Source organism: Haliotis cracherodii, unplaced genomic scaffold (genome assembly GCF_022045235.1).
Source record: "Haliotis cracherodii isolate W230 unplaced genomic scaffold, xgHalCrac1.p SCAF_23, whole genome shotgun sequence".
Lineage (NCBI taxonomy): Eukaryota > Metazoa > Mollusca > Gastropoda > Lepetellida > Haliotidae > Haliotis > Haliotis cracherodii.
The window spans coordinates 5,312,402-5,456,580 of record NW_027266279.1 but is presented as its reverse complement, the minus strand read 5'-3'; the positions used below and the strand labels follow the sequence as shown (position 1 = coordinate 5,456,580).

Sequence of the window (144,179 nt, the reverse complement as noted above, 5' to 3'; positions counted from 1 at the left end):
CGCATGCCTTCTCACATTCGTTTATGCATCAGCACGTCAATCAAACCAATACCACTTTATCACTAGTACGTTCTGTTTACCGGAACATGATAATCATGACATGCGCACAGTATATGGAGTCTCAGCTATTGATCGAGTATTGCTTACCTGTACGTCATGCTTACCTGTGCGGCATGCCTACGGGAACGTCATGCTTATCGGTATGGGTGATTGAGTATTGCTAACCTGTACGGCATGCTTACCTGTGCGGCATGTCTACGGGTACGTCATGCTTATAAGTATCGATGATTGACTATTGCTTACCTGTACGGCATGCTTACCTGTGCGGCATGTCTACGGGCACGTCATGCTTATCGGTATCGATGATTGAGTATTGCTTACCAGTACGTCATGCTTTCCTTGTCGGCATGTCAACGGGAACGTCATGCTTATCGGTATCGATGATTGACTATTGCTTACCTGTACGGCATGCCTACGGGAACGTCATGCTTATGGCTATCGATGATTGACTATTGGTTACTAATACGGCATGCCTACATGTGCGGCATGTCTACGTGCACGTCATGCTTATCGGTATCGATGATTGACTATTGCTTACCTGTACGGCATGCCTACCTGTGCGGCATGTCTACGGGAACGTCATGCTTATCGGTATCGATGACTGACTATTGCTTACTTGTGCGGCATGTCTACGGGAACGTCATGCTTATCGGTTTGGTGAGTGAGTATTGTTTACCTGTGCTGCTTGCTTACCTGTGCAGCATGTCTATGGGCACGTTATGCTTATGGCTATCGATGATTGACTATTGCTTACCTGTACGGCATGTCTATAGTCACGTCATGCTTATCGCTATCGATGATTGACTAATGATTACCTGTGCGGCATGCTTACCTGTGCGGCATGTCTACGGGCACGTAATGCTTATCGGTATCGATGATTGACTATTGCTTACTTGTACGGCATGCTTACCTGTGCGGCATGTCTACGGGTACGTCATGCTTATCGATATCGATGATTGACTATTGCTTACCTGTACGGCATGCTTACCTGTGCGGCATGTCTACGGGCACGTCATGCTTACCGGTATCGGTGATTGAGTAGTGCGAACCTGTACGGCATGCTTACCTGTGCAGCACGTCAACGGGCACGTCATGCTTATCTGTACGTACGCAAGGTTTTAAATGTATCATGCCTAGTAGCAGTTAAGCAAGCCACTGGACCATGTATGCTTAACATAATACCATGTTTACTACCAATATCAATCAATAGTTCCTGATTGCAAGAGGTGAAGCGACCCTGTACCACATGGAGAAGTCAAGCTACACAGTACGTCATGTAGGCAGTACGTCTTTTCACCTGTATACCTCACCAACTACTAACTTACCTGTACGTCATGTAGACAGTACGTCTTTTCACCTTTATACCACACCAACTACTAACTTACCTGTACGTCAGGTAGGCAGTACGTCTTTTCACCAATATACCACACAAACTAGCAACTCACCTGTACGTCATGTAGGAAGTACGTCTTTTCACCTATATACCACTCTAACATGTAACCTACCTGTACGTCATGTAGAAAGTACGTCTTATCACCTATATACCACACTAACTTGTAACCTAACTGTACGTCATGTAGGCAGTACGTCTGCCTACCTGTATACCACACTAACTTGTAACCTACCTGTACGTCATGTAGGCAGTACGTCTTTTCACCTTTATACTACACCAACTTGTAACCTACCTGTACGTCATGTAGGCAGTACGTCTTTTCACCTTTATACCACACCAACTTGTAACCTACCTGTACGTCATGTAGGCAGTACGTCTTTTCACCTTTATACTACACCAACTTGTAACCTACCTGTACGTCATGTAGGCAGTACGTCTTTTCACCTTTATACCACACCAACTTGTAACCTACCTGTACGTCATGTAGGCAGTACGTCTTTTCACCTTTATACCACACCAACTTGTAACCTACCTGTACGTAATGTAGACAGTACGTCTTTTCACCTTTATACTACACCAACTTGTAACCTACCTGTACGTCATGTAGACAGTACGTCTTATCACCTATATACCACTCTAACATGTAACCTACCTGTACGTCATGTAGGCAGTACGTCTGCCTACCTGTAAACCACACTAACTGGTACGTCGCACTTACCTGTACGTCATGTAGCACGCACTGCAAGAACCCACTTCCATCTCGCAACACCACAAACATCAAGTTCTTTCCTGAAATGGAACAAATTGTTTTCTGTTCGTAAATACATTCTGTCAGGTTGGTCTAGTGGTAGAGCGCCTGCCCAGTGAGCGACGGGTTAGTGGTTCGATCCCCGGCACGTTGCTGTTTAAAGGCAATGATCTTGAACACATCATTTAACCCCATTTCACCTTACCTCACCTTACCTCACCTCACCTCACCTCACCTAACACCACATTCTATGAGATGCAACAAGTGTTTATTATTTACATACATTTTACTCAATGTTCTCCATATCCAGACCCGTGAAGATCCGTGGTAGAATAGGTCTTCAGCAACCCATGCTTGCCGTAAAAGGCGACAATGCTTGTCGTAAGAGGCGACTAACAGGATCTAGTGGTCAGGCTCGCGTGGATCAATGTTCATGGTGTCAATCACGATTATTTACAGACAGCCGTCATGTAGCTGGAATATTGCTGAGTGCGGCGTTAAACAACAAAACATACTATCCATCGACTATCAAGTTCTGCCAATGAGTTGAACCTTACGATAATCTTATACAATTTTCTTGTTTTCCACTGTTTACATAATACCTTGCCTCCTCAAGCGATGTACCCATCCTTGAACTTTGACCCTTTTATTGCGGTTTTGAGTAGCCTCCCTTATCCGTATCTGCAACAACAGACTGGAATACACATGCGAAGACAACAGCACGGGGCATGGTGTTTTGATATCGCAGATAATACATGGGAGAGCATGAGCGTCTTCGACAGCTGGGGCAACGAATAGTTTAAGCCTATGACATAGACTGAGTTTTGTTTGAGACAGGTCATTGCTTCAAAACATAATTTGCCTGTGCTCAAACCATTTCAGGGCAGATTTTTTCCAAGACATCCAACATGTTAAGCAAACATAATTTTCAGTAAAATGTGACAACAAACAATTTTTTCCAGTTTCTCGGGAATATATATTTTTTATTTTAAAAGCAAATCCCTTGCCGACATGTCAAAAGATATTTCGTCGATCCCTATAATCTCAGCAGTTCAAACTCCTCAAAGCGAAACGGTATTGCGTAATCTTTAACAACATTGACATTACAAGTAGATGATGCAAAGAGATTAAACGTTAAACAAATTGTCGTCTGGCAATGTGGGGACAAACAAAAGTACGAGGGGTACATCAAACCGTATTCTCCGAGGGTTTAGCCAAGAACTGACATTATGCTCAAAGTGGTAGAGTATCGGTGTGGGCACCTAGTCGGTGATCTAACTCACTTGTTTCGGCTTTGGAAGACTGGCATCCATCTTTATTGTCACCTTTCTGGCTTCTGCCAGGTTCTTCTCCGTCCGCATCGCGTCCTCCGCCTGCAACACGGTCAGACCATCAGTTCAACACACTAGAGTCACTGTGCATTCCGGCATGCCAGAACATGATCGTGGGTTCGAACTAAATATTCATTTTCAAGTACTTACAAGACTAGAAGCAACACCTTCACAAGAGTTTCAAGTTACTCTAAAACAGTAAAGTCCCCTGCCTCTGACTGCATAATTCTAAGAAATTATTTGCACTTCAAGTTTAATGACATCACTACCGGTTTGGGGAAACGGTTTCTTAGGAACAACTTGAGGAATAAATCTTTCTTTCGTTGTCTAAGGAATAAATCTTTCCCGAAAATTCTTGAAACAAATAATTAAAAATATGATGTCCACATGTGGAATTCAAAAAAGCAATCTCATTAAAATCAGACCTAAGTTCTCGCTACCGCTAAACAAAGATCTGAGGACATTCCATTACGGGTCATTACGGAGCATCGCTTACCAGATTATGAAAGTGACAGCCGGAATGTGATTTCTGATCATGCAGCCTCGAAAACTATAACTCGGGTTTAACGACTGTATCCATACAATCTAGACCATCTATTAGTCATTCAAGAATATTCTTTTGTTCAGGTTTCAAATTTGTAATCGAGAATTTGTCAAAATACATTTCGAAGCGAAGACGCAAATTTGAAATTAGTGCCGTAAAGCACGAGAAAGCTGCCTTCTGATTGGTCATTCCATTGGTCGGTTAAAGTTCGCGCAAGGTCGGTCTGACGTGGCCCGTAATGGGATGTCATCAGATCTTTGTTTAGCGGTAGCGAGAACTAACATCTGATTTTAATGAGATTGTCAAAAAAGAGAATGTAAATATAGCTATACTATTCATTGAACGTAAGTAACCGTGACATGTTACTGATATCAGGTTCTCATCACGTGATGCAGAGGAATGTGACATATGACTTTTGAAAATGACAAACATGCTTTGCCACTGACCTTCACCGTGATCTTAACCTTATAGGTAGCCTAAGGGCATTCTACCAGACTATATATAATCCCCCAGCCCTAATCCCTTTATCAGGGACCTGAATTTCAATTTTGAGCTGGATCAGAACACGCCACGCATTCGTCATCACTCGCATGTTTCTGTGACATACAACACGGTCATCCGCTTGTAGCGGGAGGGGACGAATTGTTCACGAATGCACGGTGACCCAGTGCGGACGTGAGCGATCCATTATCTTCTCGTGTCTGCAGACGGGATAGGATGCCGTCGTTTTGTGTGTGGCAATATGCTGGTGGTGGCGAATGCAGTGTGATTTGGGTTTTTCCAGATTCACGGAAAATCCACATTCGCCACCAACCCGTGCCATTCCTGGACTGGCCGAATACCAATGTCTTCTTGTAGGTCACGGAAGTATACATTGTGAGTGGTGACGAATTGAAGACGCAGCAGGTGACACTGCTGTTCCCAAGCACAACGAGTGTTTTGTCACATGGTACTGTATAGATAACGCTTGGCAAGGATATGTCTGAATAATGAACAACAACCCAACACACAAGTGCCGCCCGCGGAAGTAATGGATTACGTCTGAACACAGAAGTTGTTTCTGAGGTTCGAGGGATTTTCTCAAAACCTGGTTAGTTAATATTTATTGCAGATTTGCTCAGCAGTCACTGTACACGTAATTACATTCGCTTTTGTTGATTTATTATTTTGAAACATTGGTGTAAAATCGCAAGTTTAACCATTGTTTATAATTATTTGATGATCATGACATTCTGCACTATGTAGTCAGATGGGGTATGTTTGCCTGAAAAATTTAGATCATACTTGCTTGTGAATAATCTTAAATACCGATTCAATTTAAAGTGGGAAGAGGTTTTTTTATCAATTTTAGTTTTTTTACTTTGTCTCTATTAAGTGCTAGTAACGTACAGTATTAATAATCGAGTTAATATTTGCCCCAAAGCAATACTGTACCTCTCTGGTCGATCTGCTTTCTGCGCTGCTTTGCTCCTTCTGCCAAAGTTTCAAACACTTTTTGTACTGAGACTTTGAAATGACGTCATAAGCCTGAAATGACAAATATTTATTTAAGATCTGCATTCTGTTTATACGTACCTTTTTATCATGTGGTGTGTTTGTTAATATCCTAAGGAACTGTAGGGTCTGTCAGTTGTACCCTTTTTTTGTTAATTAGCATCAGTATCCATGTTGAACAGTATCTGTGTCTTTAAAATCGTTGTAGATTACGCTGTATTATCTCATATTTACGAGAAATAATGTTTTGTTAAACATTATATCTATAAATATGTATGAGTATATTTACCTCAGTCGATCTCGTCTCGTCTCGCGCGTCCACGTGTATCGTGGGGAACGGCTCTCCTCCGACATGGCGCATAGCCTGAAATATTAACATGACTATTATATGGTACAAACATGCTTACATATAGATGCATAGAGATCATAAGCAGAGTGTGTTAGTAAATATGAGTAATATTAAATATTATTTATAAAATAAGATTAATATTAGTATATTATATCATATGTTCGTAATAAAATGATATTATGCGAACATATGACACACGATGGTAATAATCATCTCTTTATTGTATACAACAGACTCAATTAAATTAACTTTCTTGAGACATGCGTGTGTGTGTGAGTGTGTGTAACGCCGCACTCAGCGACATTCCAGCTAAATGATGGCTGTCCGATAATAAACGACAATAATGTCTAACACTTGCATCACGTCGGGCTCTCCTCCCACAAAATACGTTATCAACCTTATTCACTCACTAACTTTCAAATTATCGGAAAATAATTCAAATTTACATAAAGTCTACCTGGAGAACTGTCTTGAAGGGCGTCGCCTTTGTACCGTCCCCTCCTTTGTCGTCCCCCCTTTTCTCTGACGTGTAGATGTCTCCTGAAATAACAATCCAAAAACGTACGGTTTTGTCAGTGATTGCGTCAGCACTATTCACCCCATGCCCTGCGTCACCAGGGCCTTTCACCCCGTCAGCTGACAAGTACGCTGTGATATAACTGAAATACAGTTAAAAGCGGCGTTAAACCAAACTCAGTTTAAATCAGTAGTTTCGTTTTGTTGGATTTAACTTCGCAATTCAAGTTGTATGACGCCGGTCTGTAATAATCGAGTCTGAACCAGACAATCCAGTGATTGACATCATGCGCATCGATCTCCACTAGTCGGATATGATGGTATGCATCAACCACGTTAGCGCGCCTGACCGCCCGATCCCGGAATGTCAACGAGTAAATACTGAGAAGGTTGATACGAAGTTGTGTGGTTTTACTCACCGGTGCTCATGTTCGTGTCGACTCGCCTGAAGTTGACTGGAAAACTGCCGCCCCACTCACACGTCGTCTAGTTTTAATATTACCGATTGCATCAGACAAACCTGTGCACTTCACATTTCCCGGGAAAGGCAGTTTCTCTTAGTTGAGAGCGGCACTGTGTTCCTCGGAAACCTGAGCTATAAATAGCAAGGCGCCAAGGTTTCTACGACGTGACATTATGTGTTTATCGTTGTGCAGTCCGATAAGATATACGGTTTTGTCCCCAGTCTCACGAGGGGCTATGGCAAGCCTTAACATGTATTACCCATTTATTTACATCATTTTTTTACGTTTTTACGTTATTATGTCAGTGATGTTTTATTAATGTTATTAATTCTTTACTAATTTTATTCTAAAACATTATATGAAATTTAGAATGGTTTTCGTCATGGTAAATACAGAAGATTTTGTTTATTGTTTTATAATAACATAATGTATTCTATATCGCATACATAGTCAAATAAAAGCAATCGGTTGTGTGTAATAATGACAAACATATTATATTTCTTGGGTATTACCTGCGTTATCAGACAAGGATGCCTGATACATTTTTACACTTTTAGTAACGAATTAGTACTGCATTTATATACTAATAAATATTTTCAAGATGTATTTTGTATCTGAAAAAATGCAAAATATGATTGAATGGATATGGAATTTAATACAGATTAAACTAACATAACAGTTTTTAGAAATGAATATCTTTCAGTTTGAGGTTGTAAATACTGTACAAGCATGGGATTGATCGTGACAATCAAGATAACTTGGACAAGTGTCTGTTATATAAAATATCTGAACAAACTGTTAAGGAAAAATGAGTAATAAAGAAATTTGACTATCCCCAAGTTGCATTGATAGAGGAGGGCGTTGTATGTCGATTCCCCAATACTGTCGCCTTTGATATCCACCTTATTAGTAGTATATTTTATAAGACTTATTAAATATTGGATAGGATGAAATAGATTAAGGTTAAGAAAATACCCAAACCAGTGTTTTTAAAGCTGAAACCTACATCAATCAATCAATCTTTATTGTATGAAAGGCCACTGTATACACATACAGATAAACAATATCATTTACAGCTGTACAGCGCATTATATTATTATTGGATAACTAATATGATGCTTGACATGTAATAGAGGTATTGTAATAACAGTGGTAATAACCACAGTGGCAGCAGTTGTAGTATAAAAATACAAAAGCAATACAAAAGGAATGGAATGGAAATATGAAGTTTTACGTCGCAAAGGCTTTCAGCCATAGCACGACGTTCAGTACAGAAGGATCTATCAGTAATATACTCATCATGTCAAGACAATTTGACAATTTAAATGTATATGCATTTTTAGTAGAAACAATCAGATACTCCTGATCTAGATGCGAAAGTTTCAAAACAACTAATTATTTCTGGACATATCGGGTTTACTAAGTAATTTACTACGCACTCGTAGGCTTTGATAGATGTATTGTAATATCTTAGTTAATTTTTTACTAGGGATACCTTTAAAGGATGATATTGTGTTCATGGAATAGTGGTTCGTAGTGATATCAGGCATATATTTTAATTTTAGGTTGTCGTAAATTGGACATATAAACAAAAAGTGTAATTCGTTTTCAATATGGTTTTCGCAGAATGGACAAAAACGCATATCCTTAGGAACAGAGGAGAAGCGACACCTGTTGCACATTTAACCCCAGCCTAAGTTTAATAAATGTGTCTCTAATTTTTCTGTCTGTTATAGTGTGCTTGTAAACCTCTGGTGTTAGACAATATTTAAAGGTTTTATAGAAGTCGTAGCGTGCACTGTTATCTAGTGACGACCTCCTGTTTTGAGTAAACATATCAATTGCTACCTGCTTAAAAGAGCAAAGAAAATACGTTTTGTCTCCAACGCTTTGATTAAGCCAAACATATCCAAACCCGTGAGAGAAGAGTAAATGCTTAATGTTTGATGCCCAGGTTACGTAACCAACACTATCACGATAAACAAGCATTTCGTAGCATTTTCTTGGGATTCGTTCCCGCGACATCTCTGTTATTTTGAGCCAGTATCTGAGTAAACGTAAATATTAACAAATATATAACGGGTTTCTACCTAATTCGCCATAGACCATGTGGTTTGGAGCCGATTTAGATATATTTAGAAATATTTTACATGCTGTTAAGTGTACCTTTTCAATATTGTGATAGGTTTCAAAACCCCAGACCTCTGATCCATATAATAAGATTGGTTGAACTTGAGCATCAAACATTTTGAAGAAAATATATGGTAGGTGAGATAACACGCAATTTATGTAGAACGACAAATAGATTTATTAAGATCTTTTTTGCTCGTAGGGCGAGATCGTTAACTAGATGTTTAAGATTAAGGTATTTATACGTGTTTGTAACATTTATAGGTTGGTTATTAAGGAACCATTTCTCTCTCGATGCAAGAGGACCTCCTCTTCTAAATACGATAATATTAGTTTTTTCCAAGTTAACAGATAGCTTAACAGTGTAACTGTATCGTATATCAATTTGTTTCTGAAGTCCGATAATAGAGTAAGAGATTAGAATCACGTCATCGGCAAAGAGTAATATAAGTTATTCATAAAGGTCGGGGTATAATTGCACTCCGTGTTTACCGTTTTGTTGAACATCAAAGGAAAGCTCATTAATGAAGAATGAAAATAGGAGAGGACTCACGATACAACCTTGTTTAACTCACATGGGACAGTCAAAATAATCGTCGACCCCACTATTATGTCGTACACAAGATTTTACATTTTCATACATTGATTTTAAAATGGTAAATATTTTCCCAGCTGCCCCAATCCCAAAGTTTACATCGGTCAACAGTGTCGAAAGCTTTTTTTAAAATCTACAAAGGCAATATAAAGTTTTCGTTTTCGGCATCCGAGATATCTCTGAACAATAGCATAAAGTGAGAGAATATTATCAGCAGGTGAATATGATTTTCTAAAGCCAGCTTGAGTTGGTGTGAGATTTTGTCAAAAACATTAGCCCAGGTAATTAGAGGATTGTTTAGAATTATAGCAAACAGTTTACCGAAGATGCTTGTTAGAGAAATTGCTCTATAGTTATCGAGTTTGGTCACGTCTCCCTTTTTAAATACAGGTACAACGACAGATCTAGCCCATGCACTTGGGAACATACCCTTTCTGAATATTTTGTTAAAACATTTGTGCATAAAGGGAGTAATGATATGTTTTGAACTTTTTAACATTTCAGCTAGGACATCATCGGGGCCTGGAGATTTACCTGATTTAAGTGTATTAATGGCATCGTGTATTTCAGCGACTTCAATTTCCGATTCTAAAATATCTCGCTCAACATCAGATAACATGTGTTTTCAGTATGATATGGGGATTACAGAGCATTTGGGTGATGAGAACATGTTTTTATGATGTTAAAAGGATTATATAATTCGCCATGCAAAACCGCAAATAATCTTCAAGTGATAGTCACCGTAAAGAATGTATATCTCTTTTAAATTTAAGTTTATGTCGAATTGTGAACATTTTCGAATGGATAGATATGTGAAGCACCAAAGAAGCCTTAGGATATTTAGGTTTACGAGTGGATTCAATTAATTTGGTATCATCTTCACGAGGCAAGGGAGTTAACTGGCTATATAAGTCCAGTTTCCACCCTTGCCGAACTAGTCTGGGATTATAGTGTTATATTTTGGCTGGACTAAAGAGTCCAATCAAAAACGTGTCACGAAATCGACATCTGGTTCGTAAACTGTATGCAGATTTCGGTCGATGGCAGGATTTGCAAAGCATGTGTACCGTCGACATGCCGTATCCAGACATTTCCCAAATCTGTTCATGTTTATAATCAAGGTGCTCACGTGATTTGATGCAATTCGCAAAGTTTTATAACAAAATAGATCTTGATTATCGATCAGATCGTCTTCACTGGGTGCCGCCATTTTGTTTGAAGCGAAGATAGATATTTATATACTAATAGGTCGTGTAAACCAAGTCGATATTTAATTAAATATTTCTTAAGTTTTCCGTAGTAATTTCAAATAAATAATCAACAGGTGGTAGTATCAACATTGGCGCACAGCACTGTCATTGATGCAGGTTCCATACAGAACAGTAGATTTTTAAGCGAAGGCCATCTCTCCTTAATATCTTGCAAGGCCACCATTAGAGTCATAAACTGACTGGCATTGTCGTCCCATGAAAGCAATCAGATCCCGAATTGTGGTCTGTGGAATGCTCGCCCACACTGCCTGCAGTGCTCGTGCCAACTGTTGGAGGTTCTGTGGTTGTTGATCCAGTGCAACCCATTAATGTTGGAGGGCAAAGGCAGGACCTGGATGTTGTCTTGGTGGGCGTTGTCTTGGAAAATGACTTTCGCTTGTTGCATAATGGGAAGGACGTGTGGCCGAAGAATTTCATCCGTGTTAACGATAAAGTTGTACCGTTAAATTTGCAAGAACGTTCAACAAATCTGTTTTACCGGTGTTGGAGATGGCTGCCCACATCACCACGCTACCAGCAGCAAATCTGTCCTCTTCCTGTATGCTTTTTCTTGTTCCCCGCGACAACCAGACTTGTCGCCATCGCTGACAAAATATCGGGGGTATATTGTTATACCAAGATTCCGCCCGTCAGTCCGTCCGAAAACTTTGTCCGCGCGATTTCTCTTAAACTATTCAGTGGATTCAACTCAAACTTAGTACATATAATCTGTGTCATATGGAGGGAGTGCAGTCTAAAGGTAAAAAAATGATTTTATTAATTTTCCATTTTTTATGAGTTTTTCAAACCCTAACGTCCGTCTGAAAACTTTGTCCGCGCGATTTCTCTTAAACTATTCAGTGGATTCAACTCAAACTTAGTACATATAATCTGTGTCATATTGAGGGGTGCAGTCTAAAGGTAAAAAAATGATTTTATTAATTTTCCATTTTTTATGAATTTTTCAAACCCTAACGTCCGTCTGAAAACTTTGTCCGCGCGATTTCTCTTAAACTATTCAGTGGATTCAACTCAAACTTAGTACATATAATCTGTGTCATATGGAGGGGAGCAGTCAAAAGAAAAAAACTGTTTTTATTAATTATTAATTTATGAATTTTTCAAACCCTAACCAGGGTTTTCCTGCTGCAGAATTCTTGCGTATGTGACTCTCAATTAAGGAAAAATAGTTTAAAATACGTCCAGAAATAAATGACTGCGTCATGACTGACGCAATTTCAAAATATCTATGTTGTTGTTTACCAGCTTTGGAATGAAAATATTACAACTACTCACCTGAACTTAATTTATAAACATTTTGCGAAGAGAATATATGCAAAAGTCTTAGAATTTACGTCTAGTTTTTAATTAATCGTCGTTTTTAGAAGTGACATAACTTAGCATAACACCACTGCCTCGGGCTAATTTGCATAGCCTGTCACATGACCAGACTTTTCTCTCGTTTTAAAACAAACGCTAAAATCAGAACAGCCGGGGGCTTTACATATTGTTTTGCATGATTATATAGATATGCTGCTAAAACTGTGCGACTGTGAGGTACACGACAAAATATATTTATTCATCAAACTAACGAACGTAACTATCACCGTCTCTGCTATCACACTCCGTGTGGCTTCGATGACAGCATGTGATGTAAACAAAGGAAAACTCCGCAAATGGACAAGGTTTTTCACGTTTCGGCATATTTTCTCACTAAAAGTTAACCATGACATATGTTTATCTAAATGTGTAGACTCGTAAAAAATTAAACAGAAGAAACTATTATCATTGTTGCGGTGAATAACGTGATTTGGCTCGGTCACAGTATGTGGTTAAGCGGAACCTATGGAACGGGGTAAACGGAAGTTGTAAGTATCGGAGGAACACATGTTTTTGCCGAAATTAAGGTAAACATTATTGAATGAAATTTTAAATAAAATTTATAAAATAGATGACAAACATATGGTCAGATAACCAGAGAACACATATTTATTACCAGATAGTGTAACAACAGGATTAACTTGCGTAATTCATTTCGGATTTGTTATGCAATTTCCGATGACGGATCATGACAGCCTGAAATGAGACTGAAGAAAAGTCTGTGTGTATTATACACCAGAGATATTTTTTTCAGGATTTAATTGCCCATAATTAGGGGTGTGTATTAAACACGAATGTGTATTATACACGAATAAATATGGTATATACGAAATGTAAAGCTTTGGGCGTGTTTGTTGTTGCTAATAAACTGTATTCAACCAGAAAATATTACGAGTGTTCACAATTCTTCAGTTCAACTTCACTGTTGATAGATAATACAAGATAACTAGATAAAAGATGTAAATGAGTTAGTGGTATTACATTATAATCTGACATGAAATGTATTTTAATATCCATCCATGATTGAAAATTATGTCTCACAGTTGAGACTGATGTTATTTATTCATCCTGTATTAGTGTCAATGTAAATTGTTTCATGAGCTGTGAAGTAATTAAAGATTGTGAAAAAAATATAACCAACAAACTTTGTTTTTCATTCATATATCCTATATTTCGCTGTAGTACAATCAGCCGAGAACATTACTTAGCACCTGTTAACTTAAACTAAAGACATATAATATTTAAAAGATACTTAATTTTAAGTGTAACATTAACAGTGAACACTTTAAATTTCATTAATCATACAATAAAACATTTGACGCTCAAAAAATATTTTTGACTCCCAAAAATTCATAGGCTGAGTCAAGGTGACTCTCAGATATTGGAGTCTAAGGGGAACCCTGCCTAACCCTATCATAGCTATTTAATTTGTAACTACTGACACACCACGCGGGTCGGGGGAATCAGTAAGCCACGCTCAGTTTTGCATTTGTTTTAATTTATTTCCAGAGTATACATATCTGGCTAAACTAAAGTCTTGACATTCTTGGAGAAACATATTTACATTTCCAACTGACTGACATAGCCATATAAAACCAAAACGATTAGAAAATAAGATATGTCTTATATGCGATGTCCATGTTTTCTTGCCATTGTTATCTATTTGTGAAAGCTTGTAATAAGCTAATTTTATACACATGAAGAATGTTAAACCAGTATTTTAAACATCTAATCTGAGAATAAATATATAATGGGTATCTACCACATTCACCATAAAGCATACACTTTGATGTGGAAGAAACTCGAAACAGATAAGAAATCGAATGTTGTAGTCTTTTTATTATTTTATAAAATATAGACATACATTTAACTTACTTCCTATAACACATGTTTATGGATTGACTGGGTCCAGGAGGAGCCTTTCTGGGGAACTGTGAAAGAATAGACATGCAATTGTTTTTTAACGTGTTGCATTTACCTTGTTATAAACAATTTCTATTCAATGATCAACAAAACAGATTACAAAAAATTTCAGATGCCTGTCAGGTTAGTCTGAGTGCAAGCATTTATCTGTCATATTATGTTGCATGTGACTCGACGATGACTTTGATCACGTGGAAAACTTTCCGAGGATTGGTACACACGTAGCTGATAAATAAGCACTTCAAATGGCGTCTGCATGTCACAATACCAATCTACAGATGTCATATGTCACTCTCAAATCAATAATATCAACAGAGGGAGACAGTTTTACAGCTTCAAGTTGATTCAAGGCGCTAAGTTACTACTGCATTTGGCTGTGAATGTAACAAGGGTTTGATTTCAATTGAAGATTAACTTCATTTGTAAACAAGCTGTGATCATTATTCAGATATGAGGTAGTCATGTGAAGATCTGCATCGGAGGTATATTTGTCGCGCATCTGTTTTGCAAAAATACTACGTTGAGACCTACACATAATGAGAGAGAAAAATAGTTTATTTAAGTGTCATACGTTATATAAGTTGTGTATATACAAACATTGATATATCATTAAAAAGTAACGTCCAGTCATAACACTTATGAGACACAATAAGACAATGAATGCGTACATACAAAACAAACAAGAAGTTTGATTTTACTTTTATATTTTTGTCTGTTAAAAATGAATGTATGAAATTAAGAATTTTTCCCTCTATGGCCTTGTTTTGGAGTTGGTTTTGTTGTTGTAAACAGCCATTATGCCAAGCAATGTCAAATGCTTAACTGAAGTTATATGGCCAGTGTGTATTGTTTTGGGTTTGGACTGTTTTTACTCCTTGTTACATAAGTAAAATGTGGTCTAAAGGTTGCCGGTTTGGCGGAAAGCCGCTTTGGTCCTTATAATACATTCACAATTTGAACCTTTTATAAATAGTTGTTTCCATACCTTTGCAGATTGTATGGGTTTAGGGAGATAGGGTGGTATGAAACAGGCTTATTTGAGGGTTTCACACATTGTACCCATGTCGGGAATCGAACCCGGGTCTTCGGCGTGACGAGCGAACGCTTTAACCATTAGGCTACCCGACCGCCCCAATTATTGAGAAGTGACGCTTTAGTCAGTAGTGCGTTTACAACCACACTGACTGCTATTCTACTTATCAAGCCATATTTGCCATATTTACTACATCTATGTATAATAAATGAGTTGTTATCAATAATATCCAGTGTCAGATACAGGATTGCACTTATCATGAGACCGCAACACATTGCCATATTAATTTTGAAACAAACTAATAATCTTAGTACTGGCTGTGCACACATTGAACTTCGCATGTAAACATGACCATTGTTTAAGTATATTTCCCAGCGTCTGCAATGGTCGTAAACTCTGTTTGTGACGGATTTAAAGCCGGGTTTATCAGTAAGAGTGGGTATGTATGTTACTTAAATACAGTCAAATGGTGAGTATTTAAGCCAAATTTGGGGTTGGGGTTAAAGTCTCACCTGTTTCATATTATAACTTTAGATCTATGCATAAAATAGATCAGAGTAAAAAAAACCCTTTTCAGATCAAAATAGGGAATTGCATTGGACATCCCTAATAACAATATAGACATAATCGGGCATTTCTGACAATGCCCTAATATCTATCTTATTATGATATATGTCATATCAAGGCTATCCTAAACGTATCAAGTGAAATCACGTTGACGTACCTTTCAAACCTAAACATTTATTTGAAACATTTATGTGTGTAGTGTTTTAGAACCACCCAAAATTGCACGATGCCAGTCTTGCTGATATTGAGCCTTAAGATGTTTCCGAGGGGAAAAGGTGAACAATTTGAGTTTTTCACAAGTCGACAAATCAACATATGTTATTTTGAAACCCAGGTAATTTTACCCCTCTCTGGTGCATGTAATAACATGTTAAATGATTTCAGCGTGTGGAGGACAAGTCGAACAGTTTAAACCAATATCTAACACAGCGTATAAATGCGAAATATAAGTGTATATCTCTCAAGGTCTCTTCTGATAACATCAGTTGATAGTTGTACAAAAAACTTTTGTCTTCACTCATGTTTAAGTCCCAATTTTCACAATTATATAAAAAATCAAATACCAGCTGGAGATGTTCGCATTCAAAGTACAGCTAATAATGCCCGTTTCGCCTTTAAGTAATATGTCTGAAATGTATGGTCTATGACAAAGAACTGAAAAAGTATACCTATTTTTTTTATAAAATGAAACTGACCACACCCCAAAAACAATTTCGTGTCCAGCTTGTTACACACACATTTCTTAATGTCATAACTTTCAAATTTCACCGCTAAGCACAAATTATTAGAATATGTTTCAGTCTGTAAAACTTCTGATCGAGTCTATCTGCAGTGAGATAAACACCATCTTCACAATTTGCAAAAATACTACTTTGAGTTCCACGAATAATAACAGAGAAAAATGGTTTATGACATTAGCTGTGTAAATAGAAAAAAATGACATAGAGTTTAAAAGTAACGTCCAGCCATAAGGCTTATGAGGCACAATAAGACAATGAAAACTTAATGTGTACACAGGGTACAGAAAGAGTATTCTTAAATTACATGTGTGTTCTAAGCTTACTACTGTTCGTTAGATCTCTATCAAATTATAAACACTCCAGCAACCTCAATTTTGATATATTTTCAGCATTATTAATCAAAGCAGTTCACAGTTAAATGAGTTAAAACCGTTCAGGATAGCAATGTGACAAATATAATTTCTTAGCTAAACTGTAGCATACCTGGTCAAGATTCTTCTGTATCTGATTTAGAGTAGATTAGTGGAGACAATGAATACATGATATAAATAAAATCTATACGCCAGTCTCTCCACTAATATCATACCTCGAAATAAGTATGCTCCATTGCATCGAAAGTTAACTTTGTAAAAAAGGATTTCAGATCTGAAACAAATGGGCCGCCAACTTGTTTTCCAAAGACCCTAAAGGATTTGGTTCTCGATTTGTATTCGAAAATTTTCTTTGTGATGATCCGTAGCCCCAAGGTTGTAGAAAAGACGATATAAACGAGAAAGGGATACGGAACCACAGCTGTACATGGTGGATGGTCTTGCAAGATATAAAATCGGAATTATTTGTGCTAAATAAAAAGGAAATACTGGATTGGAAAATGAGAAATTTAAAAAAAACACCAATGCAAAAAAAAAATCGCTCACACAAACATACAAACACATACTGATAACGTCTAGACACTTATGAGTGTGTAAGGTACGGTGTCACATGGGCGATAAAAGCGCGAGAGATTGACTTTTCCCTGACGTTACAATTCCTCGAGAATTCTGAATTCAGGGCAGGGGAAAGGAACAAATATCAATCTGATTCTGTTGCACGTAAACAGTCGTATGACCCAATTGCACTGGTGGATTAAACGGGGGCGAGTGAGTGAATTGAGTTTAACGCCGCTTTTAACAGTATTCCAGTTATATCGCGGCGTGTCAGCTTAATGTGGGAGGAAAGCCCGAAGTGATGCAGGTCTCAGACGTTTACCACATCGGTGAAACCCACGAGCACGGGTATGGTGCTGACAAACCTAGAAACATAATCGGGGCGAACCGGGATTCGAACCCACAATCATAGGTTTCTGGCGTGTCCAAGGGACGCAACTCTGCACAGCGAATCGCGGCGCCTTAGACGACTGGGCCACCCGTGCCCCCTAAACGGGGGCGAAGGGATGCTGGCTGGGATGGATGAGGTGGGGTCGGATGGGTGTAATGGTGAGTGTGGATGTGGAATGGGGAGGGTGGATATGTAGGAATGGATTTGGCTGGCTGTGGTGGGGTGGGGTGAAGATGATGGGGTGGGTGTGATGAGTGTGGTGGGATGGGTGGAAGTTGAATGGTGAGGGTGGATATGTAGGAATGGATTTGGGTGGCTGTGGTGGGATGGGGTGAACATGGTGGAGTGGGATAGGTGGATGTGGAATGGTGAGGGTGGATATGTAGGAATGGATTTTGGGGGTTGTGGTGGGATGAGGTGAAGGTGATGGGGTTGGTGTGATGACTGTGGTGGGGTGGGAAGGGTGGATGTGGAATGGTGGGGGTGGATATGTAGGAATGGATGTGGGTGGTTGGGGTGGGTGAAGATGATGGGATGGATATGATGGGTGTCGTGGGGTGGGATGAGTGGATGTGGAATGGTGAGAGTCAACGTGTAGATGTGGGTTGAGGTGAATGCTATGGAAAGCTGAGGGTGAATGTGTAGGGTGGGTTGAGGTGATTGTGGTCTGGGGGATATGGAAAGCTGAGGGTGAAATGTGGAGGGTTGTTTGAGGTGATTGTGGTCTGGGGGATATGGAAAGCTGAGGGTAAAATGTGTAAGGTGGGTTGAGGTGATTGTGGTCTGGGCTATATGGAAAGTTGAGGGTGAATGTGTAGGGTTGGTTGAGGTGATTGTGGTCTTGGGGATATGGAAAGCTGATGTTGAAATGTGTAGGGTGGGTTGAGGTGATTGTGGCCTGGGGGATATGGAAAGTTGAGGGTGAATGTGTAGGGTGGGTTGAGGTGAATGCTATGGAAAGTTGAGGGTGAATGTGTAGGGTTGGTTGAGGTGATTGTGGTATTGGGGATATGGAAAGCTGAGGGTGAAATGTGTAGGGTGGGTTGAGGTGATTGTGGTATTGGGGATATGGAAAGTTGAGGGTGAATGTGTAGGGTGGGTTGAGGTGAATGCTATGGAAAGTTGAGGGTGAATGTGTAGGGTTGGTTGAGGTGATTGTGGTATTGGGGATATGGAAAGCTGAGGGTGAAATGTGTAGGGTGGGTTGAGGTGATTGTGGCCTGGGGGATATGGAAAGCTGGGTGGGGGTAGATGTGGAGGTACGAGATTGTTTCGGATGTGGAGAGTTGGGTGTCATGGAATGATGGGGTTGATGTGTGAGGGTTGAGTGGTTTTATTTCATGGCGGTGGATGTGGAGATGGAGGGGGAATATGGAGGTGCGGAGCGGACTGTGATAGGTCAGGGTGCATGTGAAGGAGTTTGGTAATACACCGAAAAGAAGCATTCTGAACAAATACCTGCTGGAATGGTCGTTTCAAATAGCGCTTACGTGTTCCCTTCCCTGAAACGAGAAATTCTCGAGGAAGAGATATACTTTCGGTATATAAAGTGTGTTTACCAGCACACAGTCAGACAGTAACTCGTCAGGGAGCAGCACGGCCAGGCATGGAGTCCTCACACAGAACCTTAGTTATATATACAGGAGGGACATTCGGAATGATTGAAGGGGGAAAACGGTATGATGTTTTATTATTATATCAGTTTTCAGACATAACGTAAATAATGTTCACAGGAACCAGTCAAAATACTTAAGAATTTCTCACAATTTATATGTTGTGTATGCGATGCTTACATTTTGAGTAAAGGGCATTTTATTTGACTATCAGTATAAGTTTAAAATCATAACAGATGTTGATATCTTTTTGTTCACGCTATATTTTCTCCCCCAGTTTCTTTCAAAACGGGGTATACATGGTTTGTGCACTCCATGGCCTTGCGTCATTTTGGGCTTTGCTCCCAAATTAGAATGACATAATATGATTCTGAGACTTGACGGGGGTGGGGGGGGGGGGGGGGGGGGGGGGGGGGGGGGGGGTGAGTCAAGCCAAAATATTTGCAATATATGTAGCAGAATTATTTTTTCTAGAATGTTCAGGTACAATTAATTCGTCTCGATAAAATACCTGTTGCCATTTAGTTTCGTGATACACACTCTCTCGATATACACATTGGTACTCTTCGCTCTGGTTCAAGTTGCAGTGGTTTCCGTTTGTGTGCATACTGTACACCACAATTATCCCACACCTCTGAAGCATGTTTGAAAAAAGGTGTAATGATAAACTATTTTTACTTTGAGTATATTTGAATTTCATCTTTGAAGAAATCACTGAAGTGTATGGTTCAATCTAAATGTCTGTTAGAAACACGACTTGGATAGATTTGATATTTTTACACTTTCCACTGGATTTGCATCAAATGTACCAAGTGTCCAGTTTAACACATTATAATTTTCATAAACAGAATTAGGTACAAGCTATCGCATCCAAGATTGCCTTCTTCCGTACACTTACAACAATGCACATTTGCAATTCCTACAGCAAGACAAATCTAGAAAAGAAGAGAAATATAGAAATGTAATTATCACAACATTCTCAGCGTTAACTCAATTTTTTTCTTTCTTTTTTTAAATAGTGGGGTGTATGAATATTCCTAATTATTTGTGTTTTCGTTGATTGGGGAAAGCCGCTTTACCAAGTTGCATCAAATGCAAGTCAATAAAAGCATGACGGATATATTTCACTATAGTATGCGAACTGTGTCTTGTTAATTTCTCGGGGCAGGGAGTTTTGTTCGTCTTGGGGGTGACGTAGCTTGCGTTCGGGCCGTTTTGCCTTGTGTGGGCGTGGTCCCGTTTGCTACGTCACAATAGCCAAGATAGTGGGGGAATTAACTTGGTAGAGCTGATTACTCGGCTATCACCTTAAAACAGAGAGAAGGCTGCTGAGTCCCTTTACGTCTTTATTCGTGGCAGAGTGTAATTTCATATATAGAGAGATATTTAAACAATATTACATTACAAGATAGATGCAGTCAATGACTTGTTACATTAAATATATAATTGACAACCATACATGAATTGATAGCGACTCGTTTAAACTTTCTTAACAGGACTGTTCTAATAAATAAGGTACAAAAACGAATTGTGAATAATAAGTGACTGGGAGGTATTTCATGTTATTCTAGCTACAACATTTCATACAGGAACTGTTAACATTTACATTTACGGCGTTCTTGCGTTACTCATGTATTTACATACAAATGTATTTAACATAATGTATAATTTCAATGCCGTAAATGCTTAACCAAATGATAGACGTAGCATGGCCAATATTCGCATGAGACGGTATTTACGTGAGATTACCCGCGGGTATTTACCACAATGTACTCTTTCTCATTCTATGTAATGTACGGCTTTATCTATCACTTGGCATATCAACAGTTAATGTACAAGTGAATTAATCTACTAACATCTATATAAATACACACATACAATTAACATTCAAGTTACTTTGCGGTATATAATGAATGACATATAACTTATTCTTAAATATTACAAACCATGGTAATTATATAGTCGCTTGCACAGGATATCATATAAGTTAAAGGCAAGGAGAATTTAACAAGAAAATAATGTTATCTTACCTTAAAACAGAGAGAAGGCTGCTGAGTCCCTTTACGTCTTTATTCGTGGCAGAGTGAAGTATCTGCCACTGGACTCCGTATATATAGGGACTCAGGCCTTCTGTAGAATGCGTTAGTTACCTAATATTGAAACTATGATCTAAATCTGCTACATGCGTGGCGTATTAATTACAATTATTCGACAGTTACAGAGCACACTGACCGCGTAATATCCTTTATATTCCACCTATCTGATACTTAAATGACCATGCGTCCGGCCATACACAGCATGTTATAGCCTGGGGCATAACCCTAGCCTGGCCACCTGGCTGAGTTAGATAATCCGGAGTCACTGGTTTGTGACGGTCAGTTACGTGCATGGTAACTGACTAACATTATCGACAGAAATATATTTAGGTTTAGCTAGTTGTAAGATAAAATATTGAGTAAAATACAAAACATATTATTGAAATATGACCACTATAATTATGGGTTAATTATAGTGATTTTAGGACTATGACAATATCCCTCCGCTGTGGGAAGCTTTTGACCGCAAAAGCACAAAATATATGTTACATGGAATTAGTGCTACTGAAAGATACAATATCCATTTGTCATGGTAACAAACATAAAATAGGTATTGAAAAAAGAATACAATATGTGCACAATAGTCTACCAAACAGAACATGTTATGACAGAGTATTGTTCTGTTATGAGAACCCAAAAAGGTACAACATAATGAAGCATAATACAACAGTTTTAGCAACATCTGGCTTAATAGAACATGTAGAGTATTGTTCTCAGCAGGAATTCAGCAATTTGAAAACTTTACTTGATGAAAGAGGTCATATACATGTATATGTATCGGTTTAGTTCATGGATGAGTAACAGTTCATACACAGTTAATTGTTTTTTGTTTTTTCTATTAAGCTTAAAGTTTTGAAATAGTTATGGGATGAAGGTGGACAAATAGTGTCATATTTGGACATAAAGTTTGTTTCGATTTTGAAATATACACCATTATAACAGCATAATCTATAATAATAGATAAGTGAATCTGACAACTCTGAGAGAAGATCAAGTAGGTAGATCAGTGTTGACAACGGGTTTGAAGAGATGACATTTGCAACTATCATCCTTCTAGCACTTAATAACACAGGGGGCCCTGCAGGTTTGTCGACAACATCTAACCACTCACAATGAAACTAACTGCCAGGTACTATCAAAGTCAAGGATAACTATATTATTAGAGATTAGACAAAATATTTGTGTGATCGTTTGTGCTTACGACTGCGTCCAGCCTGTGTTTTATGCACGTGGAAGTCTCTGATAAGTCCTTGTCCTATATTATGGTGTGGCTCCCATGTTGGTGTAGGATGCGCAACCCATTTGACAAGAAAATGGCGTATGCCATTGATGTCTTTGTACTTCAAGAGTTTTTCAACATCATAGAATTGATCTTGATTGCGATCTTTTGTTTGCTTGTGATTGTGCTCTGATGGCACAGTTTCATCTGCTTTTGCAGTTGGCTTTTCACTAGAGACTGGTGATTCTAGTGGAGGACTGCCTTGCAAAGTTTGTGCAGGAGGATCTGGTAACAGTTCCTGTGCTCTGCTTGAAACCAATGTAGGTGCAGAAGAACCTGATGCGTCAACATGCCGTGCAACATTACCTCTGAGGACATAGGGTTTCAGGCGATTGGCATGGACCAAAGATTTATGTTCTTTGTCATCTGAACATCTGTGAATTTTGAAGGTGTGGTTTGGACCAATGTCTGTGATATAATAAGGACCTGTCCATGATTGGGACAACTTCGGGGAAAGTCCTTGTTTGACTACAGGGCTGTGTAGAAGCACCTGTTGACCTAACATGAATGAAGGTTCTGATGCTTTTAGCTCTTGATGCTCCTTGTCTATCTGTTGACTTACAGACATGTTGTCGCGAGCAATAGATTTGACAACCTTCAGATTGTCGATGAGCTGCTGGAGATGTGTCTCTGCATTTTTACCAAGTGTCGGCTTTGGTGTGAGTGTAGTATCAAATGGAAGACACATCTCTCTGCCAAAGAGCATATGGTGTGGTGAGTAACCAGTTGATTGGCACGGTGTGTTTCGCATTGACATGAGAACACATGGAAGAATATCAGCCCAGTTGGATTGGTCAGTCTTACAGTAAGATTTTAAGGCTTGTGCAATTGTACTGTTACGTCGTTCAACCATTCCATTTGTCTGAGGATGGTATGACGATGTGAAGTGGTGCTTAACCTCAAAGATTTCGCAAATAGCATTGACCAGCTTTGATGTGAACTGGCGACCTCTATCAGTGACTAGAGTTCGAGGTGCACCGTACCTTGTGAAGACCTCATTAAAGAGTTTTGTTGCTACTTCCACAGCATCTTGAGTGTGCAATGGAAATGCTTCAATCCACCTTGAGAATGAATCCACAGCTACAAGAACATACTTATGCCCATCCTTTGTTTGAGGAAGAGGCCCAAGGATGTCAACATGTAACCTGGAAAAGTTGTCTTCAATAGGCATTGGTACCATTGGAGCTGGCTTTGAATGGGCCCAACGTTTGCTTTTTTGACATTCTTCACAAGATTTGATGTATGTTTCAACATCTTGGTACAAGCCTGGCCAATGGTATTTGGTCAAAATGGACTGACGGGTAGCATCACGACCAAAGTGGCACCCACCTGCTTTTGAATCATGGTAAGCATAAAGCAGGGCTTTCCTGTCAGAAATAGGAACTGCCAGTTGTGTAACCATTGGGTGACGTCCGTTTTTGTGTCCTCTATGCTTTGGCAGATAGAAATGATACAAGATGCCATCACATAGATCATACTCCTGTGAGAGACCTTGGAGACCTTTGACTTGAGAATCAGTGTAATGAGAGGGAATCTCACCATTCTCTAGAAAGTCAATGATAGGCTTGAAATCTGGTGAACTTTGCTGTCTTTCTGCAAGATTGTTTTCCGGGATATCAGTTCCAATTGTTTGAACTGATGGTCCTGATGGAATTTCATCTTGATAACAGAATTCAACATACAGATCTATCGACGATGCTAAAGAAGTTGCTATAGCCTTCTGACCAGATAAATGAGGATTTTCTGAAGTTGAACATTCAGGGGATATCCCATAGTCATTATCTGCTGCAGTGAGCTGACTAGCAATCTGGTGATGGGTTGTTGATGATGGATTTGCGGGTGGTGCTGAAACCACTTCAGCATATGAATGCTGGATTGGATGATGATTTGACTGGATGGTGGCTGAGGTGTAGTTGATAGAGGGGACTGGTGGTACAGGGAAATCATCAGTGACAGGTTCTATGATCTGTGCAGGATATGGAATGCGAGAGAGAGCATCAGCATTTGTATTGGCTTTACCTGCTCTATGTTCGATCTCATAATCATATTCCTGCAGCATGAGAGACCATCTAGCAAGACGACCTGTTTCCTGTTTGATGTCCTTAAGCCATTTCAGAGCATGATGATCTGTGAAGACTTTAAACTTCTGAGATGTGAGATACACCCTGAAAGTTCTAATGCCTTCTAATACAGCCAAACATTCTAGTTGAGTGATGCCCCATTTCTTCTCAGCAGCATGAAGGGCACGGCCACCATAGCAGATGACATGTTCTTGGCCAGAAGCATCTCGTTGACCTAAGATATACCCTATGGCTGAGGTAGAAGCATCTGTTGTAAGAATGAATGGTTTATTGGGATCTGGATATGTTAAGACAGGGGCTGAAGTTAGGCATGCTTTCAATTTGTTAAGTGCCTGCTCACACTCGTCTGACCAATTAAAGGTGGCATCCTTTTGAAGCAAGTTATATAATGGTGATGCTATGCGGGAAAAATTTGGGACAAATTTGCGGTAGTAACTTGCAAGACCCAAGAAATGTCTGATGTCATGGACATTTTTGGGAGAAGGGATGCTTTTAACAACTTCTACCTTTGATTTGTCAACTTCTACTCCATCTTTGCTGAAGACGTGGCCTAAATACGTTACTCTCTTAGCTGCAAATCTACATTTGCTTGGTTTTAAGGTAAGACCAGCTTCTTTAAGTTTGCCAAAAACACATTTCAGATGATGTAAGTGTTCTTCAAATGTTCTGCTGTAGATTATGATATCATCAACATATATTAAAATGTGTTTCCAATTCATAGCTTGAAGAGCAGAACAAATGGTTTGCTGAAATGCTGCTGGTGCATTTTTGAGACCGAAAGGAAGACGATTGAATTCAAAAATGCCATCTTGCGTGATGAAGGCAGATTTATGTTTTGTTTCTGGGTGAAGTGGTATCTGCCAAAATCCACTTGCACAATCAAGAACAGAGAACATCTGAGCATGTTTTTCACCAATAGCATCTATGACATCTTCCAAGCGTGGAAGAGGGAAAAATATTGGTTTCGTAACCGCATTAAGCTTTCGATAATCTACCGCAAATCGATAACTGTTGTCAGATTTCTTGACCATGACTACTGGCGCATGCCATTCAGAATGACTTGGTTCTATTATGCCTGCGTCTAACATTTCTTTAATTTGCTTAGCACATTCTTTTCTAACTAAAGCTGACTGGCGGTAGAAGGGGAGTCTTACAGGACGGGTATGCTCTGTTTCAATCTTATGTTGATGCAGATGTGTTTTGCCTAGCTCTGACCATTCTCGTGCAAAAACAGATCTTTGAGACAACAGGAAGCACTCAAGCTGTTGCTTCTGGGTCTCTGTGAGATCTGAGTCACTCAGGTCAAAATTCAGGTTAGCACTTAGTTTTGATGGGCTAGAAGGGACTGCAGTGTTGACTGAAGGATGGTCTAAGATTGGCTCAGATTCCAATGTATGGACAGAAGATGGGTCAATGATGGATGCTGTGGCTACTATTCGTTGACAACGAAGTGTGACAGGTTTATCAGTTGGGTTGAGAAACCTCATACATGGTCTACCCTTGGCACTTTGAATGAGACATTTGGCTCCTTGGAGTGGGAGTGCCTCTAAGCCAGGAAATGGTTCCAGTAGCAATACTCTGTTGCTCTCACAACGGGAGATTTTAACAGGAATATCAGCCTGGGAGTGGGGAGGAATCTGAACTGTTTTGCGAGGTCTAGCAAACCCTGCATTGGCATCCACCAAGCTTACGGATATTAAACCATCATGCAGGTGAACAGTGCGGTTTGATAGATCAATTTTGACATGGTTTGACTGGAGAAAGTCTAAACCAAGAATGATGGTATGATGTAATGATTCGAAGACATGAAAATTTTGTGAATAAGAAGCATGGCCTATGTTAAGTTGTAGAGTGACTAAACCTAACACAGGATGGCGTTCTCCTCCTACACCAATAATCTCTGTTAGATGAGATCTCTGAAGGTGAGACTCAGTGAGTCCTATTTTCTTCAGAAATTTCATATGAACACAGCTGATTGTTGCTCCAGTGTCTATCAATGCTGTTGTTTTGACTTGTCTGACCTTAACTTGAATGGTGTTTTTAGATAATGGGGCTACAAGAGATACATGATGTTGTTTAGCGTTAGTAAAGGATGGGGAAGTAGGGGTAGTATGCCTAGTGGGTGGGTCAGATTGTTTGGGTTGTTTGAATGGGTGCCTGATTCTAGGTGGATCCTTGGAATCAGGCACGCGTCCCTATTTATTATCTATCTTAGACAGAAGAACCTGGTAACATACAGATGTATGGTGACCTTTCTTTCTACAAACATTGCAAATGTTATGCCGATGGGGACAGTAATTACGCTGAGAACAATACCCACCGCATCCTGAGCATCTTTCTCTGTTGTTTCTGCTGGATGGTCGGAGTTGCTCTCGTCTGAAGTCACGTGGCCTGTGCTGCGACTGTGGACTGGCATAAGATGACTGATGACCTTGTCTTGAGCTGTAGTCATCAAGTCGAGGTGGTGACTGGAACCTGACTCTTCGCTGACAGTCATCATGAAGCGTCCCCTGCTGTGTTGACATTGCTGCTGCCAAAGGCTTCTGTTGGCTCTCCATTAGTGACATCACTAGTGTTGATAGCTTAGTCACCTGGTCTGTGAGACTAGCTTGATCTGGCTGTTGGATGCTGAGGTATGACTTGGCCGCTAGTTCACCATGTTGACGCACTTCTTCCAGTGTTTTGGGTTCTTTGTTATAGACCCATTGTCTGACGGAAGGGCACAGACCATTCACAGCTATGGCAACTAAGATGTCGACTGGTATGGATTTACTAGAGGTGGACTGCTGTAACCTACTGATGTAATCTGATACTGATTCAGCAGGTTGCTGATTGATTGCCAATAACGACAGATCAAATTGTCCTGATGGTTGAAATCTAGTAATGAAAGCTTGTTTCAAGTTATTCCAGTCTGACTTGATATCGTCACTCAAGGCATGATGCCACTGTTTGGCTGGTCCTTCTAAGAGGAAGTTCAACATTAAACACGCTCTGTCTTGATCAGTACCTTGGAGTTTAACCCAAGTTTCTAGATCTGACCACCAGTTATTTGCATCCTGCTTACCGGAATATTTAGGAAGCTGAATATGTGACATGGCCATGCTTGTGTTTGAAGCTGTGGAGGAAATACTTCGAGTAGCTGCTGTTGAGGATGTTGTTGATAACGTTGATACGGTTGTTGATACTGACGTAGATGTTGATGTTGATGTTGACGTTGACGTTGGTACCGTTGATGTTGACGTTGTGTATGTTGCTGGTGATGTTGGTATTGTAGAGGTTGGCGTCTGTGATGTGGAGCTGTTGTTGATGATGACTCTGCCTGGTAACTCAGGGTTACAACGAGTCAAGACTGAAAGACTGCAGCCTCATCCTGTTCTCTGTGTTCTGCCTTTCATCAGCACCGGAAACTTTGATCTCCATCAACTGACGTAGCTTGCGTTCGGGCCGTTTTGCCTTGTGTGGGCGTGGTCCCGTTTGCTACGTCACAATAGCCAAGATAGTGGGGGAATTAACTTGGTAGAGCTGATTACTCGGCTATCACCTTAAAACAGAGAGAAGGCTGCTGAGTCCCTTTACGTCTTTATTCGTGGCAGAGTGAAGTATCTGCCACTGGACTCCGTATATATAGGGACTCAGGCCTTCTGTAGAATGCGTTAGTTACCTAATATTGAAACTATGATCTAAATCTGCTACATGCGTGGCGTATTAATTACAATTATTCGACAGTTACAGAGCACACTGACCGCGTAATATCCTTTATATTCCACCTATCTGATACTTAAATGACCATGCGTCCGGCCATACACAGCATGTTATAGCCTGGGGCATAACCCTAGCCTGGCCACCTGGCTGAGTTAGATAATCCGGAGTCACTGGTTTGTGACGGTCAGTTACGTGCATGGTAACTGACTAACATTATCGACAGAAATATATTTAGGTTTAGCTAGTTGTAAGATAAAATATTGAGTAAAATACAAAACATATTATTGAAATATGACCACTATAATTATGGGTTAATTATAGTGATTTTAGGACTATGACAGGGGTAAGGATTTTTGTTCAGCAAGGTTTTGCACTCGGCCCTACAGAACATAAAAAACCCCGTTAAGATCCGGGTGAGAACTGGTCTTCAGGAACCCATATTTGTCTTCAGAGGCGACTAACGGAATCGGTTGGTTAGGCTCGCTGATGTTCTTGATGCACGTTACGTATCCCAATTGCGTGGATCGATGATCATGATATATATCACTAGATTGTCTTGTCAAGACTCGATTTTTTACAGACCACCATATTGCTGAGTGCGGCGTTAAACAACAAACAAACAAAACATAACATTTGGTCTTTGAAAGTAGGGCCAAAGAAATATATTTTGATTATCCACCTATTTTGTAAGAACTGACAGCATGTCCAGTGAACGATTGAATGTGTGGGTAAAACCTGAGGACAAAAGAGGTTTTAGCGTTTGGGGGAACAGACTGTTTTGTGCTACATAACTTTGGCCATGTACATGTAGTTTCATCAAAAGCATCTATATTGATTATAATCCCACCTGCAAATGCAGCTATATATTTTATTTATTTATTTATTTTCCATATTCCTTTGATGGAAATATCATACACTTCTTTAATAATTTGCCCCAAAATATACTGGAAAAATAATTTCCGTAGGCTTTTATAAAACAAAATATTGTTTGTTAGACGCAATGCGTGTAATGAAAAGAATGGGTTGTGAAACAAGGTTCGGTTACTGGATTCAGAGCAAAAGAATGTATGTTGTGAAGCGATGACCGAACTGTATGTGTGTTTGTCTCCCAAAAGCCATGGCTGACGTGTTTGGTTTTGTGTGTAATTTACAGGTATTGAACACACTCGAAACTTCTAAATCGTAAACAAAGAAGGTTTGTTGCCTGATTATATAGATGGCTAGAAGTAAAATCAGTAACGCCTGTCTGAAATGGTATCGTGTTACATATATATGTTCCCAGAAATATCCATTGTCAGTGTCCTGTTACCAGAATGACATGTATTTGTTGTAGAATGTATGCAGTTCCACAAACAAACATGCCTTTGCATTTGTTTATGTTTACTTACGATTTGTCAGATCTAGGACGTACTCTCCGTTACATTTATGTACTAGGTTTAACGTCAGCGGAACGATTTAAGGTCAGCGAAGAACTCAGCAGGGTCGTGCCCCTCGAAGTCATTGAGAACCCAAGCAGTGACAAGCCAATGACAAGGTTAAGAACGAGGTACTGAAAACTACTTGTACTACTCAACATTCGGTAGGGTTTTTGATCTGTTCGATACAACGGTTACTTGGGCTTCTAATGCCACTCTAAGGTCCGGGTAAGAATAGGTCCTCAGTAACCAATCCTTGTCGTAAAAGGCGACTATGCTTGTCTTAAGAGGCGGCTAACGGGATCGGGTGGTCAGGCTCGCTAAAACTTGGTTGATGCATGTCATCGTATCCCAATTGCGTAGGTCGATGCTCATGATATTAATCACTGGATTGTCTTGGCCAGACTCGATTATTTACAGATCGCCGTCATACAGCCAGAGTATTGCTGAGTGCCACGTTCAACAACAAACAAATCAACAAAATCTGAGGCCACTATCACCAAAATTCCGGCATGCTTTTTTGATGTGGAAGGAATTTAAAAATTGACTACCTTAACAAAGTGTGCATTATCTACGCCGGTCTATCAATATTCCAGCAATATCAGGGCGGAAGACACTAGTTAGGGTATGCAAACATGCAGATTTTGTACCAATGAATCAACCGATCTGGTCAAGCCAGGGAACACCACGGGCACGGGTATGTCCTACATGTAGTTCGGGCGAATCTGGCCATGAAATAACAGTAACACGTCCCATTTTAGTTCTTGAAACACTCCGGGCTGTGACCAGTCTCGGGCAAAGATATTTACAAAATTCAAACATTACCTGAGTCATCTTTTTCTTTTGAAAATACATAAACGTTTCTACAAATATCATGACACATAATTCAACTCATTTTAACTTCATTCCACTAATTTATGACATTGTTAAAAAATAGCCAGTTGTCGAAATCATGGGCGAGAACAGTTTTATTTGCTCAGAACGCGTGTTTTTTTTTTGGCAAATAGAGAATGGTATATCTACAAGTATCATGACACCGATTGAACTCATTGTTAACTTATTAACAAAATTCGCCCATGATTAATACTTTTGAAAGCGTCAGTGTGTCGGATTTTCATAATGGTATGTGTTTTTTAACGATATATTAATATCGAATTCCTTGATCAATGTAACGTATAATTAAAGGTGTAGGATGGTATGAAACCGATAAACATATAAGACCGAAGCATGTTTAATCACAATTTCAGAAAGACAAAGATTAACAACAAGAATTGGCAGGTCGATCTCGATGTTTTGGAGTTTGAGCGTCTTATTGACTCATCAAAGATGAATGAACGTGACTGGGAGGAGATCGCTGAATGTATAAAGGTAATTCATGTACCGTACTGCCGTAATATGTGGTGGGCGTTTAGAACATTGACAAAGGGGGCGCCTATTAAAGTGAGTGACTTTGGTTTTACGCCGCTTTTAGCAATATTCCAGCAATATCACGGCGGGAAACATCAGAAATGGGCTTCACACATTGTTCCCATGTCGGGAATCGAACCCGGGTCTTCGACGTGACAAACGAACGCTTTAACCACTAGGCTACCCGACGGCCCCGGTGCCTATTAAAGGTATACACAACAAGTTACATTTGTCTTTTTCAGAAATCGAGCAATACTTATAAAACTTAGTTCAAACGTCGATGATAGTTCCTGGGCGATACTATACACCTTCTGCGGGGCTGTTTTCTCTCGAAGATACAAGAAAGTATGGACTGTTATTCAAAGTTTCAGTTTTAGAATGTAGTCCTTATACATGGTACTTTCATATTGATCTGGAAGTTGGTCAAGGGGCGCTTTTTGGAGCAGAACACTTAATACACTGAATATGATATGTTTACCTTTAGATCGCCATACGTGAAATGTTGAAAATCGGCTTCCCCCTGACCCACCGCCGCCCCATAACGGATTTAAAACACGACGGTATTCATCAATAACAAGTCTCTTGAAGATCATGGGTAGGATAGGTCTTCGGCAACCCATGCTTGCCGTAAAAGGTGACTATTCTTGCCGAAAGATGCGACTAACGGGATCGGGTGGTCAGGCTCGCTGACTTGGTCCATGCATGTCATCGTATCCCAATTGCGTGGATCTATGCTCATGATGTTAATCACTGGAATGCTCGATTATTTACAGACCGACGTTATATAGCTGGAATTTTGCTGAGTGCGACGTTAAACAACAAATACACAACAAACAAACAACAAGTCATCAATAACAAAACATTCTTGGTGTTCCCAACATGCATGAATATTTCTGAAAGCGGCGTAAAACGACATCAACTTATTTATGTTGACATTGTCAATGTTATAGGACTATTACACAGAATACACTGGCTTCGTGGTTGTCATGGGAACAGACACAATGGCCTACGCAAGCTCTGCCCTGTCCTTCATGCTGGAGAACCTCAGTAAGCCAGTCGTCTTCACTGGGGCACAGGTTGGTTACAGAGCATCCACACGGAGTGCAATGTTTGGAACACAAAAGATATTTTGTCACTGAAGTTTCACTAGCTATAATCATCAGATAAAGACCACACCCTGACATAACCTTATTAGTTTTCTCAAAATGTATTGAATTGGACAGACAACTTTAACCATTACCTGCCATAGTTACAATGTAAATACAATCGTATATTAATTCTTTGTTTCGTGGGACAGGTTCTCATATTTGTCATCGGACGGGTCCTCGTATATGACATCAGAAGTTTTCATATTTATCTTCAAAGTGTTATCATATATCATGTCATCAGGTTCCATCATATATGTCATCAGGTTTCATCATATATGTCATCAGGTTTCATCATATATGTCATCAGGGTCATCACAGATGTCATCATAGTTTACCATACTAGCGCTGTCGTCAGAGGATCATCCTACATGTTTCTGATATCAAAGCATCATCACATATGCCTCGTATGTCATCAGAGCTTATCATACACGTATGTGAGGTGGTGAAGTGAGGTGATATTGGGTTTAATGTCGCGGCCAAGATAATTGCACTTATATAGCGACGTGCATGCACGTGTGTGTGTGTGTGTGCGTGCGTGCGTGCGTGCGTGCATGCGTGCTTGCGTGCGTGCGTGCGTGCATGCGTGCGTGCGCGTGTGTGGCTGCTTGTACTAGTCCGGACTGATGCCGATATATAGTGCTAGCTCACTGAGATACCATGCCGCAGTTTAACATGGATATGCCACTCAGACACGGTATACTGACTCCGAGCCGACCAGTCCTTGTTTAAGCCCCTTAATGCCGAGCGACAGGGTAACAACAAGTACCATCTTTTAACGTCTTTTGGTATAACGCGGCCGAGGATCGAACCCCGGACCTCCCTTTCTCCGGTCATACATGTATGCGTTATCAGACGATCATCATATATGTTATCGGAAGATCACCATTTATGTCATCATAGGATCACCCTACATGTATGTTATGAGGAGATCATCATATATGTTATCAGGAGATCTTCATGTATGTTATCAGAAGATCACCTTTCATGTCATCATAGGATCATCCTACATGTATGTTATGAGGAGATCCTCAAATATGTTATTAGGAGATCTTCAAATATATTATCAGAAAATCTTCATATATATTATCAGGAGATCTTCATACCAGTATCAGAAGATCATAATATGTCATCAGTGAATCATCATATACGTATATATCATCAGAAGATCATCATAATGTCATCAGAGTTCATCATATGTGCCATATGATTGAACCAATGCCGATTCGATGTTTGAATTTTGACTCACCATATTCTTGTTTTATATGTCATCAGATGGGACATCGTATTTACCATCATAAGGGTCGTCATGTCTGTTATCAGAGGGGTCCTCATATTTGCCATCGCAGAGCCTTGGGTCAATATAGTGTACAAATATTATACAAAGGGTGTTTTTTTTAAGTTCAGCGATAATTGGTTTTGTTATTTTAGCGAGTAGAGGATTTGTTTCAAATTAAGAAATATTACCTCTTGTTGACAGATATCTATCTTCGACGCCCGGAGCGACGGACCGGAGAACCTCCTCTGTTCCCTCATCGTTTCAACGCTCGACATTCCCGAGGTGTGTGTGTGTGTGTGTGTGTGTGTGTGTGTGTGTGTGTGTGTGTCTGCGTGCGTGCGTGCGTGCGTGCGTGCGTGTGTGCTTGCGTGTGTGTGTGTGTGCTTGCGTGTGTGTGTGTGTGCGTGCGTGCGTGCGTGCGTGTGTGATTTAGCCCAATTTAGTTGCATGTGACCATCAGGCCGAAAGCGCGTGGCGGGTCATGGCAACACGCTCTAAATAAATCAGGTTAAAAAAAAATATAATTTTCAAAAGAAGCTAAGAAGAGTACGATTAACCATTCATGGTGTTCAGCGTGACGAGCGAACGCTCTTATCACCAGGTTACCTCACTGTCCCCATCGCTGAGAAAATGGTGTGAACACATGTGATATGTTTACTGGAGTAAACTAAACATATAGAGAGACATCCTACTTAGTGTGGCTACACAGTTAACGTTGATAACAATATGAAGTGCATTACTATGATCATCTATAACATATGTTAAATCAGCTATCATTCTAATATTTTATGTATATTTTAAGTACAGTTTTGTCTTGGTATGAGAGGCAAAATAGCGGTGAATATTATAGGAATGGATCACTGAATATCAACCTAAAGAAAAAATGTACGGCATTATGGGAAATATCGCTCTTTATCGCTCTCTCGCTCTATCGCTTTCTCTCATGACTAACCATTGTCACATGAAGAATCGGGTGTTCTTTAACTGCTTTTGAATATCATGTACTGTTAATCTTGAAATTGACGCTAGAGTTTTTCAAATGCAAAATTGGGAGTGGACTTAATTACTTGAACTTTGCATTAATGTCTCAGAAATGACTGTGGATAAGACGGCCTCACTGCACACTTTGAAAGCAACGGAACTAGCAACTTGAATATAAAAACAAACAACTATCTATTTCCACATTACGGTTTATTGAGAACAATATGTCATTCAAACATAAGAAATAACATTAACAATAACATAGATACAGAAATCCGATGAGTTACCTTTGCTGGGATGAGGACTTTCAGTTTCATGACATCTACTCAGCATTCTGAATAAACATTGATATCATCTAAGTGTTGTTTTTAGGAAAACACCATTGTTTTGAGGAGATACACAACGCAGCACTAATAAGCGGTGTATTACATTACATTACATTACATTACATTACATTACATTACATATTATATTATATTATATTATATTATATTATATTATATTATATTATATTATATTATATTATATTATATTATATTATATTATATTATATTATATCATATTATATTATATCATATTATATTATATCATATTATATTATATCGGTAGAAACCTTTATTTATACACTAGAGTAGATTAAGATGTAGTTATTTACACAAAAGGGTAAACATAATGAAACCAAATGAGGAAAAATTAGGATCCAGGATTCAACCCATTAACTACTTTGGTGTATCAGCTCAAAACCCGCTCGTGTTGATTTCGACATGGCAGCAAAGCCCTTCAAAGTAGCAAAGACACTTACTCATGATCGAAATACAAAAACAAGATATGCCCAACGGCAAGAGAGTTGTTACAAGTGGATCCAGGACACATGATCAATCTTAAACTTGTATTCATATGAATTGGTTTTCCAAGACTGATGTTCTCTCCTATTATACATACACACAATAACATACACACACACACACACCCCTTCACACACAAACATACACCTGCCCAACCCCTCCCCGCCCCACCATTAATCCTTACTTTGGAGGGTATAAAGAACATAGCAGCGTCAAACACAACTTACTCACTCACTCATACCATATATCGTCCGTCCTTCTGTCAGGTGCTGCTGTGTTTCAACAAGAAAGCCTTCCGTGCTAGCCGCGTTGTCAAGATGGACTGTGTGGACCTTGACGCCTACGCCTCGCCCAACATGCCCGCCCTTGTGACACTGGATTGCAAGGTGGCAGGTTCGATATTTATATTTACTTCCAAATAATAGTTTCCGATTCACTACGCATAAAACTGTTCCCAGTCAGTCATGTCTTAGAATGAAGAAACTAATTCAGTTATAAAAGCTACCATATAAGTACTTCATGTGTTTGTACATACTATGTTCTCCCCTTGGTAGTGAATGCATACGGCCGAATGCGAAGTCCAGCAATGTCATGAAGCCATTTTTAACTCACGAAAGGCAAATAATCCCAACTCCTGGATTCACCACATACAATGTGTGAAACCCTTTCTTGGTACCCACCCACCCGCAATATCTCGCAATCCTTATTGTAAATTGATTTGATGGCTATTTGGTTGCGTCTTTTGTTTTGTATCTGATTTAAAACAATGCTATGGTAGCCAATTTGTCCAAGGTATTATAAGAAAAGAGTGACTGGATAAATGAGGATAAGTTGTGATGCAGATGTAGCTGGTGCTGGAATCGGTATACATTACTCTTATACATGTATGTGTCAGCCTTTCACTCGCTCCCAGTCTTTCCATCAACTCACTCATTCACTCCAGTTGAGGAAAAGTTGGTCTTGGAGAAGCCAGAAGGTCCTCTGCGTGTTCAGAAGATGCGCCCCCGGAGTGATGTGGGTCTTTTAGTTATCTTCCCAGGGATGACACCGCAACAGGCACGTATTGAAATGACATTCTTAAATTTAAATAATGTAGTGCACTTGTCTCGTTTCACCAAACTATCGCAGCGAAACGACCATGGAAACCCCAGTAGTTACCTTGACCTCTGCAGCCTCTAAGGTTTAACTCAGACTGCCGCCGCTTTTTGTGTTTGAAACGTCACCTTTTTAGTCACCTTTACAGAAAGATCTTCCTCGAGATCATTGCCTGAAAACATTGTGTTTTCGTTGTGTTTTTGGTTTTGGTAAGTGACGTTGAAGATAGCTGAAGAGGTATTTAGTATGGCGGGATAAGGTTTGGTAGGACGGGAGTTTCTGTTATAATTAGACATGCGTTTCTCCAAAACAGAAGTGAAGTCCTTGAACCAGAAGTACGTATTACTTTCCTAATAGTATAGTACATGGGACTTCTTATAGTTATATTTTTAAAGTTGCCTTGCATTAAACATGTGTTTTTCCAATATGTCATTGGCATATGATTCCAAAATGGAAGTAATGTGATTAAAAGGAGGTGTAATCTCCCATGAGGATGTAGTAGACATGTCATAGGCCAGGGGCGGTCGGGTAGACTAGTGGTTAAAGCGTTCGCTCGTCACGCCGAAGACCCGGGTTTGATTCCCGACATGGGTACAATGTGTGAAGCCCATTTCTGGTGTTCCCCGCCGTGATATTGCTTGAATATTGCTAAAAAGCGGCGTAAAACCATACTCACTTGTCATTGGTCAAGAAAAGCTATGTTGTCACATTTGAAAAGCGGGATCGTGTGTCATGATTTCTGGAGAGGCTGCTTCTGTTTTTGCGAGTAACTAAATAATTAAACATGGTCTAACATTATCTTACCAAGTAGCTCCCTATTAATAACCCTTCTTAGCCAGTGCACTCGTGAGCCTATATAAAACTATGGGAGATACTATCGACAAAGTTCTGATGGCTTTGATTTAATTAATATAGATGCACGACAACATACTGATTGGTACACCGACATATATTTCACAAAGCACAAATTGGGTCCGCGTGGACGCAAGCACTCGGCAACGTGAACAAATGTAATCTAAGTGTATGCTTTTCTCGATCATCAGAGTTTTTGCTTCTCGAAGAAATATTTATTCTGTAATATAACATTTATAGCACAACCCCCCACTTATCGCATAGAAAGTCATGTGAAAGTTCACGGGTTCGTCTTTAGATCTACTGTCGATTGGGATGCTGACAAGGCCTTAAAATTTTAAATATACAGCATCTTCACCCTTATATGATGTTGAGGATGTTGGAGTAACATGCATGAGTGTTGAAGCGGAGCATTATGAGCCAGTAAGGTTTTACGCCGCTTTTAGTATTATTCCAGCAATATCACGGCGGTAGACACCAGCAATTGGCTTCAGACAGGTGGAATAGAAACCGTGTCTTCGGCGTGACGAGCGGATGCTTTAACCACTTGGCTACCCGACCGGTCGTAGCCGCTAATACAGAAGTTGAAATCCATATATCTAAATCACTGTAAGTAATATATCTTCTGTGTTTTGTTCATTTGTATATTGATGTTACAGGTGAAGAACACCGTGAAGGACTTATGTGGCGTGGTACTGCTGACATTTGGGACCGGCAATATCGATAACACGGTCGTCGATGCATTGAAAGAGTTGAAAACCGAAGAAGCAACAGAAGATAAAAAACGTCTTTTTGTCAACGTGACTCAGTGTCTGAAGGGGTCAGTGACGTCAGACTACGAAGCGTCCAAGGTCAGAATTGTTCACTGAAGTTGGCCAACGTTGTATCTTGCTCGATTAACAGGGAGGTCAAGAACATGCGAGGCGGTAGGGTAGCCTATTGATTAAAGAGTTCGCTCGTGAGGCCGAATACCCGGATTCGACTCAAAAAAGTGTGAAGCCGATTTTTGTAGTTCCCGCCGTAATATTGGTTAGATATTGTTAAAGCGGCGGACAATCATACCCACTCAGGAATAACTTAACCTTAGACATCTTCAAAACTCCGTAGATTTGTTTCTGAATCTAACATCGATATGGAATCAACCATAAATTGTGTGTTTTCACAATATGCACACCCAATCTGAATTGAAAATAACGCAAACATATTTCTTAATCGCTTTTAAGATATATACTACATTTTTATATATCCTTATTTGGAGTTACCTCCCTTCACATATGAACAGAACTATCCCGAGGGATGAGTGTGGACACTTTAAAAAACACTACGAAAATGGCCAATCTTTGAACACCTCACTTTCATACAGACGGAGTACTGAATATTTAATGATGAATAAGCGAGCTCTGAATATACTTTGACTTACCAATCTCAATGAACTATCCCCTTGAATAACAGCTTCTCACTGCAACAGAGAGAGAGAGAGAGAGAGAGAGAGAGAGAGAGAGAGAGAGAGAGAGAGAATATCTGACAAATTACATTGCACAGCCAAATTGCTTGTTTTCGCTAACCAGGGCCTCAAAGACTTGGGGGTGGTCCAAGGTTGGAACACGACTACAGAAGCCGCCTTCACAAAGCTCTGCTACGTGAGGGCGAAACAAGACGTCATCTCAAAACAGAAAGAGGTACGAGCGTTGTTGCCGTCATATCTACTATCGGACAGACCATTTGATATTCTGAAGCAGGTGGTGTGGGGAATTTGAGAAAATACTGTCAAAAGATAACGTTGCCTCGCTTTTTCCAACATTTTGTTCGCTTTGGTCGTGGATGCCGTGAAAACAATGCGTCCTTAAAAACATCTCTCTTCCTGTCAGAGAAAAAAATGTTACGTTTTGAGGCAGTGACCGAAAATATATTCTGTGTCGAACGAAAACTATCCACCCCTCTCCAGTTTATTAAATGATTCGTACGAAATTTGATACCAGCAACTATCCAAATGCTGCCGAGCCTGATTTGAAGGAACACTCTGTTGTTATTAAAAGTATTGATACTTTGAAAGTGAATGGGTAACAGATTAATCAGTGTGGCAAGTCCTTGTCATTTACACCTTTGTTGAAATCTGTGAGCGCGGGTATTGTGCTGACAAACCAAGATGATATTACTTAGGGTGAATCTTGGAAACTCTAAAAGACGCAACCCTACACAATGAATTGTTCCAACATACCTTTAAGCATTGCGAGTGAGTGAGTGAGTTGGGGTTTGATGCCGTTTTGAAAGTATTTCAATCAAATCACGGCATGTAAGCTGGGTGTGGGTGGAAAGCTCGAGGCGACAAACCTAGAGACACAATTAGGGCGAACCAGGATTCAAAGCCATGATCATGTTGTTGGCACACCTAAGGGACTTAACTCTGCACAGCCAATGTGTCCTTAGCACCGTGAAGATATATTCACTAAATTCAAAACATCAGTTTTCTCGATAATCTGCTGAAACAAGCTCCAGTATAGCAACAAGATTACACTGTGAAAACAACTACATGAACGGATACAGGATATATGTCTATAAAATGCGGTGTTCATAAAATAATGCCCCTGGAAACAAATTGAACACGTCCTTTCATAATGATGACAATGACGTGATTAAATATTATCTTCATGTCATCATAATACTAACAGATTTCAACAGATTTGTATGAAAGCATATATATATATTATCGGAGCGCCCCTGAAGATAAATTGATGCGTACCTGATATACACCTGTACCTTTAACCAATATTTGGGAAATTCCTTGAATTGGTGTTGCCTTTTTACAGATGATGGAAGAAAACCTCCGAGGAGAGATGGATGTGATTCCGAATTATAACAATAATTAGGGCTTAGGCGAAGAACATTTTTTCTTTTAAGTTAGTTACACATTCATATATATATTCATGCTATTTTTGACACATAGATGACTTATATTGGGCCTGAAAAAATCATTTAATCAAATTTCGCCATTTCTTTTTTAACATTTCGAAAGATTTTTGACACCTATTGTTTCTGTTTGAGGGCTTCCTTTTTATCATTTTTTAGAAAGGAAGGGATGCGACATTTAATCATTAGTGCCATGTACTGAAAAATATATACTTGTATTCATACCCCTAATAAAATGGTAGACTAATTCAACTCGTTCAATCGCCGTTAGTACTTTCACAGTTTATAAACAAAGACAACATGTTTCTTTATCAATCCATATGTGCCTGTACACTTCTGTCTTTGTAGAAATGATCATGTTTAAACTTGAATTGTATATTGATTTAATTATATTTCATATGAAATAAATAAAATGTTGCATATAATGTGTTGTAATATTACATTTTTTGACATACCACAGGCGGGGCTGCATTAGTTGAGAACCCTGTGTCCAAATAGAAAACAAACCACACAAGCATTTAGCCGTTAGACGTGTCACCAATGATATTATGAATGTTTTGCGGCAATTATATAGAGAATCTCACCCTCGTGTTATTTGATATCAAATATATCAACACGAGTTGATAAAAGCGGAAAAATTCCGAGGCTTGCCGAGGATTTTTGCCACTTTTATCAACGAGTGTTGGTATATTTGATATCAAAAGACACGAGGGTGAGATTTTATTTATCATCCAACATCATTCTTTCAACTTTTTCAATTTGTAGACAGCAATTAGCAGTGTCTTCAGTGTAAAAAGTACTGCAAACAGCTTCAGTAGCAGAGCCATTAGTGATGTCATTTGATTGTGACGTCATGGTAACCAATGACGTCACATTGGTCTGCAAAGCATTGTGATGTAATGTCATTGCAGCGATATCTACAGCGTATATATCGCTTGATCTCATCCAAGCGATATCTCCTGTGGGAGCCAGTTTTGGATGATAAAAGATGATAACAACCGCTGTTCTTTCCTGGTTGTAGGCAATTCCTTCACACGGACTGCCTTACACACCAGCCCCTTCACAAACGGAGAACTATAAACTGCCCACAAAGAAAGTATAAGCAAAACATTTCAAACGTAATCAACACCTTACTAGGCTAAAAATAATCACCGAAGCATTGCCAACTTTACACAAAACACAACAGTAATACCCAACAAATACATCACCGTCAAATTTTAAGCCATCATCAAACATTAGAGTATACTTTCCTTATGTATATGTTTGTCATCCACTATAAAACACATGCACATAAGTAGGTAATAAATACCTTATATTTGTTAAGCCTTTTCAGCTCACCTGACCTCAAAGTCATGTGACCTTATGTCCGCGTAAACAACTGCTCCCTAGATCAATGGACTGGAACAATAGAGCTGTCATGTCACATGCTTGTGTCTCCCCATGATGACCCCTGATCGTCTTCAAGAGGGTGTTTAGTCAGTCGTTGTTTACCTTGATACATTTGCACATCGACGTTGCTGAAAACTAAACCTTCTTACTCAGCCGTTTTCTTTCAAATTGTGCTGACATTGCCTTGATAGTAGTTGGGCTTAAAATGTATGTTTTTATTTCGCGATATTTCACATTTTGACTTTTGCTTGACATTTGCATTTTGACCGTGATCAAAACATGTCTTCATATGCAGCTCCTCAGAAACGACCGGATCAGCGACGTTGATTTCACATGCTTATCTCCAGCAATGATAACACCTGAGTTTGCTCGAATCAGATATTCAATGTGGCCACCACAGCACCCATATTGAAATATAAATTTATGGTCACTGCTTGTTTTTTAACTAATTACTGTGCGGGTCACTTTTTAAATTATTTATAATATGTACCTCCTTTTAGGAGCAACGATTCTTATTCAAATTCAGTAATATTATTCAGTAATATTTCTTCTTGTTTTAACAAAACTTCCTAATTTATACTACCTTTACGATGAACAAAACAGTTGTGCACAGGAAATATTGAATACAATGATTAACCGACAATGGTCAAAATAGTGTTTAAAAAACACTCCATTCTTCACATCAATACCACGAACAGTTTTCAGTCAGTTCAAAGTTCCTTCATAGACAAAATTCATGTATATTTCGAGCTAATGCACTATATATAAGCTACTCCATAAAACCAAGGGCATAATTAGTTGCCAGTATTGTCGTACGCACACGCACACGCACACACACACACACACACACACACACACACACACACACACACACACACACACACACACACACAAGCCCTCGGTTTCATGGAGTAGCTTATATATAATTATCAAAATAATAGTCTACGATACTGTGAGTCAGGGGCGTTGCTGAGTCCTTTTGCAAGTGTACAGGCAACATTGGAAATACAAATTGCGGAAACATTATGAGAGGATGGTCTGGGTCTCGTTTTGTTTATAACACTGTGTGTGTGTTTGTGTGTGTGTGTGTGTGTGTGTGTGTGTGTGTGTGTGTGTGTGTACGACAATACTGACAACTAAGCTCTTTTAGGCGTTCTATCAGTACATTAAAAATACAGAAAGGGCAACACTAATGTAGCCTGTATTGGCCATATATAATGACTTAATGACACATCCATTTATGTCTTTAATAAAGACCAGAAAGATCACGATAGCGCAATTTTAATGTGTGGGAAACAAGAAAATATTCTAAATGAGTTCAATACTCGTGTCCACAATATATTTGGCGTGTACTTGCTTTTGTTTCAACATTTTGTCATTTCTGTCGAGTAGGTCCTGTCGCCTGACTGTGGTTCAGTTAGAAGCCTGGCTTGTCAGTTCAATAAGATCATTGTTCATATTCCGGTCGATGAGATTTATCTGTTTATCATGTGACACAGGACACGTTATCTCCACAAATTGGCCTCCATTTTGTGGCAGATTCTGACAGACCGAACTGGATATCGCTGGAGACTTTGTACCCTAACCGTCCGTAAAAGCAAACAGCAGCAGTAATTACTCTCCAGCACGAAAATATTTTCAAATGTCCCATATTACATACAAGAAAACATTGATGCAGAGTATCAAAGTTCCCCGCCATATATGATGCCTCACAACTGCATAATTATGATGTTACTGAAAGGCACGAAGGAGCATACTTATTAACCACAAATTAGACAACGCTGTTGTGGATTTTTAAAATTTATTTCAAGTATTGGGCAATACAGTTGATACATTTGCAAGGGGTGGGTCTATTTAACAGTTTTCTTGTTTAACGCGCACTCAGCATTATTCCAGCTATTTGACTGTGGACTATACATAATCGAGTCTGGACTAGACAATCGAGTGATTGACATCAAGAGCATTGAACTACGCAATTGGAATATGATGTCATGCATCAACCAAATCAGCGAGCCTGACGACCCAACCCTGTTCGTCGCCTCTTTTCGCAAGCATGGTTTGCTGAAGACCTATTCTAACCTATGTCTTAAGCAGTTTCTGGAACAAATGTAAACATGTGGAAATAGTATCAAAACTGCCAACTGCCTCATAGCCTTCGGTGTTAACGATGTGACCGCAGAGAACTGTGCCTTCGTGCAACAGATGTTTGAGTTCAGTGGAACACAGTACAGACGTAAATATATTTGAGCCCTGGGACACAAAATATATAACACTACAGCCGTGATGCTCGATTTTCAGGCAAGCACCGCAGGATAGGCTAGTCATAATTTATAAAATTATTGTATAAACCCTCAAAATGGGGGATCACTCGCTGAGCAGAGGTACCAGAGTTCACGACCAACCTACACACACAAACAAGACCTGAGTCAATGAACATAAGTTTAATATTATTTAACCACAGAGGATGTGTGACTACTTGTCGTTCGTATATAAAGTACCTATTCTACCTGTTACTGATAATCTCATATTCCTGTGTAACTGACGAAAACGTTGCTTTTGTGAACCTCGATTAGTAACACCTATCTCAAGAGATTTGTTTTGTGTAACTGAACTGAGGCATTGGTAATAAAGGTGTTTACGAGTGACATTAAACATGAAGAAGACTTGCCAGATGACCAGTAACTTGTACAACACGAATGTAGACGTGTGTGTGTACGTTGTACTGTGAATTCATTAGTTTAGATGATGGATAGAGCGGTAAATACAGACCAAGAGCGAGTGGTATAAACCTAACACGGGACGCATAAAACCACATTTACCTCGAGTGATGATGCTACAACTTAGGACGTTTAATTAGATATTGGAACGTGTTCGGTAAATATTCCCTTATTTAACAATTTATGTAATTCCTCACAACTCTCAATCCTTTTAATATCGCATGTATCGTTTACCTATAAAGTATTTGTAAGACGTTTCCAATTGTCCCTTGTTAATGAATAGCATAGATGTACCACTTCGCATTACTCACGTTAAAAAAACACATAGATAGAGAGAAACAAGCAAATCGAATTCTAATTTTAATGAACAACTGTGCAAGTCATACAAAATACCACGTTTTGTGATAGCCTATTCACATCATGATACTTTTTAATGGGAATTTTACACGGCATACGGCTATTCCATTGGACGAGAGCCCGGTCACAAGGCCGCGAAACTGACGTTCATAAGCGTTTGAACAACACATTTTGACGTTCATTCGTTTTTCACGAGACTCTTGAAACTTTGACGGACTACTTTCCTCTACCAGACAATCCATTGATAGATATCACGATCGACCCACACGACTGGGATACGATGACATGCAATCACCGCGTCTGACTAACGGGTCAATCCATTTAGTCGCCTCTAACGACAATCATAGGCTACTAGGAACTTTCTGCCTCACCCGTAATCCCCAATTGTTCAAAGCAAATCACACAATTTGTACATGATATTTATTCCCTCATCCTCAGACTAGAAATCGAGATTGATCTTTAGCAATAGGGACAAACGATGTCCGAGGCAATTCCCGGTTTGACTCAAACAATTGACTTACCTTTGCACGTGTTTGTGACGGGTGCCCACCTTTTCGCGAACACGTGGTATCATATCTATTCGATAGTGTTCCATATTCATGAACATGGAAATGTCTTTTTTTGTAGTATTTGAAAAGGTAATACCTCTGATAGCAACTGACAAAACTGCATGATTTCCATGGACATAGAACCAGTTCCCACCGCTTATCGTTCGCGCAATGTGACTGCCGATTGCGTGAAAGAAGGCATTCAATTCTATACCAAGCAATAGCTGCCACCAGTTTGTGTTGTGTAATGCAATAGTCACGTGAATGAGTGGAACCAGTAGATCTACTTCCTACATGCATTGAAAACCACAATGGCATTATTTCTTCGATCTGAAAGGGAATACTATTTCATAATTGTATCATTATTCTCGGGTTGATATTTCTCGAGGGTATTTCTTTGATTAATCAATCAGCGAAAAACCATGCATATTGTCTGTGAAATGAGGCGTCGAAAGGCATGTCCAGTCAATTTTCAGACTTTTAAATAACCTGAGGACAAAGTATACTTTTCCAAACACAGTTTTGGAACAAAGAATTTTTGTCAACAAAATATTCCCACCTCAATGAAATGATCGAGCTCAAAACCAACTCTTGCTTCGAAGAACGAAAGTCGTGGTCTGCAATCGTGAGGAAGGATTAGGGTGGAGAGGTGTGGGTGTTGAGGGTTTGGATCACTCATCGCAACGCACTTGACAGCTTCACTTAATGACAGGTCAACTACGAGGTTATCGTACTGACAAGTTTAAATACGTTGTTAATCCGCGGCTTCAGGTTACATAGTGTGTGGTGTTAATTGATTGTACAGTCTCATGACCTAAATACAGGTCCCCTGGTGATTGTAACATTTGGTTCTCGTTTCCTTTTTGATGAACGCTGCAGAAAATATTCACAAGTTCAAATAAGTGTACGTGAATAGGCTTTGGACTTTGTTGAGATGTAGTACTAGACTTTAAGACAAAGGGCCTCCACACAGAGAAAAGTCGTGATCTACCGTACACCCTCAAGTTAATTTTTCTGCATCATTATTTATCAATATATATTTTGTAGAACGAACTGTAAATGGACCATGATCGTGTCCGGACAACGCTAACTTACTTAGTAGTTCCTGTGGTTTACCTTTTAGGATCATCAAAACTAGCGCGACACTACTGTGACACTACTACGACAATACTGCGACACAACTACGGCGATACTGCGACAATACGACACTACTACTACAATACTGTGAGACTACAACGATACTACTTCGACAATTCGGCGGCAGTACAGCAGCATTACTGCAATTACTGCAAAACTACTGCAACATTAATGCGACACTACTACGGCAATACTGCGACACGACTACGACAATACAGCAATACAACTGCGACACTACTAAAAATCTACTTCGGCAATAAGGCAACAGTACAACAATAACAATGGGACACCACAGCGACATTACTGCGACAATACTGTCACATAACAACGCACAAATATTTTACTTTAATTCGCAAAATCCCCGCGAAGCCTCCTCAGAACTCGCGCGATTTTTGATTTTGTTATTTGCGTATATGGAAAGGGTACTCAATAGAAACACTCGCCATTCGTCCGTCTACAAGAACTTAAATAAGTCAAACATGTTTGGTTTGTCTATGCGATATCTATGGAATACTACAAGGGACATTGTCGCGTTATCGCATTGTCGCCCAAAATTAGCCAAAGAGCGACATTGCGACAATGTGACAACGCGACATTTTTGCCTTTGTCGCATTGTCGCGCTTTGAGTCATCTTTTTTTCACCAAAGCCTTGATCTTGGAGTAGGTGGTGCGGTCTTAGAGGATGTTGTTCACATGCTCATTGAAGTGGACAGTGTCCATGATGACTGTGGCCTTGCCCTTGTCAGCAGGGGCAATCTTGATGGTGTTGTCATCTCGGAGTTCTTCAATGGCTTTTGTCTCAGCTCTGGTGAGGTTAGGGTTTTGCGATTTGGTTTTAGCCACAATGTCACAGATCTGGTGACGCAGATAGTCGACCTTACCCCCTGGTGCGACCCTTAAACCCGAATCAGCGCCCTTCCGCATCGCCCTCCCGTTCATAGGAAAAGCCTTCCATCATCAGCCGCCTCCTCAAACAGCAAGCCAATATTGACACCAACTTCACCAGCTCGAACTCCATCAACACCCTGCTAAGAGCCAACGGCAGGAACACAACCAAACCCCCAAGAGCCTAAAGGTGTAGTTTACAAAATTGACTGCAACTGTGGACAATCTTACGTATGTGAAACACTCTGCATAATCAACACCAGAACCAAAGAGCACAAAACCTCAACCATTAAATCAGACAGTAAATCAGCCATCTCGGGCCATAATTTCACTGAAAGAAAACTAACAGAAGCAATCCACATTCGCCGCCACAAGCCATCAATCAACAGAGATCAATGCTATTTCATCCCATCCTACTATGAACTCATCAATAATCAAGCAATGTTCACTTATCCTGTTTAATTAGCTCCATGCCTCATTGTCTTCAATCTCTGTTCTCTGTCCATCGTGTTGTGACAGTATTATCCTTCTGTAGTCAACACTTACTCATGTTTTCCCACTCATGTATTTTGATGGTAAACACACATGGATATTGTAAGTATGCATAAATATTTAGGCTTAATTATAACGCCAAAACTCATTTGGTAAGAGCATGTAAAACACTATCTGACCAGGCTTCTAAAGCACTGTGGCCAGTAAAATCCCTGATCAGGAGACTTGAATTTACTCCTAAAGATTCGTTTTACTAATTTGATAAGAAAATTGTACCCATTTTGTTATATGGTTGCGAAATCTGGGGCTACCAAAGAAGGGAAAGCATAGAAATTGCCTACCGAAAGTTTTGTAAATTTCTGTTACACATTGGATACAGATCATCTTACGCTGCTGTCTATGGTGAATGCGGCAGAGTTCCTTTGTACACGACCTATTTTGTAAGATGTGTTAAATATATCCATATCTCTTTTTATTAGCTACTGTTGATAGGAAACGCCCGAATTGGGCCACACATGTAAGAAATTTATTATTTTCCTACGGCTTTGGTATCGCTTGGATTTCACAGGATGCTGGTGATCCAAAGCTATTTATTACCCAGTTTAAAGAAAAGAGTGTACATTTGTTCTTTGCAAGAATGGCATGCCCCCTTAGACTCAAATGTATTAACTTTTAATAAGACCCTGAAATCATAGTTAGATTGAAAACTATTTATTTTTTCAAATGCCCTGGGAGTACAAACGTCTATAAACAAAGTTTAGAATTGGCTGTAATTCTTTGAGTGTGCAGCATCTACGCAGGGATGTATCAACAATGACCGATGATGATGTCTTGTGTGAACATTGCAACGCAATTGAAGATGAAATTCATGTTGTATATGTCTGTAAACATTATGAAGAGCGTAAACTGTTATCACCTAAATTGTCAAATAAGCAGCATTATTCACTTAAAAACCTAATAATATGTACTTCGTCAGATATTAATGGATTATTGCCATTTACCAAGTTCTTAACACATCTTTTCAGAACGGTTCCTCTTAATAAGTTATTTTGTTAATTTGAGTCTGTATATCTTAATGGGGTAACTCAAATTATGATGTAAAAAGTTTTGTACTTTAGGTCACGTGGCGTTTAATGCAAATAAACCTGTCTGTCTGTCTGTATGCACTTGTTGTTACTGTTAATCCTCTACTGTTAATCCTCCACCTCCTATATATATTCTGTACTATGTCCCTCATTCAGTCTTACTTGACAACGGTATAAGGATCTATACCGTAACCTCGCTTTTTACAGTATTAAAGTTGTTATCCATAAAATTGTGTCTACCTTGTCATCCGTCAACTTCTAAGTAATGCCTATCAAACAATTTAAGTTTGCGACAAACTGCTGCAAAACTATGTTTAGTCTATAACGACTCTATTTTGATAAACTGCCGGAACACTATATTTAGTCTATAATGAATATACTGCGACAAACTATTGCAACAGTATGTTTAGTCTATAACGACTCTACTGCGACAAACTATTGCAACGCCAAGTTGAGTCTATAACGACTCTAATGCGACAAACTGCTGCAACACTATGTTTAGTGTATAACGACTATACTGCGACACACTGCTGCAACACTATGTTTAGTCTAAAACGACTCTAATGCGACGAACTGCTGGAACGCCAAGTTTAGTCTATAACGACTATACTTCGACAAACTGAAGGAACACTAAATTTAGTCTATAACGACTCCACTGTGACAAATTACTGCAATACCTTATGACCATAATGCGACACTACATCCATTGAACTGTGACACTGTCACAAAGCTACGGTGACGCTGAAGTGAAGGTACGACAATACTACGGCACCACAACGACACTTGTGCAAAGCTACATCGATTGCAAAAAAAAAAAAATAATACTGTAATGTTGCCGTGAACAAATGGAGACACTAGTTCTTCATTCAAACTTTGATTCGCATTTAACAATACTTTAACGTTCAACTAAATTTTATGGGGATGAAAGTTATATATATGCAGGATGTGCCAACCATGCATCTTTAAAGGTCACTCCATTTTATAACCCACTGCAACCTGAGTCAGATGATTAAACCAAACTATCGCTAATAGCCGTGGTCATCTGCCGGATACCGCCCACATGAACAAGGGAGAAGGTCAAGGATCTCTCACCATTATCGGGGGGGATAAACACAGGATTACATTCATTTTGTTTTCACCAAATTGGTATATTTATGAATAGTTAATTTGCAAGTGATTCCATGGCACTTGATTGGCAAAACATAAATCTGAAAAAAGCCCATAACACTACTGTTTCTTGATTGGGTGATAACAGAACGGGTGGAGTTTGAGTTGCATTATTCCGCTTAAAGATGTGGCTGATTTCATCGTGGCCTACACAATTTTGTGTTTATGATCAAACAAGCAATCTGTGGGGTGTCCGTGTTGTTGATGATATCTTTGAATTTACTTCAATGTTTGTTTTTGGTTATGGAAGTGTAAACGTGGAAACTGGTGCACAATGAGTGAGTGTTAGGTTGAACAGTATTCCAGTTATATCGCGGCGTGTCAGCTTAATGTGGGAGGAAAGCCCGAAGTGATGCAGGTCTAAGACGTTTACCACTTCGGTGAAACCCACGAGCACGGGTATGGTGCTGACAAAACTAGAAACATAATCGGGGCGAACCGGGATTCGAACCCACAATCATAGGTTTCTGGAATGCCAAATGGACGCAACTCTGCACAGCGAATCGCGGCGCCTAAGACGACTTGGACACCCATGCCCCTGGAACCTGGTGTACAAACTGCCTTTTCTGATGTACACAGTGTGCCAACCGGATTTTACGTTTATACTCCATGAATGAAACTGTTTTGTTGAAGTATGTTCTTCAATAATCTGTAATGTTAATAATATACATGTATTGTGTACAATTTCTGCTGCTATATTACAAGATGTGTGGTAAGGCCTTGCATGTGTTAAGTACATATCTTAACGATAATTAACTTTCACTCTTAATTTCAGTGCTAACTGGCAAACGTAAAAGAGAGAGTCACCTGTGTGAAATGAATGTGTCAGGGATAAAGAATAGTCACGTACAAAGTCTGCGTAAGACTGTGAACCGCCTCCGTTGAGCGTCTGCCCTGAGAACGGAAGTCAGTGGTTCGAGCCCCTGGTCGCGTGATACCAGAGGATGGTACTTGTTGTTAGCCTGCCTGGCTGTCGATATTCAGGTTACAAAACAAGGACTGGCCGGCTCGGAATCGCAATAATGTATAATTTTTGGACGTATCTTCAAATCGGGATAATTTCGAATCGTCTACATAAGCCAGTATTCATTACAGAAATACGTCATGTACATGTACGGGCGATCCATAATTCATTATGAAATGTTCATGTCAAACGTAAATATGATTGAGTCAAGGTTTCCGGGAAAGACAAGATATGACATGTACATACTGATACTTTCATGTGTGGTACTCGGATAACCGGATGAACATTAAATGGAAGTGTTTTCAGAACACGTGATCGGTTACATTCATACAAGGGTGTGCTGATTTACACTGCATATGATAAATCAAGACCTCAAATTGTTAGCTATTTTGTATCTTCAACAGACATTGTTGTACTCTTTACAAAGGTACCTGTTTTCAGTTTTTCTCAAATTGTTTTTTTCAACCAGTCCGCAGTGCTTGTTGGTTTCACCGGAGAGGAAAAAACGGCGTTTATTTTTCTCAAACATTTAGCGGACACGCAGTGTTTTGAGTATCACGACCACTCATTTGCAATTGTTCCTATTGTTTTAATGCCTTCAGAAGTGCCAAATATATTAAAAATATATAAATATAAATGAGCCTCCGCTATTGTATGCTCACAATGTTACAGGGTAATCTATACAAACATAACATTTGCATTAGAAACAGGGGGTTGGCAAAGGCCACGTTGGAGGTGACTAATTTCATGCAATTTGCAAAGGCTATTAACTGTCAGAAATGTCAGTCAGACTTGTAGGTCGAAGTAGGCGAATATGGAAATGAGGAAATTCGTGGGCACTGTAGCTATAAAGTGCAGAGTTGTTTCTCGAGAGCACATTGCAAAACCAGCACCTACTGTGACAAAACTCCAGTCAGCATCATGGGCGTCAATATCATCATCGTGATTTCTGCAGTGGGTAAGTATGCCTCATGGTGCTGATCTCATTGTATGTCAACATAGCCACATGGAATATATTATTATCATATATTTCGTTCGTATATGTTTATTGGAGATCAATGCAGAATGTTCCCCAGGAACCTATGTTGCGTCTTCGGGTCGGGCGTCTTCCCGTCGAGCAGGGAGGTCGGTGGTGCTATCGCAGGCAGGAAAAAACAAACGTCCTTAAAAAGTGTCACATTGTACTTGTTATCCTGCCTAGCATTCGGCATTAACGGGGTAACAAGGACTGGTCGGCTCGGAGACAGTATGATGTTTCGGTGACTAGGTTGATTGCGTGTCATCGTCCCCCTACGGCAAGGGTCTGGTCTTGTCAAAGATCACTATTTTGAGGTTGATGTCATATAGCTGGAATATTGTTGAGTTCGGCGTAAAACATGAAACACACAATAGTTGTGCAATGCGAATATTATCAATATTTATAACTAAAAATATGCGGGTTGGGATTTTGTGAATAGACAAGTGATCTGCAAATAAGGAATGAAGGAGTATTCCAGCAATATCGTAGCTGTGGGCACTGGAAATTGACTACAAACTATATTTATGTTCGGAAACGAACCCGGGTGCTCGGTGCTCACTTGGCTGCAAACAATTGGTAGCAAACAGAAAGCATCGCGTTAGTCTGAATCCCTTTCAGGACGTGTCCTACATACATACACATGGCATAACTCTCCCGTTAGGATCAACGAGGATTTACTGTATACATTGTAATAGAAATGTAGTCATTAATGGCATGACTGACCAGGTGTTTAGACTCAAATAACATGTCCTGTTTAAAACCGGTATTTCCTAAGGAATATATTAATTATATGTATTTATCTGTTTAACTTGTGCCATATGTTCCCGTTAATGTTCAGGTGAACATTTGACTTGCCTTTGCATGTGTTTGTGGCGGGTGCCAGCGATGGGGCAGGATACGCCCCCCTTTCGCGAACACCTGGTGTCATCACGGTCTGGTGGTGATTCATAAACACACGCTGATGATAGAGTCTTAATCGCACAATCGACTCGGTTTTTGTAAAGGTTTATAAGAAGAATGGCAGTATGTGACCATCTGTGTTTCTGTACATAAAGTCATTCACTTTTCTTCCAGTCAGTTTGGCGTATGGTCAGGACTGTAGTTCCGAAATGGACTTGGCAATATGTGCGTCAAGCCTGACAGGATATTCTGGCGATCCTGAAGCTTTGGGAGAATTCTGCAGGTAAGCTATCATAAATAATATCCCAATCTCATTGAAACAAAATCTTAGTTCTCGGCTACCGCTAGCAAAGATCCGAGGACATCCCATTACGGGTCACGTCAAAACGACCTTTCATCCGACATATCAGAGCGTCGTTTACCACATCGGAAAAGTGGCAGTCGGTGTGTTTCTTTTCTAATCAACCTCGAAAGTTCAACACAGGGTACTTCGAACAACAGTAGGTACGACTGACTCCATCAAAATCATCGTCTATCTCTCGCTTCAATGTCATAAACATTTGAAAAAGAGAAGAGACTTTTTCAATAGCCCGTGGGAGGTACTGCCATACAATCTCTGCCATCAATAAGAGCATTCCAGAATTTTGTTTTGTTCAGTTTTCAAATTTGGAATCGACATCTCTCAAAGCGTATTCTGGAACATAAGTCTGAAAGGTTGAAACAAGTGCCGTAAATCTCGGCAAGCTGCTTTCTGACTGGTTAATGTTGACCTCTTGTTAATCATTTCATTGGTCGGCCAAAGTTCGCGAGAGGTCTTTCTGACGTTACCTGTAATGGGATGTCCTGTAAAGGTCTTTGAGAAGCGGTAGAGAGCACAAAGGTATGATTACAAAGAGAATGAATAAAGCCAAATACATAAAGTTGGTTCAGCTGAGGAGAGCTTGATTTAAAGCCGCCCGGTATTCAGTTATGTCGTGGTGGGTCAGTTTCCTGCGGTAGTAAAGTGGCGCTGGTCCTGGAAGTGTACAACGTTGGTGAAACTGAACACAGTTAATCAAGCGCCATGATCACAGCGAACTTGGCGTTACCATGTTAACAGAATTTATACTGTAAATCGGACATGGTGTTGAAGTTGAATCTTTCGTTGACGTGTATCTTCCCCTGTATTTCCTGTAGTGCTGCTGCAGCGACCGAAACCTGTGTTGCTCGTGTGCTTGATGAATGCCCAAACCTAAGCTCCTCCAACACGGCACAATACATCACGATGATGCAGAACCAGATTTCCCCCTTATGTGAGTATTCCCACAACAGAGAGCGAATCATCATCAACAGGTGCCCAGAAAATACCGTAGACGTCAGTTGATCAGTTCGCGAATATCAGCTTTATCTGGAAGCGCTTGTACAATCTCCAATGCTTCAGTTCAGATTCCTGACTGAGGTCACGAAAACAATGCCCAAAATTATTGTTATCGCCAAGCTATTGAATGCCAACACACTTCTCTGTATAATACTCTTAAAATATAACGTTACACTGGTAATATATGAAACCCACGAGCACGGGTATGGTGCTGACAAACCTACAAACATAATCGGGGCGAACCCACAATCATAGGTTTCTATATAGCGTGCCCAAGGGACGCAACTCTGCACAGCGACTTGAGGCGGCTTAGATGCTCCCCATTTTTCCATGAATATCCCTATAAATGGGTTACACACATTGTACCCATGTGGGGAATCGAAACCATAGTCTACCCCACTGCCCCTTGACGTTAAGAGATATTAGACATAACACACGCATCCACTGCCAGGGCTTGTCTAAAACAATGACTGAATATGTTAACATGCAAGAGGCTTACATAACTGGTGCTGCTTGTGGTGTCCAGGTCTATTGGTTGTGGAAGAGTCAATAAATGAGTGAGTTTAACATCGTTTTGAATGCTGCTTCAGTCAGTGCGGGAAGTCCCTCTATTGTTTCAACGATCCAATATTTTTCATGCATGGGTAGTGGGATGTCAATTATTCAAGCCTACATTATATAATCCTTATCAAATTTAAACCCACATTTCAATTAATATACACTTGTAATTTGATAAAAACAACGACTGTGTGTTTGGATTTTATATTGCACTCAAGCTAATTATTTGTCGGAAAAAAGGGTCGTCAGACGTACAGTAATTAACTTCGGGGACACATCACTGCATGGCGGGAAATCAATGAATGGCGTGAAAGAGTATATTCACCATGCATAGTCAAACCCACCCAGAACTTTTCGGAGAATGTTAAGACTCCCCAACACTGCAGCCTTCTGCATTACCCAGATTGTCAGAAGGGCTGTGTATTCCTGGTAGCAAACCTGGGCACTCTCCCAATGTCAATCAACAGATTGGGAGGTACCAAGGTCCGCATATTTGTCATGTGTTGCCTCAATCTTGTCAATCACATTGCTGTCAAATGGGACAGAAAATTCAATGATATAAATGATTTCATTGGATTTATCAAAAGGACAAGATCAGATTTGTTGGCCTGGATACGTCTAAGGCTGTTAATGTGCCTATTCCAAAGAATTTTGTATTTATCATTTTTCATGACGCCCTCTACATAATCCGGGTCGTACCTCTGCATCAAAACCACATGCATGGCGAAGACGGTAATAAAAAGATCGAGCCATTCCATCATGTCGCTTAAGATACTGTGTTTATGCCAAAGCTGGGCATCCACTGACAATGTGTCGGACAGTCTCATTAAATTCATTACATAATCTACATTATTTTTATTATTATTATTATTATTATTATTATTATTATTATTATTATTATTAACACTATTATTTTATTTGACAGGTCCTTCTACTAATGGAGATGGTGAGTATATATAACAGTAGTAAAGCACCGTTAAACCGAACGGTATCGTTTCCACTTACCGTTTCCACTTACAGTAAAGAAATGTCCGGATAAAATTCGCATAGTCGCTTAGTATTTTTTACTGTCTAAATGAATACGTTAAGACTGACAACAGCGGAACACGGGAATTTGACCAGTTTAACTAGAGCTTCAGGTATATGGATGATCTAATATTGTTCAGTTTTGTTCAAATAGCCAATATCCTTTCATTGATTGACCCACAGAGAGTGTCAACAACTCGAGTTTGTTCTTTCTGCGAAAATCTCAAAGAGCCCTATATGACTCTCGCTCAAAAGTTCTTCGTCCATTGCGACAGTCAAGGCCTCAGAAGAGCATTTAACAATATTTGGAGACATGTGAGAATATTTCCAAAGTAGTGACTAAAATGTCCGTTGCAATTCTGTCAACATGAACCATATGTTCTCGTGTTTGTTCAGGTAAACTCTTGATTTGATTTGAATGTGTTTGTGACGGGCGCCACGAAGGGACAGGACACGGCCACATTTTGGCGAACACCTGGCATCGTCACTGATTGACAGTGCTTTCTCGGTGAAGAGTCGGGTTAGAATGGGTCTTTAGCAACCAATGCATGTTCCAGGAAGCGACATACCGGATTAGGTGGTCAGGCTCGCTGACATGGTTGATGCATGTCATCGTTTGCAAATTTCACAGTGCGATGCTCATCATGTCAATCACTGGATTGTCTGGTCCAGATCCAATTATGTACACACCACCCTAATTTAGGTGGAATATTGCTGAATGCGGCGCTGAACTACATAAAACAAATGATAGTGATTCATAAACACATGCTTATAAAAAATCAGAATCATACAGGGGATTGTTCCAATGATTATAGAATGGGTCTGGTACTTCCAGTCACAGATTCGTTGAATAACATGGATTTGAAACAGCCGGGGTTCGGATTAACGGGTTTTAAACTTAATAATGTACAGATTTTTAATGAATAATGTTACCATTTTGTGACAGGTTTGGTCCTACAATGAAAGTATACATATCTCAGTGTGCTTCTTAGGTACACGACCCATGAAGGTCCGGGGTAGAATAGGTCTTAAGCAACCCATACTTGCCGTAAAAGGTGACTATGCTTGTCGTAAGAGGCAACTAACGGGATCGGGTGGTCAGGCTCGCTGACTTAGCTGATGCATGTCATCGTATCCCAATATGCGCGGATTGATGTTCATGATGTCAGTCATTGGATTGTCTGGCCAAGACTCAATGATTAATTACAGACCGCCGTCATATAGCTGCAATATTGCTGAATGAGGCGTTAAACAACAAACAAACAAACAAACAGCTAAGGTGCACAAACAAAATGACATGAAAAATTGAAACATTTGAAAATTCAAAATGTCAGGAAGATAACAAGCCACTCAAACACTATTTCAGCTACAGCTGAAGATGACTGTCAACCTGGGTACATGGGGAGACTCATGACGTGTGCGGCGCCATTACAGAGTCTGGACATGGACCCAAGTAGTGCGAACTACCAACAGTCTTGTCGGTAAATACACACTTCTTCTTATGTCAGTCGTGTTATGTATTGTGTATGTATATTGTTCAACTAATCATATATGTACACTCCATTACATCATTATGTCATTCTGCATAATTAATATTATTGCACAAACGTGATAAGGGGGGTGTAACCTTAGAGATATAAGGACATTGTTTTCGCATATAGTCGAGATTGTTCTCTGGCTTTGGCGTTTTATTTTTGCTTTAACTGGGTCGATATTCTGTTGGTGCCTGAAGTCCCTTAGTCTCATCATACACTGAGTTGCATTAATCAATTGTGCTGAGTGAACTACAAAGAAATGGTTTGGCTGAGACACTAAAACGGACCTCCCACTGTATTGCAAAACCGAACAACGAGTGTTTCTCTTTACCTGTGAAGAGTGGAATCTCTCCACTAATACACAGCAGAAGTAATTCCAAATTAACATATTGTTCTTGTCGTTGTGTATGGGAGGGTTACCGGAGAATGCGGCGACAGATACACACTTGCTATTTTGTGCAAAATGTGTCAGTGGCGGGTGCTAAAGGTAGAGCAGGGTATGCATACCCTTTTCGCGCACACCTGGTGTCACCATAATTTTCACCACTCGAAGGAATCTGTTTCGGCAGATAATGGAGAATGTTCTCTGGCTTTGATGTTTCATATGAATGGATGCGGAATCAAGTTGACTGCAACATATGCATGCTTATGTTTCATCATAAAGTAGAGGCATATATGGTTGGGACAGGGTTAGAGTTAGTTTTAGGTTATGGGTCGAGATTAAGTTGGGCGATAGCTGTGACCCACCTGTGCTGTCTGTATATGCAGTCATCACAAACAAGAACATCACCACCAACAGTAATGGCTATAATAATAACAGTGTTTTATCTGATTAAGTGTCATCGTACTGCAAGATAGATAAGAAAATTATCAGTTTCTGGTAACCTTTTGCTGTAGCATTTATTTACATAAACGTTGTGTAATTAGATTGCCTAAGACCAAAACTCGTTCTTAGATAAAATGAACAACTTGTACCAGACACGACATGATTGAGGAACCACAGCCATTCCCTTTTCAGATTAGGCTATATTAACATGTTTCCTACAAGTGTCTGCTCGCCGAAATAAGAGTGCATGAAGTGGGTTTTACATCGCTTTGGATAGTATTTCAGTTATGTCTCAGCTTAATGTGGGAGGCAATCCCAAAGTATTGCGCGTCTCAGACGTTTACCGCTTTGATGAAGCCCACGAGCGCAGGTGAAGTGCTGACAAACCTAAAAGCAAACCCAAGGGACGCAACTCTGCACAGTGAATTGCGACGCCTCAGACGACTGGGCAACCTGTGCCCTAAACGACTAAGACATAAATGTAACCAAACAATGCATTTCAGTAATTGTCTTCTGTCAATTCAAATTATTTACGAAGGTGATTGCCGTTCAGACTGACATGGTCCGCTATGTTCCCCCATGTATGAATATTTGACTTCATTGTGGCAGTAGCAAATACTGTTTTTGAAGATTAAATGATAATTTGTTTTAAACAGAGAAGGCCTTGCAGCCGTGGATTGTTTGGAGGGCGTGTTCAATAGTTGTTCCAGCAAACCGGAGATCCAGCAAATGATGGCCGTTATGGACACTGCCGCCTTGAGGAGGATGCTCGGCAGCTGTAGGTGAAAACTGGTCTCTGTTGACAAGATAAATATACTTATGGAGCGAAACAATGGAACGCATGACGTGTAACCAGGACTAGTTGATAAGGTGGCAAGTAAGGTGTTATTCACAGCAATGTACCAAAATGCAAGGTCTTCGCGGCCAAAAAACCGCGGAAGACATGTTAGCATGATTTTGTCACACATTCATCGCCTGTTAGGTGGGAGTGATTGGAAACAGTGGCAACAAAAGTCATCATGTCGAGACAACACATGAATGTAGCACAAATGGCAAACAATAGGCATGATTAGCTCAACAACTCCAGACTCCGATAAATAGGTCAAGGTCACAACAAATCCAGATCGGAAGGTTATAGATTTTGCAACATGATCGTGGTAGGTAAAAAAAGTGAAAACTTCAAAATAAGCCTAATAGCGTTTAGGTCTACCTACTGTCAGGAGCGGGTCCTAGGCATGGTGAGAGGTCGCGGGGTCACATTCGTTTTTTCACATTCACCCAACTGCAAGGATCACAACACATGTGACCAGTTATCGTTATTGAGTATCTCTTCAATACTTGCGATCCCTTATTTTATTCCGTCTTAATCCATGGAAAAGACATACAGAATATCTGAACAGAGAGGCCCATTTAAGGGAAAGTAAACTGAAAACAATTATCGCGATTTGGTTGTGAATATCAGTTTTCCAGGACACATTTAAATAATTTCCGAAAGAGACATTTTCGTAATATAGAATAGAAAGTATTCAAATGCACAAGTAAAAGTGTTGAAAACACGCTCCGTAAACCACATCCATAACAAATCTATTTGGGGGCGTGGCGGTGACATATGTTTTCATTGGCTGATATGTTTGCAGCGTCTATCTTGTGATTCTTAGTCGTTTTACACATATACCGTTTCTGCTATTTCGGTTAATCCTACAAGAATTACAACATTACATATATCGTTGAATGTGTGAAGCGACCTTTCATGTTGACATTGTGAACAGTTTACAATCGGTAACTAACGTTTCATTGCTAACGCCCAGTTTGGGTGTTGTAAATAAACAACCAGCTGCCCTCGGCCCTATTCAACAAAATGAATGCCTGTTTGGGATTAATCCCCTGAGTAAACAACACAAGCTATCTTCGATGCTTTTACTAAAAAGGCATAATGTGACATAAGTTGTGGACGCGGTAATCAAATGGATGAGCTGACACAAAAAGGCCGCAATGCATTAACAAATCCGAGGCAGGAGCAGGCAGACTTGGTGTCGGCCCGATCGTTATGATCGGTGTAATTGCGCAACGCGTCAAACACCGGAAACCGGTTTTAACCCCATTAAGGGGAATCTCCTCAGTGGCGGATTTTTTTCGTTTGGGGGACGATTTCCACTGTCGTTTTAAACGTCCGCTTAACGCTATTTCCCTTTTACAAAATTAATTTTGGTCAAGCATCAGTGATTATGTATTAAAGTCTGCAAAGTTGCAATCTTGAGTTTACTTGCACTTTAATCCAAGAGCTGACAAGGGATAATCCGTTTTGTATTTAAACTTTATCTTCTCCGTTGAGAACCTATGCCTGTTGTCAGAGTCGACCATTTAAGGTAGAGAGGGCTAGAATGCTGTTGTTTTAAAAAACCGATAGTTTCTTCCTGGAAAAAATACGTTGTGCTCAGGTTTTGCGCCGAAATATACATTGTTCGCAGGACATTCAGGATCACCTGAATTTATTAATTTAAGATATTACTTCATTCATTTAGAAAAAAATAAGTTATGTGTCTTGAAGCAGTGACAGAACAAATATACAATCACTACCTTATGTCCGAGTTTTCAAATTATACACGTGTTAATAATTCCTCTTTTTGAATATCTTCAGGTTGAATCAGTGAACAGACCTATGAGCACCTGGACAACAGCTTTGCAGGAAACTACATCTGAAAGCATTGCATTATGGTTCATTTGAAATAAAAGAGTAATTCGTTTGTAGTTTCTTGAATAATTAACTTTACACATCGTCCGGGGAAATATAATATTAAAGGTTGCAAACGTGAAAGACGTGGTATCCCACTGTGTTTTCAAAGTATTCCCGTTACTTGACACGACAAAACATACGTAACAGCAAGCAGCTACACATGCTGTGTATGGCTAAGTCGTCACAGGCGCCGTAAGTCGCTGCCAGAAACCTCTGATAAGGATGTTTCTAGGATTGTCAATTCGTTCCCATGCTCTCATGTGTCACACAAAGTGAAAAACGTCAAAGACCTGCATCACTTCGGGCTCTCATCCGACATCAAGCTGACAGGCCGTGATATAATGGGCGTTATGCCACACTCAGCCACTACATTCAATGTTTGACCATGCTGTGTCAGACGGAGAAGGTACCAGACTTACGAAGACTTCCAAGACCGTCATATGACTCTTGCTCAAAAGTTCTTTGATCATGGGTACAGCATTCAAGTCCACAGTAACAGATTTCAAACAGTTTGATGGTAGGTTGTGGAGGACATTTCCGAATTCTCGGTTGTGACTTGTACCATACACGTTCCTGTATTTGTTCACATAAACGCTTGACTTGACTCACCTTTTCGCGAACACGTTGTATCATCATTATTTGACGGTGATTCATTTAAGGACTGACTGTGTATTTTTTCGGTTCATTGGGGTATGAATCGACGAACTGATGTGCAAACTGTATACCTCAATGAACCGAAAAAATACACAGTTAATCCTTATAATTAAATTCGACAACGAATGCATGTGTTTTGTACAACCAAAAACATATGTATATATAAAAGCAGACAAAACTGACGAGATTGATAAACATTCCAAATGTAGGAATACATGGCGTGTCATGTCATGAATCAGGTGATTGTTTAATTTATGAACATAACTTGACACGCCAACAAAGTCAGCAGCCAATCAACGGAGAGGAAAGTTCATAGGACCTGTCAATCAAGTCAAGAGGTGAGAAGAACTGCAACAGTCGGAACGAACAGGAACAAACATGTCCGAGGGAAGGCGGTTGTTTCAAATGACATGGTCAGTTACCACCAGATTCAAACATTACTTCCCTGAGTACGGGAAGACACAGTTGGAAGAAATGAAACTGTGAGACCTAAAATTGTATAACCCAGGCAAGTGAGCCTGCACTTTTGCTGGTTCATTCCTTCTCGGCCTTCGGTCTCAAAGGGTAGTTTGGACAATGAATATGCATGAATATCGTTACATGTCATGTGCATGACGAGACACGTGAGCAGAAAGAGAATTCCATAGACTCTAATATTGGAAAGGGTTTTGTCTCATCTATTTTTAAACAAATACTTAATGATTATAACAGCGATTTTGAGGTTTTAAAAGTTAATCTGTTTGATGGATGTGACATTTTGTCATCAGTACAATATTCTGAAATAGCAAATCTTGTGATCCAATCCCCAATATATACCATAGCGGACACTTCTATGTTTATACAACTGTAACAGTGGGGTTTTCATGTTCTCAAGAGGAACAGAAAACTATGACCAATTATTATCCTTCTGAACAAATCTGTCTTTGTCGAAATGATCATATGCATAAACTTGCATTGAACGTTAATTTTCTTTACTTGTTTTGTACCGTTTCTGTATGAAATTGACCTCCGTGGTCTGATGGATAGAGCGCCTGCCCGGAGAGCGGAAGGTCGATAGTTCGATCCCACGATTAACTTTTTCATTATTCACCTTGTAATGGGAATTAAGCTTGAAATGTTTTTTCGTCTTTCGGCTTTTGATGGAAATATACCCTGCTTGTGTTGCAAAGGCTTGGGATGTTAAAGGTGATAGAGTAAGTTGCTTAAGGAGTCCGTTAGGCGGAATGGATGAAATGTGGCGGTAAATCTGAGCTGCTTCTGTGAGTTTTCTTATAGTGATGGAGGTTGTTGGGAAGGATCTAAGTGTTGTCCCAATTGATGTTGTGATTGGGATGGTCCTATTTGACTGATTTAACTGGTGAGGTTATGTGATCTTTAATTCTGGTGTTGATGGGGCAGGATGTTTCACCTAAGTAGGATTGTCCACAGTCACAGTATATTTTATAAACTACACCTTTAGGTTCTTTGGGTTTGGTGGTGTGTCTGCCATTGTCTCTTAGTAGGGTATTGAAGGGCAAGACAAGGAGATGACATTGTCGACGAGTTTTGATGGCTAGTTTGGATGGATAGTAGGCGACACCATTGCCACCCTAAAACACATTGCCAGTGATTCCAAATGGCAGCAAAGAGAAAACCAAAGCGTGGTTCATCGAGGACAGGTAAAGAAAATGGGTGTCTTTTCTCCATCTGACAGGAAAGGAATGTCAAAGATCATCTCGATTACCCAAAGAAAAAAACGAAGGTTCGGTCTATCAAAGGCTGGCGAGTGAAACGAGGTGAGGTGAAATGGGGTTTTCAGCTACAGCTACAAATCTCATTTGAATACGTGCTATTTGAAAGTTCCTGCTTTCGATTTCATGGAAGTAATATCAACAGTTGAAGTTAGTATTGAGTTTGTGAAGATAGCAAATGATATTATTCAACGGAACTTCTATCACACAATACTAAATCATGGAATTCCAAGTGACGGTTCGTCACATCTTACACACTGTCAGTCAATTCAACAAATTGCCAAATGTCTTTGTTTTGTGTTTCTAAAGGACTCCACATTCAGATGGACAAATATCATGAAATGGTTAACTTTCATTGAGAAAAAATCCTAATATGCGAACAATATATTCCATTTGCGTTTTTATCCTTTATATATAATGCCTGTACGAGCACCTTTGTACAGTTAGTGATGCGGTCACTCTATTATGATGCGTAAACAAACATCGCCCTCACTCACCCTGTGTAAAAGTATACATATATAAAATAAATCGGCACAGAAGCCTTAAGCAGGACGGACTGCTCTGAATTTAAAATAAGAGCATTTACAAACAAGAGAAGAGAAGTCTTGTCACACGATATGCAAATTAGCTTATCGCAGTGGTGTTAAGCGGGGTTGTTACTTTCAGGATTCATATGATAGGTCTATTTGAAGGTTAATGTCATCGGAATGTGTTCCTACAAGTACTTAACAGTGTCTTACGAACTTATATTCAGCAAATAATACAAGCTTGTTCAAAGTACACAAGAATGTCCCGTTTAACACCGGTATTGTTTTCCTACTTCCGCTTTCTGCGAACACCCGGTGGCAACACCAGTAATCCATTCATATAATATTCACCACTATTTTGCCTTTAACGCCCAATAGAATCTGTTTCTGTGGATAATCGAGATACAATGTCTTTCAAATTTGATTTAAAAGAAATAATACTGGCTTGTTTAAAAATAATATTGATAAGCATGTCCTGTTTTACACCGATATTTCATCAGGGATATAATGTCATGGTTCATGGGATGGTATAGTTTCCTACTTAACAATGTCTTACAAATTTACATTCAGCAAATAATAATATATAGTTGCAATCAACTTGGCTTAGCAGTACATTTGTGTTAATTCCCGCAAGGGGGCACGGGTGGCTCAGTTGTCAAAGTTCGCTGTGCAGAGTTGCGTCTCTTGGGCACGCCAGAAACCTATGATCGTGGGTTTGAATCCCGATTCGCCCCGATTATGTTTCTAGGTTTGTCAGCCCCATACCCGTGCTCGTAGGTTTCACCGAAATGGTAAACGTCTGAGACCTGCATCGCTTCTCATTTTCCTCCCACATTAAACTAACACGCCGTGGTATAACTGGAATATACTGTTAAAAGCGGCGTTAAACTCGCTCACTAATTCCCGCAATGTCTTTCCAGTCGGTTTGGCGCAGGGTCTGAATTGTAGTTCCGAGGCGGAATTAACAATGTGTGGGTCGACTCTGTTTACAGGAGTTAATCCCGGCCAGTTGGGAAATTTCTGCAGGAAAGCAATACTACAGATTTTGACAAGAAATACAAGTACATTTGTATAACTATTATCACAAGAAAACGCGTACGTGCACTGAAAACACCTAGTCAAATAATTTACATGTCCATCCGCACTTGTCACAGCGTTCGCGATTGTCTGTTTTTTTCAATGCTGCATGACAACGTTTTTGTTGCGAACAGCTGAACGTTCATGTTTCAGATACTGAGTTGCTTTGTATCTGTGCAAAGTTCAATAGAGGGACAATAGGGGCGACTACCATTTTGTTTAGCTAGCCTGCTAAGTAGGGATTGCATTTCATTACCTACAACACTATCTTCCCCTGCCTTTAACGTAGTGATGATGCTGCTGTCGAAGTTTGTGTTGACGCAGTGTTGCTACAATGCCACAATCTTGCCTCCATTCAGGCAGCAGAGAACGCCACCGCATTGCGGGATCTGATTTCCTCCATATGTAAGTATGTCTAAAACAGAGAGCGAAACATCCTTGTAAAATATGAAAGAAGTCAGTTTATCAGTTCGCGAATATTAGCATTATCTGTAAGCGTTCTTAAAATCTCCAATGTTTTATGCAGTTATTGAGGTCGGGTCTTCATATTATTGATATATAAGCAAATGAACGCTTAGTTTCTGTCACACGTCTCTGAAATGACTACTGTTCTACTGTTTGAATAATACACAGGGGCAGAATCGACGCTGAGCCATTGAGCTTAAGATGAACAAAAAACGAGCAGGAATCGCAAAAACAAAACAACCGAGAACGTTTGTCGTTAGGAGGTATCACATATTCTGTATGTGTTTCCGTACAGGCGCCGAGATTCCGGGTGCAGAGTTGCGTCCCTTGGGCTCGCCAGAAACATATGATTGGGGGTTCGCCCCGATTATGTCACTTCGGGCTTTCCCCCCACATTAAGCTGACACGCCGTGCTATAACCGTAATACTGTTAAAAGCGGCGTTACACTCAACTCACTAACTTACGTGTAACAGAGTAGTCTTTCCCTGTGTGTCTTCATTGTCAGGGATGGGCTATAGTAATAACCACATCTCGATATGTGCTCAGATTTCCCACACCCGACTGTTGTTTGGGTCGTAATTGTGTCTTGAGTGATCATACACAGGTTATGGATGAATGAGTGAGCGTGTGTAACGCCACTTTGAAAAGTATTTCAGTTATATCACGGTGTGTAGGTTTAATTTGGAAGGAAGCCTCTTTGACGTTTAACATTTTGGTGAAACCCACGGGTATGGTGCTGACAAACCAAGATGATTTTAATAAGGGTGAATCTTGGAAACCCTAAAAGACGCAACCCTACACAATGAATTGTTCCCTCTTAGACGAACCGTTCCAACATACCTTTAAGCATTGCGAGTGAGTGAGTGAGTTGGGGTTTGATGCCGTTTTGAAAACATTTCAATCAAATCACGGCATGTAAGCTGGGTGTGGGTGGAAAGCTCGAGACGTTTACCACTTAAGTGAAAACTACGAGCACAGGTATGGTGTCGACAAACCTAGAAACACAATTAGGGCGAACCAGGATTCAAAGCCATGATCATGTTGTTGGCACACCTAAGGGACTTAACTCTGCACAGCCAATGTGTCCTTAGCACCGTGAAGATATATTCACTAAATTCAAAACATCAGTTTTCTCGATAATCTGCCGAAACAAACTCCGATATAGCAACAAGATTACACTGTGAAAACAACTACATGAACGGATACAGGAAATATGTCTATAAAATGCGGTGTTCATAATAATGTCCCTGGAAACAAATTGGACACGTCCTTTTATAATGATGACGATGACGTGATTAAATATTATCTTCATGTCATCATAATACTAACAGATTTCAACAGATTTGTATGAAAGCATAATTATATTATCGTAGCGCCCCTGAAGATAAATTGATGCGTACCTGATATACACCTGTACCTTTAACCAATAATTAGGAAATTCCTCGAATTGGTGTTGCCTTTTTACAGATGATGGAAGAAAACCTCCGAGGAGAGATGGATGTGATCCCGATTTATAACAATAATTAGGGCTTAGGCGAAGAACATATTTTTTTTTAAGTTAGTTACACATTCATATATATATATTCGTGCTATTTTTGACACATAGATGACTTACATTGGGCCTGAAAAAAACATTTAATCAAATTTCGCCATTTCTTTTTCGAAAGATTTTTGACACCCATTGTTTCTGTTTGAGGGCTTCTATTTATCATTTTTTAGAAAGGATGGTATGCGACATTTAATCATGAGTGCCATGTACTGAAAAATATATACATGTATTCATACCCCTAAAAAAATGGTAGACTAATTCAACTCGTTCAATCGCCGTTAATACATTCACAGTTTATAAACAAAGAAAACATGTTTCTTTATCAATCCATATCTGCCTGTACACTTCTGTCTTTGTAGAAATGATCATGTTTAAACTTGAATTGTATATTGATTTAATTATATTTCAAGTGAAATAAATAAAATGTTGCATATAATGTGTTGTAATGTATTGTTCATTGTTCATGCGGGACCGCATTAGTTGAGAACTCTGTGTCCAAATAGAAAACAAACCACACAAGCATTTAGCCAATGATATTATTTTCTATGAATGCAATTATAATATGATAACAACCGCTGTTCTTTCCTGGTTGTAGGCAATTCCTTCACACGGACTGCCTTACACACCAGCCCCTTCACAAACGGAGAACTATAAACTGTCCACAAAGAAAGTATAAGCAAAACATTTCAAACGTAATCAACACCTTACTAGGCTAAAAATAATCACCGAAGCATTGCCAACTTTACACAAAACACAACAGTAATACCCCAACAAATACACCACCGTCGAATTTTAAGCCATCATCAAACATTAGAGTATACTTTCCTTATGTATATGTTTGTCATCCACCATAAAACACATGCACATAAGTAGGTAACAAATACCTTATTATTAATGATATGTACCTCCTTTTTGGGGCAAATATTCTTATTCAAATTCAGTAATATTATTCAGTAATATTTCCTCTTGTTTTAACAAAACTTCCTATTTATACTGCCTTGACGATGAACAAAACTGTTGTGCACAAGAAATATTGAATACAATGATTAACCAATTCATAACAATGGTAAAAAAATGTTTAAAAAACACTCCATTCTTCACATCAATACCACGAACAGTTTTCAGTCAGTTCAAAGTTCCTTCATTGACAAAATTTATGTATATTTCGAGCTAATGCACTATATATAAGCTAATCCATGAAACCAAGGACATAATGTGTTGCCAGAATTGTCGCGCGCACACACACACACACGCACACACACACACACACACACACACACACACACACACACACACACACACACACACACACACACACACACACACACACACACACACAAACAAGCTCTTTTAGGCGTGCTGTCAGTACATTAAAAATACTGAAAGGGCAACACTAATGTAGCCTGTATTGGTCATATATAATGACTTAATGACACATCCATTTACGTCTTTAATACCTATTTTCAGAATGATCACGATAGTGCATTTTAATGTGTGGGAAACAGAAGAAACCATTCTAAATGAGTTCAATATTCGTGTCCACAATATATTTGTTGTGTACTTGCTTGTGTTTCAACAACTCGTTATTTCTGTCGAGTAGGTTCAGTTAGAAGCCTGGCTTATCAGTTTAATAAGATCTTTGTTCATATTCCGGTCGATGAGATTTAACTGTTTATCTTGTGACACAGGACACGTTAACTTTACAAATTGGCCTCCATTTTGTGGCAGATTCTGACAGGCCGAACTGGATATCGCTGTAGACTTTGTACCCTAACCGTCCGTAAAAGCAAACAGCAACAGTAATAACTCTCCAGCACGAAAATATTTTCAAATGTCCCATATTACATACAAGAAAACATTGATGCAGAGTATCAAAGTTCCCCGCCATATATGATGCCTCACAACTGCATAATTATGATGTTACTGAAAGGCATGAAGGAGCAGACTTATATTAACCACAAATAAGACAACGCTGTTGTGGACTTTTTAAATTTATTTCAAGTATTGGGCAATACAGTTGATACATTTGCATGGGGTGGGTCTATTTAACAGTTTTCTTGATTAACGCGTTATTCCAGCTATTTGACTGTGGACTGTACATAATCGAGTCTGGACTAGACATTCGAGTGATTGACATCAAGAGCATTGAACTACGCAATTGGAATATGATGTCATGCATCAACCAAATCAGCGAGCCTGACGACCCAACCCTGTTCGTCGCCTCTTTTCGCAAGCATGGTTTGCTGAAGACCTATTCTAACCTATGTCTTAAGCAATTCCTGGAACAAATGTAAACATGTGGAAATAGTATCAAAACTGCCAACTGCCTCATAGCCTTCGGTGTTAACGATGTGACCGCAGAGAGCTGTGCCTTCGTGCAACAGATGTTTGAGGTCAGTGGAACACAGTAGAGACGCAAATATATTTGAGCCCTGGGACACAAAATATATGATAGAGACCAGAGCAACGGCAGTACATTGAAATCCATTAAACGGTTGAAAAATACTACAGTCTTGCTGCAAATTCGCCGACACACTGCTCAGCATTTTGCTTTGACTTTGCTACCAAACGTTTCACTGATTAAAAAAACAGGGGGAATTGGGTTAATTCAAAATGCAGAATATAATTATTCCAAATAATTCCAGTGAACATGGGCATCCAAACAATCAAAAGTGTGGAATTCAGCCGTATTACACACAATTTGAGATGTCGCTAAACAGCGGTAGCGAGAACTAAGGTCTGATTTTAATGAGATTGCCTTTTGATGAACGCTGCAGAAAATATTCACAAGTTCAAATGAGTGTACGTGGATAGGCTTTGGACTTGTTGAGATGTAGTACTAGACTTTAAGACAAAGGGCCAACACTCAGAGAAAAGTCGTGATCTACCTACATCCTCAAGGTAGATTTACTGCTTCATTAGTCATCAATAAATATCTTTACAAATATTTTGTAGACCGAACTGTAAATGGACCATTCTCATGTCCGGACAACGCTAACTTACTTAGTCGTTCCGGGGGTTTACCTTATGGGTCATCAAAACTAGCGCGACACTGCCGTGACACTACTACGCCAAAAAAGCGACACTACGACGGCGATACCGCGACAATACGACACTACGACGGCAATACAGCGAAAATACGACACTACTAAGGCAATTGTTCGACAATACTGCTACACAACTACTGCTATACTGCTACAATACGACACTACTACTACAATACAGCAAGACTACAACGACACTACTTCGACAATTCTGCGGCAGTACTGCATCATTACTGCAAAACTACTGCAACATTAATGCGACCCTACTACGGCAATACTACGACACTACTACAGCAATACTACGACCCTACTACGGCAATACTACGACCCTACTACGGCAATACTACGACCCTACTACGGCAATACTACGACACTACTACGGCAATACTACGACCCTACTACGGCAATACTACGACACTACTACAGCAGTACTGCGACGCTTCTGTGACAATACTAGCACACTAATACGGCAGTTCTGCGACAATACGACACTACTACGGCAATGCTGCGACTCTACTACAATACAGCAATACAACTGCGACACTACTAAAAATCTACTTCGGCAATAAGGCAACAGTACAACAATAACAATGGGACACCACAGTGACATTACTGCGACAATACTGTCACATAACAACGCACAAATATTTTACTTTAATTCGCAAAATCCCCGCGAAGCCTCCTCAGAACACGCGCGATTTTTGATTTTGGTATTTGCGTATATGGAAACGTACTCATTAGAAACACTTGCCATTCGTCCGTCTACAAGAACTGAAATTAGTCAAGCAAGTTTGTTTTGTCTATGCAATATCTATGGAATACTACAAGGGACATGGTCTGGTTATCGCATTGTCGCCCTTGCAAAAACAAGCAAAAAGTGTCAAAATTAGCCAAAGCGCGACATTTTTGCCATGTGTCGCATTGTCGCGGTTTGAGTTATCTCTTTTTACCAAAGCCTTGATCTTGAAGTAGGAGTTGGGGTCTTGGAGGATGTTGTTCACTTGCTAATGGAAGTGGACAGTGTCCATGATGACTGTGGCCTTGCACTTGTCAGCAGGGGCAATCTTGATGGTGTTGTCATCTCGGCCTTAAACCCGAATCAGCGCCCTTCCGCATCGCCCTCCGTAGGAAAAGCCTTCCACATCATCAGCTGCCTTCTCAAACAGCAAGCCAATATTGACACCAACTTCACCAGCTCGAACTCCCTCAACAACCTGCCATGAGCCAACGGCAGGAACATAACCAAACCCCCAAGAGCCTAAAGGTGTAGTTTACAAAATTGACTGCAACTGTGGACAATCTTACGTATCTGAAACACCCTGCCCCATCAACACCAGAATCAAAGAGTACAAAACCTCAACCATTAAATCAGACAGTAAATCAGCCATCTCGGGCCATGATTTCACTAAAAGAAAACTAACGCCGCCACAAGCCATCAATCAACAGAGATCAATGCTATTTCATCCCATCCTACTATGAACTCATCAATAATCAAGCAATGATCACTTATCCTGTTTAATTAGCTTCAAGTCTCATTGTCTTCAATCTATGTGTTCTCTGTCCATCGTGTTGTGACAGTATTATCCTTCTGTAGTCAACACTTACTCATGTTTTCCCACTCATGTATTTTGATGGTAAACACACATGGATACTGTAAGTATGTATAAATATTTAGGCTTAATTATTTCGCCAAAACTCATTTGGACCAGAGCATGTAAAACAATTTCTGAACAGGCTTCTAAAGCACTGTGGCCAGTAAAATCCCTGATCAGGAGACTTGAATTTACTCCTAAAGATTCGTTTTACTAATTTGATAAGCAAATTGTACCCATTTTGTTATATGGTTGCGACATCTGGGGTCAAGAAAGACGGGAAAGCATAGAAATTGCCTACCGAAAGTTTTGTAAATCTTTGTTACACATTGGATACAGATCATCTGACGCTGTTGTCTATGGTGAATGCGGCAGAGTTCCTTTGTACACGACCTATTTTGTAAGATGTACCTTTTAACAGTATTAAAGTTGTTATCCATAAAATTGTGTCTAACTTGTCATCCGTCAACTTCTAAGTAATGCCTGTCAAACAATTTAAGTTGTAAGTGTACACATATTACAACACTTTGTTTAGTCTGTAACGACCCTATTGCGACAGAATGCTGGAACACTATGTTTAATCTATACTGAATATACTGCGACAAATTGCTGCAACACTATGTTTAGTCTATAACAACTCTGTTGCGACAAACTATTGCAACAGTATGTTTAGTCTATAACGACTCTACTGCAACAAACTGCTGCAACACCATGTTTAATCTATAACGACTACGTTGCGACAAACTATTGCAACACTATGTTTAGTCTATAACGACTCTACTGCGACAAACTGCTGCAACACTGGGTTTAGTCCATAACGACTCTACTGCGACAAACTGCTACAACACTATGTTTATTCTATAACGACTCTACTGCGACAAACTATTTCAACACTGGGTTTAGTCTATAACGACTATGTTGCGACAAACTATTGCAACAGTATGTTTAGTCTATAACGACTATGTTGCGACAAACTATTGCAACACTATGTTTAGTCTAAAACGACTATACTTAGACAAACTGAAGCAACACTATGTTTAGTCTAAAACGACTATACTTAGACAAACTGAAGCAACACTATGTTTAGTCTATAACGACTATGTTGCGACAAACTATTGCAACACTATGTTTAGTCTATAACGACTCCACTGTGACAAATTACTGCAAAACCTTATGTCCATAATGCGACACTACATCAATAGAACTGTGATACTGTTACAAAGTTACGGTGACGCTGAAGTGAAGGTACGACAATAATACGGCACCACAACGACACCTGTGCAAAGCTACATCGATTGCAAATAAAAATTAAAAATACTGCAATACTGCCGTGAACAAATGGAGACACTAGTTCTTCATTCAAACTTTGATTTGCATTTAACAATACTTTAATTTAATGTTCAACTAAATTTTATGGGGATGAAAGTTATATGTAGGCAGGATGTGCCAACCATGCATCTTTAAATGTCACTTCATTTTATAACCCACTGCAACCTGAGCCAGATGATTAAACTAAACCATCGCTAATAGCCGTGGTCATCTGCCGGATTTCGCCAACATGAACAAGGGAGAAGGTCAAGGATCACCTTTACCGGGGGGATAAACACAGGATTACATTCATTTTGGATTACATCACCAAATTGGTATATATATGAATAGTTTATTTGCATGTGATTCCATGGCACTTCATTTGCAAAACATAAATCTGAAAAAAAGCCCATAATATTACTGTTTCTTGATTGGGTGATAACAGAACGGGTGGAGTTTGCGTTGCATTATTCCCCTTAAAGATGTGGCTGATTTCATCGTGGCCTACATAATTTTGTGTTTATGATCAAACAAGCGATCTGTTGGGTGTCCGTGTTGTTGATGATATCTTAGAATTTACTTCAATATTTGTTTTTGGTTATGGAAGTATAAACGTGGAAACTGGTGTACAACGAGTGGGTGAATGAGTTGGGTTGAATAGTATTCAAGTTATTTCGCGGCGTGTCAACTTAATGTGGGATGAAAGCCCCAAGTGATGCAGGTCTAAGACGTTTACCACTTCGGTGAAACCCACGAGCACGGGTATGGTGCTGACAAAACTAGAAACATAATCGGGACGAACAGGGATTCGAACCCACAATCATAGGTTTCTGGAATGCCAAATGGACGCAACTCTGCACAGCGAATCGCGGCGCCTAAGACGACTGGGACACCCATGCCCCTGGAACCTGGTGTACAAACTGCCTTTTCTGATGTACACAGTGCGCCAACCGGATTTTACGTTTATACTCCATGAATGAAACTGTTTTGTTGAAGTATGTTCTTCAATAATATGTAATGTTAATAATATACATGTATTGTGTACAATTTCTGCTGCTATATTACAAGATGTGTGGTAAGGCCTTGCATGTGTTAAGTACATATCTTAACGATAATTAACTTTCACTCTTAATTTCAGTGCTAACTGACAAACGTAAAAGAGAGAGTAACCTGTGCGAAATGGGTTTGTCAGGGATAAAGAATAGTCACCTACAAATTCTGCGTAAGCCTGTGAACCGCCTCCGTGGAGCGTCTGCCCTGAGAACGGAAGTCAGTGGTTCGAGCCCCTGGTCGCGTGATACCAGAGGATGGTACTTGTTGTTAGCCTGCCTGGCTGTCGGTATTCAGGTTACAAAACAAGGACTGGCCGGCTCGGAATCGCAACAATGTATCATTTTTGGACGTATCTTTAAATCGGGATAATTTCGAATTGTCTACAAAGGTACCTGTTTTCTTTTTTTCGCAAATTGTTTTTTTCCACCCGTCCGCATTGCTTGTTGGTTTCACCGGAGAGAAAAAAACATCTTGGACGTGCATACCTTTAGGCTTTATTTTTCTCAAACATTTAGCGGACCCCCAGTGTTTTGAGACCAAAAAGACAACTCATTTGCAATATCCTATTGTTTTAATCCCTTCAGAAGTGCCAAATATTTACAAAAAGTACATATGAATGAGCTATATGAATATGCTATTGTATGCTCACAATGTTACAGGGTAATTTATACAAACATAACATTTGCATTAGAAACAGGGGGTTGGCAAAGGCCACGTTGGAGGTGACTAATTTCATGCAATTTGCAAAGGCAATTAACTGCCAGAAATGTCAGTCAGACTTGCAGGTCACAGTAGGCGAATATGGAAATGAGGAAATTCGTGGGCACTGCAGCTTTTAAGTGCAGAGTTGTTTCTGGTGAGCACATTGCAAAACCAGCACCTACTGTGACAAAACTCCAGTCAGCATCATGGGCGTCAATATCATCATCGTGATTTCTGCAGTGGGTAAGTATGCCTCATGGTGCTGATCTCATTGTATGTCAACATAGCCACATGGAATATATAATTATCATATATTTCGTTCGTATATGTTTATTGGAGATCAATGCGGAATGTTCCCCAGGAACCTATGTTGCGTCTTCGGGTTGGGCGTCTTCCCGTCGAGCGGGGAGGTCGGTGGTGCTATCGCAGGCAGGAAAAAACAACCGTCCTTAAAAAGTGTCACATTGTACTTGTTATCCTGCCTAGCATTCGGCATTAACGGGGTAACAAGGACTGGTCGGCTCGGAGACAGTATGACGTTTCGGTGACTTGGTTGATTGCGCGTCATTGTCGCCCAACGGCAAGGGTCTGGTCTTGTCAAAGATCACTATTTTGAGGTTGATGTCATATAGCTGGAATATTGTTGAGTCCGGCTTAAAACCTGAAACAAACAACAGTTGTGCAATGCGAACAGCACAGTCGCCTGAGTCATTAAAACTGTCCTTGTACAGTTCTTGTCCAATGCGTCCAAATCCTGCCCGACGTGGGGTCGAATCGCATTAGCACCGCGATCGCCGGTTTCAACCAAAGTTTTAGGCCTGATTTCGAGGTTTCGTCCCACAAGCTTTACTGAAATATTGTTCTAAGCAGCGTTTGACGTGATCAGTTGAATTGCTTGGAAGTATAAATGTTATGCATTGGAGTCTGAAAACTCTAACTGTGACATACTTTGAAGAGGTACCGATGCCATGTGATTGTACTTTGTCACTGCACACAGGTAGTTAATCTTGTCAGGCGAAGGTAAGCAATGTGGTCCGCGTACAATAGATGGCTGCTTGCCTGTGTTCGGCAGCTTCACTCTTGAGAGTTCCTTTGACTACTGAAACACATTGCGGTGCCTCCTTATGCAAGAGATTAGTTTGAAATATGACTTTCTCCAGACAGCAGTCTAATGGGTACCCGGTAGGATGAGACGGTAATGTGACCATAACGTTTTCGCAAATCATACGACCGTTTCGGTTGCATACTTCGAATTCCTAGGGAGCACAAAATGAAATTTAAGCGCACACTGATCCAAACACCGCGTAAATAATAATGGCGCGGCGGGATATTGATGTTGCATTATAAACTTACTAACTAATATCATTAAAGAGAAGGGGCGGTCGGGTAGCCTAGTGGTTAAAGCATTCGCTCGTTACGCCGAAGACCCGGGTTCGATTCCCGACATGGGTACAATGTGTGAAGCCCATTTCTGGTGTCCCCCGCCGTGATATTGCTGGAATATTGCTAAAAGCGGCGGAAAACTATACTCACTCACTCACTCATTAAAGAGAACCTGAGAGAAGTATTTGTTCTCAGGTAACACATATAAACTTACGAGATAAACAAAGATCTGTTGTGAAGGCTTTCGTTCAGTTTACTGATCTAAAATGATTTCATTTTAATATCATGAATGCATCCATATGTTAAATTTGTTAACTAATTTATGAACGATGCGAAGCTGCTTAATAAAATACAGAAATTCAATATTCGACACGAACACATTTCATCTTCTTCTTATGAAACAATAAATTCCGATTCTACCAGCTCAAACCATGACGTACTTGGATGTGAGATCTGTGAAGATCCGAAGTAGAATAGGTCTTCAGCAACCACTACTTGCCGCAAAAGGCGACTATGCTTGTCGTAAGAGGCGACTAACGGAATCGGGTGGTCAGGCTCTCTGACTTGATTGATGCATGTCATCATAGTTGCGTGGATTGATGCTCATGATGTCAATCACTGGAATGTCTGGTCCAGACTCGATTATGGAATATTGCTGAGTTCGGCGTCAAACAAAAAAGAAACAAACATGGATATGTACAGATAGAAAATATATTCATTTCCTCGTGTAAATGATCATGAACAATATGGATACCATGTTTATAAATATTAAGTCGTTTCTGATAAACATTCCTACAAAAACATAGTTTTTACTCTTTTTTCAATATTATCAATATTAAAACTAAAAATATGCAGGTTGGGATTTTGAGAATAGACAAGTGATCTGCAAATAAGGAATGAAGGAGTCAACAATATTCGAGCAATATCGCAGCTGTGGGCACTGGGAATTGACTACAAACTATATTTATGTTCGGAAACGAACCCGGGTGCTCGGCGCTCACTTGGCTGCAAACAATTGGTAGCAAACAGAAAGCATCGCGTTAGTCTGAATCCCTTTCAGGACGTGTCCTACATACATACACATGGCATAACTGTCCCGTTAGGATCAACAAGGATTTACTGTATACATTGTAATATAACTGTAGTCATTGTAGGCATGACTGACCAGGTATTTAGACCCAAATAACATGTCCTGTTTAAAACCGGTATTTCCCCATATATATATATATATATATATATATATATATATATATGGCGGGTGCCAGTGATGGGGCAGGATACACCCCCCTTTCGCGAACACCTGGTGTCATCACTGTCTGATGGTGATTCATAAACACACGTTGATGATAGAGTCTTAATCGCACAATCGACTCGGTTTTTGTAAAGGTTTCTTATAGTTGTGGAATCGTTTTGTCGCTCTTATTTACACTGACTTGCTGTCAGTTTGGCAGTATGTGACCATTTGTGTTTCTGTAAGGTCAATCAATTTTCTTCCAGTCAGTTTGGCGTATAGTTGGGACTGTGGTTCCGAAATGAAGTTGGGAGTATGTATGTCAGGCCTGACAGGATATACTGGCGATACTGAAGTTTTCTGCAGGTAAGCTATAATAAATAATATCCCAATCTCATTGAAACAAAAACTTAGTTCTCGGCTACCGCTACCAAAGATCTGAGGACATCCCATTACGGGTCACGTCAAAACGACCTTTCATCCGACATATCAGAGCGTCGTTTACCACATCGGAAAAGTGGCAGTCGGTGTGTTTCTTTTCTAATCAACCTCGAAAGTTCAACACAGGGTACTTCGAACAACAGTAGGTACGACTGACTCCATCAAAATCATCGTCTATCTCTCGCTTCAATGTCATAAACATTTGAAAAAGAGAAGAGACTTTTTCAATAGCCCGTGGGAGGTACTGCCATACAATCTCTGCCATCAATAAGAGCATTCCAGAATTTTGTTTTGTTCAGTTTTCAAATTTGGAATCGACATCTCTCAAAGCGTATTCTGGAACGTAAGTCTGAAAGGTTGAAACAAGTGCTGTAAATCTGGGCAAGCTGCCTCTTGTTAATAATTTCATTGGTCGGCCAAAGTTCGCGAGAGGTCCTTCTGACGTTACCTTTAATGGTATGTCCTATAACGGTCTTTGAGAAGCCAAATACATAAAGTTGGTTCAGCTGAGGAGAGCTTGATTTAAATCCACCCGGTATTCAGTTATGTCGTGGTGGGTCAGTTTCCTGCGGTAGTAAAGTGGCGCTGGTCCAGGAAGTGTACCACTTTGGTTAAACTAAACACAGACGCGGTAGCGAGAACAAAGGTATGATTGCAAACAGAATGAATAAACCCAAATTCATCAAGTTTGTTCAGCTGAGGAGGGTTTGATTTAAAGCCACCCGGTATTCACAGTTATGTCGTGGTGGGTCAGTTTCCTGCGGTAGTAAAGTGGCGCTGGTCCTGGAAGTGTACCACTTTGGTGAAACTAAACACAAGCGCCATGATCACGGCGAACCTGGCGTTACCAAGTTAAGAGAATTTATACTGTAAATCGGACATGGTGTTGAAGTTGAAACTTTCGTTGACGTGTATCTTCCCCTGTCTTTCCTGTAGTGCTGCTGCAGTGACCAAAACCTGTGTGGCTCGTGCGCTTGATGAATGCCCAAACCTACGCTCCTCCTACACGGCACGAAACATGGAGATGATGCAGAACCAGATTTCCTCCATATGTGAGTATTTCCACAACAGAGAGCGAATCATCATCAACAGGTGCTCATACAATACCAAAGACGTCAGTTGATCAGTTCGCGAATATCAGCTTTATCTGGACGCGCTCGTACAATTTCCAATGATTCAGTTCAGATTCCTGACAGGTCAAGAAAACTATGCCCAAAATTATTGTTATCGCCAAGCTATTGAATGCCAACACACTTCTCTGTATAATACTCTTAAAATATAACGTTACACTGGTAATATATGAAGCCAACGAGCACGGGTATGGTGCTGACAAACCTACAAACATAATCGGGGCGAACCGGGATTCGAACCCACAATCATAGGTTTCGATATAGCGTGCCCAAGGGACGCAACTCTGCACAGCGACTTGAGGCGGCTTCGATGCTCCCCATTTTTCCATGAATATCCCTATAAATGGGTTTCACACATTGTACCCATGTGGGGAATCGAAACCGGGTCCTCAGCATCAGTGCGAACTCTTTAACCACTAGTCTACCCCACCGCCCCTTGACGTTAAGAGATATTAGACATAACACACGCATCCACTGCCAGGGCTTGTCTAAAACAATGACTGAATATGTTAACAAGCAAAAGGCTTACATAACTGGTGCTGCTTGTGGTGTCCAGGTCTATTGGTTGTGGAAGAGTCAATAAATGAGTGAGTTTAACATCGTTTTGAATGGTGCTTCAGTCAATGCGGGAAGTCCCTCTATTGTTTCAACGATCCAATATTTTTCATGCATGGGTAGTGGGATGTCAATTATTCAAGCCTACATTATATAATCCTTATCAAATTTAAACCCACATTTCAATTAATATACACTTGTAATTTGATAAAAACAACGACTGTGTGTTTGGATGTTATATTGCACTCAAGCTAATTATTTGTCGGAAAAAAGGGTCGTCAGACGTACAGTAATTAACTTCGGGGACACATCACTGCATGGCGGGAAATCAATGAATGGCGTGAAAGAGTATATTCACCATGCATAGTCAAACCCACCCAGAACTTTTCGTAGAATGTTAAGACTCCCCAACACTGCAGCCTTCTGCATTACCCAGATTGTCAGAAGGGCTGTGTATTCCTGGTAGCAAACCTGGGCACTCTCCCAATGTCAATCAACAGATTGGGAGGTACCAAACCTAAGGCACCGAGAACAATGGGGAGTCGGACAACTTGAAACTTGGGTTGCAAGCGTGATATTTCGAAAGCAAGGTCCGCATATTTGTCATGTGTTGCCTCAATCTTGTCAATCACATTGCTGTCAAAAGGGACAGAAAATTCAATGATATAAATGATTTCATTGGATTTATCAAAAGGACAAGATCAGATTTGTTGGCCTGGATACGTCTAAGGCTGTAAATGTGCCTATTCCAAAGAATTTTGTATTTATCATTTTTCATGACGCCCTCTACATAATCCGGGTCGTACCTCTGCATCAAAACCACATGCATGGCGAAGACGGTAATAAAATGATCGAGCCATTCCATCATGTCGCTTAAGATACTGTGTTTATGCCAAAGCTGGGCATACACTGACAATGTGTCGGACAGTCTCATTAAATTCATTACATAATCTACATTATTATTATTATTATTATTATTATTATTATTATTATTAACACTATTATTTTATTTGACAGGTCCTTCTACTGATGGAGATGGTGAGTATATAAAACAGTAGTAAAGCCCCGTTAAACCGAACGGTATCGTTTCCACTTACCGTTTCCACTTACCGTAAAGAAATGTCCGGATAAAATTCGCATAGTCGCTTAGTATTTTTTACTGTCTAAATGAATACGTTAAGACTGACAACATCGGAACACGGGGATTTGACCAAGAAGTTTAACTTGAGCTTCAGGTATATGGATGATCTAATATTGTTCAGTTTTGTTCAAATAGCCAATATCCTTTCATTAATTGACCCACAGAGAGTGTTAACAACTCGAGTTTGTTCTTTCTGCGAAAATCTCAAAGAGCTCCATATGACTCTCGCTCAAAAGTTCTTCGTCCATTGTGACAGTCAAGGCCTCAGAAGAGCATTTAACAATATTTGGAGACTTGTGAGAATATTTCCAAAGTAGTGACTAAAATGTCCGTTGCAATTCTGTCAACATGAACCATATGTTCTCGTGTTTGTTCAGGTAAACTCTTGATTTGATTTGAATGTGTTTGTGACGGGCGCCACGAAGGGGTAGGACACGGCCACATTTTGGCGAACACCTGGTATCGTCACTGATTGACAGTGCTTTCTCGGCGAATAGTCGGGTTAGAATGGATCTTTAGCAACCAATGCATGTTCCAGGAAGCGACATACCGGATTAGGTGGTCAGGCTCGCTGACATGGTTGATGCATGTCATCGTTTGCAAATTTCACAGAGCGATGCTCATGATGTCAATCACTGGATTGTCTGGTCCAGATCCAATTATGTACACACCACCCTAATTTAGGTGGAATATTGCTGAATGCGGCGCTGAACTACATAAAACAAATGATAGTGATTCATAAACACATGCTTATAAAAAATCAGAATCATACAGAGGATTGTTCCAATGATTATAGAATGGGTCTGGTACTTCCAGTCACAGATTCGTTGAATAAAATGGATTGGAAACAGCCGGGGTTCGGATTAACGGGTTTTAAACTTTAATAATGTACAGATTTTTAATGAATAATGTTACCATTTTGTGACAGGTTTGGTCCTACAATGAAAGTATACATATCTCAGTGTGCTTCTTAGGTACACGACCCATGAAGGTCCGGGGTAGAATAGGTCTTAAGCAACCCATACTTGCCGTAAAAGGTGACTATGCTTGTCGTAAGAGGCAACTAACGGGATCGGGTGGTCAGGCTCGCTGACTTAGCTGATGCATGTCATCGTATCCCAATATGCGCGGATTGATGCTCATGATGTCAGTCATTGGATTCATTAATTAATTACAGATCGCCGTCATGTAGCTGAAATATTGCTGAATGAGGCGTTAAACAACAAACAAACAAACAAACAAACAAACAGCTAAGGTGCACAAACAAAATGACATGAAAAATTGAAACATTTGAAAATTCAAAATGTCAGGAAGATAACAAGCCACTCAAACACTATTTCAGCTACAGCTGAAGACGACTGTCAACCTGGGTACATGGGGAGACTCATGACGTGTGCGGCGCCATTACAGAGTCTGGACATGGACCCAAGTAGTGCGAACTACCAACAGTCTTGTCGGTAAATACACACACTTCTTCTTATGTCAGTCGTGTTATGTATTGTGTATGTATATTGTTCAACTAATCATATATGTACACTCCATTACGTCATTATGTCATTCTGCATAATTAGTATTATTGCGCAAACGTGATAAGGGGGGTGTAACCTTAGAGATGTAAGGACATTGTTTTCGCATATAGTCGAGATTGTTCTCTGGCTTTGGCGTTTTATATTTGCTTGAACTGGGTCGATATTCTGTTGGTGCCTGAAGTCCCTTAGTCTCATCATACGCTGAGTTGCATTAATCAATTGCGCTGAGTGAACTACAAAGAAATGGTTTGGCTGAGACCCTAAAACGGACCTCCCACTGTATTGCAAAACCGAACAACGAGTGTTTCTCTTTACCTGTGAAGAGCGGAATCTCTCAACTAATACACAGCAGAAGTAATTCCAAATTAACATATTGTTCTTGTCGTTGTGTATGGGAGGGTTACCGGAGAATGCGGCGACAGATACACACTTGCTATTTTGTGCAAAATGTGTCAGTGGCGGGTGCTAAAGGTAGAGCAGGGTATGCATACCCTTTTCGCGCACACCTGGTGTCAACATAATTTTCACCACTTGTTTTACCTTCTGCACTCGAAGGAATCTTGTTTCGGCAGATAATGGAGAATGTTCTCTGGCTTTGATTTTTCATATGAATGGATGCGGAATCAAGTTGACTGCAACATATGCATGCTTATGTTTCATCATAAATTAGAGGCATATATGGTTGGGACAGGGTTAGAGTTAGTTTTAGGTTTCGGGTCGAGATTAAGTTGGGCGATAGCTGTGACCCACCTATGCAGTCTGTATATGCAGTCATCACAAACAAGAACATCACCACCAACAGTAATGGCTATAATAATAACAGTGTTTTATCTGATTAAGTGTCATCGTACTGCAAGATAGATAAGAAAATTATCAGTTTCTGGGACCTTTTGCAGTAGCATTTATTTACATAAACGTTGTGTAATTAGATTGCCTGAGACCAAAAATCGTTCTTAGATAAAATGAACAAGAACTTGTACCAGACACGACATGATTGAGGAACCACAGCCATTCCCTTTTCAGATTAGGCTATATTAACATGTTTCCTACAAGTGTCTGCTAGCCGAAATAAGAGTGCATGAAGTGGGTTTTACATCGCTTTGGATAGTATTTCAGTTATGTCTCAGCTTAATATTAATGTGGGAGGCAATCCCAAAGTGCTGCACGTCTCAGAAGCAGGTGAGGTGCTGACAAACCTAAAAGCTAACCCAAGGGACGCAACTCTGCACAGTGAATTGCGACGCCTCAGACGACTGGGCAACCTGTGCCCTAAACGACTAAAACATAAATGTAACCAAACAATGCATTTCAGTAATTGTCTTCTGTCAATTCAAATTATTTACGAAGGTGATTGCCGTTCAGACTGACATGGTCCGCTATGTTCCCCCATGTATGAATATTTGACTACATTGTGGCAGTAGCAAATACTGTTTTTGAAGATTAAATGATAATTTGTTTTAAACAGAGAAGGCCTTGCAGCCGTGGATTGTTTGGAGGGCGTGTTCAATAGTTGTTCCAGCAAACCGGAGATCCAGCAAATGATGGCCGGTATGGACACTGCCGCCTTGAGGAGGATGCTCGGCAGCTGTAGGTGAAAACTGGTCTCTGTTAACAAGATAAATATACTTATGGAGCGAAACAATGGAACGCATGACGTGTAACCAGGACTAGTTGTGACTGTGACGACTTAGCCATACACTGCATGTGTAGCTGCTTGCTGTTACGTATGTTTTGTCGTGTCAAGTAACGGGAATACTTTGAAAACACAGTGGGATAACACGTCTTTCACGTTTGCAACCTTTAATATATTATATTTCCCCGGACGATGTGTAAAGTTAATTATTCAAGAAACTACAGAGGAATTACTCTTTTATTTCAATTGAACCATAATGCAATGCTTTAAGATGAAGTTTCCTGCAAAGCTGTTGTCCAGGTGCTCATAGGTATGGTCACTGATTCAACCTGAAGATATTCAAAAAGAGGAATTATTAACACGTGTATAATTTGAAAACTCGGACATAAGGTAGTGATTGTATATTTCTTCTGTCCCTGCTTCAAGTCACATATCTTATTTTTTTTCTAAATGAATGAGCAAAAGTAATATCTTAAATTAATAAATTCAGGTGATCCAGTATGTCCTGCGAACAATGTATATTTCGGCGCAAAACCTGAGCACAAGTTATTTTTTCCAGGAAGAAACTATCGTGTTTTTTTAAAACAACAGCATTCTAGCCCTCTCTACCTGAAATGGTCGACTCTGACAACAGGCATAGGTTCTCAACGGAGAAGATAAAGTTTATATACAAAACGGATTATCCCTTGTCAGCTCTTGGATTAAAGTGCAAGTAAACTCAAGATTGCAACTTTGCAGACTTTAATACATAATCACTGATGCTTGACCAAAATTAATTTTGTAAAAGGGAAATAGCGTTAAGCGGACGTTTAAAACGACAGTGGAAATCGTCCCCCAAACGAAAAAAATCCGCCACTGAGGGGATTCCCCTTAATGGGGTTAAAACCGGTTTCCGGTGTTTGACACGTTGCGCAATTACACCGATCATAACGATCGGACCGACACCAAGTCTGCCTGCTCCTGCCTCGGATTTGTTAATGCATTGCGGCCTTTTTGTGTCAGCTCATCTATTTGATTACTGTGTCCACAACTTATGTCACATTATGCCTTTTTAGTAAAAGCATCGAAGATACCTTCTGTTGTTTACTCAGGGGATTAATCCCAAACAGGCATTCATTTAGTTGAATAGGGCCGAGGGCAGCTGGTTGTTTATTTACAACATCCAAACTGGGTGTTTGCAATGAAACGTTAGTTACCGATTGTAAACTGTTAACAATGTCAACATGAAAGGTCGCTTCACACATTTAACGATATATGTAATGTTGTAATTCTTGTAGGATTAACCGAAATAGCAGAAACGGTATATGTGTAAAACGACTAAGAATCACAAGATAGACAAACATATCAGCCAATGAAAACATATGTCACCGCCACGCCCCCAAATAGATTTGTTATTTATGTGGGGTTACGGAGCGTGAGATTTCAACACTTTCACTTGTGCATTTGAATACCTTCTCCTCTATATATTACGAAAATGTATCTTTCGGAAATTATTTAAATGTGTCCTGGAAAACTGATATTCGCAACCAAATCGCGATAATTTTTTTCAGTTTACTTTCCCTTAAAGGGGCCTCTGTGTTCAGATATTCTGTATGTCTTTTCCAAGGATTACGACGGAATAAAATAAGGGATCGCAAGTATTGAATGGATACTCAATAACGATAACTGGCCGTGGTTACATGTGTTGTGAAAAACGAATGTGACCCCGCGACATCTCACCATGCCCAGGACCCGCTCCTGACAGTAGGTAGTCCTAAACGCTATTAGGCTTATTTTGAAGTTTTCACTTTTCATACCTACCACGATCATGTTGCAAAATCTATAACTTTCCGATCTGGATTTGTTGTGACCTTCACCTATTTATCGGAGTTTGGAGTTGTTGAGCTAATCATGCCTATTGTTTGCCATTTGTGCACTTCATGTGTTAGGGCGAAAGGAAGTTTGGATTAAAATCACTTCATGTAATTGAATAGGTGACAGGTCACATAAAATTATAGTTCAAGTGGTTCAGTTTTGACAAAAGTATTATCATGATTATGTTTGAATTCAATATGGTACTGTTATTATTATGTAAATGATGTAATACTACATTGCTACCTGTGAATCTGACCTTTGGCCCAAGCTCAAACAATGCTAACAAACATGTGACAGCAGAACCTTGGTATGCAGTACAAACACAAATTTAGCCTGATAACATGATAGGTCTAAAAAGAATTTTGCAGTGTTGCAAAAACAACTACATGTACTGTGTCTCAATTTACTTCTTTCTGATACAAGGAGGCATGAAATTTGTCAGAAAAGAGCAAACATACCAAATTTGATCAATTGCAGACACCATTGATAGCTGAATGCGGCCACTGAGAATCTTGAAACTTTTGATTCTGCGTATAGCTCTTTCGACATGTACTCTGTGTCCAGCAATCTTCTGAATGAAGATGACATCTTTTTAGCTCATCTATACACCAGACTTAGCAAATGGTGGTATATTCAGTCGAAGCCCTGTTTTCTCTACTTCTGCTTCAATATCAAACCCCTTATCTGCCATAATTCCATCTCCCTCCTCCAGATAACCAATCTCAATAAGATCAATCAGTGTTGACTGAAAACCTGAGTGCTTAAATATTTCTTTGTCTGACATTGCCCCTGAGAACAGCATAGAAATAAAAATAACTGAGCCTCTCGGATCTACAGCCACTAATGCCTTCAATTGCTGTACGTTTGAGTTTGGGTATTTAGTGAAGATGGTTTTTCAATTCTAATTTCTGAGCAGTCAACAATAGGAAATGTACTTGGAAAATCTTTCCTATAGTCCTCTGGCATCCTTTCATACAAGACATCTCTGTGGGGCCAGATGCTTACCTCCCCAAACCTGAGAAACATGTAATTTATCCAGGAATTGAAGATAACCTCTGCAACTTGCTGAGTAAACTGCAAATCTAAAAGCCAAATCCTGCAAGTGAAAATTATTCCTCAGTTGGCAAAGCGTCAAAAACAACTGATTTTCAAGGGAAAGTTTCCTAATTTTGGACAATTTTCCTTTCCCAAGATACCTAAGAGGACATGATTGAGAATCTGGAACTAAATACCTAAATATGGCAATGAAGGTTTCTTTGTTAAAGCCTGTGTAGTACCGAATAAGCTTAGCATCTTCCAACATAATATCAATCGAAAAAGTAAATGTTTTTTGCTTTTTTGATGTTCACATTCCTCTTCAGTATCTTTCAGCTTTCTCAAGACATCTATAAGCTCCAAACTGCATTTTGACAGATCTCTCTTCAGGCTCTCATTCTCTGCAATAAGTACTATCATATCCATTGGGTCGATCCCTGAAACATTTAAAAAGAAAGGAAATCAATTCTGCCAAATACAAATTGATGTTATAATGTAATGGCAAATAAACATTGTTAATTTGATCTCATGTCAGTTTGCTTTTTATTTCAGGCAAAGTTTTTTGAGACTGAGCCAATAAAATATGTTGGCACTAGATGTGGAAATCTAGCTTTTCCCCAGGCCGCCACAGTGACCCTTGGAGCAGAGTACCACATCGAGGATATGACACAGGAGCAATGTGAACATTTAGAGCAACTAACAAGGGACCAGACCAACAGTCAGATGTGGTTTCAAGCCAGGAAACATAGGCTGACAGCATCCACATTTGGGATCATACTCAAAAGAAAAACCATCACAGAAAAGTTCATCAACAACATCATAAATGAAAAGGCGTTCACGTCTGCTGCAACCAGCTATGGCAAAAGTAATGAAAGACAAGCTATTGAAAAATACATTAAGCAGTCAGGTAATCATGTTCATGATTGTGGTCTTGTAGTGAACAGAAAGTTTCCATTTCTAGGAGCTACACCAGATGGTAAGGTGTGTGAAGATGGTATTACAGGCATCATAGAAGTAAAATGTCCATACTCAGCCCGAGACATGTCCATCAGTGATGCCTGCTGTTTATTGCCAAGGTTCTGCTTGCAAAATGCCGATGTGATAATTTCAATCAAGAAAGCTCCCCATTATCATGAATATTTTTATCAAGTTCAAGGACAACTCATGATTTCAGGTGCTGCCTTTTGTGACTTTGTTGTTTTCACAAAAAAAGACCTGTTCATACAATGAATTTTTCCTCTTCCTGTGTTTATGCAACAAATGTTGGATGAATTGAGTGCTTTTTACTTTCAGCATGTTAAACCAGTACTATGTTTGCCAAGTTCTCATAATGTGTGTACACTTAAAGCATGAGTCAGTCTGACAATCAGTTGTCACGGTTGAACTTGTATGAACAGCAGTGGCAGAAGGTAAAGATGGGTTGTCAGATTTAGCTATCTTTTCTGTTGGCTCCAATCTGCAACAATATTTGAAACTATAAACTTTTACAAATTTACTATTGATTGTTGTTTGAGAAGATAAAATTAAACCAATATCAAATATTTGTGTGTCTGTTATTTGATTTCATACAGTATAATGTGCATGAGTGTCATATAACAATGTTTAATAGCAAAATATGCTAATTGGATGCATACATTACCTTATCAAACAATTTCACATCATACTGGGTGTTAACGAGACTCAACAAATCTAATAAATTTCCCCATGTGCTATCTCAACTTGTATTACCTTCCAATCTCACCAACTTTTTGGCTAACACTGAATTTTCACATTAGCCAATATCGTTATCAAACTTTTATTAAATGAACAAACAATTTAAAGAACAAAAGCCATACCTAACTACCCTATTTATTGTTTGTTACATGCAGAACTCATTTATTTTTATTTCATCCAAATTAACAACATACATTTCCCCTGGGCAGTATTCATTAAAAGATGAGAAAATCTTATTTATGAACTTATGTGAACAAGATGGAACAACTGAATCAACTGTAGAAATTTTACAAAGTATTTGATCATGTAAATTGATAAACAAATTGTAAAATACCAATCAATGGCTTCTTACAGTGTACACAAACCTCTGAGTTCCATCATCAGTGGGCTTTCTTTTTGTAGGGGGCTTCCTACTCAGTCCCGCCTTGTCAAAGTGATTGGCAGGTAATGGGTCTGGATGTTGCTGACTTGGAAAATTGTTGAAGTGCTGAAAATCAAATTTAACATAAAAACCTCTATTATGTGGATAAACCGATGTATAATGTATATAAACACAATGAATTCAAAAGTTTTCAATAAGTTTGTGAAATCTTTATATACATAGATCTATATACATATGTTCGACGATTACCAACCCAGCTACTTTATATTCACTACTTGGCCAATGGTAACAGGAAAACTGATCGCTGCCAAACAAAACTTAATGACGTATCCAACTATAAAATTGATTAAATGTACGGGAAACGTACCTTTGTGCAAACATATCTACTGCAGTTGATGTTTGATGGATTGAGCTGATTATGCGGTCGCCCACAAAGTTTGATCCACCGTAGGCACTTCTCGTAGTCAGTCTTCGGTTTTGGAAACGGTATGAACTTGACACCGCCTTCAAGTCGTTCAGGATACCTGTCATCAGTATTGCACAGACCGTGACTGCACCTCTTTACCATTTTTTTCTGGATAAGTTGGCCGATAGAACGATTGCGTAAAGCGCGCCAGCCCAACTGAGACAAGCTTGTTTGTCTAAGGAAGTGACTGCAGTCAAAGTATGCATGCGCAGACTGTCAGAGCGACTCGCTGATTGGTCAAGCCAGCTGTCAATAAAATTCGACGGAGAAGTCAATTGCGGCGCCTTAGACGACTGGGCCACCCGTGCCCCCTAATCCATGACAGGAGCGCAAAAATGGCAAGGAATAGTTATGGTCCCTCAAGATCACAACAAAACCAGGGCTCACTTGCAAAAAACGATCTAAGCGCTACGACTGTTGTAAGCCTATGTTAAAGTATGGGAGTTACGATCATCTTAGCGCTAAGATCGCTTTGTGCAAGCGAGCCCTTGGAAGGTTATTGAATTTGCGAAATGGCCATGGAAGGTATCAAAAATGACAGACTGAAAAATAAGCCTCATAGCGGTTTGGACTACCGTCACAACCCCCCCATCCAGGGGTTAGTGAGATGTCAGACAGATGTCCCCGGGGTCACCTTCGTTATTTGTATTCACACCCAATATCACAACACAAATTCATGGAACCAGTTATGGTTATTGATTTATACGAGCCCTTATTTTACTTCGCCGTCGTCCCAGGGAAAGACATACAGAAAATCTGAAGGTGGGGGCCCCCTAAGTCAAGAGCTCACAAGGCTTTTAGTATAAATTAACTTTTTCTTCCCTGTTGAGAAGCTATGCTTGTTGCGAGACTCGACCAGATAATAGTCAAGGTGGTGAGGGCTGGAATGTTTTTGAAAACAAATACACATTTGTACACACAATATGAAATGTTCGCTGGATTTTCTGGTTCACACGAAAAAATGTGTTGTGAAAGATATTTCTTTGGCTCCTCCTTTTTGCGAAAAAAGGTATGCCTTTAAGCAGTGACAAAACAAATATACCGTATCTAACAAATATCTGATATATATTATGTTTAGGTTGGTTGGTTGGTTTGTTGCTTAACGCCGCACTCATGAGCATCGATCCACGCAATTGGGATCGATGACATGCATCAACCTAGTCAGCGAGCCTGACCACCCGATCCCGTTAGTCGCCTTTTACGACAAGCAAAGTCGCCTTTTACGGAAAGCATGGGTTGCTGAAGACCTATTCTACCCCGGATCTTCACGGGTGATTTATGTTTAGGAGTGCGTGCTGCTCTTGCGACCAACTTTATCAATTTATCAAGGTGGTAAAGGTTACTTATGTATTTATATGTGATTACGAATATAGCATTAGTGTGGTATGTGTGTCCGAATATATGATATTGTCACAGTACCTGTCCGCATCATGTCACAATCACCTGCCTGTATCATGGCATATACATACCACCCTGAATCATGGTACCAGCCTGTATCGTGGTATAACAATCATCACCCTGTTTCATGTTATATACACGCCACCCTGAATCATGATATAACAGACACCTGCCTGTATCATGGCATAAACACATCAGCCTATATCATGGTATAACAACCATCAGCCTGTATCATGGTATAACAATCACCACGTATCAAGGCATAACAATCGCCCTCCTGTATCATGGCATATACACACCACCCTGAATTATGGTAAACAGACACCTGCCTGTATCATGGTACAACAACCATCATCCTGTATCATGGCATAACAGACACCTGCCTCATGGTATGTAACAAACACTACCTGTATCACGACATATACACACCGCCCTGTATCATGGTATAATAGACACCTTCCTGCATCATGGTATAACAGACACCATCCTGCATCATTGTATACGAGACGCCTGCCTGTATCATGGTATAAGGACATCACCACATATCAAGGTATAACAATCACCCTCCTGTATCATGGCATAAACACACCGCTCTGAATCATGGTAAACAAACACCTGCCTGTATCATGATACAGCAACCACCACCCTGTATCATGGTATATACACACATTCCCTGTATCATGGTATAACAGACACCATCCTGCATCGTGGTATAACAGACACTTGCCTGGCCTGTATCTTGGTATAACAGGTGCTACCCTGTATCAAGGCATATACACACCGCCCTGTATCATTGTACAACAAACCATCACCCTGTATCATGGTTCAAAAACAATCACACTGTATCATGGTTTTACAGACAAACCCTGTAGCATGGTATAACAGACACCACCCTCCATCACGGCACAAACACCTCCCTGCAACATGACAATCGCCATTCATATATTTTCTTATCACATTTTCAAATAGGTATAATTTCTCTTATTGAATATCTTCAGGTTGTATAAGTGAGCAGACCCATCACTTCCTGGATTACAGTATCTGTTGAAACTGCATCTTTTTGGAAAGAAGTTTACTATGGTCATTTGATCATGAAATTGAAGAATAATTCGTGTTCCATTTCTTATTAATCAACGATGCGTATCGCCCCATATTAGTTCATTCTCACTGTTTATGAAGAATTCACGATAATTGATATGACTTTACACAACAGTAAACGCACATGTACCTGAAGTGTTAAATTTGCTGCCAGAAACCTGTGATCTTAGGTTGGAATATTAAATTCCCCCGATTATGTTTCTAGGTTTGCCAGCACCATTCCTGTCCTCTCGCACAAGGGGAAAATAATCGAGTTGGTTGGTTTGTTGTTTAACGCCGCACTCAGCAATATTCCAGCTATATGACGGCGGTCTGTAAATAATGGAGTCTGGACCAGACAATCCAGTGATTGACAACTGTACATCGAGCCACGCAATTTGGATCAGTGACATGTATCAACCAAGTCAGCGAGACTGACCACCTCATCCAGTTAGTCGCCTCTTACGACAAGCATAGTCGCCTTTTACGGTAAGTAACGGTTGCCGAAGACCTTTTCAATCCCGGAATCTTCAGGGGTGATTTATGTTTAGGAGTGCGTGCTGCTCTTGCGACCAACTTTATCAATTTATCAAGGTGGTAAAGGTTACTTATGTATTTATATGTGATTACGAATATAGCATTAGTGTGGTATGTGTGTCCGAATATATGATATTGTCACAGTACCTGTCCGCATCATGTCACAATCACCTGCCTGTATCATGGCATATACATACCACCCTGAATCATGGTACCAGCCTGTATCGTGGTATAACAATCATCACCCTGTTTCATGTTATATACACGCCACCCTGAATCATGATATAACAGACACCTGCCTGTATCATGGCATAAACACATCAGCCTATATCATGGTATAACAACCATCAGCCTGTATCATGGTATAACAATCACCACGTATCAAGGCATAACAATCGCCCTCCTGTATCATGGCATATACACACCACCCTGAATTATGGTAAACAGACACCTGCCTGTATCATGGTACAACAACCATCATCCTGTATCATGGCATAACAGACACCTGCCTCATGGTATGTAACAAACACTACCTGTATCACGACATATACACACCGCCCTGTATCATGGTATAATAGACACCTTCCTGCATCATGGTATAACAGACACCATCCTGCATCATTGTATACGAGACGCCTGCCTGTATCATGGTATAAGGACATCACCACATATCAAGGTATAACAATCACCCTCCTGTATCATGGCATAAACACACCGCTCTGAATCATGGTAAACAAACACCTGCCTGTATCATGATACAGCAACCACCACCCTGTATCATGGTATATACACACATTCCCTGTATCATGGTATAACAGACACCATCCTGCATCGTGGTATAACAGACACTTGCCTGGCCTGTATCTTGGTATAACAGGTGCTACCCTGTATCAAGGCATATACACACCGCCCTGTATCATTGTACAACAAACCATCACCCTGTATCATGGTTCAAAAACAATCACACTGTATCATGGTTTTACAGACAAACCCTGTAGCATGGTATAACAGACACCACCCTCCATCACGGCACAAACACCTCCCTGCAACATGACAATCGCCATTCATATATTTTCTTATCACATTTTCAAATAGGTATAATTTCTCTTATTGAATATCTTCAGGTTGTATAAGTGAGCAGACCCATCACTTCCTGGATTACAGTATCTGTTGAAACTGCATCTTTTTGGAAAGAAGTTTACTATGGTCATTTGATCATGAAATTGAAGAATAATTCGTGTTCCATTTCTTATTAATCAACGATGCGTATCGCCCCATATTAGTTCATTCTCACTGTTTATGAAGAATTCACGATAATTGATATGACTTTACACAACAGTAAACGCACATGTACCTGAAGTGTTAAATTTGCTGCCAGAAACCTGTGATCTTAGGTTGGAATATTAAATTCCCCCGATTATGTTTCTAGGTTTGCCAGCACCATTCCTGTCCTCTCGCACAAGGGGAAAATAATCGAGTTGGTTGGTTTGTTGTTTAACGCCGCACTCAGCAATATTCCAGCTATATGACGGCGGTCTGTAAATAATGGAGTCTGGACCAGACAATCCAGTGATTGACAACTGTACATCGAGCCACGCAATTTGGATCAGTGACATGTATCAACCAAGTCAGCGAGACTGACCACCTCATCCAGTTAGTCGCCTCTTACGACAAGCATAGTCGCCTTTTACGGTAAGTAACGGTTGCCGAAGACCTTTTCAATCCCGGAATCTTCAGGGGTCAAAATAATTGAGAACAACTGCTTAGGGTAAGATCTGCCATGGCGAGAGAACAATTGCTAAGGGTAAGATCTGCCATGGCGAGTTTTGCAAATTTTGTATTGTTGTTTAACGCCGCAATATTCCAACTATATAACGGTAGCCTGTAAATAAACGAGTTTGGACCAGACAGTCTAGTGATTGATATTGGGAGCAACAATCCATGCCCTCGGGGAACGTTGACACGCAAGGAACCAAGCCTTCTACGACCAGCACATATATTCTACGAGCTGACAACATGTGGACATTCCATTGCAGAACATGTCCCCGAGTACACCAAGTTGTCATAAGACTAAATAAGGATCGAGTGGTCAAAATGACATCAATACAGACTCATGGTATCAAACACTGGTTTACATAGTCCAGGCCTTCACTCACTAACATATGAAACAACACAAATATATCTGCACAATGTTTTAATGTTTGTAAATTCGTCCGGGAATAGTTTTAATATTCTTCTCCCTCGTCTTCCCCTTCGGCTTCGACGGAGTCGACTCCGACCTCCTCGTAGTCTTTCTCAAGAGCAGCCAAGTCCTCACGGGCCTCGGAGAACTCTCCCTCCTCCATACCCTCACCCACGTACCAGTGGACGAAGGCACGCTTGGCGTACATCAGATCGAACTTGTGGTCCAGGCGAGCCCAGGCCTCGGCGATGGCAGTGGTATTGCTCAACATGCAGACAGCTCTCTGAACCTTGGCCAAGTCACCACCGGGGACAACAGTGGGTGGCTGGTAGTTGATACCGACCTTGAAGCCAGTGGGACACCAGTCGACGAACTGGATTGTTCTCTTGGTCTTGATCGTTGCGATTGCAGCGTTGACGTCCTTCGGGACGACATCCCCGCGGTACAACATGCAGCAGGCCATGTATTTGCCGTGCCTGGGATCACATTTCACCAATTGATTGGCAGGTTCAAAACATGCATTTGTCACCTCGGCAACAGACAGTTGCTCATGATAGGCCTTCTCTGCGGAGATAACGGGTGCATAGGTAGCCAAGGGAAAGTGGATACGTGGGTAGGGCACCAAATTGGTCTGGAACTCTGTCAAATCCACATTGAGGGCACCATCAAAACGAAGAGACGCGGTGATGGAGCTGACGATCTGGCCAATGAGGCGGTTCAGGTTGGTGTAGGAGGGCCGCTCAATGTCAAGGTTACGTCTGCAGATATCGTAGATGGCTTCATTGTCCACCATAAAAGCGCAGTCTGAGTGTTCAAGGGTTGTGTGGGTGGTCAGGATGGAGTTGTAGGGCTCTACGACGGCGGTAGCAACCTGAGGAGCAGGGTAGACGGCAAACTCCAGTTTCGACTTCTTGCCATAGTCGACGGACAGTCTCTCCATCAACAGAGACGTGAAACCGGAGCCAGTGCCGCCACCGAAGCTGTGGAATATGAGGAAGCCCTGGAGTCCAGTGCACTGGTCAGCCAGCTTCCTAATGCGGTCAAGGACGAGGTCGACGATCTCCTTGCCGATGGTGTAGTGGCCACGGGCGTAGTTGTTGGCGGCGTCCTCCTTGCCGGTGATCAGTTGTTCAGGGTGAAACAACTGGCGATAGGTGCCGGTACGGACTTCATCTGAATAAATGAAAGAGCAAACTAAACAGTACGTATGACACATTTAAGATCCGTGTTTCAAACAAACTTAACGATGTAAAGTGTTTCCAAAATCCTTCATATTCGGCACCCCTAAACCCTTTCAATAATCATAAGAAATGCCTGCCAAAAGTAGAGTCGATTGTGCGATTCCATCAGCGCGTGTTTATGAATCACAACTGAAAAGTGGCGAGACCAGGTGTTCGCGAAAGCATATCCTGCCCAACCGGTGGTGCCCGTCACAAACACATGCCAAGGCAAGTCAATTGTTCACTTGCTAACAATTTCCTGGAATTTCAAAAGAATCCATCAACAAAAGCAGCGGCAGACCAGGGATAAAAGCCTCTGTATAAATAAAGTTTATTTAATACGCGGAAGTTCAGAGTCACTTTCAATACAGAAATCAGATACTTTCTTTTTCAGTTGATTTTGTTTAACGCTGCACCAGACAATCCAGTGATTGACATGAGCATCGATCTACGCAATTTGGATACGATGACACTTATTAACAAAATTAGCGCCTGACCACCCGATCCCGACAGTCGCCTCTAACAACAGACATAGGTTGCTGACTTTTCAACCCTGTATCTTCACGGGGCAGAAAACATTCAGTGTACGAAGCATTATTTGAGACTTTAAGGTACCTAGCTGTTCTGGTCCGTCAAGAAGTGTGCTGTATACACAACTGGTAAGTCGGTATTTCAGTTATGACAACTATAAGATAGCTGCGCGATAAATTGTAAAGAGGAATGAAGAACGAAGCGTTCATTGTTCTATCATGACGTCATTTCTGGAGATTCGAATATGCGCTCGTAAATTGATGACAAATCAGACGACGTTATTTTTAGAGGGAAGTTGTTCCCCATAGATGCAGCTGGGGTCCGCAGATAAACGCAGTGGCGGAACAATCGCATCCAAAAGTGGGAGAGATGACAATCGGCACAGGTAATGGAGGTAGGGATTGTGAAAATATTCGGAAAATAACAAACTTAACCCACCTGATCATGAAATGCTCCGATTGCTGAAGTCGGATTCTATTCAGGGAGTCATTGTTAAAATTGAGGTAGCTTGAACTTTTTATGAACATCCTTGTAGAGACTGAACATAAGGTTGATCTCTCATATGCATATAAGGCATACATGACTCGTGGATGTTGTTTATCGTACATTAAAACATTGCAGGGAGAATAAACCACTCGGGGCTACGTACCTCAAGGTTTATTCTCCCTGCAGTATTTAATTGTACGATACGTCCCACTACTTTATTTCTTACATATATAAATAGCAAAGGAAAGTGAATCGTAAATATTTGGGGGGATATTTTTATGCCCAGTCTAATACAGAAAAAATATGTTCCTGACATATTCAGTATGTCAACAGTTATGTGATGTTTACATCTAGATGGAAAGAAAAGAACATTAAAAAGTGCTCCTTCTGAATTCACCGTTATGTAAAGTTCAAACACTGTACAGCACTTTATTCTACATATTTTCTGGTTATTAGGTCTTCGAGAAATAGATTCACCCACCAACTACAGTTGGCTCCAGATCGACAAAGACCGCCCTGGGGACGTGTTTCCCCGCCCCGGTCTCGCTGAAGAAGGTGTTGAAGGAGTCGTCTCCGCCCCCGATGGTCTTGTCCGAGGGCATCTGACCATCAGGCTGGATGCCGTGCTCCAGACAGTACAACTCCCAGCATGCATTGCCGATCTGGACTCCGGCCTGGCCAACATGGACTGATATGCACTCCCTCTGCAGAAAAAAATTCGTCAAAAGTCATGTTTTATGCAGTTTTCCAACCGTGTGTTTAACGCCGCAACATTCATGCTATATGACGGCGGTATGCACATTACTGAGTTCGATCCCAATTGCGTGGATCGATGCTCATGATATCAATCACTGGATTGTCTGGTCCAGACTCGATTATTTACAGATCGACGTCATGTAACTGGAATATTGCTGGGTGCTTCGTTAAACAAGGAACCAACCCACATTATCGAGTCTGGACCTGACAATATACTGATCAATACCGTGTCCAACAAGCCACGCGTCAGGGTACGATGACAGACAATCAACAAAGTCACCGAGCCTGACTACCCTTACAACCTGGGGACAATTCAAACCCAGAATCACAAAGGGGATTTCATCTCCTGTGCCACCTGCCTTAAATCTATGATACAATTTCTGACATGCTTTTTGGGAGAAGCTGGGAGCCTGTTCACTAAATTGCCCATCCGCCTTGCGGGAGTGTTCGCTTGTGTCTACTTATATTAACGGTAGTGATGTAAGACAACGTTTGTGTTACGTACAGTGTAACTTATTGGCAAACTATGTTGCAGTTGTTTTACATTGTGGTTTTTTAGTTCATAAGATTGTGTTTCAACCTTTTTAATCCATAGGAAAGTATTACTTTTTAGTGTGTTTGGTTTGTTGTTTAAAGCCGCTCTAAGCAATATTCCCGCTTTATGACGGCGGTCTGTAAATAATCGAGTCTGGACCAGACAATACAGTGATTGACAGCATGAACATCGATCCACGCAACTGAGAGACGATGACATGCACCAACCAAGTAAGCATAGTCGCCTTATCAACCAAGTCAGCAAGCCTGACAACCCGATTACGTTAGTCGCCATTTACGACAAGAATGGGTTGCTGAAGAGCTTTACACATTGTACCCATGTCGGGAATCGAACGAGACGAGCGAACGCTTTAACCACTAGACTACCCGACCGCCCCCATTACATCAAGACCAGCGGTTGTATGAAGATCACGTTTTCTCTCTGGATATCCAGGATTGGCCTATATAGAAGCTTAACCACGGTTGCAGGTGAATATATTATTATCACTGACGTTTTGATATCACCACTGCTTATGTTTTATATGCTGTCATTGTAATTGTTTTGCAACTATTGTGTACTGCCATTGTAATTGTACTGCCACTATTGTACTGCCACTATTGTGTACTGCCATTGTAATTGTACTGCCATTGTAATTGTACAGCCACTATTGTGTAATGCCATTGTTATTGTACTGCCACTATTGTGTACTGCCATTGTAATTTTACTGCCACTATTGTGTACTGCCATTGTTACTGTACTGCCACTATTGTGTACTGCCATTGTAATTGTACTTCCATTGTAATTGTACAGCCATTGTAATTGTACTGCCACTATTGTGTACTGCCATTGTAATTGTACTGCCATTGTAATTGTACAGCCATTGTAATTGTACAGCCACTATTGTGTACTGCCATTGTAATTGTACTGCCATTGTAATTGTACTGCCACTGTTATTGTACTGCCACTGTTATTGTACTGTTATTGTAATTGTACTGCCATTGTAATTGTACTGCCACTATTGTGTACTGCCATTGTAATTGTACAGCCATTGTAATTGTACAGCCATTGTAATTGTACAGCCATTGTAATTGTACAGCCATTGTAATTGTACTGCCATTGTAATTGTACAGCCACTATTGTGAACTGCTATTGTAATTGTACTGCCATTGATATTGTACAGCCACTATTGTGAACTGCTATTGTAATTGTACTGCCATTGTAATTGTACAGCCACTTTTGTGTACTGCCATTGTAATTGTACTGCCACTGTTATTGTACAGCCACTATTGTGAACTGCTATTGTAATTATACTGCCATTGTAATTGTACAGCCACTATTGTGTACTGCCATTGTTATTGTACTGCCACTGTTATTGTACTGCCACTGTTATTGTACTGCCACTGTTATTGTACTGCCACTGTTATTGTACTGCCATCTTAATTGTACTGCCATTGTAATTGTACTGCCACTATTGTGTTCTGTTATAATTACTGCGTAGTAATGTATTGATTTGTAAACCTAGTTAATTATATAATACAAGTGTGAATTGTATAACCTTTCTTTGTTCATTGTTAATTTCACACTGAATTCGTTTGCTATACGTATAGACTTCTGGGTTAAATTATTGTTTCAAATTGGCAAGTCGACACTCAACAGACTATAGGGAGTTGCTAAAAGTGCCTGTGTCAAATGTAGTATTTAAAAAACGACTATGATATTGTGTGAAATTAGCAATAACGTATTTGATTATACTAAGAAAAACAGTTATATCACATATCCTGTAACAACAGTTTATTTTGATATTTGCGATTTATATAGTCCATAGTTCATACAATGGACGTACGTGCTAGGTTGTGAAAATATATTGGTAATTTATTGATAGAGGGACATTCATAGATACAAAAACTATGGACATGATCAGGGCTAGATTTTCTTCGGAACACGTCCACAGGCAAGTACTGTCATTTGGAACTTTGCCCGGAACAAACATTTCAAAACCAGAGTAACCACAGCACGGACACCACGTGCGAAAGCTGAGGCTCCAGGACCATGTTTCACGTGCACCACGGAGGTATAACGAAAAGTCCGTGCTCACAGATAGATTCACATGAGGGCGTTGGTACTCCTTGAAACAAAAGCCCAACACTCGTTTTCGAAACATATATATCAGAGTGACATAGTGTTCCAAGACATACGTTAATTGCCAACCGAACACATGCCAATTACACTGGAAGTGTCTTATACCTCGGTAACAGCAAGTTATATATTGAAAGAAGATATTATGTTCCCTAACAAAATGCAATGTGTGCCGGGCGCGAAATCAAACGGCTCATCTGACAATTCAATGATGATACGTGAAATACATAAGTTGAGCAACGCTTGTTGTGAATCTACTCACCATTTTTCAGTAGGTTTCCCCTGACGAAAGGCGAAAGAGGGAAGATGAGTCGAACTGGTCTCCCACGAAACTTTAAGTCTTGAGCACTGTACAGTCCGCGTTGACGACTCCCTTGGCTCAACGCGTAGTGATACATTACTCTCATTGGTCAAATCTGCCTGATCACCGTACGTCAAGGGATTCAAGATCTCACAACGCATATATAGTCCTACGTTCTGGAGATCGTTGTTGCAGATTGAAGATTTACATCCATACATGTCATAGCTTTTCATGTAATATATGGCATTAATGTTTGTATGGCTAGGTAACATAAGACTAGTAGGCATCATTTTAAGGGGCGGGGAGATAGCGTGGTTATTTTAGCGTTGGCTTTCAACACTGAAGGTGAAGTGAAAGACGTCGCGTTCACTCATTTTGCGACGTCCATACACTTGTGTGTGTTTGTGTGTGTGTGTGTGTGTGTGGCTGCTAGTACTAGTCCGGCCTAATGTCGATTTAATAGTGCTAGCCCAGTGAGATACCATGCCGCAGTTTAACATAAATACCCCACTCAAACTGCTAAAAGCGATGTAAATCCTCACTCACTTATACTCATTTGGGTATCACATAAAATGATTACTTGATTTTACAGTGAAACACCGCAAAGCCACGCCCTGTAATATACGTTTTTCGTGTTTGTAATTTTGAGACGTCACCATTTTAATACGAGAACAGACCTACTAGAAATTTCCAGGTTAGAATAGGTCCCCAATAACATATGCCTGCCGTGAGAGACGACAAAATGGATGGTAACTTGGTTGACTGCGTGGCCTCTAACCCGGCGGCGTACGTTGCTCATATCACTGGGGGAAAGGAAAACTTTATAAAATGGGAGTAGATACCATTATTTTAAACTACAGACTGTCATGAAGACGTAATTTACGAACAATTTGTAATTATTGGTTAGAATTTGTTATTCTAAATATTTTTACTAGAAACGTGGATTAAATTTAAAAAGGAAATGTTGATGTTGAAAAGTGTTTTGAACACAGCACTCACTCACTCACATCTACCTTTGAACACCTTCTATGATGAACCAACGACGATCTGAATGAAGGGGAGTTATTCCCAGCACTCCCCCCCACTTACCGCCTACTCACTATGTCAGGCTAGATGTCAGACCCAGCAATCCACCACGTGGATGTATGATGACTTAATGACCTGTAATATAGGGTTAGGGCTAGCGGTAGTGCCCTAATAGAATACACGTATACTATGGTGTGCGTGAATATACCAGCACTATATGACGACGGCCTGTAAATAATCGAATCTGAAATCCCCGGAATCCCCACGGGTTATATATACTGTTAGTGAGTGAGTGATGTTATATGCAACATGTAAAAGTGTGTGGGATTAGGCATGTTGACCCCTAGAACCCCACGATGAAGCACTTAATTCTCCATCAAGTTGTTAACGGTCAAGTGTCATCGCTGTTTGTGTGTCATCGGTGTGGATCGCTTGCAATGTCTAACCACTCGTTTAGATGTAGCTGTAACATATATGTTGAGTAACACCTCCCACTCACTCATTTCTTACATCAATATATTTTGCAGCTACATGCAGTGGAGGTCTGGGTAGAAAATAAGAATTCAGCAACCCATGCTTGCCATATGGGGCGACTGTGCTTGTCGTAAGAGGTTGATTGGTTTGTTGTTTTACGCTGCACTCAGCAATATTCCAGCTATATGACGGGGGTCTGTAATTAATCGAGTCTGGACCAAACAATCCAGTGACTGATATCATGAGCATCGATCCACGCATTTGGGATCGATGACAAGCTTCAACCAAGTCAGCGAGCCTGACCACCCGACCCCGTTAGTCGCCTCTTACGAAGTTTAACATGAATACCTCACTCAGACACATTCCACTGACTCGGAGCGAACCAGTCCTTGCCCCTAATGCCGAGCGCCGGGAAACTTAAGGTAACAACAAGTACTAATTTTCTATGACGCGGCCAGATGATTAAACCACCGACGTTCCGCTACCGGGGCAGAGATTGTGTCCATTCAAGGGGTGGTCATAGACGTTATTGTATCACTTGACATTCTTGTTACTTTGTGAAAAGACACAACTTGTATTGAAAGCGATAACTGGGTTACCTTGTTGATAGATGTGACCACCCGACGTCCATTCTTGATCGCAATTGGATTCTATCAAAACTTTCTGTCGATTGTATTTTGTCCATTTGCGTCTAAACCAAAACTTGTTTGAATGAGCATATTATTAGACAGTACAATACAACCGGGAAGCGACAACAACCACAGTTACTGCGGATCCTGGGGCCTTACGACACTACTGCTACCTGCATGCTACCCAAGCAGAATGTACACAATCCCTCTAGTTGCTGGCGATTGTCAACATGTTTACTCAAAAAAAAAAACAACCAACAAATACACTAAAACGAGATTGATGAGTGTCTCAGGTTAACAACTATTAGCAAACTTGGAACGCGGGGCATCCAAATGTTCAACATACTGTATCTTCAAAATTCTCAATGATCATGTTTATTGAAAAACCCCTTCCCACTTGCCCTTAAGATACTCTTTCTTGGAACATCATGCAACCGTCTTCAAAATGAAACCAGAATAATACTCCAAAACATGAACGTATCTGTAAATAAGGTACCATGGTTGATGTTGCTGATGAATACCATAATGATAGTTTTAAAGGTACATGTTTTAAAAATGCCCGTAAATTGTACTTTTTCTGTAGAAATGCAAAAATCAATCAAGTATGCTATACTTCTTTGATCTGTTTAACTCTTCAACAATCTATGTTCAAAAGACACTTTGTCAATTTCCCGATATCATAATGAAAAATGTTAAACTTCCGGTTAATCCTCTGTGTCAATATTATATCTCTGTATGTATCTCATATGCAGAGATCCTCGGAACAGCGTAATGAAGTTGTGTTCTGTAACATTTTGGTTATTACTTAAAGAGGCGTCAAACAATTTGACAGGGATATGTTTTATTAACAGTGTTGCATATTAATCCTGTCATCTATTCACCAACATCTTGATTATGTGCCGCAGGCAATTATCAGTTACGAAAATAGTTTACCTCACTCGTAACTTTATTCTCATTAAAAAATATATGAAGGTCTCACTCCCTGGACAGCTTGACAACAAATATTCCCAAGCAAAGATCTCAAAGACCGCCATCCGACTTTTGTTCAAAAGTTTAAATCCTTGTAAAAGAATTGTGGTAGACATGTGGAGGACATTTCACAAATTGCGTATTCGTGCCAAACATTATGTGTGATTCAGTTCCCTGTTTTGACTTCTACCATATGTTACTGTATTTTTATTTGGTTGAACACTTGATTTACCTGTGTTTGTGTAGGGTGTCATCACATCACGTCATTCGTTGGCATCTCCAGCCTGTATTTAGCAATTTATTTAGCCCGTGAGAAAGTATCAACAGTTCGTAGTGATTCTGATGCGTTTATATTAATTTTGAATAGGGTTGTTTTAGCCAGATATCAATTTCTGCACATTCAATTGACCACAACTGTCCTTTGAGATAACTTGAAGCGACAATTCTGAAGACGCAGTTGGTAATATTGTGATACTTAAAACAACGCGTTGTACATATTATTGCACAATAGGTTAGAGTATAATTATCGAACTGTTCTGAGGCATTTCGGAATCTGGCCCTGCGAATTAGCAAATCATAATGTCAACCACGATAGAGAACCGCAAAAGCCGGATACGTGAATGACCTTTCAGACGGCGAATTCGGGTATAAAGCAACCGAGGTCTTCACACAGCTGCATTGCAAGACCCCGGGACACACAGTGGGAAGCTCCGGAACAATGTTGTCCACCTTCGTCCTTCTCGCAATAACTGCATTGGGTGAGTTTAAGTTTTACATCTTAGCGTCCGATCACATACCTCGCATAGTTCATTGGTTATAGGTCCGTTAAAACTGGCATCATAAAAGACGTGGTGGACTTATTACCTTTCACTAGTTTTGTACTGTACTCAGTGCGCTTGTATGGTGTCTTGATTTATAACAAATCCCTTTGTAAATATTTTAAAAATGCTCCCCGCACACCACTTAATTTACTTACATTATCTTTTTGACTGATTTTGGCCTAACCTCAATATTTGGTGTTACAAATATGACACTGTCGACTGTAATTCGATGTACACATTTCGTAATGAATCATCCACTCTAATTGTGAATTTGTTCCAATGAAAGAAACACAAACTAGCGTTGTCTGATATTGAATGGTAGAATGTGCAGAGGAGATGGTCGTTATGCTGCAACGCTCATTGCAAGAGAAATGTTTCCCTAACCTAAGCGCTCATTGGTTAAAACACTCAGTCTGGCTGGACCCAGGGCGTGTCTTGGTTACAAATGTGGCTGCATCGCAAAGCGATGTATTTATGTGATGGAGTACTGAATGTTCAGAACCCTGTGTATTGATGAAGGTGTCAGTGGTGTTCTTGCAGTAAAGATAAACTAATGGTTTTGTTCACTGTGAATCTGTCTTTCCAGTGAATGGGTGTATGCTTGTTTTTAGACCAACCATCGACACCTTAAGCGCAAACAATATTGCCAATGAATAATTGATAAGAATTGTTATATTAGGTGCAAAACAATGTCACCAAATGACTAAGTTATATAATTGTTTGTGCCTCAGCATCATTAGTACGCTTCAAAAAAGTGTGGATGTGCGTTTTCTAGCCGTATACCGCACCGCACCGCACCGCACCGCACCGCACCGCACCGCCACGCCACGCCACGCCACGCCACGACACGACACGACACGACACACCACACCACACCACACCACACCACACCACACCACACCACACACCCATCCGAGGCAGGGGATTAGAGAAGGCCTGCATTTGTTCTTAGAGTTACCAGCCCATCCTGTAATCAAGATATTTGAGTCTAAAACATCAAACCTTCTGGCTACGATTTACTTCACTCACTCATGTACTCATTCACCGCCGAAGGGTTTCTAGTTCAGATGCACTACCAAAATAGGAATGGGGGTATTTCTCAATGTGTTCAAGCAATTTCAACTTTGAGTATTAAACAGCAGCTGGTGCAGTAGTCAGTGGCAGTTCAACATATAATTGACCGACCTATACAAGGGCACATCAAGAAGGTTAACAGCAGGAAATGTGTGATTTAATAGAAGTAATTACTTGCCAAACTGATATGACGAAAAGGTCACGTTCGTCGTCCCCAATAACAGAATTATGCTTATTAATACTCAGACGTATCCAGGCCAATAAACTTTTCTGTCCCTTTTGACTCTAATGTGATTAACAAGATTGAGGAAAACATGGCAAATATGCGCACCTCTCTTTCAAAATGTCACGCTTGCATCCCAAATACCAAGATGTCCGACTCCCCATTGTTCTCGGTGCCTTTGGTTTGGTACCTCCCAATCTGTTGACTGACATTGGGAGAGTAACCGGGTTTGCTACCAGGAATACATCCCTTCTGGCAATCTGGCAGTGTTGGGGAGTCTTCACATTCTCCGAAAAGTTCTGGGTGGGTTTGACTTGGCAGCGCTTCCTGGGAGAAGTCCCATTCGCTGTCTGGGCTGCGTGTGGAAGGGGCAAAGGTCCTGAGCTGATGATGAGCCTAACCAGCCTGACTGCGCCAGGGTCACCCAAACCCTCTTTGCTGCATTTTTATATTAATTTGTACATAATAATGATAATAATAATAATGATAAGAAGAAGAAGAACATGAGTTAGACGACATTCACTCTAAAACAACTCTGCTTGCTCCATGTTGTAGATGTTTCCAAACTGTAAAATGCGCCAAATTCAAAACTCATAGCGCTAAATGTATATCATTACCCCTGTAAATAGATCAGATTCACTGTCAAGCAAACTGTGCTTACTCATTGTTATATCGTTGATGTTTCCAGGTGGGTGTACTGACATTCATTCATTTATTGATACAAATGTACTTGGATCATTCTGATTCATTCACCAAGTATACTCAAACCAAAAGATACTGTGAGTGAATGAGATTGATTTAACAGCAGTTCAGTTTATATTTGTTGTATCACGGCGTGTCAGCTTGATGTAGGAGGAAAGGTGTAATACACGTCCCAGACGTATAACGTTTTTGGTTAATCCAAAGAGCACGAGTATGGCGCAGACAAACATACACACGACGAACCGGGATTCGAACCCAGGACAAAATGCTTCTCAGGAACGCAACTCTACACAGCGAGCTGCGGTGCCTTTGTTGAAACTTTGTTGATATTAGATATAAATAATTTGATGACTGAAAATGTATAATTAAGACAATATAGACTACATGTAAACTGCCTGACAAAAGAAAGTATCACACATAGTTGATGGTGGCTAAAAATAAAATAAACAGGAATCGGTTACTTGATGGTGATGTATTTGGTAAGGGTATCATAGTTGAGTTTATTGTGTTTCGACGACTGTTTTCACCCAAGTAAGGTTTAAATAACGTGTGTAATCCTTCGTTCAAGTGTATTCTTTCATTAGCCCGGCAGTCTATATGATGTTACAGTTTCTATTAAACAAACGTCATAACACATTTATCTTTCCAATTTAAGCCTATAAATCCAATACATTGATAACAAGTGCAGCACAAACCACGAACACAAACACAACAAACAACAATGCATCAAACGTTACCTCCTGTCCAGTGAAAATTGAGACTAAACTACCAATTTCTCAGAATCCCTTCACCGTGGCTTAGGTTGGTATGGCTTCAAACTATCCAACTCCCATATCAAAAGATCCCTTGGCAAATAAAAATGTTTGTGAACCCTTTCCATATTCATACTATAAATACACACGGAATTCAAATAAACCGCCTTTTTGTACAATTGAAAGACAATTTACAAGTCAATTGCAGAAGCTTCTTCAAAGGTGGTCACTATCGAAAAAGGTTTTTGTCGTCTGTGGGACATGTTGTGGAGATCTCATCACTTTGGGGACTGGATAATAATCACACATAGATCTTAGATTTAAAATTATCAATACAAATACATTTAAGATATTATTCTAAAAGCATTTTGTTGGATCAATTAACGTCAAACTTGAATAAGAATAAATAAAGTCGGATATAACTCATTTTATTAAAATTACCATTTCACCTTTCACATCATCAGTGTAAAAAATCTAACAATGTATTTTTTACAGCCAGCGTCAGTCGCGGTCAAGAATGTGTACAGACTGCCCCGATGGAGCTGGCGAGATGTTCTGAAGCGATGAACGCTTATTCCCCGACGGAATTATCAGGGGGGACGCCAGGCTTCTGCAGGTGCGTGTGACGGAGAGGCTAGGGTTGGGGGTGGGGGATGGGGAACATTACATAACGGATCCCTGGACAAGATCACTAAGGGTTGAAGAACTTGTGTTAACGATACAGTCGGATATTGTTCAGTTGGCTAGTTTAATTTGTAGGAAAGAGTAAGTAGAAGTTACATATAATATGCAATGGGTACCATGAACCATTCCCACAACATCTGACAACAATATCCGTAATAAGAAACCTCTTCTGAAAGCGGAAGCCATTTTCCGATTCCGAATATATCATAAACATGTGTGTATGAATCAATATCAAATAGTGATGACACCAGGTGTTCGCTAATAGGTGAGCGAATACTGCCCGACCAGTGGTACCCGTTGAGTCGGTTGTTTACCTGCAAAAAACACGCGAACACCTGGAACAAGTCAAATCATTTTTGTCCCTGATGCGCCGAATTTGGAAACGGCATCCGTATGCCTGTCATGCTTACGTACGATAATAATTGTGAATACTAACCTATGCATCTACTGTACGCGCTTTTTGGTTTTCACATGGAGTTGGATTTGTATGCATTGCTCAGTGTGTTGGAGATAAATCTGCTTTTCTTACACTGTATAGAAAGGTGACAACTGATATGAATCATCATTACAGAACATACTTCAAGATATAACATATATACAGAGTTTAAGAGCCTCACCCTTTTTAAAGATAGAACACAACGTAATATGTTGATTAGACCGAGAACGGGGCTGAGGGTTTGAGGCTGAAAGTTGAAGGGATATGGTGGAGGACTGATTTATGTTTAAGTTTATGTCCTCTTTGTAATCTAGGGATAGAAGATGAATATCGTTTTATCTTAATATGTAACTCCTATGAGAACATCAGACACCTCTATCTGCCTAAAATGTATTGCCATAATGCGAATATGTATAAATTAAGATCACTTCGAACGATGTAAGTTTACTAAGAAACATATAAAAAATTATTAAAACCATGTCAAAGTTATGACATGAGACAAAGTTTTGCAAACACTAGAGTACCGACATAAGTTAATTATTAATTCATGTACCATTGTAATATGAATATGTGCACATTATCTGTATATGGTCCAGTGGACTTCATACGAATTAAAAAGTTCACTGGGGCCTTGAATATGGTAACCCTGATCAAACATTTTTGTTAGCAAGAGTCGCATCCCGTGACACACACACACACACACACACACACACACACACACACAAATAGAGAGTATACAAATACAAATAACACTCAACCAAATGCATGTTTCACAAATGTCCACGTAAAGTGTATTGAGGGAGTCGGGGTGAAGTGGAGGAGTCCTTTGAAAATGTATGGAGGATTACAGGGATAATGAATGAAGGATTCTATGATTAAAGGACCGACCATTTTATATCCTTGGAAGGGCCTTGGATTTTGTCCGGAGATTAGATATTTTATGTATAAGGTATGGAGGAGACCAGGGATAATGTATATATACACGGTTTCTTCGTATTTTTTCAGAACTTTCAGCCAAAGTTAAACTGACTTTATTCTACAGATAGATTATTAGAAACTAACAGTTATGTGATTTGTCTATTTACAGAGATGCCAAGCAGGCACTTAGTTGCATGCAAGGCGTTTTGGGAGGGTGTCCACCATTGCGTGCACACATGGGCCAAAATGTGGAAATATTTGAGAATAGTATCTTCCAAAGGTGTAAGTATATAGAATCAATATTGTCTCCAAAGATTGTAATCAAAACAGAATTTGAGATGTACTGACATCAGAGATTCCAATCGATCGATTGCTTGAGCCATTTAAGAAATTACTTCAACATATTTCACTTGTCTGCACATCCATAAAGACAAACATAATCGTCAGGTTCAGTCAGGATAATGACTACATCAAAACAAGCCTTTATCTTTGTGAAAGGAGCAGCCGTGCAAGCACATTTTATTCAGGACTAATACACGATCAATTATACTTTTCAATCTTATCGTATATTTTATCTGCCGATCTTCATAAGGTCCGGATGTGCCAGACGCTCCTGACACAGACGCTCCTCCTGCTCCAACTCCTGCTCCAACTCCTGCTCCAACTCCTGCTCCTGCTCCAACTCCTGCTGCCCGATGTTCCCCTAGAGATGCCGAGAGGATAGAAAGATGCACCAATAGACTGCATAGATTTCTGGGCAAATCCACTGTAAAATGCAGGTAATCCAGAGCAAAACACGATCAATTACGTATCTCTGCATCTATGTTTTTTCGTGATGAACTGAGTGAGTTTTCAGTTATCCCGGCACCTGACTGTATTAGACATATTAGTAACATGATGACAGCCGCATTAACTGCCTATAGATTCTCTGTCGATACACAACTATAATTGAGATTTATCCTAACGAATGTTTAATGATGACAGAAAAGTGAGACGAACCATGGATTGTCTGACTACAACCATCCAACGATGCTCTCATCTGATAGACCCTGCACAGCTCCGACTCGATTTACTACGCGAACACCTTATGCAAACATGTAAGTGATGTGAATAGTCTAAGAGAAAAGAGAATAGTCTGTGGCCCGAGAGATCGGTCTGTGGGGAAGAGATTGATCTGCGAGTGGTGAACATGGTCAGTGAGTGTTGAGAAAGGTCTGCAGGTGTGTGTGCGTGCGTGCGTGCGTGCGTGTGTGTGTGCGTGTGTGTGTGTGTGTGTGTGTGTGTGTGTGTGTGTGTGTGTGTGTGTGTTTTGAGAGGGGCCTGTTAGTTAATTAATGGTCGATATGTTGGGAAAATGGTCTTTATGTGGAGTGAAACTTCTGTAGGTGGAGAGAATGGTCTGTGGGAGGAGGAAGTGGTCTGTAAGTGGGGTGAATGATCTGCACAAGGAAGAAATAGTCTTTGAATGGGGTGAATGGTAAGTAGGTGGAGAGAATGGTCTGTGGGAGGAGGAAGTGGTCTGTAAGTGGGGAGAATGATCTGCACATGGAAGAAATAGTCTTTGAATGGGGTGAATGGTATGTAGGTGGAGAGAATGGTCTGTGGGAGGAGGAAGTGGTCTGTAAGTGGGGAGAATGATCTGCACATGGAAGAAATAGTCTTTGAATGGGGTGAATAGTATGTAGAGAGAATGGCCTGCGGGTGGGTGGTGAGAATGATATGCAGAGATGAATGTGGTCTTTTTTTTGTTGAAAAAATAGTCTTTGGTGTGAGAGAATGGTCTGTGAGCGATGATTATAGTCCGGACATTATATAAGTTAAAAACATAAAACACAACATATAGTCAAATACGCCACGTCTGCTTGTGCTTCAGGTGTTGAGACAAATGAGTTGCCTGAAGAACCTACAGATGCGCTACAGATAGGAGGGGTGGAAGAAGAAGAAGAAGAAGAAGAAGAAGGAGAAGAAGAAGAGATGGAAGCGTGTCCTGCTGACTTTGTATCAAGACTAGAGAGATGCATGCAAGACATGAACCAGGGATTAAACATTGCTGGATCAGGGGCGGCAGATGGAACTGAGGCATGCAGGTTAGCGGGAAAGAAAGGTTGAAACGGCAACCGGTATCATTTGTTCGAAAACTCTGGAATCTTTAAATACTACTACTACTACTAATATACTAATACTACTAATACTATTACTAATATCAATCATTATAACAAGGCATTCCACAGTTTTCTTAAACGACCCAAGGATGTGGGACATAATCTCAATGTCAGTGTTGATTTTGTTGATGGTCCTGCACTGCACTGGACGGTACAGAAATGAGAGCGAACCAAGTGAAGTGCCATATCAAATCGGCCGCTCTCTGGGAGGCTCTCTGAACAACCACTGCATCGAGTTTATGTACAGTGTGTTGAGAAGATCAGCTACCCTGCAGTGTCTTTCGCTTGGATGAGGTGGGCTGACCTGTAAAAGTGAAACAGTTTACTGCTCAGGACCAGTCACTTGAAGGGTGCAGTGTTGTGGGTGTGGGGTGTGTGGTGTGGGGTGTGTGGGGGTGGAGGGGTGGGGTGGGGGGGGGTGTTGGGGGTGGGGGGTCTTCACATTCTCCGAAAAGTTCTTGGTGAGTTTGATTAGGCAGCGCTTCCTGGGAGATAACCAGCCTGACTGTGCCAGGTACTCCCAAACCCTCTTTGTTGTGTTTACTTAAGAAGAAACGACGAACGATGTGTACTGAACCGCAAAATAAACGTCACCCCAAGTGATATTGCATGAAAAGTTGTCATTTAAATATCTGGGTAATGTTTGTCAAAGTTCCTGAAATTTAACATTACCTTGTCCGGAAAAAATGAAATTTGATGATTAAACAACAAAGCAGATGACAATATAACCGATCGCCCAAACTCATTACGGCAACGGCCATGGTGACCCGATGCACATGCGTTGAAATGCACATGCGTTCCCCCATTTCTTGCCCTTTACAAATCCATCTAGATCGGATAACATTCATTTGTTATTGAATTGCTATCACATGCCAAGACTGACAAGAAATCAGCGACACCAAGCCCTTTGACGATTGCAAGCTGGACAAACCGCCCGGCAAGTAGCCAATGCATTTCAAGTCCACGTAAGGACCATATAGAGACTCCACGGTACCAGACCACCAACACTACAGATGACCGACCACGTAGTGGAAGACCAAGGGTCACCATCCGACGTCAGGATCGTCAGATTGTGCGACAGCATCTTCAAGATCGCTTTGTTACTGCTGCTGAAACTGCTCGACAGACCATGGGGACGCACCAGCGACACATTAGTGAGGACACCGTGCGTTGACGATTGACGAGCAGACACCTCCACTGTCACAGGCCACACCGAGGACCCATTCTGACACTACGTCATCGCCGGGGCCGTCTTCAGTGGGCAACACAGCACCAGCATTGGCGCCACCAGCAGTGGAGTCCTCATCTCAGACGAGAGCCGTTCCTGTATCACAACAGCAGATGGCAGAGAGAGAGTTTGGCGAACATGATTCGGATGTTTGTGTTGTTGAGAGAGACTCGTGGGGTGGTCCGAGCATCATGGTGTGGAGTGGAATTTGTCCTGAACAAGAGGGTCGGCCAAGTGGTCTTCCAGAACATCGGTCCAGGGAGAGGCAATGGTGTCACAGCAGCTCGGTACATTGATCAAGTCTTGAGACCTTACGCCATACCTCATTTGGCACGTCGCCGCACCCACTAGTTTAAGCATGATACTGCCCGTGCCCACACTGCGAGAGCAACAAGAGACTTCCTCCAGCAGAATGGCATCAGAACCATGCAGAACCATGCTGCCCTCAGTCCTGATTAAAATCCCATTGAGCACCCGCGGGACGAGATTCAAAGACGGCTGAATGACGTCCGACCAAGGCCGACAACTACAGCTGAACTGCGTCAGGCGTTCCTCAGAGTGTGTGCTCAAGTGCCTATGGCCTTCATCAACCGCCTCATCCATTCTATGTATCGACAGTGCACGGCAGTTATCAATGCACATGGCGGACACACGAGATACTGACTTGTGATGCCATTTTCTCAGAGACTAGTGTTGTGTTTCACTTTAAGACATTCGACACTTTAATTTCAACCTTGATGATCAGTTCATCTTTTAAATTAGTCTGAAAGTATGTTTACAGTATTTGGAAAAATCAGGTTTCTCGTATATCTATCCATGGTGACGTTTCTTTTGCGGTTCAGTATATGTGTCACTTTGATTCCTTGTTTCAGCTCTGTGACAACTTCCTTGGACTGTGTGGCTGACTACATGGAGGTTTGCAGTGACAAACCAGAGATGGTCCAACTGTCTAATATTCTGAATATGAATCACACGAGGACCTACGTGGCTCAGATATGTCAGTACCCTTTTGTTAAGCATTCAACTATTTCTGTACACTTGCTTTTGAACTGAAATTTATGGCATTATTACTACGTGTGTACTTTAGAATAACACAACTAAAAAGGAATGATCTCTTCCCAGAATAATTTACATCCACACTACACCAGAAAAGCAAATTACCGTCCGCCCCTGGAGGAACGCTATCCGTTCGCGTTACACTTGTTTAAAATAACTCTATCAACAGGCCTCGGTAATATCATGAACCTGTAAAAAACAACACAAAACACCACATATTGCAAATACATCTGGTGGGAATGCTGATATAGTTTCCAGTTTATTCATTAGATAAACACGTCCAAAAAGCTAAGAAGGCTAGTATCTATTACCTTCCCCATGCATTTGCCTTACGTTCAACACGTTCAACTCGCCTTCCCCCACGCATTCACCACACGTTCGCAACGCGTTCGGCTCGCGTTCCTTCCGAACATGACCTCCAGGGGCCCCAATGCGTGATTCCTTACCCGTTTTTCACCTTTGGGTGACTTGTCCATCACGTGTGAATATACCGTACCTTGTGTAAACGTTGTATATGAAAGCGATAAAATCCTTCCCATAATCTTGAGAAATCCATGACTATCATTCTCATAAATACACATCAGAACGTTTTAAATGTGCGTCCGAAAATTACTTCGGTATGTTAAGGGATAACATTCTTAATAAATACTGATTCTATGTTGACTTGAATTATCATCATCTTTCGGAAAATCGTGATTTCGAATACCTTGAAGAAGTACATTTATCATCATCATTTATCATTTGGGTGAGATCAAGGGCTATGAGAGACATAACTACTTTGCACATCATTGTGACGTCATGACTTGCCATTACGTCACTAACAAATGACAACACTTAACTCTCTTAGCCACTGAAGGCACTGGTTATTTCTGCTTACAAACTGAAAAAGATGGGGAAATGATTTTGGATGATAAACAGAATCTCACCCGAGTGTCTTATATATGAAATGTATCAACACTGGATAAAGGTGTGAAACTCCTCGACAAGCCTCGGAGTTTATGCTTCGTGTTCATATATTTCAGGGGGCACGGGTGGCCCAGTTGTCTAAGGCGCCGCGATTCGCTGTGCAGAGTTGCGTCCCTTGGGCACGCCAGAAACCTATGATTGTGGGTTCGAATCCCGTTTCGCCCCAATTATGTTTCTAGGTTTGTAAGCACCATACCCGTGCTCGTGGGTTTCACCGAAGTGGTAAACAACAGAGACCTGCATCAGTTCGGACTTTCCTCCCACATTAAGCTGACACGCCGCGATATAACTGTAATACTGTAAAAGCGGCGTTAAAACCCAACTCACTCACTCACTCACTCACTCATATATTTCCTTTTAAAAAAAACACGTGGAACTTATCCGATTAGTTAATTGAAGTATTTATGTAACTAACACAGATACTGTTGTATAGGTCCTGGAGCAGGCCCCACTGCTGGTCCTGGTGAGGGCCCCGTGGAAGGTGAGTACCATGTCATAACATCACCATGTCTTCATTCCTGCTGAGTATATTATCATTACATTATTGTTTTAGACATCATACTATTTCTGTTCCGTCGTAATGCCATGTTGGCGATGGTGCAGCTTTGTTTTAAAGATTTCTTTCTCTATGTGAAGCCCATCTCAAGACTATTGCCTTAATCAGCGTTTTGGATATATCTTTCATTAACGATATGTTTTAAAGCTGCTATTTGTAAACTGCACAACATAATCTTTGTGATTACTCCATTCTAATATATTAGATGTATAATATAAAATATATAACACATGTGGTTGTGACGATACTTGGCACGCACACGTTGTACCACGTATAACTGCTGGGATAGGAATAAAGTAGGAACCTTATGTTGATAATGAAACGTTGCCAACCATGCAGCCATTACTGACAGAATGTTGTCTCCTTTTTGAAATGACTATAAAACTTCAACGCCAGTGGATAACTAGTCTCGTTTATCTGACAAAATAGATTTCATTGAGCGTAAAAGGGGAAAATTATATGAATGGATCACTGAAATCAGTGATGACAACAGGCATTCGCGAATAACACAATAGCCTTCCAGTATTGGTGCCTCCCAGTACTCTCGACATGGAAGCATATTGTTTGATGTTTTGTATTACCGAGTGTGCACCTCGCACATGTTGGATGACACATTAAAATATATGGTTTCAGGAAATAAAGTTGCACTCTAAATTAGGTCCATTATCATCACGTTTATTTAGATTTCTGGATGATAATGAATATTGTTACGGGAAATGTTTAACATTAAATGCATTCCACTAATGCTAGGCATTAAAATCTCAGTAACGACCGCATATCCGAAAACACATGATATTTACCTCCACAAGTCCTACTTTACTCCCGGTCAACCAGCGACAGTTAGTCTCGCGGATACCTCTAAAAATCCACAATCTTCCCCACACACCATCCCCCCTCCATCCACCCTCTCCCCCTACCTCGCATACACAAACAGGCATTCGCACGCACGCACACACGCACACACACGCGCGCGCGCGCACACACACACCACGGTCCTCAAATATATTCAGCATTACGCATTTTCTTCCTCAGGGAACAGTGACTGTCCAGCAGATCATTCCACAAGAATGCAGACCTGCGTAGCCGCTTTGGAGAATCTGAACCCGCAGGAGGTGGAGATGAACGATGAAACTTGCGGGCAAGTAAATTATAGACGCCATTCACAATATTTTACAGTTAGCGGGAAAGCAAGTAAACAAATAAAAGGTGTCATAACTCGTAACGAACATGTTATCATGTTACGAACCATCCAAGATGGCAATAGTTGTCATACAAGGTAACAATAGGATGGTTTCTACCGCACCCTTGTATTTTTATTGCTTTTGTGTATTATATGTAACATTTCCTCGGGTTGTTAGCTGCCGTTCAGGCAGTAACTAATTAACCACTTATTGTATAAATAAAACATCTTAAAAGTGCAAACACTGCACCCGATCATGATGGTCTTATTCGTGGTATCGGATTAAAGTTGGTAAAACAACACACTTAATAGGCTTGCCGTTTCGGGTGAAAGTCCACCAGAACGACGGTTTTCTACTCCGACGTCCGCGCATTGTAGCCCCTCACGTATATAAGTTTCTTTTACCTCTGGGAGATTTCCCCCAAACTGGTAAACAGTTTGTATGGCAGTGTTGGTGCCTCGACGAAGTTCAAAGACTGGAGTGGCTGTCTTGCTGTGCAAACAAAGCTGGTTACGAAACAGGTAGTTTGACTCGATGTCTGCAAATGTATTTTATACTGGCGTCGTGGCAACTTATACTTGTCCAAGTTTTAATTCCTTACCTCAATCCTTTATGCTTGCCCTTGGTTGTTATTGTCTGGTATTAATAGATTCTAAAACTATCATTTGGTTTATCTTAGTCCATGCGCTTTAATTCAATAAGTCTGTCTATTTATATATTTTTCGACCTCCCGGGTATATACCACGTTAATATTTTGACAATTACGAGTCGGTTCCTCTATGGGTGAGGCTGCGTTGTCGTTAGTGAAACACCGGGATAATGTACTATACAAGTTTGGAAGAGATGCACTTTTCATTCCACAAAAGGGGACGTTCTGGGTAGGATAAAACAAGTTAACAATGGGTGCATATACTGGGCAAATTTAATTTTTAGTCAACTTCTGTAGCCTGGACGGCTGTTGTTTATCACCTGGACATGCCCACCAACTGTGTTCAGGAATTTTGCTGTTGTCTGGTCTCCTGCTGGATGGTTGTGTGGGATCAGGTTTCTAACTCGCCAACTGTTGTACATTTACCAGAACATCCTGTATCTACACATCTCAAATGGACAAATGTCAGTCGCTATTATTTGGCTTGTATCTAAAACCATTTAGACGAACCTGTCTTCGTCCTGTTTGGGACGCAACATACCATGTACATTTGTTGCTGTCGCTTTAAGTGTTTAAGAAGTCGCCTCCTGCCTTAACAATGTCTGCTGACCTGACCTGGGACTCATGTGTGTGAGTAGGGTACTCATATCTAGTGTGAGTTTTAGTATTGATAAAGGGTTCTATTTTCGTATTGATATCTTTTAATGATTGGTTTTTAGAAATATACCTTCTTTGGCTGCTCTGTTTAGATACGACCAAGAAACCCTCAGAAATAGAGCTGCTTGTATCACTTGACTTTAGGAGATCTTCGACAGATAGCGGATCTAACTGCAATTCTTGTTTTAAGCGAACAGGCTGAACATGGGCTTGACATTCCAGTGACAAGTGAGCAATGGATTCAGGTTGATTGCAAGATGAGGATACATTGGTATGGTGCTTGTGTGACCGAGCCTGAGGCGTGAGATGGCTACAATAACTTTCTCATCATTTGAACATGAGCATGGCTTTTTGTGGATTTGGTGTTGAAGTTTGTATAGCCATCTTACTTGTGTCCCATTGGCCTTGCCAGTTTGGGGCTATGGGGGCTTTGGCTTCTTATCTCTAATTTGATAAAGGGAACAGGATGTATTTCCGCTTTGTCTAGAGCTCGCTTCGCCAGTGTGTCTTCTTTTTCATTTCCTTGAATATCTGTGTGAGACGGGATCCAACATAGCTCCAATTGTTTCCCTTGGTCCTTGGTCCTTTGTGTATTAAATTAGAATATTATTGACAGTGTTTGGTCTAGACTTTGAATTTCTGCTGTTGATCTCATGTGGTGCACTAAGCGAGTCTGAGAGGTTGACTGGCTTTGCTTCTGGTAGTTCCAGTATGAGTTTGAGCGCATGATGAATTGCCTCCAATTTAGCAGTGAAGACAGAATGACTGTCAGTCAGGGGAATGGAATGTGATTGATAGGATTGTTAGATCCATCAGTGTATATATGGGCTCAGCTTCCCCAGGTTGTTTGAATCCTAGTGCTAGCTCCTGTTCGTAGTTGGGTGGGGTTTAATTTTGTCCTGACTTCTGATGTTAAAACACTGTCAATTTTGGGAGTTGTTATAGTCCAGTAAAGGTAGGCCCTTTGTAGTGGCTTTCTAGCTGTTGAATGTCATCACAATTGTGGCTTCGGATGAGTTCAAGTACTGTGGTGTCACGTTTTTTCATTTAAAAGGGTGAACCCTATTTATTACCCCATTGATCAACTCCACCCAGGGCTGACTGGAGTTTTGGTCGGATGTGTTAAATATTTGGGTAGGAGACTTGACATGATCAAATATATCATTGATGATGATGTTAGTAGCATGTCGTTGTCCAGTTGTCCAGCATATGATCAGATTGGTTGTTCCCTATTTTAACAAAGATAGTGCACTGTCCTGCAGGAAGCTGTCTATGAAGATGTCCAGGTTTCTTTCTACTCCATTTCTACTCGAAAGCTTTGCACAAGTCCAGAAATACTCCGCTAGGTATTGTCTATTTAATTGGGCTATTTATTTAATTTTCCAGTCTTAGTATGTCCCTTCCCGAAGCCTCTTTGATAAGGTTTGATGTGGTTGCCAGTTTCAAGGTGATGCATGAGCCTTAGCTTTGCGTCATGTTTCAAGCGAGTGAGACAGCTCGAAAAGTGTTTGGTGGGGCGGAACATACAGCATATTTCCATAATTTTGTGACTTCTCCTTTGGACCTTTTGGTTTGATCAGGTATGTTATTCAATATCTCGTAACTGGTTGTGTCAAGACCAGGTGCAATGCCTTTTCTATGCATCATCAATCTGTCACAGTAAATGGTATATTGGTGAGCAGATGCTTGCTTTGCGGATGTTATGATATCATAGGCAAAAGCATTTTTCCCTTGAAGGAATTCTTTGCAATTAATGGGGCTACTGATCGATAAGAATTTGGCTAACTTGGGAATTTTTTTAGATTTATACTTACCCCTGATCGTGTGTATTTTGCTCCAGACTGTTTCAGGATTTGTATTTTTTATTTAGAAATTTGCAGAAGGTCTGCTAAGACTTATGTTTAGAATTGTCACAGAGGTGTCTTACTTTTGTACTGGCAGCTCGGACTTGGGCAGACTGATTTATCCCTTTTTGACCCATTAACGACTTTCTTTCTCAGTCTCCCAACTATTGCTATTTCGTTGTTCCACCATGGTGTCGAAGGTTTGATGTTTTTGTGGGCTTTTAGGAACTGATGTTTCAGCTGATGCAATAATTGCTGAGGTGAAATTTGACAAAAAATATCAGAATTATCCGAGGCAATTTCTGAGGACTTGAATGATGTACATTCCTCCCTGAATATGGGCTAAGCAGCCTTTGCATAGTCTCAGGATTGGGTTGTTCCCCTAATTGTGGTGTGACAGCTATGTAGGTGAGTATAGGAAGGTGGTCGCTTCCCCATGTGACATCATGGACCTTGTTATTGGCAATGTGGGGCGAGGTTCTTATTGGCATTTGTGAGGTCAATTGAACTCCATGTTTTCCGGACATGGTCAAAACATGTGGGACTGCCGTTGTTTATAGTTGTGCTATTGTCGTCTTCAACCTATTCCTCTACGTATTTCGACTCGTGAAGATTCAAGGGTAGAATAGGTATTCAGCAACCCATGCTTGCCGTAAAAGGTGACTATGCTTGTCGTAAAAGGCGACTAACGGGATCGGAGGGTCAGGCTCGCTGACTTGGTTGATGCATGTCATCGATCCCAATTGCGTGGATCGATGCTCATGACATCAATCACTGGATTGTCTGGTCCAGACTCGATTATTATACAGACCGCCGTCATATAGCTGGAATATCGCTGAGTGCGGCGTTAAACAACAAACCAACCAACCAAAAGTCTACGTCTTTGCATGAGTCCTACCTGTCTTCCCACAAAAGAGTGTGGGCATTAAAGTCACCATTTTGAGCTAATATTGTTAGTCCTTCCGTATATATTTTTTTGGTAACCCTCAGGTATACGTAAGCGATGCGTAATTTCTTGACATTTGGCAGTTTTAGGGATATTCCTTTGGTTTCAAGGTTTCCTCAATTTGTTTCGATAGTTGTGGACGTGCAGCTGTCGTAGACAAGGGCGATAAGTCTTAGCTGGTATAAGTCCTTTTCTGTCTTTTCTATATTGGGTGTACCCAGGTAATGTGAACTTGGAATTTTCGCTGAGATTACTGTCCGGTATAAGAATGACATGTGGCCTTTTTCTCCTGTTTTTTAAGGGCATTAAGGCCGTTCCACTGTTATAACGGCTTATTGAATCTTAGGCCTAGGGCATACCCCTTTTTGGGAACTAATTTCAGAAGCCAGATTGAGGAGGCAGGTGGCTTTGGCTTTGACACTCCTGCTTGTAATTTGGATCAATGCCATGGAAATGAACACCACAACTTTGTTCATGATCTGAGCCTTTTGTTTACCATGGTTATTTACTCCTATTACATTTTTGTGCTTCAGGCCTTTAGCCAAGACCAATCTTAGTCTTTTCTGTTCGATTTTATCTTATAAAAGCAAGATAGTTTATATTATTCGGCTATATCCAAGATTAAATGTTAATAAGGTTGTTCTCCAATATAACTAAGCTTGAACCTGTTATCTATCAAGTGAGGGATAGGATTAATTGACTGTAGACGATATGAATATAGTCGAAAGAAGGCTCCACCAAATATAAAAATAGGCAACAGGCAAGATAACAAAATGCAACACACAAGATAATATTAGGAGACAGACATGATACTAACAGGTGACAGATCAATAAAAGGCGTCAGACAAGATAATAATAGGCAAAATATAAGATAACAATAGGCACAAGACAAGATAAAAACAGACAACAGACAAAATAACAATAGGCAACAAAGAAGATAGCAATTAGGACAAAATTCAAAGACGCCATAGGTGAAACTCAGATTCTGCGCAGGTTCCATTACCGCGAGCTAATCTAAACTCAAATGATCAGGGGAGCACATCGATGTCGTTGATTTTATAAAACTTAATTCTATTAGTTACTGGTATGTCATTTCCAGATGCAATGTCTTCCTGATTGCATAAAATACACAGTCGACGTATCTTGTTAAATGAACGTTTGGTTACTGAGAGAAGACCGTGTTTGTACACTATGCAATTCATCTGCTGTTGGACTTCTCTGTATCCCCAAGAAGTGTTATGTCTGGCTAAGTTTATGTAAATTAAGTAAAACATTATCATCGTAACATATATTCACTTTGGAAATTCGAACCAGATTCATCGTACTTTAAAGTACGTTAAAGTGTCTAAATCACTTAAGTATGTTGTCATGCGAGTCTTCATTGAATATATATAGTATGTTGCATAATTATGTATAGTCTTGTACCACCCATGGCATGGTGTTTTTTCGGGGAAATATACTAAACTGAACTGTTAACTTACACAAGTATTTTTCATTCCTTTAATAGTTCTTTACACGCTGCCATAGACTGTCTGGATGGAATTATGACGGCGTGCAGTCAAAGCCCTGACGTCCAAGGTTTCAGCAATATCATATACTTGGATGGAGTCCGGAGCATGATAAACGACATGTGTGAGTACTACTTGCCTGGGGTCACAGCTAACTGATGTGCCCAGTTTCACCTGCAGTTGTATAGCACTGGCAGTTTTATCACCAGCGAACCTCCACACACGGTTATATCACAACTTTTCTTACTGTTGTTTGTTTGTTGTTTAACGCCACATTCGGCAATATTCCAGCTATGACCGTGGTCAGTAAATCATCGAATCTAGAACATGCAATCCAGTGATTGACATTGTGAACATCGATTTATGCAATTTAGATTGCCGTGCATCAACCAAGTCAGCGAGCCTGACCACCTGATCCCATTAGTCGCCTCTTTCGACATGCACGGGTCGCTGAAGAACAAGTCTAAACTCAATTCTTTTGAGGGATAGTACATGCATGTATGGATCTGAATAATAACTCTTTCGAAATTTTATCACTACTTATTAATTAAATATAGATTCATTCCATTCAAATTTGTTCAATATTCTGTTTCACTACATATACATATAATAATGCTTAGCAGTCATTTACCAAACAAAACCCGAATATCATGTTCACACATCGATCATCGACGTCATCAGACCATTTGCACAGTAGTCAGAATTTGCATGAAGATATTTATTTATTTATTTATTTATTTATTTATTTATTTATTAATTATTATTTTTTATTTTATATTGTTTTATTTTATTTTATTTTATTTCATTTTTTTATTTTTTTATTTCATTTTTTTTTTTTTTGGGGGGGGGGGGGGGGCAGGGGGAGGGAGGAGGGTCGACCATTTAATATCGTGTGGAGGATGTGTGGGCTGGGGTGTGTGTTGGTGTTTTGGTCTTGGGGGTCTGGCAATTTTGTAAGAGAGACGATATCTCTTCAGTCACTGCTTCAAAACATACAATCGTTTTGCAGGAGCCGAACATTTCATTTTATTTTTTCTAATCTGACTTATATTTTCCAGTATTTTCTGGAAGAATTTTTCTTCTCAAAGAGTCTCAATCCCATCAAAATCATATGGTCGATCCCAAAGGAAAAGGTCCTCTGACGCATGATGCACCTGTACCCATGTTTACTATTTGTTTAACAGGTACGACGGGTTCGCTGCAGCCTGGCCCAGGAGGTGAGTATACTAGTTCATAAGTGATGTGTGTCTGGACCTGAAAGTGGGTTTTATAGTTCATAAGTGATAACAGTCTGCACCAGGAGGTTGGTATAGTTAAGAAATAAAACAGTGAATGTACGGTAAACAACCGTGTATGAGATATCAACATTATTTACACCCTCTTTAAGGATGCCTGTAAAACGTACACGCTTTAAAAATATTTACCCGTATTTATTTAATGATGACTCCCTGAGTGAGTGAGTGAGTGAGTGAGTATGGTTTTACGCCGCTTTTAGCAATATTCCAGCAATATCACGGCGGGGGATACCTGAAAGGGGCTTCACACATTGTACCCATGTCGGGAATCGAACCCGGGTGTGACGATCGAACGTTTTAATCACAAGGCTACCCGGCCGCCCAATGACTCCCTGAATACAATCCCACTTTGGCAATGTCGGACAAGCTAGTCAGGGGGAATAAGTTTGATATTTCACGGATATTCTCACGATGTCCACGGCAAGAATACCCTAATACAGATTGTCATATCTCTCCCGCTTTCGGATGCGATCGTTCGGCAGTGGCGTTTGTCTGTGTTGCCCTGCTACATCTATGGTTAATGAGTGATGTGTGTCTGCACCAATATTTGAGTGTTACAGTTTGTGTACGATGGGCGGCAAATTTACGTGGTGGGTAAAACAGTTCGTATATGATGGGCGGCAGGCTCGCGAGGTGGGTATAACTCACCATTCATCTCTGGAACGTAGTGACTATGCCACTTATGCATACTCAGCGTTGTAAATCGTCAGGTCGATATTTCTTTTCCTGTGTTTACCAATAGAGCCATTGCAAGAGCAAATAAATTCTAAAATTCTCCAGATCATAAAGTTTGAGTGAGTGAGTGAGTGGGTTGGGTTTTACGCCGTTTTTAACAGTATTACAGTTATATCGCGGCGTGTCAGCTTAATGTGGGAGGAAAGCCCGAAGTGATGCAGGTCTCAGACGTTTACCACTTTGGTGAAACCCACGAGCACGGGTATGGTGCTGAGAAACATAATTGGGTCGAACCGGGATTCGAACCCACAATCATAGGTTTCTAGCCCAAGGGACGCAACTCTGCTCAGCGAATCGCGGCGCCTTAGACGACTGGGCCACCCGTGCCCCCTCATAAAGTTTGATGCAGGTTCATTACTATTACTATATAATTACATTTTGCTGAGGGTACAATTGAATTGTTTTTGTATGTATGACCGTTGATATCAAATATAATCGATGCTTTTGATGCAATAGGACTATTTCAAAATAATGCTTTCTTTCATTATGTGGCCAAACGCGTTCTCCCATTCTTGCTCCGATTTTGTCATGTGTATTTTGAATGTTTTTGCACATTCTGTCTGGTGTGGGAGGCACAGGTGGTCCATATGCAGAGTTGCTTCTCTTAACCTAGCAAAGATTCACTGATAGTGAGTTCGAATCCAAGATTATCCCCGATCATGATCCTTAGGATGTCAGCGCCATTCCTGGTCTCACGTGTTTCACAAAAATGGCAAACGGCATTTTGGGCCTTCCTCTAATTTAGACTGACGGGCATTGATTATACACTGCGTAACTGTGCTTGTCTTGATTTCAGTTGACGCCAATTGCCCGTCGGATCACACCGTGGGTCTCACCAACTGTGTGAAGCCCATGCAAGATTTTAAGGAAAACCCACATCCGGACATGGAAGAGGCTTGTAGGTGAGTGGAATGAGAAGGCTTTTGGGAAACATTGGGATGGGGAGGCTTTGGGGTAAACCGGGAGGCCTTGCAACAACTCTGGAAGGGGTAGGTCTTGGGTGACGTTGGGGTGAGGAGGCTTTTGGGGAACGTTTGTATGCGGAGGCTTTGAGGTACAGCTTGGACGAAGATGCGTCGGGGTAACGTTGGGATGAGGAGGCTTTGGGGTAACGTTGGGATGAGAAGGCTTTGGGGTAACGTTTGGAGCGTTGGGGGCGGGAGGCCTGGCGACAACGCTGGAAGAGAGAGCAACAATGTTGGGAGTTGGGGCCTGGCGACAACGTTGGGAAGGAGAGGACGGGCGACAACGCTGGGAAGAAGAGGCCGGGCGACAACGCTGGGGAGGGAGAGGCCGGCCGACAACGAGGGGAGGGAGAGGCCGGGCGACAAAGCTGGGAAGGGAGAGGCCGGGCGACAACGCTTAGAGGGAGAGGCCGGGCGACAACGAGGGGAGGGAGAGGACGGGCGACAACGCTGGGGAGGGAGAGGCCGGGCGACAACGCTTGGAGGGAGAGGCCGGGCGACAACGCTAGGAGAGAGAGGTCGGGCGACAACGCTGAGAGGGAGAGGCCGGGCGACAACGCTGGGAGGGAGAGGCCGGGCGACAACGCTGGGAGGGAGAGGCCGTGCGACAACGCTGGGAGGAAGAGGCCGAGTGACAACGCTGGGAGGGAGAGGCCGGGCGACAACGAGGGGAGGGAGAGGCCGGGTGACAACGCTAGGAGGGAGAGGCCGGGCGACAACGCTTGGAGGGAGAGGCCGGGCAACAACGAGGGGAGGGAGAGGACGGGCGACAACGAGGGGAGGGAGAGGCCGTGCGACAACGCTGGGAGGAAGAGGCCGGGCGACAACGCTGGGAGGGAGAGGCCGTGCGACAACGCTGGGAGGGAGTGGCCGGGCGACAACGCTGGGAGGAAGAGGCCGTGCGACAACGCTGGGAGGAAGAGGCCGTGCGACAACGCTGGGAGGAAGAGGCCGGGCGACAACGCTGGGAGGGAGAGGCCGAGTGACAACGAGGGGAGGGAGAGGCCGGGCGACAACGAGGGGAGGGAGAGGCCGGGTGACAACGCTAGGAGGGAGAGGCCGAGTGACAACGCTTGGAGGGAGAGGCCGGGTGACAACGCTAGGAGGGAGACGCCGGGCGACAACGCTTGGAGGGAGAGGCCGGGCAACAACGAGGGGAGGGAGAGGACGGACGACAACGAGGGGAGGGAGAGGCCGGGCGACAACGCTTGGAGGGAGAGGCCGGGTGACAACGCTGGGAGGGAGAGGCCGGGTGACAACGCTAGGAGGGAGAGGCCGAGTGACAACGCTTGGAGGGAGAGGCCGAGTGACAAAGAGGGGAGGGAGAGGCCGGGCAACAACGCTGGGAGGAAGAGGCCGGGTGACAACGCTGTGAAGGAAAGGACGGGCGACAACGCCGGGGAGGAGATGACGGGCGACAACGCTGGGGAGGGAGGGGCCGGGTGACAACGCTGGGAGGGAGAGGACGGGCGACAACGCTGGTAGGGAGAGGACGGGTGACAACGCTGGGAGGGAGAGGACGGGCGACAACGCTTGGAGGGAGAGGCCGGGCAACAACGAGGGGAGGGAGAGGCCGGGCGACAACGAGGGGAGGGAGAGGCCGGGCAACAACGAGGGGAGGGAGAGGACGGGCGACAACGAGGGGAGGGAGAGGACGGGCGACAACGCTTGGAGGGAGAGGCCGGGCGACAACGAGGGGAGGGAGAGGACGGGCGACAACGCTTGGAGGGAGAGGCCGGGCGACAACGCTTGGAGGGAGAGGCCGTGCAACAACGAGGGGAGGGAGAGGACGGGCGACAACGCTTGGAGGGAGAGGCCGGGCAACAACGAGGGGAGGGAGAGGACGGGCGACAACGCTTGGAGGGAGAGGCCGGGCGACAACGCTTGGAGGGAGAGGCCGGGCAACAACGAGGGAAGGGAGAGGCCGGGCGACAACGCTTGGAGGGAGAGGCCGGGTGACAACGAGGGGAGGTAGAGGACGGGCGACAACGAGGGGAGGGAGAGGACGGGCGACAACGCTTGGAGGGAGAGGCCGGGCAACAACGAGGGGAGGTAGAGGACGGGCGACAACGAGGGGAGGGAGAGGCCGGGCGACAACGAGGGGAGGGAGAGGCCGGGCGACAACGCTTGGAGGGAGAGGCCGGGCAACAACGAGGGGAGGGAGAGGCCGGGTGACAACGCTTGAAGGAAGACGCCGTGCGCTGGAGGCGTTTCGAAAATCCTGGGAAGAGGAGGCCTTTGGATAACGTTGGGAAGGAGAATCTGGCGGAAATTGGGAAGTGAAGTCTTGATAAAAGATAAATAATCCATAAAACCTGAAATACCTGCAACAGGTTCCCTCCCATAATAAGGCCTCCCACAGTAAAGACATGTGGCAAAAATAGGGCAAGCATGGGCACCATCCACAGTCCTTTTCTTTAAAGCACACAAGTGATGTCACGTTTGAAACTAATGTTGGCATGGTGGTACTTTTGTTTAACTGTGAGATGTGTTGGTGTCTGTTTCTAGGGTGGCTAAAACTGGCCTCGACTGTTTGGATCCCATCCTGACCGCCTGTTCCAACCAGCCAGATGTGAGGGCAATCAACAGTGTGCTCAACCTAGACAGTCTACGGGGCATGCTCAGTGAGCGTTGTAAGTAAAAGCAGTCGTCGTAAATCATAATAACCTCGATGAGTATGTAAAGAGGACGGTAAAGATGTAAGCAAGATGCTGAAGGGGATAGCACCGAAAATAACAACGTTATTCCATCGAATTCCGCCCAAGACAAAAAATTGCTCCTTATTTTACTTCCTTTCTACGACAACCACTTTGGTGCCACTTTGGTAGCAGTAATTTAATGTTTTAAATCGAAATTTCGCGTTATTTCAATTATTGGTATATTTTCTCGAAATTTCGAGTTCTTTCTCGTTACTTCGAGTTTTTTTCTCGGTAACGAGAAGTAAATGAGAAAATATAATTGAAGTAACGAGAAAAACGTCGAAATTTCGAGAAAATAAACAAATAATTGAAATAACGAGAATAGTATTTATGCTACCAAAGTGGCACCATTAGGCTTTCTTGCTTTTCCACAACAGCCATTTTCACTCAAGTACTTTGCTTCATCTATTAAGGTGCCGCCTTAACTAGCAGCTCGGGCGACACCTGCCACGTGGCCAACCCGGCAGAAGAGCTTCTCAATTGCAACAATCAACTGCAGACTTTGGCAACGTCGAGTGGCTCACTTGCAGACAGATGCGGGTCAGTAAACTGTTAATCGTAAACAGCTGCAGCTGTCTTCAGTAGGCATTTTTACGCATTTTGATATGTGAAGGCGTGCATGATGATGATGATGATGATGATGAGTATGATGATGATGGAGGAGGAGGAGGAGGAGGATGTTAGTAGTACTTAACCTTTTTGGTGAATACAACATCAATACATCAAAATAATCAGCAGAGATTCCTCTGTCTCAAAATGCAGTGTTCTACTGAAGAGAGTTGTTCATAAGGTATTAAACGGGATTTGAAAAGAAGAGTTTTCACAGCACTATTGTCAACAAAACTTACTCTTAAGGGTACTTGTGTTCAGCGTTTTCATTGGATAATATTGGTGTTATCTACAGGAAATCCAACTATTTTCAACTTTATGGAAACTCTTTATTAAACATGAGTATTTCTTTTCACATTTATCAAGTAAAACTTATCTTATTTCTTCTAAGTTTAATCAGTGTAATCTTTCCAGATGTGTGAACGAAAAGAACCATTTCCGACACAAGATGATTTTTCCAAAACACGACCTAATGAGTAGTGTTATCATCCCGGATCAGCATTAAATTGTTCATTTTTGGAAAATGTGATTCAATAGTCAATATACACAGGCAGTAACGTTCATGAACGAAAGTCGTTAAATACTAAACAGTGGTTTAAGATTGTGTACCAATCATGATGATAAGGTTTTTTTAGTTTTATTTCAAATGACATAGAAATTATATTTTGTAATTTGAGGTCTCTGTGAGTGTCTGGCTTCTTTCTTTGATTTCAATAGTTTCTCGAAGTTTCTTTTCTTGCCTGTGATTGGTGTTGGTATGGAGAACCTTGTTGCCAAGATCGTTGTCAGGATGATCACAATGGGTTTTGTTTTCGCTTCAGTCCGTATTCACTCGCCCTTTTGCTTGTGAGTTTCTGAAAACACCGTCTGTGATAACCAGAAGTTAGTCGCGCACACCGATGACATTTTGAAGCTATGTGTTTCTCCTGGTCGCCCAGGGCTGCTCGGACACTCAACGATTCTGATAGCGTATTACAACTTATGTCAGTAAATTGCAAAACTGGTTGATGCACACCATTAATAATGTGACATGCACATTCTCCATTCGTGACCAACTCGTGTTATACCGGGACAAGCCGAATAGTGGCGCGTGCCCCTCTTGTGGCCATTTTTGCGACCGGGTTTCGTCTAAGCGCAAACGGGCATACTTAAAACAATTGTCAACTCGTTGCATAATGGTTCACATATATTTCCCCATATATTATATACATTTCAGATGAAATTGAAAGCACATCTGGACATGCGGATGTATACAGTTTGATTGAACACATTTAACTGTGTCTTGGGTATATTTTTAGATGCAAGACATATGTAAAATCAAAAATTATTTCTAAGGGATTCTTTGACGAAGAACTTGAAATCATACGCGCATTCTGATTGGTTGGTTGTATTTTCGGACATAACATTCATCGATAGGGGGACGAGTCTCCTTGCAGGTTACGGAAAGGGGCGAGTGGTGACGAACGGCACATTCCCTAGTGGGCGTCACCATCTTTGTTAGACGGGCTGAAGCAAGGCTCAATGCTGATTGGCTAATATGACATGCTATTCACCTTCACAGAGAAGCACAATGATAGAATTTTATAGGTCGGCCCACAGTCTTTTGTGTTTAGCGCCTGTTTGAACATTCTTTCACACGTGTCGCTCTTTGTCGTACCAGCTTTGAATAACTGATCAGCGTCGACCAGAATGTGCAATCGTAGTGTTTTCTGTTTCAGGGTGCTGTTTGAAAGCCTGGATTGTTTCGACAGACTGATTGCCAACTGCCCCAGTGATCCCGCCGTCGTCGCTTTCACCGACATGTTAGATATGGGCGAAGTACGGGACGCCCTGTCCAGTACCTGTAAGTAACATGTGTGCTCACTGATATCGTTATTAAAAGATGGCAAGGCGAAATGTGCTTAAATGTCTAATAACGGGGTTCGAGGGGTCGCAATGGCCTATGGGCAGGCATTCTAACTGTAAAAGAGTACTTTGATGTTCTTTGAGGAAGTTATTAAGTGAGTGAGTGAGTGATGGTGTCTACTTGATTTGGGAGGGAAGCTCGAAGTGATTCAGGTTTTAGACGTTTACCCTTTGGTGAAAACCACAAGCACGGGAATGATGCTGACAAACTTAGAACATAATCGGGGCGATCCTAGGTTTCTTGGACGCATAAGCACGGATTTGGTACTGACGAACCATGTATGGAGTATGAGGCCCGTGGAACCTGGCCATGGAGATTTTGTTGCAGAGTCAACGTACAGGATAAAAGACATCCGATGTTTTTTGTAAAGCTCATAAAACAAGGAAAGGGAGTTTTTTATCTTAATATTTATAAACCGAAAGTAAAATCGGAAACAACATTTATCAAAAGTGTCGTTTCAAACATGAACGCTAGCTATCGGACGCAAATATCTCCTGCTGTCGCTAGCATAGAGGCTCAGGCTACAGATGCAAGGGTTGCAATTTCGAGCGACTGAAATCCAAAATCAACAGGAGTTTGTGTGTGAAGTCAGGGGGATGTTATATATAAAATCCCTGGTATTGCACAGGTTATGTGTTTGATGAGATATTGAGACAATGACAGACAATAGGATCACGTCACAGGGGATTTATAGAAACGGATAATAAGTTTATGTTTAGGTATGATATGTAATTTAAAGCTACAAACCGACACCGAGAGGTGTGCAAAGCACGTACACGAGTGTTCATCTAACTTCAGACCGCCTCCGTGGTCTTGTGGTAGAGCGTGTGTCTACCGGCCGCGTCATACCAAAAGACGTAACAAATTGGTACTTGTTGTTACCCTGCCTGCCTTTCGTCATTAAGGGGTAAAACAAGGACTGGTCGGCTGGAAGTCAGTATACTGTGTCTGAGCGGGTATCTATACTAAACTGTGGCATGTTATCTCATCCTGCTTGCACTATAAAATCGGCATTAGTCCGGACGAGTATACACACAAAGAAACAAACACACTCACACGTGTTTGCACGTCGCAATATTAGTGCAAAAATGTTAAACGTGACGTTGGACCCCATTTCACCTCACGTCATCTAACTTCAACAACAAGGTCAAGGTTAGTTACTGTGTTACATCAGCAGAGTAGAATAAACTTTCACGTTTTATCTGTTTGAACACCTGTGCACGTGCAAATGAACACCTGTGCACGTGCAGCTTTTATTGTAAGGCAGGTGATTCACGGATATATGACAAACAACGGAGCTAGTGTATGAACGTCGATATCTGTCTTTCCAACAGGCCCCGGACGAAAGTAAGAGAAGACGTTACTGGTAGGAGGTTCAAGAAGAGGTTCAAGAAGAGGTCCAAGAAGAGGTCCAAGAAGAGGTTCAAGCAAATGCTCAAGGAACCTTCACTGTCGACCTCATCCATTGTTACTCACACTGCATATATATTATGCCGATATACTGTTTTAGAAATCCTGTAATTTCATTGGTTAAAGACGATTGACCGGAACTACGTTTTCCATTCATCATTTCTGACATACGAAACTTGTCATTTAAACACAAGGCCTTTTTCAAAACTATAATTGTTATTAATCCAAATAAAATACCGTTCACGCATGTTATTTACGATAATGAAAAACACAAAACATGAAAACTAATTAGGATTTGTAAGTACATTAAATTTGATTGAATATATCGTCTGCAAAACCTGCATGTTAACAACAATGTCGACATATTGTTGAACAGTTTTAGTTTCAAGTTTCAAGTCCCTCATTTTAGACGAAATGCAAGAAATATCAGAAAGAATGAAATAAAATAATCGGGATACCCAATGCTGAAACAATAGCGTAGTCGCGGTATAAAACAAAATCTATGACAGCGGGCGAGCGATTGAAAGACCACGTCTTGAAAGATCTTTCAAATAAACCTTACATTTTGTAGAATCAGCTTACACAGTTTGTTGATGAGAATGAGCAGACCGACAGGAGTTTGTTTTTTTTCGTAGTTATGAGAGCTAGCAGTGACTAACGGCCATGTCAACCGAGAGCAACTGACAGTTTGAACCTATATGTGTTTGAATTGTGTATTAACAACAATGACAAGTCAGTTTGGGTTCATTGTTGTATTATTATACTTGATTCAAAATGAATATATATCGCCAAGATTGTTTAAATTGTCAAAGGATTAATGCCGTTCAAACGAACTATCTCGCATTCGCAGATCTTAGTGTTGATCGAGTATAGGCTGTGTGATCAGGTAAAATTTCCTAGAAATCAATGCCGTGTCACACGCGTATGAATATTATGAAACGCGACTTCACCTCTGTTATAAAAGACATTTTTTCTTTTTAGCTTCCTGTTTTTAAACTTGACGATGGGTAATAAAAACAATAAACCAGGAAATAAACTAGGAATGACGCATGTCCATCGTGAAATTAATGTTTTAAGTCCCGAGCCTTGTTCTTTATCATAAGGCCTAACCTAGTTTACTCGGAATTATTTACCGTATAGTGCCCACTGTATATGTGTTGATTGGTGGTAACGTGCCCAGGGTCCATACCACCCCAACCCCAACACATCGACCCTATATAAATACTCAGTTGCTTAAACTAATATAAATGGTTTGAAGTAAATGGCACCTATATTTAAGTGTGTTTGTGTGTGTGTGTGTGTGTTTTGTTGTTGTTTGTGTGTGTGTGAGCGTGTGTGTGTGTGTGTGTGTGTGTGTGTGAGCGTGTTTGTGTGTATTTAACTTACAAAATACAAAAATCATCACCTCTCTTATTCAATTCATTGCCGGTTTGAATGGTAACCGAGAGGGACATCTCTTTCTCGCCTTCAGTTACGTCCGCGAGAAAGCGATAACACGAAAAGAGGTAGCGATAACATAAGACGAGAAAGCGATAGCACGGGACGAGAAAGCGCTATTTCCCATAATGCCGCACATTAAAAAAGGTTTTTGCTGGTATCCAGTGATCCATTCCTACAATTTTCCCTGCTATTTCGCTTTTTTATACCTAGACGTTTTCAACATGTGATAGATAAATTTGTTAGATGCCGATGCAGACTGCTGTCTTATTTCGTTTGCAAACACGAATGTGTTTACTTTCTTAATTGTATTTTGTAGCTATATATGTTCAAATAAGATAACTTTTTTTTTCTCGGACTAAATCTCAGTCTAACATCTAGCCCAGGTACGTTTCAGAATACAGAAATGTACCCCCAGCCAAAATCAGATTTGGTTTGTTTGTTGTTTAACGCGGCACTCAGCAATATTCCAGCTATATGACGGCGCTCTGTAAATAATCGAGTCTGGACCAGACAATCCAGTGATTGATATCATGATCATCGATCCACGCAATTGGGATCGATGACATGCATCAACCAAGTCAGCGAGCCTGACCACCCGATCCCGTTACATGTAGTCGCCTTTTACGACAAGCATAGTCACCTTTTACGGCAAGCAAGGGTTGCTGAAGACCTATTCTACCCCGGATCTTCACGGGTCAGCCAAAATCAGAGCCTTCAGCGGGAGGAAAGGGAGAAATACGCAACAACTTGCTAAGTAATTTATCACATTCATGCTAGCTAAAACACACACACAACAAAAACAAAAAACTTCGATTTATTTTTATAGTATACCCAAATAGGTGGTATTAAGGTGATATTTAACTGATATATTAAGATGACTTAAACATACTGAACAACAAAAGTTCCTGTGATATTTTCTTTTACCAAATCTGAAACAATTTCGATTTGCAACAGATAAAAGACTCCTGTAAGTGTTCAAGTGTTTTAATTTGCCATACTGACTTCAGAAAATGCGTGATTTCATAAAAAAATTGTTTTAAAAGTTTCGAAGTTCCTGGAGTGTCTGTGGAACACGTGGTTAACGTCTAAGGCGCCGATCCATCTCATCCCACATGTGCTCGATTGGTGAGAGATCAGGGGAGCGATCCGGCCAGGGGATGACATTCACGTTGTTTTGTTGAAGAGAATCCTGAACAAGTCAAGCAATATGAGGCCGGGCGTTGTCATATTGAGAGGTAATGCCTGGGCCATGACGACGCAAAAACGGTAGAACAACAGGGCCTGGATCTCGTCGCGGTAGCGCTGTCCATTGAGTTGTCCCTCTACCACTATCAAACGGGTCCTCTGTCTTGCTGTAATCCCACCGCATACCATAACGCTGCCGCCCCCGAACCGATCTTCTTCCATGACACAACGTAACGTTCACCTCGACGTCGGTACACTCGAATCCGTCCATCGCTGTGGCTAAAGTGAAAACGAGACTCGTCAGTGAATAGAAATTGTCCCCACTGCATGGCCGCCCAGCTTAGACACTGTCTGCACCACTGTAGACGTGCTTGACGGTGGTTTCCTGTCAAAGTGGGACGTCTGGCGGTTCTTCTGACGACAATCCCTGCACATCTGAGGCGACGACGTACGGTTTGTGAAGATATTCGTCGAAGGCCAGGGATGCTTCTTGCTGTCACTGTTGCTGGCTGGAATCGATTTCGAAGGGGTGTTCTTCGAATCCAATTGTCTTGTCGATTATTGTTCACGCGTGGCCTGCCACTCCGAGGATGGTCTCTGACTGCATTCGTCTGTTGCCAACGTTGCCATAAACACCAAATGGTGTTTCTGTGGACGTTAAATTGTCTTGCATAACGTTGACTCGATACTGCTTCAAGCATACCAATGGCTCGCAGACGCTCATTTTCGGACAGGCGTGGCATTTGGTAATGTTGAATTCTAGTAATTGCGTAATTTTGTTGTTTTTCTGAGTGGTTGTTGGCAGCACGATGCTGAACAATGCATATGGAATCCCGTTAACGCACGTGTTTTTATACCTATTCTTGGGTAGTGAAATGCATGGGGCTTGCATAAAAGTCAACTTTTGCATGGAATGCATGCTTTTCTGTAGCAGTTGCGTTTTTGTGTCTTGATTCCATACATGAACTACAATATTGAAACCCAAACTTTACTTGTTTGAAAAATACACTTAAATAGAGGTGTCACGGGAACTTTTGTTGTTGAGTATCTATTTGCCGTTTACATTGCGACATTGTTTAAATATGTTTGAAACCACAGCAAGGCTACTCATTCGCAACATGCTCTAGCTGCAGACCTTGAAGGACCCTTTCGCTCATCAGTTTACAGTAACCACATGCCTTTTTGTGGGGACAGCATGGTTGGAGAATTGCAGGGGGCTGAGGCGGCAAGCTGATGGTACAGACAGATAGCAGAGATCATTTTACAACTGCAAACCCCTATTCCCCAAAGTATGAAGTAAATTAGCAAGATTCACAAACACTACAACAGAGGGTCTTTCACACTACTTTATTTCGCAAAAACTCCACAGAAAGTCCGCGAATAATCAGCGATTTTTTGCGAAACTGAATTGAGCCTTTCATTGGAGTTACTAGTTTTCGGCCTTAGTTGCGTGGCAGCTTGACAGAGGGAGACAGATAGACAACACACCCACCCACATACATACATTTGACAAAACTATACTTAAACTATACACCAAATCGAATAACAGCTGATTTAACCAATGTTAGTAATGCGCATCATTTTGTCACCAATGTTTACTGTGTGGCTACACTAATTAGGATGTCTCTCCATATGTGTAGTTTACCCATGTACATATATCAACTGTGATAACACCCTTGTTACAGCGATGGGGGAGGGGAGGTAACCTAGTCGTTAAAGCGTTCGCTCGTCACGCCGAAGACCCAGGTTATATTCCCCACATGGGTACAATGTGAGAAACCCATTTCTGGTTCCCCCTCCCCCAGAATATTGCTGGAATATTGCCAAGAGCCAAAACCATACCCACTCACAAAGGTGTTTATCAAATTACGATAAGTACATATACATGTAGATTGTAGTAGACAAGAGACGCTATACAAGTTGATCATAAATCAGGTGTCAAAAGAGTATTTATGGACACCGATATTGGGGCATTCAAACGGAAATAGGGGCGGTCGGGTAGCCTAGTGGTTAAAGCGTTCGCTCGTCACGCCGAAAACCCGGGTTCGATTCCCGACATGGGTACAATGTGTGATGCCCATTGCTGGTGTCCCCTGCCGTGATATTGCTGGAATATTGCTAAAAGCAGCGTAAAACCATACTCACTCACTCACACGGAAATGCCATATACTACTAAACACAAGATAAAGAACACCAACATTATGACACTGATAAACCGCAGCCATGTGAAAGAATCGGGTGTTCTTTAACTTATTGTGAATAGTATATATTAATTTTATATTTTAACCTAATTTATTTAGAGAGTATTGCCATGTCCCGCCACGCGCTGAAGGCCGAAGTGATTCAGGATAACGAAATGTTGACTTACAGTGTCCGGACTAACGGGGTGTTGACTTACTGTGTCCGGACTAACGGGTTGTTGACTTACTGGGTACGTTCTAACGGGATGTTGACTTCCTGGGTACGTTCTAACGGGATGCTGACTTACTGTGTCCGGATTAATGGGGTGTTGACTTACTGGGTCCGTTCTAACGAAATGTTGACTAACAGTGTCTGGACTAACGGGATGTTGACTTACTCGGTCCGGACTTACGGGATGTTGACTTCCTGGGTCCTGACTAAAGGGATGTTGACTTACTGGGTCCGGACTAACGGGATGTTGACTTCCTGGGTCCAGACTTACGGGGTGTTGACCTACACGGTCCGGACTAGCGGAGTGTTGACTTTATGGATCCGGATTAACGGGGTGTTGACTTCCTCGGTCCGGATTAACGAAGTGTTGACTTCCTGGGTCCGGACTAAAGAGCAGTTGACTTACTGTGTCCGGAGTAACGGGATGTTGACTTTCTGGGTCCGGACTAACAGGGTGTTAACTTACTGGGTCCTGATCAACAGGGTGTTGACTTATTGGGTCCGGATTAACGGGGTGTTGACCTACAGGGCCCGGATTACCAGGGTGTTAACTAACTGGGTCCGGATTAACGGGACGTTAACTTACTTGGTCCGGATTAACGGGGCGTTGACGTACTGGGTCCGGATTAACGGGGTGTAAACTTACTGGGTCCGGACTAATGAGGTGTTGACTTACTGTGTCCGAACTAAAGGGGTGTTGACTTACTAGGTCCGAACTAAAGGGGTGTTGACTTACTGTGTCAGGAATAACGGGGTGTTGAGTTACTGTGTCAGAACTAACAGGGTGTTAACTTACTGGGTCCTGATCAACAGGGTGTTGACTTATTGGGTCCGGATTAACGGGGTGTTGACTTACAGTGTCAGGAATAACGGGGGGTTGAGTTACAGTGTCCGAACTAAAGGGTTGTTGACAAATTGTGTCCGGACTAAAGGGGCGTTGACTAACTGTGTCCGGACTAACGGGGTGTTGACTTACTGTGTCAGGAATAACGGGGTGTTGACTTACTGTGACAAGAATAACTGTGTCCGGACTAACAGGGTGTTGACTTACTAGGTCCGGACTAACGGGGCGTTGACTTACTGTGTCCGGAATAACGGGGTATTGACTTACCTTGTCCGGAATAACGGGGTGTTGACTTACAGTGTCCGAACTGAAGGGGTGTTGACTAATAGTGTCCGGACAAACTGGGTGTTGACTTACTGGGTCCGAACTAACGGATTGATGACTTCCTTGGTCCGGATTAATGGGGTGTTGACTTCCTTGGTCCGGGTTAACGAGGTGTTGACTTCCTGGGTCCGAACTAAAGAGCAGTTGACTTACTGGGTCCGGATAAACGGGATGTTGACTTACTGGGTCCGGACTAACAAGGTGTTAACTTACTGGGTCCGGATTAACAGGGTCTTGACTCACTGGGTCCGGATTAACGGGGTGTTGACCTACAGTGTCCGGATTAACGGGGTGTTAACTTACTGGGTCCGGATTAACGGGACGTTAACTTACTGGGTCCGGATTAACGGGGCGTTGACGTACTGGGTCCGGACTAACGGGGTGTTGACTTACTGTGTCAGGAATAACGGGCTGTTGACTTACAGTGTCCGAACTAAAGGGGTGTTGACTTACAGTGTCCGGAATAACGAGGTGTTGACTTACTAGGTCCGAACTAACAGGGTGTTGACTTACTGTGTCCGGAATAACGGGATGTTGACTTACTGTGTCCGGACTGAAGGGGCGTTGACTTTGACTGTCCGTACTAACCTGTACAGGCAACTGACTTAGTCACACAGTGATGCATCACCTCCTTGAAATATCAACTAGATTTACAATATTAATCATCATTCTTTTAAACAAGATGACTTGAAACTTTTGGGCTTTAGTCACTACCAGATCGCGTGTGCGAGCGTCTGGGGAATAATTGGAATAAGATGGTTAGATTTCGGAATCACGTGACCTATATGACAGAACACTGTCATAACAATTCGCGGAATAAATATAGTTCCATGAGTAACGCTTACTAAGACTGAGTCGGGGCTCTCCGCAATCGATAGTCATTTACTGTAACAATTACTCATGTGAGAGAATGAAAGTTCAGTTCGACCACAGCAGTGAGTGATTCAGTCTGTGTTTACATATTTTATCATGTGATTTGGTCCCTTTTGTTTTTCACTTATTTTCCAATTTGTTTGATACATTTGAAGTCAAATTTCGGTTGTTAATCAATAAGCGTAAGTTACTAACGTGAAAGTACTTTAAAGGGAAACAACTCGTGTCGCTCTAATGTTATGGCGCCCAACCATGGGACAACGTATGGCGTGATGCACTGATGATCATGAGTGAGTGCGTGAGTTGGGTTTAACGTCGCTTTCAACAGTATTGCACTTATGTCGCGCTATGTCAGCTTAATGTGGAAGGAGAGCCCAAAGCATACATGTCTCAGACGTTTATCACTTTGGTGAAACCCACGAACACGGCATGGTGCTGACAAAGCTAGAAACATAATCGGGTCGAACTGAGATTCGAACCCACGATCATAGGTTAGTGGTGTGCCAAAGGGACGCAACTCTGCACTGAGAGTTGCGCGTGAGTACCATGACGTTATAATGCCATCACAGTTGTGAGTGAATGAGTTTGGTCCGACGCCGATTTGAACAGAACTTTAGATATACCACTTCGTGTCAGCTTCGTGATGGGTGCGACCAAACACATAACACAACCAGCCAGGTCACACTCCGGAACCCGTCAGTGTCTTGTCGGCGCTTGCGTCAGGCATGGAATGTCCTGCCCTGGTTCCTAGCAATCCCCATTGAGCTCAGCTGCGAGTTTTTGTAGCGGATCTTAATGACGGGGACATATGTGTGCCAGTGACTGTCCTCATTCCGCAAGTCATAGCAGGGGGTCTTAGAATTCCACAACATGTTATATTGGCTATGTGTGTGTGGTTAATGTTCCCCGAAGACATACTGAACTTTACTCTGCATGTATGTGGCCCTGCGGCCTGCCAGAAACATAATTATGTAGTGGGGTCGAATCCCAGCTTCTCCCCTATTACGTTTCAAACTTTGTCAGCATCATGATCATATCCGAGCGGTAAAGATTGGCGCTCTGCGACACTTCGGGGTTTCCTCCCACATTTATCAGACCCGACGTAATAGCGTTGAAACTCAATCACACCTACAACTGCGACATTTTACAAAGCAACACCATACACAGCTCGATCGGTACCTCATACTGAAGACACTGTCCATAAATGAAAATCAATTCCCATGCATTTCATTCTGACAGTCACCTTTATTCCAACCCACCAATATTCACTTCCTGGCTGCATATATTTAGTCGATGCGTATACACACTGATCATTTAAAACCGTATTCGCTTTCAGCAGATGGTTATTCCAGTTGTATGAATCCGACACGACGTAAAGCCATAATCTTTTCCGAAAGAGTCATTGTGAATCACTAGGATTTTCTGGGTTGCTGTCAACATTACTCCGAACTATATATATATCTCCTTCATCCGGGTCGTCGTGCCCTGGTCGATTGTTGTCTTGTGATCACAAGGTGAAGGTCGTCGACCGCTTTATTCTAAAACCGACGTAGTACCGAAACTACGTTTGAGGAAATTCCACGCTAACGACTTGTCTATATTTTTAGAAAATGTTTACTATGTCACCGTGCTACCTCTGTGGGGAACCGGGTCAAAATACATTTGTCGCGAGAGCCGACAAAAATGGAAATCAATTGGTTGGGCTTGGTGAACAACAGCCGGAAAACAACAGACATTCACGCACACACTACTTCTACAATTCCAACTAATATTATTGCTGCTTAGATTTCCTTCTGGGTAAAATGTGTGAAGCTATAAGCAGACAATGTAGTTAGCGGTAACTTCATTAGTGAGTTAAACGCCGCTTTGAAAAGTATATCAGTTATATTAGGGCATGTCAGCTTAATATGGGAAGAAAGCCCGAAGTGATGCAGGTCTCAGGCGTCTACCATTTTGGTGAATCCCACGAGTAGGGGGATGGTGCTGACAATCAGAGAAACATAATCGGGGTGAATCGGGATTCGAACCAACAATCACAGGTTTCTGGCCAGCCCAAGGGACGTAACTCTGAACAGCGAAATACGGCGCCTGAAACGACTGGGCCAACCGTGCCCCCTAAAACCACAGTAAATCATTTTATGACTCACTTAAGTTGTAGTAGTACTGCTACTACTATAACTATTAAGAGGGGGAGGTCGGTGTTCGATACCTAGCCGCGTCATACCAAAAGAGGTTAAAAGATGGTACTTGTTGTTACCCTGCCTGTCGCTCAGCTGTTAGGTGATTAAACAAGTACAGGACAGTACGGAGTCAGTACAATGTGTCCGAGTGGGGTATCTCAGAGGGCTGGCGCTTTATGAGTGAAACAGACTTGAGCTAAACTTGAAACTAATATCTTAACTGAGACGATTACAACCTCTACTGCAAAGTTAACAACTACGTCTGCTACTTCCATTACAACTACAACTACTACGACACCTGTGTGATTCTTTGGCCGAAGTAACTGAAGTCATACGCGCATTCTGATTGGTTTGTCGTATTTTCGCACATATCATCCATTGATAGGGGGACGAGTCTTCTTGTAGGTTACGGAAACGGGCGAGTGGTGACGAATGTTTCCTCAGCTTACGACCGTGCCTCGGAATAGGTCGCCACGCTAACAATCGTAATAATCTGTGTAATATGCAGGTAGCTTTAGTGGCCGTATAAAGTTGTAAATATATTTGTAGTAACTGTCAATGGCAGCAATGAGTGAACTACAGGTAAAACATATCAAACGCTGTGCCAGATTTGAACAGCGGTCGACGCCGGAGATTGGAGTTTTCCCGGAATGTATAATTTTGTACTAGAATTAGAGTTATCTACCCTTGTTGTAGGCATGAACGTTGCAGGCTTGATGGAAAGACGTCTCTGGATAGGACAGCTTCAAGAATGAAATAATATACTGGCGACACACTAATGGCGCGAAGCCAGTGATTCATAAAATAGTGGTTTGGGTTGAATATTGTTTTAAGATATGAAACATATATACATATTGTATTATTCCTTTCACACACTGTCTCATGTGCCACGCTAGTGCAGTGTTGAAGTGAGTGAGTGAGTGAGTAAGTATGGCTTCGGCGTGACGAGCCAACGCTTTAACCACCAGGCTACCCGACCACCTTTGAAGTTAGTAATGGCGATTACTGCGATTTTTACATTATACATCATCGGTCCCAATTGCGTGGATCGATGCTCATGATGTCAATCACTGGATTGTCTGGTCCAGACTCTATTATTTACAGACCGCCGCCATAGAGCTGGTATATTGCTGAGTGCGGCGTTAAACAACCAACAAACAAACAATCTAACTTTTTGCCAAGTGTGGTTTGGACACCTATTTGGAAACATCGAATCCCGCCAGTTTCCAACACTATTATGGATTCAAGAACCGGGACCGTCCTCATCCAAGACAATCAACCGTCACAACATTCGTGAAGGCACAAACCTTAAATCTGGGGCCTGTTACTTATTACCACTGGCACTTATCTGACCCACTGTCGTGTCTTTTTTAAACCTTAAACTGTTTGAATGTCATGTTTTCATTATTCGCGCTTCTCGATCGTTGATTTTGTTGGGTCATTTACTGAGTGAGTGAGTGAGTTGGGTTTAACGCCGCATTTAACATTATTCCAGTCATATCACGGCGTGTCAGCTTAATGTGGGAGGAAAGCCCGAAGTGATGCAGGTCTCAGACGTGTACCACTTTGGTGAAACCCACGAGCACGGGTATGGTGCTGACAAACCTAGAAACATAATCGGGGCGAACCGGGATTCGAACCCACAATCATAGGTTTCTGGCAACTCTGCACAACGCAACTCTGCACAGCGAATCGCGGCGCCTTAGACGACTGGGCCACCCGTGCCCCCGGTCATTTACTGAGTTCACTGTTTACTTCTGTGTCATTTCTGGGTTAACCTCTGCCTTTCAGTTCGGAAATCACCTCGTAACACTTGCTTGTTGAGATGAAGACCTCCATTAATCTGAAAACATGAAATCGATATTTCACCTGGTGAAACAGCATGGTATTTCAGTCGAATGAAATAACGCCTTTCGACGGCATTGCTTTCCGTCAGCTTGATTGAGATATTGGTTTCAGACTGAGGTCGTGGAGCAAATGTTTGACAGATCGGACATTCGAGTTTTCTTTCTTTGAAATGCTTTTCATGTTTATTTTGTCTCGTGACCTGAAAAGTCTGCATTTTCACACGTGGCTGACAGAGATAGAAGACAAATATCCTCTATATATCTATGCGTGTGGCACCATACAAGCTCATAAAGCAATGCTGGGCACGTCATCTGCACTGTAGGTGCATAAATATTGATAGCGACTGTGACACATGCGACGGTCATGTGCTTACACGACGTGAATAAGTGCCGTGATTAATACGCTTAGTAATCGCAGATAGATCGATGATCTCAGAAGTCGGTCTGTTGAAACTGATCAGTGATTTAAAGTACAGCTGTATTTGGAGTTTATGCGGCATTAGCTGAATTACGAGAATATGCCACACTGTTGCAAAGTAAACTTGTTTTGATTTCGGGTGGACAACGACAAATAACATAGTTGCAGCTCGGATGGCGAACGAGAGCGTTCTTTGGGAATAGCAATAGAAATTAGTTTAAATACAAAGCCGAAAAAAAACCTTGACTTATTTTATTTGTGATTGGTGGATGAATTGGGTTTAACGCTACTTTGAACAGTATTCCAGTTATATCACGGCGTGTCAGCTTAATGTGGGAGGAAAGTCCGAAGTGATGCAGGTCTCGGACGTTTACCGCTTTGTTGAAACCCACGAGCACGGATATGGTGCTGATACACCTAGATACATAATTGGATCATAGGTTCCTGTCGTGTCCAAGGGACGCAACTCTGCACGGCGAATTATGGCGTCTTTCACATCTATTTTCAGGTCAATCACACGTCTACAGTAGAAATAGATATTTCTCCCTTTTCGTCGATATATGGCTGAAATATTGCCGATACGATGTTCAATGTTAACTCGCTGACTGTCATGACTATGTCCCGAATTCGCTTACTTGATATGCTATTATAAGAGAAATCTAGACTTAGAGATACCATTTACAACATAGATCTCCTCCTTGGTGTAGTGGAAAGAGGGCCTGCCCTGAGAGCGGAAGGTCAGTGGTTCGATGTTATGTCATTAAAATATTTATTTTTACCCTGCTTGGCACTTGGAATTAAGAGGATATAGAAACATATATCGGCTTGGAATCAGGCGGTGTGTCTGAGATTGACGTTTCAAATTGGAACATGTTGTTACCCTGCCGGGCGCTCGGCATTACAGGACTGGTCGGCTCGGAGTCAAGTAACAGCTCAATGTTTCTGATGCGACTTTGTCACTCAGTCACTCATCATGCATTCACTGGACACGTCTAC

The 144,179-nt window shown here is 41.1% G+C and overlaps 6 protein-coding genes and 3 pseudogenes across 7 annotated transcripts in view; 5 read left to right on the top strand and 4 right to left on the bottom strand.

The window, feature by feature from the left end:
* Window positions 1-7,003, bottom strand: part of LOC139471636 (asparagine--tRNA ligase, cytoplasmic-like) — a 15,423-nt gene extending 8,420 nt beyond the window's left edge. Inside the window, exons 1-7 of the mRNA XM_071254038.1 lie at window positions 6,855-7,003; window positions 6,377-6,459; window positions 5,860-5,934; window positions 5,511-5,603; window positions 3,485-3,574; window positions 2,804-2,882; window positions 2,172-2,242 (exon numbers count right to left, since the gene is read on the bottom strand). Coding sequence (XP_071110139.1) covers window positions 2,172-2,242; window positions 2,804-2,882; window positions 3,485-3,574; window positions 5,511-5,603; window positions 5,860-5,934; window positions 6,377-6,459; window positions 6,855-6,864 — 501 coding nt within the window. The 5' untranslated portion in view covers window positions 6,865-7,003. The remainder of the gene's footprint in view (window positions 1-2,171; window positions 2,243-2,803; window positions 2,883-3,484; window positions 3,575-5,510; window positions 5,604-5,859; window positions 5,935-6,376; window positions 6,460-6,854) is intronic.
* A 12,113-nt stretch (window positions 7,004-19,116) lies between these two features.
* LOC139471637 (L-asparaginase-like) lies at window positions 19,117-40,944 on the top strand (annotated as a pseudogene).
* Window positions 40,945-52,139: 11,195 nt separating this feature from the next.
* Window positions 52,140-61,236, top strand: LOC139471601 (uncharacterized). 2 transcript variants are annotated; one of them, XM_071253980.1, is made up of 7 exons: window positions 52,140-52,230; window positions 53,365-53,473; window positions 54,367-54,482; window positions 56,031-56,051; window positions 57,498-57,612; window positions 59,149-59,270; window positions 61,131-61,236. In XM_071253980.1, exons 1-7 carry the CDS (start codon window positions 52,194-52,196, stop codon window positions 61,133-61,135), a joined length of 525 nt encoding a protein of 174 aa, XP_071110081.1. In that variant the 5' UTR covers window positions 52,140-52,193; the 3' UTR covers window positions 61,136-61,236. The 2 variants fall into 2 exon arrangements, with proteins under 2 accessions (XP_071110081.1, XP_071110080.1); XM_071253979.1 differs by having other exon boundaries at window positions 59,149-59,274.
* A 13,842-nt stretch (window positions 61,237-75,078) lies between these two features.
* On the top strand, window positions 75,079-83,933 carry LOC139471961 (uncharacterized). Its single transcript, XM_071254470.1, has 6 exons — window positions 75,079-75,171; window positions 77,809-77,908; window positions 78,920-79,035; window positions 80,686-80,706; window positions 82,152-82,266; window positions 83,804-83,933. Exons 1-6 carry the CDS (start codon window positions 75,135-75,137, stop codon window positions 83,931-83,933), a joined length of 519 nt encoding a protein of 172 aa, XP_071110571.1. The 5' UTR covers window positions 75,079-75,134.
* Window positions 83,934-86,072: 2,139 nt separating this feature from the next.
* LOC139471959 (uncharacterized) lies at window positions 86,073-87,128 on the bottom strand (annotated as a pseudogene).
* A 4-nt stretch (window positions 87,129-87,132) lies between these two features.
* On the bottom strand, window positions 87,133-89,523 carry LOC139471600 (uncharacterized; annotated as a pseudogene).
* LOC139471886 (uncharacterized) lies at window positions 87,389-88,325 on the top strand. The gene has a single exon (XM_071254399.1). The coding sequence runs from the start codon at window positions 87,389-87,391 to the stop codon at window positions 88,088-88,090; it is 702 nt and encodes a 233-aa protein (XP_071110500.1). The 3' UTR covers window positions 88,091-88,325.
* Window positions 89,524-94,623: 5,100 nt separating the features above from the next.
* Window positions 94,624-100,630, bottom strand: LOC139472011 (tubulin alpha-1 chain). The gene is made up of 3 exons (XM_071254518.1): window positions 100,542-100,630; window positions 97,334-97,556; window positions 94,624-95,788 (listed from the first exon to the last, which is right to left on the bottom strand). Exons 1-3 carry the CDS (start codon window positions 100,542-100,544, stop codon window positions 94,659-94,661), a joined length of 1,356 nt encoding a protein of 451 aa, XP_071110619.1. The 5' UTR covers window positions 100,545-100,630; the 3' UTR covers window positions 94,624-94,658.
* A 3,689-nt stretch (window positions 100,631-104,319) lies between these two features.
* LOC139471639 (uncharacterized) lies at window positions 104,320-131,800 on the top strand. The gene is made up of 16 exons (XM_071254041.1): window positions 104,320-104,436; window positions 107,746-107,866; window positions 109,458-109,570; window positions 109,881-110,067; window positions 110,273-110,385; window positions 111,162-111,375; window positions 113,551-113,675; window positions 115,134-115,181; window positions 116,289-116,394; window positions 122,041-122,165; window positions 123,226-123,258; window positions 124,868-124,973; window positions 127,545-127,669; window positions 128,149-128,275; window positions 130,063-130,187; window positions 131,585-131,800. Exons 1-16 carry the CDS (start codon window positions 104,397-104,399, stop codon window positions 131,599-131,601), a joined length of 1,725 nt encoding a protein of 574 aa, XP_071110142.1. The 5' UTR covers window positions 104,320-104,396; the 3' UTR covers window positions 131,602-131,800.
* Window positions 131,801-144,179: the final 12,379 nt, after the last annotated feature.

Excerpts from the sequence above, each read along its gene's own strand:
- LOC139471601 (XM_071253979.1), top strand. The coding sequence starts at position 52,194 with ATGGGCGTCAATATCATCATCGTGATTTCTGCAGTGG. Across the intron at positions 52,231-53,364 it reads CATCGTGATTTCTGCAGTGG|TCAGTTTGGCGTATGGTCAG; the intron begins GTAAGTATGCCT and ends CTTTTCTTCCAG. Across the intron at positions 57,613-59,148 it reads AACTACCAACAGTCTTGTCG|AGAAGGCCTTGCAGCCGTGG; the intron begins GTAAATACACAC and ends TGTTTTAAACAG.
- LOC139471961 (XM_071254470.1), top strand. The coding sequence starts at position 75,135 with ATGGGCGTCAATATCATCATCGTGATTTCTGCAGTGG. Across the intron at positions 75,172-77,808 it reads CATCGTGATTTCTGCAGTGG|TCAGTTTGGCGTATAGTTGG; the intron begins GTAAGTATGCCT and ends ATTTTCTTCCAG. Across the intron at positions 82,267-83,803 it reads AACTACCAACAGTCTTGTCG|AGAAGGCCTTGCAGCCGTGG; the intron begins GTAAATACACAC and ends TGTTTTAAACAG.
- LOC139471886 (XM_071254399.1), top strand. The coding sequence starts at position 87,389 with ATGTCAGTTTGCTTTTTATTTCAGGCAAAGTTTTTTGAGACTGAGCCA.
- LOC139472011 (XM_071254518.1), bottom strand. Across the intron at positions 95,789-97,333 it reads TCTGGAGCCAACTGTAGTTG|ATGAAGTCCGTACCGGCACC; the intron begins GTGGGTGAATCT and ends TCATTTATTCAG.
- LOC139471639 (XM_071254041.1), top strand. The coding sequence starts at position 104,397 with ATGTTGTCCACCTTCGTCCTTCTCGCAATAACTGCATTGG. Across the intron at positions 124,974-127,544 it reads GACATGGAAGAGGCTTGTAG|GGTGGCTAAAACTGGCCTCG; the intron begins GTGAGTGGAATG and ends GTCTGTTTCTAG. Across the intron at positions 127,670-128,148 it reads GGGCATGCTCAGTGAGCGTT|GTGCCGCCTTAACTAGCAGC; the intron begins GTAAGTAAAAGC and ends TCATCTATTAAG.